This window comes from Coffea eugenioides, chromosome 4 (genome assembly GCF_003713205.1).
Source record: "Coffea eugenioides isolate CCC68of chromosome 4, Ceug_1.0, whole genome shotgun sequence".
Classification (NCBI taxonomy): domain Eukaryota; kingdom Viridiplantae; phylum Streptophyta; class Magnoliopsida; order Gentianales; family Rubiaceae; genus Coffea; species Coffea eugenioides.
Window position 1 is genome coordinate 12,610,071 of NC_040038.1, and position 121,896 is coordinate 12,731,966.

Sequence of the window (121,896 nt, forward strand, 5' to 3'; positions counted from 1 at the left end):
ACTAATTTTTCTCATGCAAGTTTTTAACAATTTTAGCTATAAAAACCTCAAAATACTTCTCAAAATTTGTAAAATACACACCTTAAAATACCCAAAAATATACAAAAAATTTCCCCTTCTTTCCTTCCTTCTTCTTCTTCTTCTTCCTCCCCCTACCTCAACCTACTACTAATTCCTCTAGTGTCAGTGTCTAATTTCTTTTTTTTCCTTTCTCTACATGTCCTTGTACTCCACTCCGTCAAAGCTTAAAGGGTAGTCACGGCTTCTTAAGAGTAGTTCCAACCTTCTTAAGAGTAAGCCTAACTCCGAAGTCCCCCCCTCCGGCGCCCATCAAATTCCCATAGAATTTGATATTCTTTTCTACCATTCTTTTGGTGTTGAAAACCCTAAAGAAGTTGATCTCTACTATTTTTTTGGGTTGTGTAATTACTATAGATTGTGGGATATGGGAAATCAGTTGAGTCTATTACTAGCATGAACGGTTCAAGGGCTCCCAAATACGTATGACATATGCTTGCAACGTGGCTTAGTAAGTCTCTATAAGTTGGGCTCTGCTCAACTAGTTTCACTTGTTATGTCTTTTGATTTTCTAAATTTACAGTTTTCTCTAGTCGTTGTTGGATTTCTGTTTGTTCATTGACAAAGTAAAAGACATGCCTTCATAATTCGTTGGCATAACAGTAGGTACGTTGGTTTTATTACAAAAATGTGAAATGGAATCTATGAAACCATGAAACTAGTATCTCGTTAAGGAAAAAGCCCAGCAATGCAAATTTTGAATAGCGATAGATGGGAGGGAGGAGAAGAAGAAAGGAAAGAGAAGGAAAGAAGGATAAAAGAAGGGGTGAGGTGGTGGTGTCTATTAGTTGTGTTGCGGTTGGTGGAAGGGAGGAAGAAGAAGAAAGAAAAAGAAAAAGAAAAAGAAAAGGAAAACAAAAAGATAAAAGAAAAAATTCTCCAAATCCTCAAATCTAGAAAAATTTTTGTACAATTTTTACAGTGAAATTTTAGACAAATACTCAAAAAACTCGTGTGCCAAACAGGGTCTAAATCCAAAAGTCCAAACCTTGAAAACCTTATTAATTTGGGAGCCAAGTTTGGCCTTGTCAAAACCTGATTGATGGCCCTAGTCAACCTGTAGCCGAAGAAGTTTGGTCACTTTTTTGCACCCAATACCTCTTTGAAAGTGCTCACCACGATGTCCAACTAGTTGAGATAATTATTAACAAATAAAGGTCCTCATGTAAACAATTATTAGAATAATGGTTTGAAAGTCAAATAAAATTTATCAAAAAAGCATACCATTTTTTGCTTTTCTTGCACATTTTTCTAGTTATTTTTTTCTCATGGTGGTTCTCTTCTTAGCATAATTTGGATAGGAGATTATTTGAAATAATTACTGTAGCACTTTTTGCGATTTAATATATGTAAGATAAAATAATAATTGGGAAGATAAAAAGGTGTATTGAAAAATGTGTTCGTGATGCAAGTAAATAATTTTTGGTCAAATAATTGTTATCCAAATACATAATAGTTGAGATAATTATTAGCAAATAAAGGTCCTTATGTAAACAATTATTTAGAATAATTGTTTGAAAGTCAAATAAAATTTATCAAATAATCTAATCCAAATCAAGCCATTTTTTTCTTTTATTGCACAATTTTCTTGTTATTTTTTCTCATGGTGGTTCTCTTCTTATTTTTAAGGTCCTCGTCCTAGACTTTCCACTATTGCTTCTTCCTCATTTTTTAAGTTGTTAAATTAATTTTCTAAAACTACTATCTAGACCATAAGTTAGGGCCTAGCAAAATTATTTACATCACCTTCCCCCCTCCCCCCCTTATTTATATAATTCTTTCGTTGATTGAAATTTAAAATCGTTAAATCGACAATAAATCTACAGAAACAAATAACAGAAGAAGCTCACAATTCACTTCCATAACCATGTCGTCTCAACCATTTCCCTAGGCAAAAAAAAATGGTAAAAACAAAAAATTCTTCCTTCCTTAAGGTCTGACCAAACTACGAATCAAACCTTAAGGTTTAACTAAATTACATCTACCTCCCTTATCAATAACATCGTCAAGAGCTAATAAACAGAACAAATAAAATGACATATTTACCCTCTACGCATAACAATAAATAAAATTTAAAAAAGTTGCAAAAATAAAATTTGTGAGAGTTTAATAGAGAAAACATAAAGACAATTGAACAAAATAAATCTTTATCCCAACTCCTAAAATTAAAAAATTGATAGATAAAAGAAGAGATAACTATGGAAATTACAAAAAATAATAGAAAGGAAGTTCATGTATAAAAAAAAATTAATCAGAAACTTAACTTGCAAAACAAAATAAGTTTGACTTGAAATTCATTACATAAAAAGCAAGTAAACTCATTATTTGATGCGGGAAAGAATTAAAACCCACAAAAAATTCATTTACTATCTTTTAACATATTCCCAATTTCAAACTATTGCAAATTCATTTATCTCTTAACACCGTAGCCTACGTTCTCTATCCTCTATTTTAAAAACCCACAAAAACTAGACATTTAATTTCCACAAGCAATGCATAGAGTCTCTTCTCCACCTCCTCATAAACGGGGTTCATCATTCCTAAGAAGAAAACAATCCAAAACTACTGACTAGTCTCTTACTTGGAGAAAGAATAGGATAAGGAAACGATAACGCCTCTTGTTTTTGTTCCCTACTACTACTAAACTACTACTACTAATTGAATTCAAATTGTTCCTTCATATCATATCTTAACCGAACAAGACAAATCATTCTATCCATCTGGTAAAACATCCAAGACTCTTGGAACTTCAATTTAGGGCTGGAGATTACGTTTTAACGCCTGAGCTTCCTGGATGGGCAGAGTTTTAACTTTGACGTACCCACGTTGATTAGCATAAATATTCAATGAAAACCACGCCTTTAATCCTTTTTTTGCTCCAAATCCCTACAACTATACAAATTATCAAAAATAAATAGAATCCACTAATTAACGTAATATTTGGTAAAATAAAAGAAAAAACAATCATGAATTTTATGACAAAAATGCAACCTATCATCTACTTTAAAAACCCACAAAAACTAGATATTTAATTGCCACAAGTAATGCATAGAGTCTCTTCTCCACCTCCTCATAAACGGGGTCCATCATTCAAATCTCATGTCTAGAGGAGAATCGTTTGGACTAAAGATTTGGTTTTGGTAGTTAAATTGCAAGATCTAGAGGTAATTTTTTTTTTTGGCCTTTCTTTTTCTTGCTTTTGATTGAATCTAAAGCTAACAAATTGTGAAGAAATAAGTGCTTTAACAGAAGAAATAAGGAAGAAGCAAGGAGTGATTTTGATAAGCAATTAGTGAATGTGTGTCCATTTGAATCCATTCCATGAACAATGAAGACCTATCATGCAACCAATAATTTTGCAACTCTGTTGGTTTCAGTCGCGGGGGAAGAGAAGGGTTGAAGATTTAAAAGGAAATAAAACTTGTTGGCAGTGCAAGACATTCACGACTTTTAACTTTTTCATTTTGGCCCATTTGGATTGTTTTTTTAAGAATTTTGATAGAAAAATGTGCTATAGCGATTTGTTGTATATGAATTAAAGGCGGGATCGAAAAAATATGTTAATGAAAAATACAGAAATTTCTCCGCGAAAAATCGCAATTTAAGCAGGGCAGTCAACGTTGTTGACTAACGGTAAGGGGCTTTTTGTTAAGCTTTTGTAAATCGGAGGGTTCTTCCATACTTTGGCCAAATATTAGGGTTTACTTTGTAGTTTGGCCAAACCTCGGGGGCGATAAATGTAATTTAACCCTTTCTTCTTCTAAATTCTCAGTACCAGCCCCCAGCACATTTTTCAGGTGCATTCTTTCTTTATTTTAATCATGAAAATATTCCTTCAATTAATTCAACAATTTGAAGACTAATTCACTTCCGGATGATCTTAATCACGTGTTTAATCCGTCTTAAGCTGGATAATTGAACTGATTTTTATTCAGTCTTTGCAATTATAAGCATTATTTGGATTAAAAGGAGGAAGAAAAATGGAGCAAAAGCGGCAGGTATTTTCAGTAGATCTTCTAGAAAGATATGCTGCCAAGGGACGTGGAGTGATTACGTGTATGGCTGCTGGGAATGACGTCATTGTCTTAGGAACAAGTAAAGGCTGGATCATCAGACACGATTTCGGAGTTGGGGATTCCTATGGTATACTGTGCATATTTTATTATCAGCAGAAAAATTTATGGTTTTTTTTTTGTATTTTATTAAAATTTATGATTTTTTTGAGTTATTGATCGAAAATGTCGAAAATTGGTAATTTATTTTACTTGCTGTTGTGTGGAGATCTCTCTGGTATACTATATAATTGTTATCAGTAGAAAATTTTATTTATTTATTTGTTAGTGATTGAAAATGCTGTTATTAGGTAACTTATTTTACTTGGGGTTAGATTTCAATTGGATTATATTTCAACTCAGCCAAATTTTGAAACTCTCCCGTCTGGTGGGTGTGGGGCTAGAGGTGGAACTTAGCTGGTTGGATGCCCTAGAAGTGGGTTTGGTTAGAAATGTTGCCATTATTATTGAAAAGAATTATTTTGTGCTTGTTCGAATTTCATGCCTTTGTTATTTTTGGGTATTAGGGCAAACAAAGGTCAAATGCTACGGATTTTTGAAAAAGAGGAAAATGTTAAGAGTATACCATGTTGAAGTTGGGAATTTTTATTTTTGTTGATTTATTAGGTTTTTGTAGGAGGGGAGGGGAGGGGAGGGGTGGGAAGGAAAAGATGTGGAGGGGAGTAGAAAATGGAATAATTGAGAATTGGACTGTTGTTGTAGAATGTGGAAGAAATGCTTTTATCAGAAGGGTTTGAAGGAATTGAAGGTTTGAATGGTATACTATATGGAGATAAATGTAAATCAGATGTAAAAAGTTGCCTTCTTGCTCTTACTGATGATATTTTTTGTGATATGTAGAATTTAGGGACTCTATTTTACTTGTGTGCAATTGGTGGCTAAGATTGTATAGCGATTGAGTTACTAGAACTGTCTTTTTATTTGATTATGCTTATAAATTTTATCCTTCTTCTTTGGTAAGTAGTGCATGCTGGGTAGAATCTTTTCTAACTTTATCCAAATGTACTTGGAATTCTTGAATCTAGTCTGCTATTTATAAAATGTATTTAGAGTTATTTTATTTTACTTTATTTATTTTTGGATGGTGGAAAAATGGATCGAATTTTGGGCTTATTTCAATCCTGTGGTGAAGTTCTGAGTTTAGTAATACAACTGCTTTCTGTAGATATTGATCTTTCAGCTGGTCGACCTGGAGATCAATCCATCCATCGAGTGTTTGTTGACCCTGGTGGGAGCCATTGCATTGCCACCATAGTTGGTCCTGGAGGTGCTGATACATTTTATACACATGCAAAGTGGACCAGACCTCGTCTACTAAGCAAATTGAAAGGTCTTATTGTAAATGCTGTTGCTTGGAATAGACAATTGATAACAGAAGGCAAGAACAGCTCTTTCTTGCTTCTTTTATATGGCATGTTATTTATATGTTTCAATTCATGTATTGATTAGATCCTTTATCTAATGTAGTATCTTTTATGTGAGCAGCTTCCACTAGGGAAGTCATTCTAGGTACAGATAATGGGCAGCTTCATGAAATTGCAGTAGATGAGAAAGATAAAAGGGAGAAGTATATTAAGTTTTTGTTTGAACTAAAAGAGCTTCCTGAGGCTTTCACCGGCTTGCAGGTTTGAACCTTCACTGCTCCTGTCATTTTCTCCTTATTTTATCTTTGGGTAGTTTTCTTGGTGAATAATAACCCTTCATTTTTTAAGCATTTTCTGTAAGATATTCTTTCCTAATGTATATTTTGTAGTTTAAATTGATGGGAAAGAAAATTTTCAAGTTACTTGGTGAATGCAACATTGATGCCTGGTAGATGTTCAATTATGCATGCTTTCAGTATCTCGTATTCTTCTTGAGCTGTAGTTATTCTAATTAGAGAACAGTAGGTTTTATATATGCATTGCAAGTGACTTGATGAACCTTTGTACTACTGGAAACTAATTTTTTTATGCTTTTCGAAAATAAAATTTGTACAATTTTGTTGAACGGACTGGAGTAAAGGCTGGTTGCTTACATGTGCCATTTTGCCTATTTTCTAGATGGAAACAGCCAATGTAATTAATGGAACTAGATACTATGTCATGGCTGTTACACCTACGAGGCTTTATTCTTATACAGGAATTGGTTCATTAGAGGTAAGTTTTTAATTGGTTCCTCTGTTATGGTTCTCTTCAATCCTGGATTTTTTATTTTTACTTGAGTTCAATTTGATTAAATTGTGTTTCATTTTTGTATTGCTTCATCTCTGTCTCAAGAAAAGGGTGAGATGGAAATATCTCATTGAACAATCGGGTTTACCACTATAAAGATATTCGCCAATATTTTAGTCATGTTCATGCTTATAGATTCATTGCTCACACTTTAGTTTAATTAAAGTTTTCAAGTAAGAACTCAAAAGCCTTTAACAAGATATGCTTGCTCCTTGGAGATCTCTTTCACCTTGTGGCTCATTTGCCCTGAGTAGTACTTAGCTGCTCACAACACTTGTGGTTTTGCTGCTATGTTCTTAGATACCAATTAGGACTTTGTGATGATCCAATGAACTCGTTCAAGTCCACACCACTATTGTGAGATACTTCAGCCGTTAGTAATATATCATTCTTACTATTTAGCTTTGATATTCACACACCTAAGATACTCATTGTAGGACATTTCTTATTGTGTTACAATACCTATGCAATATTTAGTTAAGTTTTGGGTTCAATATTTGGTATGACACCTTGATTTGTTGTCCTTGATGCTTGCTCAGATACATGTATTTAGGTACATACGCATAAACTTATGCATGTGCTTCACTAATTTTCAGTTCATTTCTTAATGCATCTCTGTTCATGTACTTCTTTTCTTATCTCAATCACTTGATGGTCAAATATTCAAAGCTACTGTAGTTTGTTTGACTGAAACTTATTGCTGTTTCATTAACCACTGTGTTGCAGTCTGTGTTTGCTAGCTATGTGGATCGAACCGTTCATTTCACGGAGTTGCCTGGTGACATTGCAAACAGGTTAGTAAACTTCTGTATGCTTATATTTTATAAATGGATTAAAGTCAAAATTTTTTATTTAGTTAATTTATATATTATGCTTATAATATGCCCACGTGCCTGTAATTATGTTCTTTTTTTTTGTGCATATGTAATTATGCTAGTTTTGACAATTAGTATGATGTGCTTTAAAGTCATTTAATCGAAATCTTATTGTGCCTTTGACTTTTGTATAGTATCTAAATAAAATAATTTCCCAGTGGTTGAAGATATAAGAACACAGGTCAATATTAGATCTCCATTTCAGTACATTCTGGAAATACTTTACAAATTTATCTGTTTGGGAGTCTTTTGGCTTAGATACTAGACAAAAGATTGGGGATGCAACAATCTCTGATACTATGCAAGAGACTAATGGATTGGGCGAGACCACCACTTTGTTGGTATTTATTTATGATAATGAGCTTAAATGTTGCGTGATTTGTACACTATAGAGGTTGTTGGAATGCAGTGGTGTGGATTTAATCTCTTAAGAGGTCACTAAGTCGTTTGCAAGGAAACATCTATTGAAATAGGATACTAACATAAGTTATTTCTGTAAGTGAAGATGGAGTTTGATGTGTCTTCTTGCAGTGAACTTCACTTTTTTATAAACCAAAGGAGAGCTGTTTACTTCGCATGGCTTTCCGGAGCCGGAATCTATCATGGTGGTTTAAATTTTGGTGCGCAACATAGGTAAGAGATGACTGTTAGCCCTTTTTCTTTCTGCAACTCAGAGGACTAGATTTTTAGTCATCATTATTGCTAGTACTCTTACATTTGCTGTTTGTTTTACACATACAGTAAGCAGTCTATTTAGACACAAAGTAACATAAATATGTTGAGCTAATAATAGTTTCTTACCTAGGATTTTTGTGAATCTTGTGGTAGTTCACCTGATGGGGATCAAAATTTTGTGGAGAATAAGGCTCTTTTGAGCTATTCAAGATTAGGTGAAGGAACTGAAGCTGTCAAGCCTAGTTCTATGGCTGTGTCTGAATTTCATTTTCTTCTTCTGATTGGAAACAAAGTCAAGGTAAGCTAAAAGAGGCTCAGAGTCCTATTTTATATTTGTTAGAGCTGTGAAAGTTCAGTGATTGTTGATCTTGCAACGTAAAGTTGGGCTTTATCCTTGTCTGAAAACATTTTTCTAGAATATCCTCTCTCTGCTTCCGAAAATGAAGATAGCACTGATGCTCATTCCTGCATAAGGAGTTAGGACGCTTTTATATTTTTAGGTTGCACCCCTTGTTGCCACTTAATATAAAGCCTTATCTCAAAAAACGAATAAAAAAAAAGAATCAAAACAAAAATTGTATGTGAATTGGGCTTACTCCATATGATATATGTGGCTGATCATGCATTCAAGGAGTTCCAGATAAGGGCAATTTAAAACTTTAGGGAGGATTTTACGTCATAGGAGTTGTAGTTAAAAAAAAGCCGCCAATTTGTTGCTTAAAATCCATATAAAAGTAGAGCTGATTGAGGAGACTTGTTCATTTGGTCCCTATGTGTTTTAGTTGAACAACTTCATAATTCTTTTGGCTGTCATTTTCTCTGTTGTTTTCAGTCAAATAATTAAAACTGTGACCATGGTTCATGTTATGTTTCGACAATTTCTTGTAGGTTGTCAATAGAATTAGTGAGCAGATAGTGGAGGAACTTTATTTTGATCAAGCATCTGATGCAGCTTCAAGGGGTATAATTGGATTATGCAGTGATGCATCTGCTGGACTGTTCTATGCATATGACCAGAACTCCATTTTTCAGGTTCGCTAGAATGGTTTCGCTTGCATCTCTTGTCACAACACCAGCCAAATCTGTTGATCTATTCATCTGATCATGATGATTCAGGTATCTGTGAATGATGAGGGGCGAGACATGTGGAAGGTGTACTTAGACTTAAAGGAATATGCTGCAGCTTTGGCAAATTGTCGTGATGCACTCCAGAAAGACCAAGTTTATTTAGTGCAGGTCAGACTTGACTGAATATTTTTACCTCTACAAAGTGATGCATAAGTATGCTTGTAAACAAGAGGATTATTTGGACACTGTGAATTGCATTCCCAAGATTCTATACATCCTCATGTGGGATGTTTTAGGTTCAGCAATTTAACTGGCAGCTGTGTTTTGCAGGCTGAAGCTGCCTTTTCCGCTAAGGACTTTCTCAGAGCAGCATCTTTCTACGCGAAGGTTGCAATTCTTTAGACTTTTGACTTGAGTTGCAGTGTTAATTGCTTTAAGTATACCATGTTATGTCACGTTGATATATTTTATCATTGTATCCTCCTTGAAATGTTCTGTAGCATTTCTGGTGTTTGATAATCTGCAAATTGGCTACATAAAAGCAGGCATATGGTTTGCATTAGACACTGCTACATACATGATACATGCATTTTGCATCAGGCATGCGCTATTTGTTTCCTAATCTGTTGGAGAAAACTTCTTACAGAAGGAACTCTGTTTTGCAGATTAATTATGTATTGTCGTTTGAAGAGATCAGTTTGAAGTTTATTAGCATGGGAGAGCAGGTAATAGAAGTGACTTCTTTGAAACATCAAGCTCATGTTTTGACAATTATGTGCTGCTCAACATGGAAACCTTATCAGAGATGCAATTGTCTTATCAACTTTTGATGAAGCATGAACAAATTTGCTCTAATCATTCATTCGTCATGTGAGGCAAAGTTTGATCAATTCAAACTTACAACTTAAATCTTAAATAGGTCCACTTCAGTTAATCCTATTAAACACCATATATTTTCATCTTTTAAATGGTCAATGAGCTTTCTGTTTGTATGTTTTATTCCATGAAATGATAACTCAGTTACCAGCATTCTGTTAGTGAGCTCCTATTTGTTGGTGTATGTTTCTTTAATGGTTACTGAAATGTATGTTGCTTTAATGGTTACTGAACTTTTGATGGACCAACTTAACTTACCTTTCTACTGTGTACAGGATGCTTTGAGGACTTTTCTACTGCGCAAGCTTGATAATCTTGCCAAGGATGACACATGCCAAATAACTATGATTTCAACTTGGATTACCGAATTATACTTAGACAAGGTTCATGCTTTGTAGATCTGATGTACTTGTTGGGCCTGAACTAGTGGTATTCTATATGAAAATTTAAGTAAACTCATGCGATTGTTTCATCTATTGCTGTTTCATTCTATTTCTGTGCTCTACAGTGAAAGATATCCATGAGTGACTTATTTTTGCATGGTAGCATTTGATTCTGCCTAATTCATGAAGCTATGGTACCTAGGTCAATGTTGCTTGTGACTTGTTTCCTTAGCTGACATATTAACAAGGTTGTTTAAATGAAAATTTTTAAAAATTACTTACAAATATTAAGTGATAATTTGCTTGAGTTACTTGTGGTTTGACTATGGAGATACAAATTTATCTGTGATTGACTTTGGCTATTGTGCTGCTTTGATATGTTTAGAGATGTTTGCTCTAAACAGTATTAGCAGTACCAATTCTTTGTTAATTCCTGCCTAGGTTTCTTCTTTTGGTGACAACACATAATGAACATCTTGTACTCTTATGCACAGAAGTCATTGTTTTTAGTTTTGTTAAGGGAATAAAATTCTAGTAGCCATATTGCTAAGGCATCCAGAATGAAGAAGAATTAATAACATTAGGGACTTTACTTTGTGGATTGATGGTTTCACAAGAAAAGAAAGAATAGTCATTCATGAGAGGCAGGCAGTCAGAGGAAATTCTTTCAGATGTTGTACTGTTAGTTATTTACATCCATCAAGTAATGAGGACCAGTCTTAATTCAAGGTTTCGAAGGGTCCTTGCTTGGCCAATTGTCCCAGCTTCACTCGGTCCTTTGATCCTAAACTTTCTTCTGTTAACCTTTGAACACCTCTGCTTTTGGAACGCAATGCTAGGAAAGAGCAGTGATGCTACGGCCCTTTCTCTCATCTGAAGTGAACAAGAACATGGTTAACTCTAAGTTTTACATTAAAATAAAGAAAAATGAAAGTGGAAATTGCCATCTCAATCCCATTTATATGCAGCCTAATCCTGACATTATCCTTTCTCTGCTCCATACCCTTTTGGTTGAGCAGAGTCTTTGTCATTCTATTTGGTGTTCTATTGGTCTTGTTCCACCTTTATTGGATCAACCCAATAATTTGCTTTTAGGGTGTTATCATGATGAAAGTGACTGCACCTTATTCTGGCACATTTTTTCTGCAGATAAGCTCTTTGTTATTCTTTCTCTCAGGCTGAAGTTTATGCCCTCTTTTGTTCTCTTGAAGTGAATTTTTGTCTTATTGAAATGTAGCTTCTTGTGTTGCTTGATGCTTCTTCATTCCATTTGTTAATTTAAATCAGCACTTCCAAATGGTTCACAAAAACCAGGAAAAAAAACTAAGTTGGATATAAGATACTGGACTTTAATGATATTATAGTTGTTCGGAAGAAGGATTTACGGTCAGAATTTCTCTTTCTGAAAGAAGGGGAGTGGGATTTAGTGCAAGAAAGGAAAGAAAGGAAGGCTCAAAAACTCAAAAAAGAAAGTGTTTATGGCCCGTTTTGTTGTGGAACTTTTGGTTTATTTGTGTATGTGGTGCATTAATATATGTTATAGACAATAAAATCACCATTGATGTATACAGTTGAATTCTTTTAGAGTACTTAAAATTTATTGAAGCATTTCTTCATAAGAATTTTAAATTAATTGCATGCATATGCATGTCAATTACTACGTTTTGTGTATGTATCTGACACTTGGGCTATTTCTGGCTGAGGTGTCTTGCTTAATCCAACTGGACTAAATTTGACTTATTGATAAACCTGCATTAGAGTTTATTTAAGTGGTTCTTCTGTAACTGTTACAAGTTTTCAACTCTATAGTAAGAATAAAACTAGGTTTCATACTACATTTATGCAGTTTAGTCTTTTGATGGCATGAAGTGCTTTGGTTAAGAATCCACCTTTATGTTTTGTGGTTCACTTGATTTTCTGTTTCAGGACTATTCATCTTAAAGAATTTCAATAAGGTTTTCATGGTAATAGAACTGTTGCCATTGACCCAAGTTCATTGGTCCACTTAACCCACCTGCCCTAATTTTGTACAAGTGGCTAAAAAAATGGATGATTGGCCAATTTTAGGTTCTAATTGGCCGGTTCTTTCCATTCATCACCAGATTAGAATTTACCAAATTTAGCCCACTACTACATAATGAGACCTGTACAATACTTAGAATTAGATTGTCATTACACAATTTGTCTTCAAGGCCCGCCAGAAGGCAAGCTTGATAATGATTATAGTCAATATTTGTAAAATTACATTCTGTACTGAACCTTTGTCTATTTTATTCTTAAAATGGTTCTTAAATTCCACTTAAACAAGCTAGAGAGTGGGATGATGTGTATTATTCATGGTTTTTTATATGCTTATTCACTAACTTGAAGATTCCATTTGGTTGGTTGTATATGTTCTTTGCTGAATTTACCAATGTGTTGATACCAGATAAATAGAGTACTTTTGGAGGATGAAGGTGCTTCTGAAAAAGGTGCTTTAGAGTACCAATCAATTATTAAGGAGTTTCGTGCTTTTCTAAGTGACTCCAAGGATGTATTAGACGAGGCAACCACGATGAAGCTATTGAAAAGGTGAACAATGTTTAATAGTAATTTTGCCCTAGCAAAGATGAAACGTTTCAGGTGGTAAAACATATGATGCTATTGTGTAAATATTAGATATTCTAATTGAGATAAGCAAAAGAACAAAAGAGATGCTATCATGTTTTTCATTTTACTTATGGTCTTCAAGTTATTACTCGTTTTATAGGTCAATTTAATGTTCTTGATTACGAACTTTTTTTTTAATATATATTTGAGATTTTTCATCACAAATGTATATCATAATATTGCTAATTTTGTATGACGTTACCTGTTGAAGTGTGATAAAAACCTGTCTACTCATGAGAGAAGTTCTCTTAATTTTCCTGGAAACTTTATGCTCATTATTGGGTTTTTCTTTTTAAATTTGATTTTGTGGGCATGCTAGTTTTCAGTTTTTTGAAAATGACTTTCATGGTGTTTTGCAGCTATGGTAGAGTTGATGAATTGGTATTCTTTGCTAATCTGAAGGAGCAACATGAGATTGTGGTTCATCATTACATCCAGGTGCTTGTTTTGTGACCGCACTTAAAATTCTCCAGACAAAAGAAGAGGTGGCTAATGCTGCAATCCGTCTCCGTAAAAAGGAGATACAAATAACTCAGGAATATGAATTTTGTTTAAGATTAATTATATATGAAGCTGTGATTTGATATAAAGCTTGACCGCATAAGCACTGCTTTTAACTATTCTTTATTTGAAAATGCTGGTTAAAATAATAGACTTGAATCTTTTATTCCATTTTTCATGCTTCTTCTGTTTCTGTACAGCAAGGAGAATCAAAGAAAGCACTACAAGTTCTTCAGAAACCTAATGTTCCTATAGACCTCCAGGTTTGGAGTTCTACTTCAACTGTCTAATAGTGGTCTATTGTCTGCATGTCTTTTGTTGTTATATTAAACATGACATAAGCTGAGTCTTCCCTATCCAGTCAAACATGATGTGCGCCATTTTTTTTTCTTTTTTGCAGTACAAGTTTGCTCCAGACCTCATTATGCTTGATGCATATGAAACTGTCGAATCATGGATGACCACTAAAGACCTGAACCCCAGAAAGCTGATTCCTGCCATGATGCGATATTCAAGTGAACCTCATGCTAAGTAACGTGCATACTCTTTTGGACTTTTTCCTTTTTCCTTTTTTTTTCCCTGGTTCTGGAAATGCATTCTTGTTTCATGTTCATAAGCTCTGAGAATGTGTAGTTTCATCAACGAGAACAACTCAAGAAGGTTGAATGCCTTGCTTTCTTCTTAAATTTTCTTTATAACATTTTATTGATAATTTGCCCTTTAATCAACTGATAATTTGCACTTCTCGAACTCTGGAATTCATGCGTCTCCAATACTTGATCTCATTTTGCTGTAACCTTGTCTTAAGTCATCATAAGTAACTCATATCGGATCAAACTTAGTCTCTAGTTCATGGAAAGAAAATTGTTATTCCCAACTTGATTGTTGGAACATGATATTTTCTCATGCATCCTGAAATGAAGTAATATATCTTTACATGCTTTCATTTGACAGCACAAAATCACTTTATATTTTTTGTTTGGGTTGAACTTGTTGGTTGGTGTCATCCAGGAATGAAACACATGAAGTGATCAAATATTTGGAGTATTCTGTTCACCGTTTGCAGAATGAGGACCCTGGTGTTCACAATTTGTTACTCTCTCTGTATGCCAAGCAGGTTAAGCCACTTGGAGTCTCTATAGTGCATTTTAAAGATTAAGATGTTATAATCGATTTTGCTTCCGTATTTTTTAATTTTTTAATTTTTTTTGCATATGGATGCTGCTGAGAATATTAGAAACTGGCATTTTTTGGTAAACATTATTCACATGTTTTAGAGTTACAATAGACCTAAGAGCCACATAAACTAGAGATTGGCTAATAAATTCGTGTGTCTATATATTGGGTAGTGATAGCATTTCTGAAACTGGGAAGTCATGCTCGCTTTTTGGTAGAAGTTAGTAATGCTGGATGTTGACAAAGCAAACATTTGTCACTAAGAGTAAAATTATATTCCTGTAAATGGTGTGTTACAATTTGCTGTTTGATATGCCATTTCTGACATCTGAAAAAGTGAATATCTATTTTTTGAGCTGAGGTTGTCTTCTATTTTAATTCGAAAAGTTTTTTTTTCTTAATTTGTTTTTACCTATAACCCTTTTTCTTCATATACTTACCTTGATATACACTTACTTTCATATGCTTGCCTTGATTTTTGGTGCCTTATAAATGATGTATCATGATGAAGTTTATCAGTGAACAATGCATTGGAATCCTTGGTGCAGGACAAATGCCTGTTATGAGCAAGATAGATCTCTTTCAATTTTCGGGAGAGTAGTATTTGCATTTTCAGAAGTTGTTAAGCATATAGCTGAGTTGATTCCCTTCTGGGACAAATGCCTCATTGTTTAGGGATTTGTTATGATGTATAGAAAAACATGATTCCACCCTTCTGGGTACTAAAATTTATTTCTTTTTTTCAAAATCACTTGTAAATGTTTTGCAGCTGTCTCTGTTATTGTAGTTTAGTATAAAATTAATTCCTTTTTTATTTTAATCTGACTTTGACACTAATATTTGTTTCTCTTCAGGAGGATGAGAGTTCTCTTCTGCGTTTTCTACAGTGTAAGTTTGGTAAAGGACGATCAAGTGGCCCTGAATTTTTTTATGATCCCAAGTATGCCTTGCGCCTTTGTCTTAAGGAAAAGAGAATGCGTGCATGTGTTCACATATATAGCATGATGTCCATGCATGAAGAAGCGGTTGCTCTCGCACTGCAGGTAAAGCTCAAATTGATCGTGATGATTGGTTTTGTATTCTTTATCCTTGTAAGAGCACATAACTTGTGTTATCAGAGCTCAAGTTTTTAATGCCCAGTGAAAGATAGTGCATAGCTAGTGTATTATCAGATTTTAAAGCAAAATGTAAGTACTTATAAAAAATATCAAACTTTTAAAATGGATAGTACAATGTAAACATTTCCAAGTAATGGAATTTAGTGACAAAAAGAAAGTCAAATTCTAACAAAAACATTTTCTTGTGTTTAGTTTTGGAAGGAAACAGGGAAGATGAATAACAATGCAAGTAACTTTGCTAGGATTTACACATTGATTATCTAAGTAACTTGTGAATGCTTGCATTCACACATTGATTATCTTACTTTGCTAGCAGGATTCAACTATTATTCATTGTTGTACTTTTATCTGCTCCTCATTTAGGGTGAATTACAAAATGCACCTAAAAAAATTACATCTCACTTTGCCCTGTATTTTCTAGATGAATCAATCTCCCCTATTTTCCCAACACAACAAAATCAACCTAAGAAGCCAATAGTAAATATGTATTTTCATGTGAGATGTCATTAATATATCAATTAGCCTGTGGTAAAAAAATTTCACAGTATATCGTAGGCTTTGGAGTTCTGTAAACATTTTGTTTTTCAAGTTCTGTGGTGCATATATATACTGGTGATTATGACTGGAAAACATTTATAGCTTTGGGTCGATACTCGTTTTCACCAAAGGTGCAGTTGTCTGTTTTTCTGGTTCAACATCTGCATTCTTCCCACGATGTTAGATGCTATTTGGGCTTTTTGGGTTGATTGTAGCATTGATTGGGGGGTAATTGTCCAATTGAATGATGACGGCAAGTTGGTAAACATGTACTTTTAGCATGAGAAAAACTATGACAGATAAATTTTTCATCTATCTCTTTTTTAACTTTTTGTTCAACATTTTAGAACCGAAATGATGCCTTGAGTGTTTGGAGTTTGAATTTTATGCAAATTGCTTGAACATGTTGTCTTGATACAGGAAAGACCAGAGTACATAAAAAGTACATATGTATTTCAAGATGATAAAAGAATTTGTTCATCTCCAGTTTTGAGATCAGCATATATTTGAATACTACTTTCTGTAATCTTGGAGTTTTCCTAATTTTAATAGGTTGATCCAGAGCTAGCTATGGCTGAAGCTGACAAAGTTGAAGATGATGAAGAGTTAAGGAAGAAACTATGGCTTATGGTGGCCAAGCATGTCATAGAGCAGGAAAAGGGAACAAAAAGGGAAAATATTCGGAAGGCAATAGCTTTTCTCAAAGAGACGGACGGACTATTAAAGATAGAGGACATCTTACCCTTTTTCCCAGACTTTGCTTTGATTGATGACTTCAAGGTATGCCCTTAATTGTTGACTACTAAAATGCTGAGGAGTAGTTTTTTTTATTATATATACATTTGTATTCAAATGTTCATGCACTTGCTGTATCTTTGCATGTCCATGCAGGAGACGAGAAAATACAAAAACCATTGTAAACTTTTTAAATAATTAATCTCAACTCTCAGAATTTTCTACTTTTTTTCCCCCCAACATCGGAGTTTTGAGAGGATGTATATGTATTAACACTATCCATGTCATCCAAGTGATAGTTTGTTTCTTTGTCTCACTTCTTACCCTTGTTATTTCCTTTCTGCTTTTTACATGTTCTCTTGCTCCTACTCTTATTGGTTGAGGCAAGCTTAATGTTGTCTACAATTGCTGCACTAAATTACCTCAAACAACATTGCAGGAGGCAATATGCTCATCCTTGGAGGACTACAATGAACAAATTGAAAATTTGAAGCAGGAGATGAATGATGCAACTCATGGTGCTGATAATATACGGAATGATATAAGTGCACTTGCTCAACGGTATGCAGTCATAGATCGTGATGAGGAATGTGGGGTAAGATCTTCTGATTAAGATGCTTTTCCATCTAAAGTTTCTTAGCATACGAATTGCTGCTGTCATGCTTAAAGTTCTTCAGGCATGTTCTTTTTCTCCATCCATTGTATGCTTGCACTTATTCCCAGTTGCTGGCCATCAGGTTTGCAGAAAGAAAATCTTGAATGTAGGTCGGGACTATCAGATGTCTTGGGGTTACACATCAGCTGGATCTATGGCCCCTTTCTATGTCTTTCCTTGTGGACATGCATTTCATGCTCAGTGCTTGATTACTCATGTGACTGGTTGCACTAGTCAAATGCAAGTACGACCTGGAATACTTTGCTTCTTTTTGTTTTACTTTTATTTAAAGTAACCATCACTCTGGATACTTCTTGTGTACTGTGCAAATGTCGGTATATTAAGTGTTTTTGATACTCTGTTTATTTTTCTTGCTACTATGAAACTTTTCCTAAACTGGATAAGAGCATATATATGGTAGTGATACTGCAGCTAGCATATTGACATTCTTTTTTTTTTTTTGGGTAATATAAAAGCTGACATCTGTGTTATATTTGCCAAATGTTTCTTCCCTCAAAATGATACTGCAGGCGGAATATATATTGGATCTGCAAAAGCAACTTACATTACTAAGTAATGAACCCCGGAAGGACTCAAGTGGTGGATTATCTGAAGAGGAACCATTAACAAGCATGACTCCTTTAGAAAAGGTGATCCTTTTGATCTATGGGCTTCTCTTGTATAATAATAGAGTCATAAACGGGTAGCTTTTGTATTGGGTGGTCGTTTGCATTTTCTCCATGTCTGCTAAGTCTTGTTTCCAGTTTGGAGAAGATTTAAGGAACTTTCTGTTGTTTCTAGCATGTTGATTTCTTTAGGACATCTTTTCAGCCTTGTATGTTTTCTATTCATATTGTTTCTTTCAGTTGTTATAATTGAAACCTTCTGCTGAAATATTTTTCAGATCCGATCACAACTGGATGATGCTATAGCCAGTGAATGCCCATTTTGTGGTGACCTAATGATCCGGGAGATATCTTTGCCTTTCATTCTTCCTGAGGAGGCAGATGTAGCAGCATCATGGGAGATCAAACCGCATAATCCTGGAATGCAGAAGAGTCTTTCCCTACCAGCATATTAGGTTGTACATACGAGCGTCTATGGGCAAGCGTGTATTTTGAAACTGTAGTTTGTGATTGTGTACCACCTGATGATTCACCACTCCATCTTTACTACTGATGACACTTTTGCAATCTCTTCTATATCAAGATCCAGTTTTGATCAAGGTATCGTTGACATTCTTTGAAATGCTTTACTGAGTGTTTATCATATCGTGCACTAAGTTAAACTGGTTTGGTTGTACATCTTACAACAAATTTTTTTTGGAACTTTAAGTAAGCTGGAACATTCAATTCATCTCATCCACCGCCTACATTCTATCTTCAGCTGTTTCTGAAAACTGACTGCATCAATTTCTATGCTATTTGTGCAAGATCGATATGGTTGTTTGCTTGCCATTTTCTCTTGTTCAAAAGACCACGTACAGGGAAATAGAGGATGATTAGAAAAAGACAGGCAATGCACTTTTGCGGGCACAAAAAATGGGCAGAATGGAAAATTAAGTATGCACAGGACCTTGCCAGTTGCTGCAGATCAGTTGACACCCTTCAAATTATTACCACAAATAATGCATAAACAAACTGCTCCCAGCAGCACAAGCAATCAAATCTTTGTTGGGATGCCAAGCCAGATGCAGCAACTTAGCGTTCAAGTTACAATAGTACTCGTTATTTTCTGAATTTAGATTTTCTTGCCCTGCAGTTGCCAAGAAAAGCAATTAGGTGAAGGTGAGTGGAGACAAAGATTAACGGAGAGAGAGAGGGAGAGAGGGTCAACCATGTCGGGAAAATGCACGAGTCAGATTACTCAGAGATCTTCTACGAGCTCTCGTATTAGCGTGCATGAGTGGCTTCCTACATGACAAAAGGCAATAACAAAAATCAAACGTTTTCATGGTGGGGGCAAAATAAAACTCACACGAGGCATTAGAAGGAAAGATACCTATTTGGATTTTTGCTAGCTTCAAATGTGATATCTTCTACACCTCCTCCGTGAGAAAAAATATGCACTTGGTTGCTGAAGATAGCATAAAGCTTAATAAGAACATGCGCAACCAATACAAGAAAAAAGCAATAGGCTGATAACTGTTGAAAATAGAATCTTTGATGTCCACAGGCAGCAAGTCTTTGGGACAAGCACAAACCTATATGATCCAGTTGCAAACTGAAGTCCATCTCCTCTGAGACAGCAAGCAAATTTATCAAATATGGCGTCGTTGTTATACAGATCAGACAGCTGTGCAATGTGCAGCCGGATGTCAGCCAGTGGAAGTGAAATGAATTGCAAAAGAAACACTAATATCAGGTATAAAAATTGAGGCGACTCCATATAAAATCGTACTAGTTGTCTTGAGATTGTACTCATCCAAAAGCAAATGCCAAATTTGCAGAACAAAGATTCCCTTAATTTGAAAATGCTCCTAGAACCACCTGATTCTTCTTGTTATTTAGTTTTGGCACATTCATTCTGCCTATGAATTGTGGGTTCAACAAATTTTCACCTTAGACAAGTAAAATTTCCTGTTGAGCAAGGTCCTACAGGGGCTTTATTTTTTTGTTTTTTGTTTTTGGATCCCAACAGGGACTTGCCTACATTCATGGATCAACAAATTGTGTCTTTCCATGCTGTTGCAGTTTAAACATGATGCATTGGATCAGAACAGGCAAATTACATATTTGCTGGTTTTAACTGGTAAGATACCATGGAGAAGAGGAGTAGGTAATCCTAGCCGAATTACTAAGTTTGAGATTTGGTTCAGTAAGAACGACAAAGCCTTTTTCAGGTGGTAGTAAATAAGAAACTTGAAATCATATCACATGAAAAGATTAGCAGTTGAGAAGCTAAAAGACTTTCAGAAATTAATATGGCAACTTTGGAGGAGAGCTTAAGCCAGATAAGTGTGTTCAGTCCCATATGCAATGGGTTGAACCAACCAAAGAAGCTGACATTGTACGCAAAATTTCATCTCGCTGTTCTATCAGTATAATCATGCTGGGTTATCAAACAAAAGGTGTTCTAGAAATCAAGAGTTTATGAAATTTTATACAAAACCATCCAGGTAGCCCACCGTAAATCTATCCCCTGGCGAAAGGGAATGTTGCATACCTTGGGCCGAAGATGCTCATGAATCTTGTATGTTGCAACTGGAGAATTCTCCATATGTATATCCCACAGCTGAAAAGTATCAAGCTAAGATATTACGAAGCTAACCAAACTTCTTCTCTCTGTTCTTATTATCACTGTAATCACATGAAAAGAAAAACTACATTCACACAGACATGATGACATCAAGTAATATAAAAACATAATATAAAACATGATTAACATCTGGGAAGAGACTTCACTTCCAGTGGTTGTCATGGAAAAACTACTGGAAGGGAAGTATGAAATGTTAAAGATCCAAACTATGCTACTCTGTTCATGTTACAGGGACTAGGATGAGGTAACTTCATTCTCAAACTACAAAGATGAAAAGGTCTACTTGGTTGGAGGCTTAGCCATGTAAAAAGTTAAGAAAACTAGCAGCAAAAAAATCACCCGTTTTCTTGATAGTGGAAACAAATTTAAGATCTCAATTTTAACCATATAAATTTAAACAAAAAAAATCGCAATTTATCATTTGTTCCTGAAGCATCCATTCTCATTTCCAAGCTGTCATATAGGAGTAAGTTTTCTTCTCTTCTTTTTCTCGTAAGTTTCCACTTATCTCACTTTCTCTCCTGTCTCCTAAATTAGGCCTTTTGTCAGTTTAATTGACAGACCTTTAGGCTCATGTAATCACGACTTAAGATGTGTCTTCCATTAGATGCAAACTTCAAATCTGATATTGATGCAACGATCTCTGTAAAAAATGATTTGGACCCATTGGATGCTCCATCATGCAATCTGTAAAACAGATACTCGAGCTTTATATTTTGGAAGGAGATTGCAGATTTATGAAGCATTCTGAACTCAAAGAAATGAGATAGAGAAACAAAATGCTCACATCCTTGAACTTTGATCACATATCGCTGACTTTCTCATGTCTACTAGCCGGATATATCCCCTTGAACTACTGTAAGCGAGCAGATTACAGTGAAATGGATGGAATTCTGCTGATGTAATTACCTCTAGACAAAGGTCAGAAAATCCATCATGCTTTTGTTTTCCATTGGACAATGATGTAAGTAGGAAAGTAGCTAGATGGTATTGAAGTCCTTAGTTATTTCATCAAGGAACCAAGTTAGAAGACCACCTATAAATTCACATCCAGGATGATTTTTCTAATGACAGATAGGCAGGCAGAAAAATGAGCTAATGTACTTACATTGTGTTGCTTTTTTTCTTATAAGATCATTCTCTTGATAATGCTACATTCTGAATGTGAAAGACAACAACTTGGCATATGTCAATTTGTCAAAGAACATGTGTTTGTCATTACTTCAGACACATGGGATGCTCACGAGCTTTACCATAATTAAATTTTTTTTTCTATAGGTAAAATTGTAATTATATTACCAAAAAGAAGGCAAATAAGAAGCTCATATCAAGAAGTCTAAGAAGTCAAAACAGACAGAAAGTCCACCCATTGTCATGAGTAGAAGGTACGGATTAGTTACCCCCAAAAAATTGAAAACTGTCTCTGTAGTCTTCCATACAGAAATATTCTCTATGCCATCAAATGCTCATTTAGCTTTCATTTTACAGACTGACATCAAAGTCAGGGTTGCTACTCTAGTAATCTTGTCATCATGTGAATATTAATACCCGCTTGCAATTGTGATTTTACATCAGCTGAAAATGATTATGATTTTATCCATTACCCTAGCATATTTTGACAGATCCTTCCATCTTCTAGATTTTTAGCAGTCAGAATGGAGTTCCAGGCAGTAAACCAAGTAAAGAAGCAACTAATTTTTGTGCACTAAAGTTCCATACTACTGTAGAAGGAAATGAAAATCCACACCATTTCTCAGCGTGTGACACCAAGCCTTTTTACTTGAATAGTTTCTCCATTTCCATATTGGTTCCTTATAGTACAGCAATTTTAGAGCAGTTTAGAACATGAAGACAGTAAATTGATGTTACAAATATTACTTTTCTGAACTTTAGAAACATGAAAGGTGGTGCGAAAGCAGATAAGTTTATTACCAAAACATACCTGTAAGATCCTCCATATTAGGTGGCTTCATGTCAATAATATTGAAACACTGATCACTGATCTCAAGGTTCCACAGGTTTACCCTGAAGTCATCTGCAGATAGAAATGTCTCACCATCACTGTAGACATTAGAAAACCACTTTTAGTTTGGGTGTTCAACTATCCTTTCTAACAAGTTGTTTTCAAATTATAGTACACACTGCTTAAAAGCATAATAGTGATGTATTGCTTTCTGTCTTGCCTATTAAGACTGACAAGGATAGTCTAGTTTTTCAAGATTCTCTTTTGAAGAAGTACTAAATTATGCGGAACAACTAGATCAGGCAATAAAGTTTTTAGGAAAACCATGACATTTGCAAACCACAATGGAATCCACAAAACTTGCTTTCTTTTTAATTGAAAAAGACTTAAAAAAGAAAGTCAAAGCTCATAATTGAAATTTAGCCCAGAAGGTACCTATTGTTTGAGATAGAGTTGATATTGAAATCATGAGCATGAGCATATGCCTTTCTACATCTTGCTGGTGGACTATCTTCAAATTTTGGCACCTATTCAAATTACAGATTGGCATTAAACAGCTTTTAATGGAGGAAACAGGTGGAAGGTTATCTTAAATGAAGAACTTAAAAAGTCCATGATAAATACCTTGGTATGGCTGACACTAGAATATGCGCCATTGAAAGTTTTGTCTGCCCATTCTACACCATTAGAAAGGGGTGTTGTTTCTGGAATGCTAGAAAAACTCTTCTCAGCCAAAAGGGAATTTTCTGAAGCAACAAAAGGATCAAGATCCATTTCTTTAACTTTCTTGACTTTACTTTCCTTGACCTGGCTATGTACGAGACAAGTTGGAACACATGAAATAGAAGAATACTTACTCAAAAACACGGAAAAGCATAAGCTGGAGAAAAGAACTAGTTATTTGCATTTCAAATTATTTTTCTTCAGTGTGAACCAGAACCAAATTTATTTAGCAACAAAGTCATTTCATGCTCAGCTAGGTTCATCTAGTTGAAACAATATCCGAAACTTCCACCTGTAGTTAAAAATAAATAAATCAGGTAACCAGTAAGTGTTAGGATTATCCTCTTCAGTGAGTGAAAGTCTTGCTACATACAATATTTTCACCAATTCAGGTTATGAGGAGATTCAACTAGTTCCTCTACCTCGTCTGAGATGACATATTCTAAACTTTGGGTCCATATTTTCTACTCCAATTGAGCATTTTTCAGCGCTCAAGCAACTTTTGTTAACATAAAGGCATCGAGTATATATAGTCCCTCTTCACGGCTTTTCCTTTCTTAGTTTAAAGAGCGTATAGTACTTAAGAGGGGTTTCCTCTACTGTAATACTTTATTTCTTGATAAATGTAAAAGTTCTAATTTTTCTCAAAAAAAAAAAGGTATAGAAAAACACCCCTAGTGGGATGAGTCATTTGCCACAAGGTGAGTATAAGCTTCAAAATCTCAATATTGATTGCACTCTGGAATAAAACATCGAATTCTGGACATCATACTACTGTAAAACGAAAGTTGGTCAAAAATCCATAAGCTTATATAAGGCAAAAAAAAAAAAAAAATTTGAAGAGAGATTCATTGAACTGATGAAATTCTGATTATGCCTTTGTAAACATGCTGCATTTTTATAAGCAACTAATACTAATATTCAGCTGATTAGACACTTGAACCAAGAAACTCTGCTATATGCTCAGTGAATTTTCCAGCTTCCTGCTTCAGGCCAGCATTGCCTTTTCTTAGTGCTTTAATCATCAGGCATAAAAGCTTCATCCGCCCAGTATCTCTCACATGAGGAAGGTATAAATGAAAAAAGAAAAATTGGTTCTAGGGTTATCTTATCAAACCTAAAAATGCAAAATGTGGTTTTAATTAAATTAAAGAACCTGACAGCATGAATTGTTCAAGTAATAAGAACAGATTTTCAGATGCATCATACTTGTCTGCTGCTTCTAAAAGCATAATACAACTGTAACTTGTCCAACTGCAGTTCTAACTAGAGAACAGTAAAACAGATCCCAAAAAGACAAATCCTAATCCTGCCAAAGGCTCCATGGTGCATACTATACTAGTACTGAGTATTCACTAGTGAACTCCTTATACTAGGGGCAAGTATGACAAGAACATATTTACCTTCCATAGCTTTACAGTCCTATCATTTGTTGAAAGAATGAATAGTGATCCGTTAGGAGACATACACCATCTCACTTTTTTTATCTTCTCTTCAATTTCCAAGCTCTTCAGGTAATCAAACTGAAGGAAAGTTAAATAATCAAAATATAATTAGCCACGGTGATCAATAGAAATAACCTGAGAAGAGCAGTAGAAAGTGACAAAAGCGAAAAAAGAGGAAAATAATCATAGTTCCATGTAGCCTACCTCTGGTTCATGACTCTGGAACTCAGTCTTGTATTGATAGTTGGGAGGGTGCCTTATCATGAAATCATTTTGCTCTAGCTCATTTCGAGTAATGTACTCAAGTGAATCCTAACAAGATATAGATCTTTCAGATGACAATTTAACAAATATGAGTATACCAGATTTAATCAATTCTTTTTGCTGAGATAAGAATGAAGATTTAAAAGTCAATTCTAACCAGTGTATTTGATACTCACATCTTTAGGGGTCCTCTTTTCAAAAATTACAACACGCCCACCATGATCTCCAATAGCAACATAATCACCACCTTTTTCGAACTCAATTGCAGAAATGATATCAGCTACAGAGAAAAACCACATTCATTATGTTATCAATTGAAATGGATAAGGCTTGTGAGAAGACATTTACATTTTGCTTAACAGAAAGACTTCTAGTGATGTACATAAAGATCAAAACTGACAACAGAATGCTCATACGGCTCCAAGAGGCTAGATGTAGCCAGCCTTTATTCCTAGGCCACTCTTATGCACATAGTACAGAATAGAGAGATTATCATAGAGCAAATACTGTCTTCTTTGCTCTGAACTTCTCCTTTTACTTGCTCATGTAGACAAAAGATTGCTTCCATTCCTATATTCAAGGATATACTACCTATTTCGGAATTCTCAAATTTGAAAAGTAGCTAATAATCTGTAATACATAAAAGAAAAGTACAAAATAAGAGCAATAGCCCACATCTTTCTCATTTCCAGTCCATTCAAGAATACTACAATACTTTTTAACTCTGACCTACCAAAAAGTATAATATTGTGCTGGAGTCAAACAGTACGATACAAAACAATGTAGACAGGTAATGCTTTAACTGTGCTTGTGATCCTTTGCATTTCAAACTCCAATTAGACAACAAGCTTTACCCTACCCTAAAGTTCCACCAAGGATTCAACTTCTACCCATATAATCACAGTTCACAATAAAATCACATATATGCAGAAAAACACTGCACCTAATAGCTGAATTATACACTAAAAATGGCACTGCAAGCTACAATGTAAACTTTTTGCAATATTTATAGGGTTTAATAAGAATTTGGAACAAATTGAATGCTAGTGTAACATCAGAAACCAAATACTCACATAATTAGTACAAATAAGTACAAAGGGCCATCACAGCAATGGTTGTTTATTGGGTATAATCTAAAATTAGTCCAAAAGCAGAAAAAAAAGGTTAAAAAAAAACATAAATCATAATCATGGAACAATTTGAAGATAGTTAGAAAATTACTTTGCTGGACATCTTCACCCGGAGCTGGTTCCCCAAAGACCTGAGAGAACTTCCATTCAGTGGTATGAGGAGTTGAAATCGAGCTCAAAGTCATGTGGGTTTTCTCTGAATTCTAGCAATTTCAACGCTGGAGAGTCCTTTATGAAATATTGTACTGAAGCAGAATCAAGAATGAGTTGTAGAGAGTTTCGAGGTATTGTCTTTTCTTCGGAGTTGAGGCTGAGCTGAGGATTTGGAATTTTGTTATCCACTCATTTCTGGGTTTTATTTTATTTTTTTCCCGGGAAACATTTTCCAGATGCTAGGAAACTGGGCTAATTCCTTTTATTATTGGCCAAAAAATAAAAAATCGAAAGAATGTTGTTCTAATATGAAAAATTTTTACATAAAAATTTTTTGAAATTTTTGATATATTGTATGGATGGGATATTTTTTAAATTATTATATATTACTGTAATATTGTATTTGAAAATTTTGTTTTTGAAAAAATGGCCAATCCAAACAGAGCAATATGGATAGTCAATCCAGTAGAAAAGAAAATTTTTTTTTTTCAAATGATGGCAGTCAGTTCGGTAGCAAAAAAATTTTTTTTTTTAAAAAATGTTGGGCAGCCGGGCTTACAAGCTGTAATTTTTTTAAAAAAAAATGTGATAAAGAAATGCAAGGCAACGTCTTGACAATAAAATCATTCTCTAATACATTTACACCATCAATTCTGTACTGTTAATAGAGGGCTAAAATTAGTGAAATAGGTCAATTGTCTAGCCAAAATTCTACGGCTCTAACTAAATTGTCTTTTCCAAGTAAAGAAAATCTTGCTCCAATAAATAATCATATAGTCCAGCGTAGATCATCAATCGTAAGTCACAGAAATTGTTGTGTCCAAACAGATTATGAAAAAAGAGCACCCACCAAAGGAACTTGGCAAGGTGGCTTGCGCAGTTAGCAAGGTACCTCTTTTACCTAATCTTCTGGCTCCGTTTCCACATCCGCTGCCACCATGTAGCCATCCATATTGATTGAAATACTCCACAGAAGTAACTGAAAATAAAAATTCAAAAATTTACCCAACAGAGAAAAATATGCTGACCATCAATTAGTCAAAATCCTTACTAATTTTAAGACTAATATCACTTAAATAAATTTCAAGAAATAATCTACTATAAGTAGTATAGACTAACTGATGATGGTCATCTCGGCTCGCGTTGGTTGAGGCCGTTCTTCACCAAGAAATTATGGTGCTCACCCCAAAGCCACCTCGGCCTCAGGTCACCTATTAACCACCGAGGTGATCTCGTCGTAGTTCCACCCGTGGGCTATCCTCTGGCCGATCACGACCGAAGTCATGGCTAAGGACCTCGGGGCCTAGTAGCGAGGATATGACCTCTGACACACTGGTGATGTCTGACACACTGCCCCCTGCATAGTACAGTCAAATCCCTGACACATTGCCCCCTGTACAGTATAGTCAAATCCATGTGATACGCTGTCTCCATCAGATGTCTAGGGACCCGGGCCTACAATTCCTCCCTCCAAATTGTTCCCTATAAATACCGGGACTTCCCACTAGTAAGAGAGAGCTCTCAAGTAAGTAAACAAAAAACTCCCTACAAGTCTCATACCTTAATACTTCATCTCAAACTAACTTAAGTTTCGGAGCTACACCGGGGAACCCACCTCTCCTTTTACAATTTAAGCAGGTGATTCAGGAGAGGTGGTTCCTTTGGACAGAGGCACCCACCAGTAACTCGAGACTACTAATCCGGTCAAAAATCACCTCTTCAATTGACGCCGTCTGTAGGAACCCGAGGATATCTTAGAATGAAACCCACGCGTTCTAGGAGCAGAAAGGCTCTCACCATTGAAGCTGATTCCAATGCCGCAGCTCAACAGGAAAATGTCCCAGAAGGACAGGAGTCCCTAGTGACTCGGCCTGCAAACGAAGAAACCATGACCCATATGGCTGAGTTTGTAAGTGAGAACCCTAACATTTTCGAAGAGTTAGGTAGATATTTTAAGAGACAAGGCAAACAAAAGGCCGAGTCCTCTAAAAGGAAATCAGATGGGTCCCCCGAAGGCCCATCCGATGAGGAATCCGAGAGAAGGCACTCCATCAGGAGCACCCCGAAACGAGCCTCTTCTAAGGCTGCTTCCAGAATTGCCTCCATAACTAAGGCATTCTCGCGGGGTTTGCTGGGGAAGCGGGTTGAGGAAGAATCTCAGCATTTGGGAAGGGCAGGAGTGGATTACATGAGGGCTCCACCTTTCACGGATGACATCAATGAGGAAAGGCTTCTCCCGAACTTCAAGCTCCCCTCAATATCTTCTTACGGTGGCCGAGGTGATCCTGAAAACCATATTCATGCCTTCATCTCAACTTTCCGATTATATTGTATACCTGACCCAGTCATTTGTCGGGTTTTTCCGGTATTCCTCCAGGGGACTGCTCGAAAATGATTTTGGGGTTTAGAACCTAGGAACATATCCACCCTGGGGGAACTAGTGGAGAGATTTTTCTACCGATTTGTATCCTCCAAACCGACGACCAGGACCTCGGCTTACCTGCTAACCATACAGCAGAATCCGGGAGAGTCACTTCGGTCCTATATACAAAGGTTTCACGAGAAAAGTGTGCAGATACCTGATCCCAATGAGCAGGTAACAATAGCTGCCTTTACCCACGGGCTCGTTGTCGGGGTGTTTAACATAGGAATACACAAGAAGTATTCTCGCACCCTCCAGGAGCTCTGGTTAAAGGTTGAAAAAGGCATATAGGCCGAAGACCTCAACCGTATGAAAAAAGAGGTCCAACCAGCTCGCTCGGGAACTGATTCCCGAAGGAGGAAGGAAACCAACTGAAATGAGGCAGGTACCGTTGGCGGATTCCAAAGCCCCAGTCGGGATCGCCGAAATGTGTTTGACAGGATAGCCAAGGGGAAGTTGTCTATCGCTGATTCTAAGCTAACTCCTTTAAACACCACCCGGTCACGAGTATTCTCTGTAATGGAACAGAATAACCTCGGGCGTGCCCCCCCGAAGATGTTCAGAAACAGGGAAAAGAGAAACTCCAATCTCTACTGCCTGTACTACCGAGACATCGGCCACGAGACGGAAGATTGCAATGACCTCAAAAGAGAGATAGAGCACCTCATCAAGTAGGGGCACTTGAAGCAGTTCATCCGCCAAGATGGAGGACGTCAACGGAGTTACCCTCATCACGAAAGTCGAAGTGATTAACAGCGAGGTGAACAGAGGGGGTCGAAAAGTAGCTGCTGACCCCTCGAGGATCCTAGGGAGACAAGGAAGCCTCCCCGAGATGGGTCCTCGGGTCATGGACTCGGATACGGGCCGAACATCGCCGAAGTCATCAACACCATTGCCGGAGGTCCAACGAGAGGAGACAACCAAAACTCCTGAAAGAGGACCTACAGGCAAGCCAACCCTGATCAGGCCAACCTAAGCTCTCGCCTATCCGAGGTGATATTTTACGGCCTCAGCGATCCCATCCCCGCTGCCTCTATCAGCCATGAAGCTCTGATAATTGTGGTGCTCATCAACAATTACATAATCAAGAAAGTGTACGTCGACCCAGGGAGTTCGGTGGATATTATGTATCTCTGAACCTTTGAGAAATTGAAGTTGATTAGAGAGCAGCTCACCCCAGTGAGGATCTCCCTGGTTGGGTTCAGGGGACACGTAGTATACCCTGAAGGGATGGTCACTCTGACGATGACTGTTGGGCATCATCCCCGCTATCGTACCATCCCCGTCAACTTCGTTGTGGTTAGAGTTGACTCCCCCTACAGCCTGTTCATGGGCCGACCTACACTCAATGCTCTGCGTGCTGTATATTTCACGTATCATTTGAGTTTCAAATTTCCAACTCTGGTGGGCACGGTCGAGGTGAGCAGTGATGTCTGTGCGGCGCGAGAATGTTACCTCGCCACTTTACAAGCCGCCTCTCCCTCGATCTTTGATAAGAGGTTCAAAAAAAGGTCCAGTGTCCTCTCAATCGACTGTATAGATTCTCAGTAAATCGGGAAGCCCAAGAGGTTGGAGACCAGGGATGAGGTGGAGGATGTCCCCTTGGACCTCTCAAGACTCGACCAGAATGTCCGCGTCGGCATCCATCTGCCTGACACTCTGAAGAGGCAGATGGTGGACATCCTTAGGGAGTATCGGAATGATTTTGCTTGGGCTGCCTAGGAAGTTACAGGAGTGCTACACCACCGCATGGTGCACAAACTAAACGTTGATCCTCGAGCACGCCCAGTTAAACAAAATAGAAGGTTTTTCGGTCCAAATCGCAGTAAAGCAATAGGCGAGGAGGTGGACAACCTCCTGCCTGCGAAGATAATCAGAGAAGTGCAGTACCCGACCTGGTTATCCAACTCAGTCATGGTCAAAAAGGACACGGGGGCCTGAGAATGTGCGTCGACTTCGCCGACTTGAATAAGGCCTGTCCTAAGGACTGCTACCCCTTGTTTAGAGTGGACGCCCTGGTAGACTCGACAATGGGTTACGAAATCCTCTACTTCCTCGATACCTTCAAGGGGTATCACCAGATTGGGATGAGCGAGAAGAACCAGGAGAAGACGGCTTTCTACACAGATCAAGGTGTGAATTGTTACACTACCATACTCTTTAGGTTGAAGAACGCCGGGGCCACATATTAGCGCCTGGTCAACCGGGCTTTTAAATCTCAAATAGGCCGCAATGTTGAGGCCTACGTGGACGACATCCTTCTCAAAAGCCAGAAGACCTCTATTTTCCTATCCGACCTGGAAGAGGTCCTCGGGGTCTTCCGTGCTACCCGGATGATGCTGAACCCCAAGAAATGTGTTTTCTGGGTCATTTCAAAAAAATTCTTGGGATACCTCGTTTCGCGGCGAGATATAGAAGCAAATCCTGACAAGGTGAAGGCGATCCAGGAAATGTCTTCACCTCGGTGCACTCGAGACGTGCAAAGGCTTATAGGGCGATTGGCAGCCCTGAATCGGTTCTTGTCGCAGTCCACTTCTAAGGCACTGCCATTCTTCAAGGTGTTGAAGAAGGCTGACAAGTTCTCCTGGACAGAAGAATGCCAACAGGCCTTTGAGCAAATGAAGGTATATCTACACCACTTCCCAACGCTCATCTCACCTCGTTCGGGAGACAAGCTCTACTTATACCTGTCCGCCGCAGATGAGGCTGTAAGTACCGTGCTAATACGGGAGGAAGGTGTTCAAATGCCGGTTTATTATGTCAGCCGGGTCCTTTGAGGGCCCGAGACCAGATACACTCAAGCCGAAAAGCTTGTACTGGCCTTGGTCCAAGCCGCTCGTAGGTTAAAACCCTTATTTTTAGCTCACCACATTTGTTTGAGGACAGATCAGCTCCTTCAGCAGGTTATATCGCGATCTGAAGCATCTGGTCGTCTCACTAAATGGGCCATTGAACTGGGAGAATACAATCTGTCCTATGAGTCTCGCACGGCCATCAAAGATCAAGCCCTTGCGGATTTCTTAGCCGAGCTCACTTTCAACGAAGTGGACGAGTTCACCTCAGCAGTTGCCGAGCCTCAGCGATGGATCTTGTACGTGGACGGCTCGTCTAATAGCGAGGGTAGTGGGGCAGGTCTACTCCTCGAAAACCCTCAAGGGGAGCTGTATTCGTACGTCCTGCGGTTTGATTTCGCAGCCTCTAATAACGAAGCCGAATATGAAGCGGTCATTGCTGGCCTACAGTTGGCTCATAGGTTCGGTGCCCAACACATCTTGGTCAACAGTGACTCCCAACTCGTCGTGTGTCAAATACTTCGCGAGTACGAGGCCAGAAAAGAGGTCATGCAACGTTACCTCTCCAAGGTCCACCAGTTCATTGCACATTTCGAGTCTTTTGAAATCTAAAGGATACCTCGCTCACAAAACAAACGGGTTGACGCCCTGTCTCGACTCGCTTCCACATCTTTTTTCGACCTAAACAAAATGGTCCTTGTTGAAGTCTTAGCCGAGCTGGGGTACTTGGAAGAAACTGTATGCCCCATTTATCCAGGGGACACCTGGATGGGCCGCTGGTTCGGTTCCTCAGTCAGGGTGAGCTTCCGGAGAATCGGACCGAGGCAAGAAAACTTCAGCGTAAGACAGCGCGATACGCTCTCCACTAGAACTTCTTGTACAAAAGGTCGTATCTTGGCCCATGGTTGCGGTGCATTACGCCAGAGGAAGGGGAAAGGATTCTAAAAGACATATACGAGGGCCTCTGTGGTGCCCATGTCGGCTATCGGATGCTGGTCAAGAAAGCCCTATTGCTTGGGTACTTCTGACCCGCCATTCGGCGGGATGCCCAGCTCTTGGTCCTTAGCTGCCCTTCCTGCCAACATCACGCCCCTGAGCACCATCAGCCGACCAACCTTATGATTTTCATCACCTCGCCATGGCCATTCGAACAATGGGGAACTGATATAATTGGCTCGTTCCCCAGAGCTCCAAGCAATTATGCGTATCTAATAGTGGCGGTGGATTATTTCATCAAATGGGTCGAAACCGAGCCCCTGAGAAGTATGACTGGATTAGCGGTCCAAAAATTCTTCTGGAAGAATGTGGTCTGCCGTTTCGGATTACCACGGGTAGTTATCTCGGATAGTGGCAAGCAGTTTGCGGATACCCCTTCAAAGGGTGGTGCGAGAGTTTAGGAATCAGGCAACACCTCACCTCGGTTGGACACTGCCAAGCCAACAGGCAAGCTGAGAATTTCAATCGTACATTCCTTCACGGCCTTAAAACCAGGCTACATCAAGCAAGGTCATCTTAAGTGGATGAACTCCCCAGCGTGTTATGGTCCTACCGGACTACTTCGAGATCCGCAATGCAAGAGACCCAGTTCTCTTTAATCTACGGGTTCGAAATCGTGGTTCCTGCCGAATTTATCACCCCGAACCCGCGTATGGCAGCTTTTTCAGTCGAGATGAATGAAAAAGAAAGGCGGGTGGACCTTGACCTCGCCGAGGAGAAGCGTGACACCGCGGCAACTAAAGTCGCAATATACAAGAATATCTTAACTAACTACTACAATGCTCGGGTCAGACATCTGCGGTTCAGTTTGGGAGACCTTGTGCTCCGAAAGAATTCAGTTAGCCGAGCTGAAACTCAGGGCAAATTAACTCCCAAGTGGGAAGGACCCTATCGTGTCATTGAGTCTAACCAAAATAATATTGTAAATTAGCTTATCGAAATTGTTCTCGGGTACCCCAAACTTGGCATGCTGAGAATCTCAAGTTGTATCACCCTTGAAGGGTATGTACCTACTTAGTCTGAGTTATTCAGCTTGGTATTCGACTTTTAGTTATTTTTCCCTTAGCATCATCTTATTCTAAGTGAAAAATAAGGGGATAGAGCGGGAATACGAGAAGCTGAGTTCAAACATAAAATATAACAGAAATTAATAACATTAAAAAAGCGATTACAAAAAGCCGAGGTCCGGAGCATTCACGATCTCGGCCCTTGATTACAAAAATGATAAAAAGGCAGGAATGCTTCTAAGCACTCCCTGCCTCAGTATCTAAGTCGTTTCCGGTCTCCCCAACACCTATAGCCTTCTCGCCGACCTCTTCGCCACCGAACCTGTCCCCCTCAAGGTCAAATTCAGCGAGCTACTTATTGAATTCCACCCGGACCTCAGCCAAGTCCCTTCCGGCCTGAATGTCCTCAGCCATGCGGTCGCACAACTCATTGGCATCCTCGTTGAAGTTTGGCTTGTCTTGGAGAGACTCCAACTGCTCGGAGGTAAGGAAAGGTGCCGCGTCGTTGACGGCCGAGGTGTATCCGAACATAAAACTCGGCAGCGTAACCTCGCCGAGGTCACTAGTGAAGGCCTCGGACTTGCGAAAGGCCTCCAAGGCCGAGGTTCCGGCCCTCTCTATCGCCTCCCGAGCTGATTGTTCCTCTTGGGCCCTCCTCTCTTTTTCTTCATTGAGGGCCATCATCAAGGAATTCCTGCTGGCCTCGGCTTGCTTCCGTGCTGCTTCAGTCTTGTCGCACTCTTGTTCGGTGGCCCTCAACTTTTTCTCCAGCTCGGCGACCTTCTTCTGAACCTCGGAAGATGACTGATAGCTTTCCACCAGTTTGGTATAACGCTGGGTTATCTCGGACAAGAAGGCCGTGGTGGAGGCCCAAGAGACAGAGGCGCTCTGCATCAACTCAGCAGAAGTGAGCTTTCTGGCGTAGGTGCTGTTCCTTGGAAGAACTGAGTGCACCAGAAGCTCCTGAGCGACCAGGGGATTTTTGCAGCGGTCATTTACATTGAGCTCCCACTCCGGACACCACTGCACGCTGGAGTGCCTCTTATCCTCCCCGACATCCTGAGGGGGCACGTTATGTAAGTTGAACAGTGAAGATCCTATGACAAGGATTTCAAGAAAGATAGTCACGCCTCGGCCCCGGGGTGGAGAAGCTATTGTAACCCCGCGGGTGGGCACTCCCACCGGAATAGCTGAGGTATCCATCGAAATAGCTGAACTACCCCCCGGAATGGCCGAGGTACGGGAACCTTCTCCCGTAATTATCACGGGAGAATCGCGGCTTGCAGTGGCCACGGTTGTCCTCTTCTTTGGCGGGGCAGATGACTCGGCAGTATCCTTGTGTTTTGTTGGCCTCTTTGCTATCTCGGTGGATCCCGAGATGATCAAGTCAGAAACTCTCACCACTACAAAGCACAAAAGCATAGTTATTTAGAATCAAGGAAAAGTAAAAGCAAAGTTAGGAACGGAAGAATACAATGTTTTTGAAGCCTAGTAGAAAAGAAGGGTGGACGATCCAGGCTGATGAGAGTTCGGTTGATCCCACCATCAACCAGGACTGCCTCAGGAAAGGCCCAGCAGTTGATCTTGAGGTCCGACCCCATAAGTTTTCGGAAGATCTCTTCCTTCAGGTCGTCCGGAGAAGTCTCCTTGACCGTGGTAGGAGGCCTCTACCAGAACCCCCTTGGGAAGTCATCTGTCGGGACAAAAACGAAGTTGCGTTTCCACTCCTTTATAGAGGTGGGGGCATCCACTACTAACTTCGGGACCTTGTTCCCGAAGTAGAACCACCCCTTCTCTCTCCCACTGTTTTTGATCGAATAACAGTGGCGGAAAAGGTTGACGGTGGGAGTGATTTCCTGATGTCGGCACAACATTTGGAAGCCGACGAGGACCCTGATTGCGTTGGGGTTGAGTTGAGTGATCCTCACTCCCCAGTACCTCAGACAAACTCGGAGGAATTTGGTAGTCAGCATTCTGAGCTCGGCCTTTAACTGATCCGCGCAAATAGCTACTCTACCCCTAGGTGGTAGTTCGGCTGACTGATCCGGTCGAGGTGGGTAGATGCTGTAATTCCTCCTCCAAGGGTACTTGCGAACCAGCTCGGCTATCAAGGTCTGGCCCATGATGCTGCTGAACATGGGAACCTAGCCGTAGTCAATAGCTGATAGATCCTGAGGGATGGCTGGTTCCTGCGCCCTGTCGTCCCTTGGTATCTCATTGCCGAGATCGTCGTTGTAAAGGACCTCGGTCTCTCCTTCGCTCTCTTCTTGATGTGTCCCAGCCTAGTGAGACGCTCCAGCAGCCTCTTCTCTGGGCTCAGAAGCAGTTCTATTTTCGATAGGGTCGGGCCTCTCTGTCTCGGGGAAACTTGGCCTCACCGTTTCCTTGTGTGTGCGAGCTGTTCTAGCCATACGTAAAGGAAAAGAAGTGAAACTTACTCTTAAAGCCAATCGGGATTTCAGGGATTGCCGAGGTGAAGGTATGACAAAGATTTGCTCTGAGGTGATTGAAAACCTTTGCGGTAAAAAGTAACAGGGTGAAAGGAACCCCTTATTTATAGGCCAGCAGGGGACTCAAGGGGCGGCACCTTTGGGATACTCGAGGAAATGCCTTCTTTCCTCATTAATTAAAGATTCTGATCGCTGATTTCGCGTCTCTCCATAAACCGTCATTAAAGCTGCCAGCTATCTTTTCATCTCCCTTCCTGTCCCATCCACACACGACTGACATGTCACCATCGCAGTTCGCACCCTGGAACCACTCGTAAGTCTTGGAAAGCAGTGAACGATTCCCTCTTTTCGAGACTTGAGGGGCCTAGTGAGAATGGTCATCTCGGCTCACGTAGGTCGAGGCCATTTTTCACCAAGAAATTATGGTGCTCACCCTGAAGCCACCTTGGCCTCAGATCACCTATTGACTACAGAGGTGATCTCGTCGTAGTTCCCGCCGCGGGATATCTTCTGGCCGATCATGACCGAAGTCATGACCAAGGACCTCGGGGCCCAGTAGCGAGGATATGACCTCTGACACACTAGTGATGTCTGACACACTGCCCCTGCACAGTACAGTCAAATCCCTGTGATACGCTGTTTCCATCAGATGTCTGGGGACCCGGGCCTACAATTCCTCCCTCCAAATTGTCCCCTATAAATATCGGGACTTCCCACTAGTAAGAGAGAGCTCTCAAGTAAGTAAACAAAAAACTCCCTACAAGTCTCATATCTTAATACTTCATCTCAAACTAACTTAAGTTTCGGAGCTACACCGGAGAACCCAACTCCTTCTTTTATAATCTAAGCAGGTGATTCAGGAGAGGTGGTTCCTTTGGACAGAGGCACCCACCAGTAATCCGAAGCTACTAGTCCGATCAAAAATCACCTCTTCACTAACCATTGCTAAGATAGAGGATATATATGGCTGTTTTGCAGTAACCAAACGATCATCCTTAAAAATGAGTTAAAACCACAGTTAAAAATGCCATTAAAATCTACATGGAAAATTAAAAAAAAAACATACATGCACAAATTACATTCAAACTAATTTTCATTTCTTATTCCCTAAAGTCAGACCATTTTTCTTAAATAGTAGAAAGGTCAGCTAGCATGAGTATAAAATCTAGTATACCCAAGAAACATGTAAGAAAAGGCCCTTTATCCATGTTGTGGCCACTAGAAATTGCCTAACCGAATCAGCTACAAATTTGATCACCCAGTCAAAGAACTAATTCATCATGAGTTTCCTCTTCCTCTTCCTTTTTGGCTGCTTCAAAACAAATGGATACAAAAAAATTTCTAGCTTGGCTGCCAGGCTTAGTCTATCCAACTTCTTTGCTGCTGGGCTCCCCGGCAGCGTATCATTTTTAGAAAAATTTTTTTTTCCCTGTCGGGCTGACTAAGCTCAGCATGCATAGTTTCGTACCATACCTATGTCAGAATAATATTCTTCTGATATTTTATTTTTTGTACAATAATTGCAGGAATTAGCCAGGAAACTACTAATCAAAGTTTGTCTTTTGTCTTATTTGGGGTTTAAAGTTAATTGAAGGCTTACAAGTCAACGTTAAAGGTTTACTTGAAGACTCGTAAGTCAACAGGTCAATTGGTTTTGTGACAATATCGGACAAGCCATTGTAGATTCAAACAAATGATGTAATAAATAGTTGATTAGACATAGGATTAAATTGTAGTTAAACACTTAAAAAGAGATTACAATAGTTATTCTGTTTAAACGATAAAATATTCTAAAATGTAATGTATTTTAGATACTTGTTATTTGTTATTCTTATTATTTCATGTGATGATTTGTATTTATGTCATTGCACATCTATATGTATATCTTATCTTACTAGAAGATAGACAAATGTCCAAAGTCACTATAGCAACTTCCTTTGCTGACACGTGACACTATGGGTGAATCTTGAACTTTCTCTTTTGCTTTCTCTATGGACTGGGTATTGCCTTGTGAACTTGGCATTCCTTTATAAGATTGACTGGGGGAGTAAGGTCTTTTGCCTATAATTATAAGGTTGAAATATTTTTAATAGACTTTTCAAACTCTAGATTTTGGAGAGATATAATTCAATTAGAGTATCATTTACATGATCATTTCAACTTATATTTGACAAATTAACTTAAGTTTTAATCGGATTACAATGCTATTATCATTGTTATTATTTGAATTTATATTTATATTTATTTCAATATGAATTATCATTTAAAATTATATTTGACAAATTAAGTTGCATTTGTTAAAAATCGTAGAATTGCATGGATTTTTTCAAATTGTTATATTCTTTGACATTTTGTTATTTTGTTAATGTAATGAAACATATTATTTAAAACTAATTTCATTTTGTTATCAATTCTATTTTAATTCATTTATACCTTAATATGTGTTTTTTTATTACAATTAATTTTTTTCCTTTCATAATCAAATGAATGCATTAACGTCTAAATGACAAAAATATGTGTATATCTATTATATTTCATTTAAAATGCTCTTTATTTTGTTGTTTTCATGGTAACCGTTAGATTTGCATTTTTTTCTTATTTTCTATGCTACCAGATTATTAAATTATCAATAAAGCTTATTTATTACAAGTTCTAATTTGGAGAGAAAAATGCTTTTTGAAACTTTTTGCATTATTAGATTATTCAACAAGCCAACTTACAGATTGCTTGATTCTCCTATTTTTCCTCTGTTTTGCTTGTAATAAGTCATAAGTCAAATAATGCAATCATTCTTCAACTACTCAACTTTTTCTCATTTACCTAACTAGATTAAATACTTACATTTTTCTTCGCAGTTAGGTCGTCCTTCACAAGAAAATCAACCTTTTGATGAACTATCAATTGTATTTCATCTGTTTATAACCATTAGATTGAAAGACAAAGTACTAGCTTAGTTTAGCTTTCATAGATTACCTTTTAGATGAAATTATTATCAACAAACTAACCTTGAATAGTATAGTACACACCCTCACATACACTACCAACCTTTATCGTGTTTCATTTCCTTCTCATTCTCACATAGTAGAGAGAAAACTTCCTTCACTTTCTTGTTTTCTCATGTTTAGTAATACAAATTTTCTTACTTTTTACTTCAACAAATCTATGCATTTATATCTTGCTATAGTAACATATACTTTCTTTTACATGTTTTGTGTTTTCTTTTTGCAGCATTACTTTTAGTACTCAAGATTTTTTGCTTTGCTTGTCACTATACTCTAAGTTAGTCACTTCACTTATTTTATTTAGCACCAATTAAACCTATATAAACCAACTGGAATTACCACCAAACATAATATACACTTTTTCTATCAATTTTATTTTATTTTGTTTATGCGCTAATACTTGCTTTTTATTACAACGAATTTTTTCCTTTTATTAACCAGCAATGCATTAAGATACTCTTTATAATATATTTACACATGACACTTAACTCAGAAACAATCCTTCAAATTTTGTTACCCTTGAACACTTTAGGGTGGGCATTACACAGCTAGGGCTTACTAGTATATATATATATATATATATATATATATATATGAAAGTAGTTATTTTAATTAAAGTTATTTCTCACTCCTACGTGGCATGCCTAATTGAGGAGAATTAACGAACACTTGGATTTTACCCATATTAAATCTGAATTGGATTATATTATACTAGTTTTTGGGCCCTGCGCCAAGCGCAGGGTAGCCTGTGTTGGGGGTGATGGATTTTGTTGTGTGATTGGGAGGATTTTGTTGATGGAAAGACTAAGACACCCCACGAAGTCATCAGAATTACCATCGAAACCGGTCCATGGTGCACTGTAGCTATTCCCCCTTCCCCCTTTTATATATTTAAGATGTTTATAAATTATCTCTAATTTTAAAATAACTTTAAAAATAACTAATTTTATCTTAAAGATATTGTTTTGAAAAACAAGTAATCTTATCTTAATGATTCTACTCTCTATCAAATTATTACATATAGAACTATAGTAAAACTTTTTTCAAATCACAATTATTGAAATATTACATATCCCAAATTACTTCCTTTCACCACTATATTGTTGATTAGTATTTAAATTGTTCATCATTTCTTCCCTTAATTTTGAATTAACTTAGTATAAAAAATAGAATTAATTGTTACACTGACAGATTTACCAATATTATTGGAAACTGAATATTTATTGATTAAGAAAAATGAATTGCTCGATTTTTTCTACTTTATTAAATATGAATTATAGTTCTAGATTTATGGTTATTATAAAAATTTAAATTATCTAAAAGAATATTTGTAAAAAAAGGAATATCTACCAAGTTTTTTATATGGGGTACTTGATTTGATATATACTATCATATTATAGTAAAAGTATGTAAATTTTTTTTTAAAAATTAGTAAATAATTGAACATTTAGAATACATTAATTTTTTAAAGTTAATATAGATCAAAATGTAGGATTGTTGTTAATTTTTGTATTTAAATTATTTATATTTGTATAATTCGTAATAAATAAAAAAAAAGACCGTGTTAAGGTACGGGCAAAATTTTAATTATTTAATAAAGGATCAAAAAATTTATACTACTTTTTTTTAACCCTCCCATCCCTCTCCACATTTTTTCCACCCCAATTCCTAATTGTGGGGCACAAGATTCGAAACCTAAGGGAAAACTAACAGTGTCCTGACTCCAAAAGACTTGTACTTGAATCCTCGTATATATGTAGCAATCAATTTTTAATTGTAATTCATTGGGTGCTTAAGACTTCCCTAGTTATTGCCTCATGTGGGACCTAATTTCATTTGTCATTTGTTTATCTCCAAGGACATACTAAATTATTAAGGGAGTATATAGGTCGAAATAATGAGTATAAGGGCTAAATTGGTTTCCACAAAAACATGAGGGACCAAATAAGTTTGCTACCAAATCTGATTCAGCATTAAAATAGTGCTATCTATTCCTAAATCCTACACAAAGTATATGGTTGTAAAATACAATATATGAAAACACAGTTAATAAAGTTGGGACAAAAATTGTCCGTGATGCCCTAATTTAGTAGAGCACTTACCAAAAACAAGACTTTTCTTCAAAATATTAAAAACCAAAATCTTATCATGCTCTTTTTTTTTGGAGGCTAATTTCATCATGTCATTTCTGCCTTTTTCTTAAGTGAGGATTCGTATTTTAGTAACTTTTCCTATGTACCTTTCCTAAACCGTTTTATCTAATTCAATCCTCTCTCTCACATACACACAAGGAATTTCAAACTTACATTTGTACAATATTATGTCCTTAAATTTCTAGATATCCTTAAAAATCTTAGGTTCCATTTCAATTGTAAGTTTTTGGAGTTTTTATAGAAAAATATATTGTAACAATGTGACGTATATTATATAAAAAGGTGATTGAAAATTGTGTTTAAAGATTTTTTTTTTTATTTATGAAAATTCGCAATCCAAACAACGAAGGTAAATGACTAATATCTACATATTAGTCAGAATACCATTTGCATTCTCTAGTGGGCGTCATTAGTGTCATAACTTCAATAACTAAATATTTGGAGTTTTATAGGTAGCATATAAGTGGGGTTACATGTAACATGGATTCAGTAAAATACCTGGCAACATCTTATTAATTACTAAATTAGAAGATTCACAAAACCATTAAAGCCAGTGTATTAAAAGAATTTCCTCAACTCCAATTGAATTCTCTAAATTCGTTGTAAGTTATCTCTAGATTAATTTTATCATTTATCTTAACGCAATCCAAATAGGAAGAAAATTTTCATTCATCCTGGAAACAATTGGTGTCTATTTTTACTACAGAATAATTTTACTCATAGGCCATATTTACTTTAAGGAAAAGTCATATTGGTGACATTTTTTTTCTCCCTTTACTTTGCATTGTTTCAAATGGCCAGAATGCTAATCCACTCCGAAGCAAGAGAATCCACTTCCAAGCCAAATTGGTATAGCTCTAGAAGTGGAAGGTCTTGAATTTAGAATCTCTTACTTACAATCTCTCTCTCCTCATCACATAATTCAATCCTCCCCTGTTCACCTCTAAATCAAATGAGCATAATATGCATGGAATCCTCCGACTCTTTTTCTTAACTGAAAAGCAGTTGGCTTCTTTTCTAAAAGAGTCTACCAATACATGTTGGTTCAATTAGTAAAGATGGATCTCCTCTTTACTAAAAATTGCGTATCGAATCTTGTTATTAATGTGAGGATTTTATTGATAGATAATCTATATAAATATAAGTGACCTAAAGTATGGTCATGGGGGCATGCCTTAGCTTGAAATCACACAAACTTAAAAAGAAAAAAAAAAGAAAATTACAAGTCCAACTGGGACCAGGTGCATAGTAAGGCTCTAAGAGGCCTCTCTGGTCACTAAACCAGAGTCTATGTTTAAAATTGCTTACATGAATGATCTTGTATATGTAGGGAATCCCAATTTGAAATTCTGGAATATATTTTTCCTTTGCTTAGAAGTGCATTTGTGACCCAAATCTCCATAGGAATCCCTAGAAAAACAGAAAATTTCTAGGAGAAACAGAAAACTCTTACTGAGAAAACTTAGAAGAGACCATTAGCAAAACAAAACAAAACAAAATTCATGGGGGAGATGATGATATGGTCTCCTTTCCTAAAGGAAGGCCTTTGAAAAGAGCAAAAGAAGTAGAGACAATTTGGAGAAGAGGAGAGGTAGATCTTATTGCTCAATTAATTGTACAAATCTAGTTGAGGTTTTCCTTATTTGCAAATTGGGTTTGACTATTTATTTTATTATGCAACTTCGTAACACAATTCAAAACATCGGATGATAGTTCAAAATTTTATGTTATAGTGACAAAATACTTCTTATTGTAAAAAAATCATATTGCAGTATACAATACATATTTTTTATTGTTTTCAATTCATTGTATGGTGACAATAATTTTATCATCAACTCGTAGAATACAGATGTTGCTCCCTTGAAGAAAACGACAATAAGCAAGTTTTTTTTTTCTTTTTCGAAAAGGACAATAAGCAAGTTGCTGCACTAAAAGTAATGGGTGATGATGCTTGTCTATATAAAGTATGATTATTGGGACCAAAAGGCACACCTCTAGATGATACAGGAGAACACACTATTTTCTTGAATCATTCATTCAAGGATCTGATGAAATTATAATTGGAAATGCCACATCACTTTGAGAGGTTATGTGTAGTTTGAATTGTTCTTTTTTTTTTGGGCTTTGTTTTATTCTGTTTCATTCTTAGTTGAGAAAATCTCTGAAAACAAAGGATCTTTATGAGTTGAGGAAATTCTTAAATGCCAAATTGGCATACTGAATAATGACAATTTTTACTGTTTACAGTACCTATCCAATTTTCCTCTAATATTTTATTCTTGAAACTAAGGGACTAAGGAAAAGTTGAATGGGTATTATATTATAAGACTAATAATAAATAGGAAAAATCGTTTAAAACGTCACTAATATTTTGCAAAATGATTTTTTTCTTCCCTTACTTTTAAAAGTGGATTTTTATGTCCCTTACAAATTTACATTGATTAAATTTGGTTCCTATCTAAGTTTTCGACTAATTTTTGATTGGCATCTACTACGTGCCTTACACGTGATCATTTTTGAAGGGCAAAATTGTCAAATCAAAATTTACATAATTCGATTCATAATCCCTCACATTTCATAAAATGAATTTTTTTTGTCCTTTACATTTCACAAAATAAATTGTTTCATCTCCCACATTTCACAAAATGAATTTTTTCATCCCTAAAAAATGATCGGATTATATAAGGGACTATAGATCGGATTATGTAAATTTTAATTTGATAATTTTGCCCGTAAAAAATGATCAAATGCAAGGCACGTGATGAATTCCGGCCAAAAACTAGTCAGAAACTTAGGTAGGGACCAAATTTGACCAATGTGAATTTGTAAGGGACGCAAAAATACACTTTTAAAAGTAAAGGACGAAAAAATCATTTTACAAAATATGAGGGACATTTTGAATGATTTTCCCTAATAAATACTATTCAACATGTGTCCATCACTAAAACTGAGTATTCAAGTAGTCAAGTTAACAAATTAATTCATGAGATTAAAGCACCGTAGATCAAGGTATAGACGAAAAAGAAACACTTAACATGACAAATGCTGTAAATATTCATGAAACTGTCTGAAAATCATAGATAAAAATTTTTTGAATAAGGAAACATGATAATGATAGACTTGAAAAAAATGAGTGACTAATATTGTCTCTAACTTTTAAAATCGCACCATCTGCTGCATTCTTACTCCTTAGCTTTTTATATCTGACTCTATCTTGAGAGATTTTATTTCTGTTTGCTAACTAAAAAGTTTCAAGAATTTGTTCATTTGCTTTTAACAGGAGTCTACTATTAATTCAATAGCTAAGTGTCAAGGAGTAATGGCTGTTAGTAACTTTCAAGATAGTAATAGTTCTGGTGGCTTTGCTATATATCCTGGGCTGTGACATTGTTGGAAGTGGCCAACTTCTTTTATCTAGAGCTTAATTACATACGTTAATTTCCTCAAATTCCATTCTCTGTCTATATATATATATATATATATATATATTCTGATAGACTCTTACATAATATTCGCTCGGGATCAAAATCATCTATAATCGCAGTTATGATTGCAGAGCGCTATATATTGATGGCAAAATTGGATGAATGCAATTGATTGTGGGCATAACAATGTTCAATGAATGCCAAAATTTGTTGTGATTTTGCGCACTATTATTTCACTGTTTGCATTTCTTGTTTTGACATATACATTTGTCGTGATAGTTCGTGTAATTCAATTATAATTGGTAATTGTAGAGATTTCGGGTCCAAATTTCATGTCAGGTTGGAGTTCGACTGAGATTCACTTGTCATGTGAGACTGTGCGCAGGTCTATAAGCAACCTCACTATGCATCCATGCATAGCCTTGTATTCATAACATATCTTCGGATGGTGAAGTATTTTGAAAACATGTTGATAGAAAACAACTCCATGTATATTTTTCCATAACGTTTTTACTCCAGGTACATATCTGTTTCAAAAGTGATGTGAGAAAATGTTCATAAGACAACAGAAAGACCACCACCTAATAGGAAGTCTCATAACACACTGGATAAACTTAAATTTCATTATGCACTCTTTTTTTTTTTTTTGAGGATTATTATGCACTCATTAGTGTTGAAGCGACCGATACCTGAGTGAATGGACGCTAATTTCTTTCTCACAAATCGAGTAAATCAAGGTACAAAGTGTCTGAGCCTCCTAGTACGTCCTATAGTAAATTGAAATTCAACCTATTTTACGTTGCTTTAAGATATTAGAGGCATTATTCATGCATGCTTCCCTGCTTTGCTTTGTTCTAACTAAGGTTTGTATTTTGTCTATAGGACTGCAGTATTCGGGGATTTCCAGAACACTGGGAAGGGAGCAAATGGAAGGCAGCGGGTGCCATGGATGAAATATTTCACTTCTTGAGAGGCCTAATCTTTTCTTGGTAGACGTGTTGTTCAACATGTATTTTGGATAAACTTGTCCTAAAAGAATAGTGTATCTTTGGTTCTCGAACCAATTGCTGACCTGCTTTTGGTTTTAGCTTTTTTTTTTTTTTGACAAGAGAATTTATAGCCGTTAACTGAGAGTGTACATTAGGTAAATTTCATTTCATGCAATAGCCCGTCAACTATACGAAACCAAACTACATGAAAGGTAATATACACTAGACAAGTCCTATGCGATGGACGGATGTTCCAAGAGAAGCTAGAATTTGAATTGACAGGAAGATATGACACCAATTCTACCATCTTGATCAATTCTAAGGGACTTGGTTTTAGCCGGTGGTTGATAAAGCGAAAGCAATCTCGTCTGCTTCCTCGCAACTAAGAAAATCATGGGCTTTTCATACATTTCATACAATATATGCAGCAATATATACATGATAATGTAGTTTATATATTTTTGTATCATGTGCAATGCGCATCCAACTCATATAAATTTCACGTGAATTATCAAATTGCAATCTCTTTTTAGTAGTCATTTAAACGTGTGTATAATAATATTCGAAACATTTTTTTTGTTTTATTTCATTTTTTTCTGTATTTTTTGTTAGATTTGAAGATTAATAGCCTATCTACTTTAATTTACATCCACGTACGGTATGATAAAAATGAGGCAGAGATTTTACAAAAGCGCAAAGGGCTAAATTGGCTCGCGCGAAACAAAAACTGAAGGACCGCATAAATTTACACCAAACTGTATTTGAATTTGAATTGGTAACACTATCCTCAGAGAAGTATGGTGGCAAAATACATTTTAGTGTATATAAGAAAGACAAACTAAAATAATGTTGGCATAAATATGTCTACAATGCCATAATTAAGTACACAACTTACCACAAGACGACTTCCTTCAAAATTCTTACTAATTAATTAAAAGCCAAAGTCTATTCATGCTATTTTTCTCCCATTGCTTTAGCAGGCATTCAGATTTCAGCCACTGTTTTCTGTGGTACGTTCCCTAAACCCCTATATCCACCTCAATCCTGTGCAGTGAAAAATAGGGACATCAAATATACATACATTGAATATCACGTTCTTTCTTAGATGTCAAGACATCCTTAAAAAATTTAAAACCACTTATATTCTTCTTTTCAGATTTTTTTTTTTAAGCAGGAAAAAGATAAGATTTAAAAAGTGATGACTTCTAATCCCTTAGGCCCCAACCTATAGTTTTACTAAGAATAAAGCAAACAAGAAAATAACGCACTAACCCTTCAGTTGCTCGACTTAAGAATGTATTAAAAAATTCTACGTCAATATATTCTGCAAGAATTTTTTGATATATTTGTAGGCATGTTGAAATATCATCTCATGTAAGATAAATTCGAGAAAATCCATTACAACACATTGCATAATTAATGAGTTGGAAAGAAAAAAACACATGATAACGTGTTATCAATAACTGAACTAGAAGATCTCAAACACTTAAAAGCCATTGTATTAAAAGCAGTTCCTTAAACTCTAATTTAATCCTTTAATTTATTGCACGTCATCTCTACATTAATATTCCAATTTTTCTTAACACACATGAATTTACGTACATAAATATCTACTTGAAGGCTATTTCTTTTTCTTGTAACCTCCTACAAATTCAGACCCTTTTCTGCTTCCTTACCAGACAAATCCCAGATCATGGATTTAAGAAACTCTAGTACCTTTGCTGTGGTTTTCTTGATGTTTTTCTTTTGGCGTAATATCGTAGTTAATGCTTCTAGGGGTGGTGTTGGACCTGAGCTTATAACATGGTCCGACGTAAGTGTTGCACATACCCAGTCTCATGAACCGTTTGTGGAAGTTGATCTGAATGGAAAGGGCAACTTTACTTCAGTGCAAGCTGCAATCGACAAGGTTCGAACAGACAATATTAACAGATTCAAAATTTACATACATCCAGGAATCTATAGGTATGCACATGTAGTGACAACTCCTTCAATAATTATTTTTTATGGATTTGTCTATCGGATACTCCATGAATACTCATTAAGTTGATTCTGTAGTGCTTTCACCCTTGCTGGTGACAATCATGGCATGCAATTTATGGTTTAAATCGAGTCTAGTTTGGCTTGATCTAAGCCATTCGTTACATTTTTTTTTAAATACTTTTTGTTTCAATATGAAGGGGCTTAGATGTTAACTTGTGAAAAGAAATAAAATTATATTGAGAAAGTATCTAAGTGCAAGATAGTAGTAAATGTGAGCAATGTGTCTCTAAATGATAAATTAGGTGTCATATAGCTGTATTAAATGTGAGGATACTATTCGGGAAATTCATCCCTAATTTCCCTGATCATATCTAACTAGAAGAATAAGTGAATATTGATTCTAAAAATATTTGAAATTAACAATAATTTCAAAGTGCTACATGAATAATTTCATTTAAATTGTATATCACAAAACGTGTTTTTGGAATATCCACCCATTAATTGCTATTTTTGTGTAGGGAAAAGGTGACTATTCCAAAATATAAGGACTATATTACTTTAATTGGAGTCGATGATGGACAATCTAAAACAGTTATTACTTGGAACGACTCAGTAACAGTCACCGTTGAAGCCAGTTACGTTGTTGCCACCAACATCACATTTGAGGTATATAGCCTTGGGCCTTAGCACTAAAAGTACAAAACTAATTAAAGTTTCTTACATGCCATTTGGGTATTGTAAAATTATTGATTGGAAGAAAAGGTTGAGCAGATTTCTTTTTTGCTCTCAACATTATATGCAGCACGATTAAAGTTAGCTTTGTGTCACTTTTTCTATGAAAGTGTAAATTTTTTTTTTTAAATGTTATGTATAGTCCAAAGGTAATGATAATCAAAGAATTTTGTAAGTGTCAAATCTTATTGTAAGTTTATAACATTTGTTTTTCTTAATGTTTGAGGGCATAGAATAGAAAATTTCTTCTTTATTATCTTTTTATTTTTCAGCAGGGTAGTACTGGAATTTAAGAGGCAAGAGAAATAGAAGGGAGGTTTTGAACTTAGAACCTCTTAAAAAAAATTCAGTTACAAATACATGTCTTGTTTTCTATGAATTCATCGCATAGTGACACTAATTCTTTTTTCATGAAATTGTAGAATACAGGTGTTTCTCCCCCTGGAAACACTCGGAATAAAGAAGTTGCTGCACTGAAAATAACAGGAGACAAAAATTTTTACTATAAAGTACGACTACTAGGAAACCAGGGCACAGTTTTGGTTGACAATGGAAAACACTATTTTCTTGAATCTTTTTTTTTTTTCGGAAACGTTAGATGGAATTTTATATAAACTGAACTTTACAATATTTGAGCAACAGCTCAAGCAACTTTATAAAGTGTACCATGACACTTAAGGAGCAACAAAAGTTATCTCCTTATCCATGCATATGCTTAGAGCATAAAGGCTAATTTGATTACACTGAGTCATACTACTACTATTCCTTACAGCAAGGAGCAAAATTTGAAACAGTTTAGCTGGAACAATTATGTCTTCCACCAGCGTGACCATGTTTGGATTATCTCCTGTCCCAGAATTTAGCAAGGCTGTGAGATGTTTGTTTGCAATTATGACTTTGATCCTTTGCCATCTCAGCTGTCTTGCTTTCATTAGTGCCATCCTCACTGCTATAGCTTCATCTTGAATCATTCATCCAAGGATCTGATAAGATCATAGTGGGAAGTGCTACATCACTGTATGAAGTTAAGTATTTGATTTTCATTATTTCCTTATCTTCCTTATTATAGTTTCTATTCGACTTTCCTCTGGTGCATATTTTTAAAACTATGGCACCAGAAATATAGTTGGATGGGTAGTGTAAGTATATAATGAGTTAATATTATTCAGCATGTGTCGATTCAAAACTTTAGATGTACTCGAGATAGGATATTGTTTGTCGAGATTAAACCAAATTAGATTATGCTACAAAAAGCATGAAAAAATTACAGGAAAGAAATGCTACATTAGTTTTATATCTGCTTTTTGTCTTGAGAATTTTATGTCTATTTGCTAACCCTAAAGTTTCTTGCAATTTGTTCATTTGCTCAAATAGGAGTCAACCATCAATTCAATAGCCAAGGGTAAAGGAGTGATAGCTGTTAACAACAGGGATAATCTTAATACAACTGGAGGATTTGCTTTCCTGGGAAGTAACGTTACTGGAACTGGCAAACTTCTCTTGTTACTGGAATTGGACAATGTCATAGATCCTCGAGATTGGAGTGATGGGAATGATCCGGCTAAACAAAAGTAAGCACGTTAAATAATTTTCTTAATTCCATGCCCTGTCTAATAAATTCAAGAATCAATAAAATGGCATCGAATTAGAGAAAACTCTGACATAGATTTTCAGGGAAATGTTTGGTCCTACAGTGGGTTCACCTGAGGTCCATCTGTTAGGTAAACTGTAGTACACTCAGACCGGGTCTGTAATAGAATTTTACCTAAATTATTTTAGTGAACATGTTTACGAAAAACTCTGAAATAGGTTTTAGTCATATTTTTCCTTTTTATTAGGCATACGCATTTAATAAAAATATGCTACAGTAAACTTTTTTTATATAACTACCAGGAAAAGAAGAGGAAAAAAAAAGAGTAAATCTTATATGCACTGATATTGTATAAACTATCACGGTTAGATATATGACACATATTTAAAATTTGAATTTCAAGTTTAAATTTCATTAGTTATCATTCATCCAATACTAATAGTGCATAAAAGACTAATCCAAAAAGAAATATCTAAAAGGGTAAAAAGCATTAATCCAAAAAGAAATATCTAAAAGGGAACTTGTGCTGTTGTGCACTTGGACAAGCTGCTTCTTCTCTAGCAAGATATTACTTTGATTGTGATCTAGTGACAAATTAGGCATTCTTAGTACAATAATGGCCTCATTCTGTTTAAGAAGTTGCATTAATGTGCACACTTTCGAAACACATAGATCCTAAGTTAGTTTTCACAAATTGGATAAATCAAGGTGTGCCAAGTGTCTAAACCTTTGCATTGTAACACAGTGAAATTCATATTATTTTAACAAAGTTTGATCTAATGTACTAGAGGCATTCATGCATTCTAACCATTATTCTAACAAAGGTTTTTGTTTTTTTTTTATAGGACTCTAATTTTGGAGAGTTCAAGAACACTGGAAAATAGCAGACAGGAGTCACCGGGTGTCATGGGCAAAATATTTCACTCCCTCAGATGCCTTGCCTTTTCTCAGTAGAAATTTTATTAATGGAAATGAGTGGCTGGACTTGGACTAATCAGACTAATTAATTAAAATGGTATACTCCCAGATGGATACAGACAATATAATTAATAAATGAAAAGAAAAAAAATAGTGTATGCCATTTGGTGTTTCTGTTATCTTTATGATCATCGTTATTGTTATCATTTTATTCTTTGCATCCATCCCAACTGTTAGGTACAGGATTTCAACCCGAAACCTTGCAATGGAAAAACCCTAGTCCAGTGATATTGGTTTTTCCATCAATTAATTGCAAATAAGATAACAATGATCAAAAGAGCATATGCCCAAAAGAGAAAAGAAAAATTATAAAGTATTCCATGTGATAAAGATCAAGTTTCACAATATGCATAGATTGCTGATCTATATGGTTCCTGTTTAGCATTAGTCAACATTCAGGAAAAATGATCCATACTCATTGTTGTTAATAAGAGATGGATATTGTAGGTTTTCGGGTGGTTTCCAATGGCGCTTTCTTTGGTTTATGAACCAATTGTTTATCTGCTTTTGGTCTAAACCTGTTGATGAAGCCAAAGCTATCTTGTCTGCTTCCTGCACGACAATCATGAGTTTTCCACATATTTTACACAAAATATGCAGGAAAATATACATCATAGTAATGGTAAATGATGACACAGATACTTCTGTTTGTGTGTGGGAAACAGGTGTGAGAATCAAAGGTCGAAAATTAAGCAGTTAGAACTTAGGGGTTCTTCACAGTGATTCCTTGTTATTGTTTTTCTAACTTTATCTGAGGAATTACTACAAAATGTGGCATAATTGAATTACGCTGATAACTATCCAATATGCGTCCAACTTTTATTCATATAAACTTCACATGAATTGGCAAATGGCTTTTTCTCTTGTAGTCAATTACAAGTTTGTATAATGATATTGTTGTATGAAAATTAATATTTGCACAGCCTTTTTAGTTTATCGAATATCCTTTAAAGTTTTGTTAATCAAGAAGACTAACAGCCCAACATTTCTTGGTTAGGAGAAAATGAGGAGGTAGACTATGCATGTTAACGGCTCAAATTTTACCTAATCTCAATCTAGATCATCACATTCTCAATTGGTCTCGGTCTAAATTTTTATATTAACCAAACACTATTAGACCTACACCTTACAAGAGAAAAATAGTCCTCGATAGGGTTTGAGTTTCTATAATTCACGCCCATATCCAGACCCATAATTAGTTGATAATATTTCAAGAGATATAGTTAGTTAATATTATTTCAACACTTTTGTCCATAATTCTTCCACGCACTATTCTTGAATGTCAATTTTGCAACTTGAAAATGGTAATTTGGTTATAAATGTCTAATATCTTCGAAATCCATATTTATTATTGCTTTTAAAATTCCAATTGATAATTGCGCATCATAGAAATGCCCGTGAATGTCCAATAGGTACCTAGACTCTTGAGGATTAGGGTTTTTTTTTTTTCAAACCATGATGATCTAGGTTTGGATCTAACATGAATACACTAACCACTAACATGCTTAAGGCAGACTTAATGAGTTACTTAGCCTTAGAGCAAATAAAAATCAGAGAGGTGCTTGAGAAACTAAACAAGTTTTGTGGAAGTAATATTTCCTATATGTATCTATAAGTACATATTTGTCTGTCTGTGCAGATTGTGGGTGTGTGTACATGTGTTTGTATCAATGTATACACATGCAAATATAATCGCATGCATATGTCTCTGAATTGAATTTGCCTAGCTAATGGTTACTTACAAATTTATATAAGGGTTCGTCAATTCATTGTCGTCACTTTTTCTTGCAAAGGGTAAATCTTTTTGAGACAATCTACATAATTCAGGGTGTGGGTCATAATTTTAAAAGTCTAATAGTTGAGGCTTTTTCCACTTCTTGATTGCTAATCTTAAGACTTAGGGCACCAAATAGATAAAAACTTAAGAAAATATGCTTAATTCAAATTGTTATGGTTTTTTTTTTATCCAACTTACTCTTATAGAAGTAACATTAATAAATATTGTATTAAGGGTTTAATCATCATATTAATGTATTAAAATTTAGAAATATTTACCGTGGGGTAAGGCCAATCACAGTGAACTTTCCACCAATTCAGCAGTATTTGCCTAGCATCTTTAGGTAGCTTTCCCTTTTTCTTCTTTGTGCAGAACTCACGCCTTAGGGAACTTATATAACCACTATATTTCACTAAGAGCTTTTCCTTAATTTCATTGACTTCAGCTGGCCCATTAAAGCTTTTCTCTTGTAGAACCTCCACTTCACCACTGCTTCCATCTTCATTTGAAGACCTTGCTGCCTCATCTAATAACATAACAATATATTAATAATGACAAATAAAGCAGAAAAGCCTGGTGGTGTTTTAGAATCATAAAATAATTATGCACAAATTCAAGATAAACAGGACCCTCAATTAAACAATGTGCACAACTTTTTTGGATTGGGGGGAGGGGAGTTTATAATTTTCACAAATATTAAGGGGTATAAATTTCATTGGATTCGGAATGATACTATCCTGCAGGAAATTTGAGAGTAAAAGCTTGCAGGTTGATTACAACTTTTCTTCCTAAAAACTGCAGATTTAAGCTTAATATAATTGTGGATGGTATTAAGCAAAGAAATATGAAGAATTTGACAGAAATGTACATTTATCAAACATGATTTAATCAACATTTATATTCGTTAATGGCTAAAACTTTTGTAAGCGGAATATTACTCACTTATTCTTTCTTGCTTCCTACTAAGAAATTGTAAGATAGATCTGTTTGCACGTACTAGCTTTACATTATATCTTATGTAAAAATTTTAAGTTTGGATGTGACATAATAACAAATAATAATTTAAATAATGCATGATTTCTTTGTTAACATATTACCAACTATATTCTCAAAAAACTGTTTTCTTTTCCTTTTATATAGAGGCTATAGATTTGTCGAATATTTAACTGTTAAATTCCACAACAAGTGATTCAAGATTTTTTGTGGTATTTAGTTTAGATGTGAAAAGAAATTGAAAAAAGGACTATAGCTATTAAAATCATTCTTTAACTTCTTAATTTAAAAGGTGTAAAGGACTTAATTATAGATGATAAAAGTTAATTTGAATTGTACCTTTCTTGCTATGAAAATTAAGTACAGTCATGATCGTATTTCTATTAAAGCTGTTGCTTGTCCAAGAAAAAGGTATAAATCTACAAGACAATTTTGAATTATGTTAATCACTCCCCTCTCAGATCCGATGGAGTCACAAAAAACTAATGTTAGAGAAACATAATTAATTCAAAGCTCTTCCTCTTACATGAGATGGAGTCAGATTAGCTCTATTTAATTTAAATGTATGAATAGTAAAAAAAAAAGGGACAAATCTCAAAAGTTATTTCATTGAAATTAGAAAGTCAATTTGTCAATTGAAAACTGAATACTAAAAAATGTTAAACTACCATTTTGCCAAGACCTTTTGTGACGGACAATACTCTTAAGGGATAATTTCAGAAACCTCCCCTGAGATTTCTAATAATTTCATAGAGCTCCCCTTAATATTTCAAAATTACACATACCTCCCCTATTGCAACAAAAGTACTCTACTACCCTATATAGGATACTTAATGACCTTTTTTTTTTTTGGAAAACTTTAGGAATTCCAAGAAAAACCAAAATTGACTTATTCTATCTTTCTCTCTCTCATACACACTTCCTCTTGTTTACCTTACTTTTCTTCCATTTCCTTTTTTGCTAAATTCTTGCTATTCATTTCTCTCTGCCTAATATTCTTCCTCCAATTCAAGACAAAATTCTATCTATCATCCCTTGCCGTATTTATCCCTCTGCTTCCCTTCCCTTCCTTTCTTCTTCTTCTTCTTCTTCTTTTATCTCTATTCTTATCTCTTTTTTGCAAATATGATTAGATTCATCCTTTTTATCCTTTTACTTCTAAATGTAATGGGTTTGATTTTTCTGCGTCTATTTATTTTATCCAATGTTGGTTGATTATGGGTGATAAAACTTAGTGATGTCAAAAGTCAAGAATTTGAGGGATGGATGGGTTTTAGAAATGGGCGGTTGAAAAAAAAAAAAAAGATGCTGCAAAGAGAGGAAGACAAAAGAGTTGCGCTATTGATTGTTGATGAAGTGTTAGATTTGAGTAAAATTTGAGGTCGAGTTTTATCCAGTTTAGCACCAAGTGATTGATTTAATTAACTTGTGTAGTAAATGTAGGGGTTGAGGCTATTGGACATAAATTAGGTTGTAGTGTTTTGAGTGCTAGAATTATTGGAATTTATTTTGATTTAAATTGGGGTGTTTGCTTGGCCTTTGTGGTGGCATTGCTTGGAAAAGGGCAATCATCATAGTTGAATTTTTTTTTTGAATTTTTGTTTTTGGCAGAAAGAGTTTGTTGGCTTTGGTGTTAGAAGAAAGACAATCAACAGAGCTCTTTTTATTTTTCCTTTTTTTCTTTTTGACAAAAAGGGTAGTTTAGGATATTTGAAGGAATTGGTAGCCTATTGAGCCTGCTTTGAAGCATAAATAATAAAAGCAAGAGATGTGAGTGTAATTTTTGAAACCTAAGGGGAGCTTCTTGAAATTGTTAGAGGCCTCAAGGGAGGTTTCTAAAATTATCCCTACTCTTAATTCAAGTATTGAAGTATAGATAAAGATATATGTTGAACCCCACTCAATTTAAAAATACAAAATATTTAATTAACTTTAACCAAATATGGAAACTGTAAACTATTAGAAATTCATCATAAATAATTGCAGAAATGGTATTTAATAGTATTATAGCACTTCAAAATGATCTTATAGGTAGTCTAATTAACTTCTTTGCCTAAAAGGTTCTTAGGAAAGTTTCTAAGACTATTAGGCTACACTAAAGTTTTGGAGTTGAAAGACCTAGACTAATTAATAGTCAATTTCATTATTTATGCTAGATGAACTTAGAAGTGACTTTTCTCACGGAACATTTCGAAGTACTTCTGGAGTTGGTGGAGCAGCGCTTCCCTTGGTCCAACAAGATTAATGAATAATAGTACAAAAAATGTCTAGCTTTTAGTTAGCTAAAGTTAATCAACAACGAACACAATGAAAGCAGCCAGATGTTATTATCTTTCTTTTTCTGTTTTATATTTAATTCGTGCTATCTGCATCTAAGTTTAACTGTTTGTCAAATTAATTATCTTGTCCGTATCATACAGAAACAAAAACAACCTAAAGCAAAAACGATCGACAAAATATTGTGGTTACCGATCTTGCACCTAATTTCACTATCAAGAATACAACTAATTCATTGTCATCTTAGAAATTCGAGGTTCTGGATTTAAATTTTTCTGCCTCCTCCCTGTTTCTTAAGTCCCACACTTTTTCGTGTTAGAAAAAATTTAAAAAGAAAGACCCATTGCACTTCATTTCCATCGGTTTTTGAGCCCAAACAAGAAAACAATTAGAAACACAATAAATAGAGCACTAACATGTATAGGTTTCTTTTTTCACGTACCCAAACTATATCACAAAAACCACTAACTATGAATTTCTCAGCGAATTCAGAAAAGAATCAATAAGGCCAAAAAAATAAATGGAAGTTCAACATGGAGATAAAATATTGGGATACTGAAGATGTTCGAGTTAAAAGATGGAAAAAGCAAAAATCCTCTAGACAACTCAAATAGAGATATAATCCATTTCCTCTTATGCCTTTTCTATGAAGCATTCCAATAGGATAAAAATAAAAATTCAACTTATCACAAACCAACATAACATGTAGAAGACCTGAATATATTTTGATATACAAATATAGATTTTATGATTGGAGAATCGTAAGAAAGGAATCTTTAGTATGATCAATTTACAAAAAGTTAGATTTGTCTTACCAAATGTGAGCCAACTAAAATAGAAAGAGCGAGCGGGAATCAAATGTCAATTTAAGGTTAAGTATGGACTACACATGATAAAATGAACAGCCTGAAGAACTACTAGTTTTTTTCTTTGGTCAAAGAATACCTTTTCCTCGTTTAAAGATAATAAAATTGCCCCAAAAAATTAATTATTATATCCATAAAAAAAAATAAAAAATAACTATTCCTGAACAAGCAGCTACCCAAAAACGAAAGTAGCTTTGGGACCGTATATCAATTGGTTAAAACATAACTTGGGGACATACTTATCACAAATGAACTTTGAGGTGTTAGAAATTGTTAGAATATAGTATGCACAAATGCCCTAAAAGTAGTATATAGTGGAATCAGTCAATCAAACATGAACTAAAACATTGCAGCCAAACTTTGAATACATCTAGGGAGAATGCACCTGAAATCAGCTTTTCTCTCAGATGATGCTAAATGTAGTTTGAGGCCATACTATATCAGCAAGCCAAGTACATTTGGCAACATTATTTTACTAGAAACAAAGTGATACAACGTAAAAGAAAAAAAAGCCCAAGCAATCAGAAGGAGGAATGGATGCCATTGGAAGACAAAAATCATACAGCCAACACATATGAACGTGATGTTTTGGAAACACAACTCTTTGTTACTTTGATTTTGCCATCATCTCACGTGCCCTTAAGCAAGATTCCAATGGCTGTGAACTTTACTCCTAAGTACTTGATCGCAATGAAAATGAATTAAAAACTTAGAAAAGAGATTTGCTTTCAGTTTAGGTTTTAGTTCCCACATTAGAAAGCGTGCCCAACTGTTTCCAAGAGTCACTTTTTTCTGATTTCACTTTGGCCGGAGGAGATCACCTACATATTAAAACCTTAAATACAGCCTAACATATTATTGCTGCATTAGAAGATAAGATAATCTTCATATCTTTTACATATTCTCATTGAAAAGCTGCTAAGCATCCTAAAATACTTACATGGCTAACCAGATCTCAGTTAACTGTCAAATAGGAGGAAGAGTATCTGAATACAGAATCCGTTCATGTTTTGAACATTTTCATCATTATCCAATACGTTATTGAAAATCAATTTTTGGAACAGAATACAAGTTACAGTCTGGCCATGCCATTAACATCGTTATTTGTGCCAATGGGACTTGTTTAGCAACTAAAAAATTTATATTGATTTACTTAATTTTTCAAAAATTTGATGGTACCATGTCAAAATTTTCATTCAAAACTAGGCTTTAAAATTCGAAATTTTGTAAGTTAAAGAGTATGTGTAATACGATTATGCGAACACTAACAAGTTTGACTTGAATTCTGACAAGGGCAATAACAGTAGTGGGATTGGAGGAATACTTAAAAGAAGTATATATTGAGAGAGGAGATGAAGGGCTTAAATGTGAACCCCTTTTTTCTCTTCCTTCTCTCTCTTTGAGAGTATGAAAAAAGCCCATATATCACAAAAAATTGAAATTGCATTAGTTTTAATTTGTAATGAATAATAGTTGATTCTTTGAGGCTTTTTGACCTTTCCTCTTACAGAAAAGCTGAAGAAAATAGGCTACTTCTCCGCGTACATTTGATGCCAGGATAGAAAGGTTTCCTTCCACATCAAGGATTAGGCTTAAGTGCTATAACTAAGCAGTCTATTTATGATTAAGACTCTGAAACATGAAAAATTGTCCACCAAGAAGTTGGAGTTTATTTCTTTCAATTTGATCTCCGCAAGAAGAAGTGACCCCGAAGAACTAGTACAGAAATACAACACTGCAAAAGAGAAAGATGGTTTCCTTCCAGTGCCACTGTACCATCCCTCAACCCCACAAGTGCACAAACTCTTCTAGCCAATGAACTCTTTGCCAGGTTTATGACGCTCAAGGTTTGCCAGTTAGTAAATGCTCTATAGTACTACAAATTGTTTTCCAACTTCCACTCTTTCCAGCAAACAAGAATATAAGGTACAACCAAAACCTTATGAAACAGCCACTAGCATTATTTAAGCCATAAACACAGCAAGCCTCCATGCTGTTTTCTATATATAACCAAACAGAACCACTACTTGCTTTAAAAAAAAATGGTGCTACTAGTTTCTAGGGTTTTTGGAACTAGAAATTACTGTTTGATGGTACATGAATGTTATTTGCAATCCTCTTAATCCTTTCTTATGTAAATTCTCCATCTAGTTCTTTGGATTTTTTCTTAGATTTCCGGACCTGACAACAAAATTTTCTACTCTTCCTATCCAATGTGTGCTCTAATAAGTATGCATGAAAGACTTATTTTAAAGAATCCATAAGCACAAAAACCAATGAACACAATTTTTACAACTCTGTTCATTTTCCGAGAAAAGCACAGCATGTAATAATACTTTTTTAGTAGTATAAGACTGAGAGTGAAGGAGAGAAAGTAACCAAGCATTCTGGGAGTATTGTTGCAGAGATTGCTCAGCTGACTTTCCATATTGGTTAAGAACTTGCTTGCTTCATCATAAGGCTTTTCAAGATCCAGCTTATACTTGCTCAACACATCACAGTAAGTTTCCTTCATCATGAAAAAAAGAAAAATAATACAAGATCAATAGTAAGGTAGCAAACTCGAGAACTAGACTGATTACTAAGGCAAATAAGTAGTAAAACGAGAAAAAAGAAGACCATGAACTCATCAAGCTCAGGATCGTCATTGACGCAATATGTTCCTGTGTTGTTTATGGAAAGTTGATTTTCTTGGAGTATTTCATCCAAAAACATGGCTATCTCAGGTGGTGCTCCGACCTGGAAAGTAAAACGACATAATTCTATGAATCCACATGCGCAGAAGAATTTCAAGATTGATTTGTAATTTAAAAAAAAAAAAGAAAAAAGAATACAAAGTCTCTCAGCATAAAGTTAGAGCAATATACAAAATAAGAAGCATGAGACAAGGAAGAAGTAGGTTGTTTTAGTTGCACAACTCCATTCGGTCTTCCCAAGCTAAGATCCATAAACAAAAGAAAAAGAAACCCTAAATGACCTGCAGCGAATTGATCATCTTATTGGGTCTGAAACTCCATCTTTGCTACAAAGTACCAGAAAATTAGTTAACATGATGTCTCAAACTCTGTTCTTCTTTATTTGTTCATCCAGAATAATCGCACAGAAGTTCATTAAACACCTAAAAACAGTGTGAAAGCTGCAGCAATCATAAACACATAGAGATTCCAGTCTTCAAGTGATAAAGGCTTCTGTCGAGGAACATCTAGTTCATATGTGCAAAGTTTACACTTTATACCTTCTGGCAATCGATATAAGCCTCGAGAAGTTTAGTATACAATGGATGGGAAGAGATGCTTGCTTTCATTGCACTAAAGCTCTCTTCCTGCGAAGAGGATGATCCAGTTCCAGTAGTACTACTCCTCTTAATGGAATTACAAGTAATAGCTCCTGCAGCATCTGGTGATGCTGATGAATCGAATAGAGCTGAAGACCATGAAGCCCCAAAAGCCTCAAAATCGTCTTCTTTCAGAGATGCAGCAATTGGAGGCTGACAAGTAGAAGGGTTGCCTTCTGTACTAGTAGTATTACTGGAGGGCAATCCATACATATCCTCCATTGCTTTTAAATTGTGATGAAGAAGATCAGTAAACTGCTGGAGATATGCTGATCTTGGGTTGGAGAGATCAGTGTCAAAATGTAAAAGCAATTGAAGAGAGGGAGTTAGGAAGTGCACTGTTGGAGTGTTTAATTCTAGCGTACAAACTAGTAGGAAGGTGAAAACAGCAGCAGCACCTGAAAAAAAAGGTACTTTCAAGGAATCTTACTTTTGGTTTAGTGGAACTTTGGACGTGTGCAATGCTAAGGTTACCCTCCATTGATGCGCGTTTTCTTCATGAGATGTGGAGTTTCCTAGGAATGGCAAATGGTAGGGTAAAACCGGCATGGATAGCCCAATTCCAAGTTATCTATTAGGATTTGGTACTGAGAAGTGCGTGCTTATGCATGCACAATTTTATGATCGGAGATCAAAAAAAGAATAAAGGATTTTTTCTTCTAAAGCATTCTTAGATCATTTTGTTCTTATTCCATTTTGATCATTTGGACACGACCTTTGAAGTGATACACTTTCTAAACTATATGTGATAGGATTATTAAATCATGGTTTTAACTTCTATTTTTACACTAATGAAATGTTTTAATTTTGATTTACAAAATTTTTTAGTAAAATTTTTTATACACTGTCAGTACATAATTTTTTTTACACTAACATGTTTAGACCAATACCACATAATATGAATTCAAATTTATAATTCAAATCATGCATATGTGGCATACATTCATAACTACTAGTGTAAAAAAATTACTACACTATTAGTGTATAAAAATTTAATCACAAATTTTAATTTACTATAGTTAGTTTCTATGGTTTTTGAACTTTTTAGATGTTTGTATCGTGGTTTCATGAACGATTTAATAAGTTTAATTAGCGGTTAGATGTACCCAATAGTTAATTTGAATAGGCAAGCAAGAGGGTTTAGTAGTAGAAATTAAACCATGTGTTACCAGCTGATAGGACTGGTAAGACACTTATTTAAGCGGGTAATGATTTGATAAAAGGAATTTTAGAGGATATCTTACCTAATGCATTTGGTCTGTTTCCTAATTTGTGATCTTCAAATAGAGCAGTTCTATGGTCTCTATCTTAAAAAGAAAAAAAAATCCAATCTAGCATGAAACAAAGAGTACTGTCATTAGAATGACAATGATTTTTAAAAAATACTGGAAATAAGTATGACTTTTCCAAACTATTCCTATAAATAATCTTTATAAATACTGGAAATAAGTTTGAGACCCTAGGATTTAGAGTTTTGGTAACAAGTTCCTCTCTCCTCTCCCCGTTTCTTAAATCTCATTTTTTCCTTGCTAGAAATTGTCAAAAAAGAAAGTATGAATTTTCTGAACTATCCTTATAAATACTCTTAGGTTTTCACACAATGGACTAGAATTTAGAACCCATTTGCATTGTGGTACTTTAAGTGAAAAAGCACTTTTGGGTGCTAAAAGTACTTTTGACGTCTTTGGTGAATGTCATCAGATAAAATTAGGAATAGTGTTTTGGTATTAAAACACTTTTAACAAAAACTCAAATTTGCTACTTTTTGAATGGCTTTTGCGTTTTAAGAATAAATAATTAAATTTAACCATTTTATCCTATATTATGAACTAAATAAAGAGATAAATACATTTAAAAATTTTTAAATTATACATTATTCAATATAATAAGTATTTATTGAATTATGTACCCAAATAATATACTTAAAAGTACCTAAACATTTAATAAGCACTTTCATTAAAAATTCTATTGAAAAAGCACTTTTTAATAAGTCACTGCAACTCCAAACTGGCCCTTAACATCGAGTAAAATTTTAATATACACTCCCATGTGAAATGTGTCCATTAATATCAAATAATCTTTATTTAAATTTCAACTGTCTCTTTACAAATGTGGTATGTTTCTGTACCTGTTAGTGTGAAATAAAAAATCCCCTATAAACATTAATCCAAACTGTTAATGAATGGGTAAGGGGCCTAAGGGCAAAATCGTATTCCAAAATTCTAAGCATGAATCCACGGGCACCAAAGCAAATAACCAAACTGTACATGCGAAAACACAGGGAAGCATCCAAGCGTATATTGGGCGCATTAGATCCTTCCGATACAAAAGGGTTAATCTTAAGAAGTCCTCCCAAGGTTTGGTGTATTTTGCAGTTTATCCCCTGATATATTTTTTTTTTCACTTTGTCCTATTAACTAGTAGTCAAAATAAACACTTTGTAACGGTGCTGATAGTTGATATTTAAAGAACAATTGCTATCCCTAAAAATATAATGAACATACATAAGTACCCATAGGTTTGGGTCATATATAACACATATTTCTGTTCCATTGCGTAAAATTTCGAACCTATCACTTTGAAATAATTACATGCATAATGATTCTACACAAAAAAATTTTCATATTTCAAATTATTTTTCTAAAAAGTACAAAACAATAATTAGTCTATCATAAAAATCAAACCTTATAACTTGAATATCTAAGAAATCTCCTTCCGGGATTTTTTGATGTCGAAGATCTTCTCAAGGTGCCATTTTTCCACATCCACAAGTTTTTAGGTTTGGTTCTTCAAATTGACGTGATGAACAACATTTAGAAGAACGCAAATAAATGAATTTGAAGAAACTTGGAACTTTTTTTTTTTCTATTTTAGTTGCAAATGTTAGGGTTGAAGGAGAGAACTTTTTTTGATATGATGAATGCTCAAAATATATTAAAAAAACTTCTGGGCATCGCTTCTTTATAGAACATGAAGAGTGCCATTTTCTTCAGAAATTTTAACGATTAAAATGTGGGATATTTTCGTCAACTGCAATGTTTTAATGGTCCATTTGCTGTGGTGGACTGACAGAGGAGATAAAATGAGGGAAAAAATGTTAAGGGTTAAACTGCAAAACTTACCAAACTTTAAGGGGGATTCTTGTGATTAACCCGACACAAAATTGTGCATTTGCGCGCACAATTGTTGTCAGCAGTTTAGTTAGCTCTTCGTTTGAAAAGCCTATGTAATGCTGGTTATTGTGTCATTTAAAAGTTTCGTATATATTAATAATTTTTCAAAGCTTTTGATCAATATGCACTAATGCAGAAGTATATTATATCTGTACCATTGACTTCAGTTCATGCCATTGCTATCAATAATTGGCTTCAACATATAATATATTTCCTCTGCCGACAATGTATTCTTATAGGGATACATACTTTACTTTTTTCAATTAGAAATGATAAATAACACTAACAGCCGTTTTGAGAAATTTTCGCAATATATAGTTGGATCAACAAAAAAAATTGATTATTTGTTACAGACAACATATTTCACTGGATGCTAATTCAGTAAATTACATCATGAAAGATCTAACACCTCTGACCAATATTGTCTCACAGTTGACCGCCTCCGTTGGACCATGGATTTTGTTCCTGGAGGTGGGTGAAATCACAACAGATTAGGAGCCCAAACCCGCAGGTCATGAAGCCCCGCACCCCTCCAAAAGGTTTCAACGTGGGATCGTTACGGAAGACGTATTTGTAATATTTTAAGTTCTTATAGAATAAAACGTGCAAGAAATGTATTATCCATTGGACTAAAAAACAAATTTACATAGACGGTTATAATTCTTCAAGTCTACAAAAGCCCTTTTTTCTTTTTTGGTAAGCAATTATAAGATATAATTTTCATTGATTTCCATGGGGACAGGGGGCATAATACTTTATTCATCATTCCGCTTTCTTGGTTACTGTTAAAGATCTTTGTTACTTTTTGTCCCCTTTCGGCTTTCTCCTTGCCACATAACAATTCAATTATAAAGTACATGCCCATACATTAGATTCAATAGTAATTCAAACAGTGAGAGATTGAATTTTTTTTTTTTTTTAATTGTCTATAGGAAGGGTATAAGTTTGGGAAATTTGGAAATGTACAGTGGAGTAGTACTGTTTATAACTAGTAAATAAACTCACACTATAAGTAAGGTCGCATGTTTATCTTGTATGTGCATCTAAGATTACTAATATATATGCACATACTCATTCACACGTAGTCAAGTCTATATTTATTGTACAGGCGTGCGCATACATACATACATATATATATATATATGAATTCTAATATACATATTCAGATGTAAACTTATTTTTTAACCAAAGTACAAATTTATGTTCAGCACACTCATATGTGCATATTTGTATATGTGCAAATATCAATTAATATTGTCACATTAAGATATATATATATTTTATTTATTTATATTCAGCAAAGTGCATAATTTTATCCATTAAATTGTCGAACAGTGAATAATGCTACGAGAGAAATTCACAAACTCATTAACTATTTCATTAGTGACCTATAATTACCCATTCTCCACAGTTCACAAGTTTCCAAAAACTTTACACTACTTTTTATCAATGTTGAATCTTCCAATCCTATATCCCAAAATTCTCCCTTTCTAAATGGTTGATATAATTGAACCATAGAATCAAACTAATAATAGCCAGACAGACATGTTTTGGGGGCTTGTGCTCCTGAAAACCTACTTCACAAGTTGGCCAATATCTAGGCTCCACTGCACTCTGATTCTTCAACAAGCTGCTGTTTTTGTTCATAATGATAACCCTAAACTATAATATACTTTATGAATTCCCTGTTTTATGGCCCCCTTTTTATTACTTTAATTGCTCAGTGGAAATTGCTTTTGTAAATTGATGATAAAAAGGCAGGATGACCAAGGTGCTAATGCTTGCACGTTTGCTTATCTTCTCTCCTATTGTTTTATGTTACTAAAATTGCATCATTTGACGAAGCCCATACATTATATACAGTGAAACTTTCATATTCCTGGCTTCTAGTTGGCACAAGGGATTTCTAATGCTGTTTATGTACTTTTTTTTTTTTTGAGACGACAACTATTGTATAACCTAATCTATTCTACACTAAGGGGGAGGGGGCGGACCTAAGGAGGCCCAGGAATAACCCGGAGAGGACTAAACCACCACCGGATCAAACGGGCGCACAACACACCCGCCTGAATTTTTTGAAACAAACCACTTAAATGTGGCATTTTTGGTGGAACCACCCCACCAAGCTAGGTGGTGGCCATGGTTGATGTACTTGGAGATGTTCTTATACCTCTTATTCTTTCATTGCTCATCCTTTTTCCGGTTTAAATTAATGCCTTTTCCCTTTGTTATAATTAATTTTCTAATCTTGCTTTTCGTCCTGAATTAATGGATTCTAGTTGACTTCACACGATTGTACAACGAGGAATGTTTTAAAAGACAATTTGTAATCAATTAAGAGTTGTTCGTCATAACAGATTCCCATCTAGTGACATTTTTTGTCAATGATTCCTTTGATAAACCAATTAAACTATCTCCCTTGATGTCTAATTGAACACCGTTTACTGGATTGATTTCAAGAATTGTGCAAGTGAACCTTCCTGCGACCTACAATTTATTAAAAAAACAAAAAAATCAGATCGGTTTATAGCATTAACATCAAACAAGGGAAAATTCCCAAAACTTCAAGGGTTCTCGGAGGACGAATACAGCCTTCAACTTTATTTTCTTGATACTTTTCACAATGTGCACAGGACCTGATTACATTCCCAAAATCGTACATCTTCCATGTTGAAAATGGCAAGATTATATTGTAACTTTAGAGATACCTTTCAATCACTAATTGCATTCTCTCATAACCAAACAATCTCATGATTTTACGAGCCAGCTTGATTAGCTTGCACCGTTAGTAGTATGGTTTTATTGTATGGAACAAGTTTTGGCTGTGATTTCCTAGTGATGAGTTTTAATCTCATGCATAAAAATATAAAATGGCTAAATGAATTTAATAATCCCTCAATTTTTACCTATGATTCTTATTTGGTCCCTCAACTTCTCAAAGTATCTATTACGTCCTCCTTCGATCTATAAATTCGACTTGAGCAAATTGCGCAAAATGTCAATAAATTATTGTAATGTGCTATTTTTGGTTACTAAACTTTTTTGTTAATCAAAAATATCACTAAACTAATAAATCTATACCATTTCGGTCACTGGGTCTATTTATGTCGCTAGAAGAGACGAAAAGTAATTTTTTGAGAGGTAATTTCGTCTGCACTGTCGTTAACAATTTTGTACCCTCATTATTTTTTCACCCACAACCACCCACCACCTACCAACGTTGCCACCCACCGCGATCACCCCATCCTCCACTTTCCTCCCTCTTGCTTTTTCTTTCTTCTTCCCCCCACCTCCCTCTTCCTTCCCTCCCCTCCTCTCTCTTCCTCCCTCTTCCCCTGCCTCCTCTCTTCTCTTTTCTCCCCTCCTGCTCGAACCCCATTCCCTCCCATTTTTTATCCTGACCAGAGCTCGAGCTGCGACCTCCATTCCAAACTCACCGAAGAACAACAACATATGGCACAATCCTGATGCCATTCGGACGCAGAGGCACTAGTCTCGAGTACGACACATGTGCTAAAGGGCAAATCAAGGAAGGCCTCAGCACTTGATGCCCATGGCTGGAGATGTTCAACTTCCACTCAATTTGACTTCCCACTAGCTTCCACAAAGCGTTGCCCCAATCAAAATGAATGTGGCGTTATTTAGGACAATCTAAGCCATTATAGAGCTCTTGATTCTCTTCCTCAGCCTGCTCTAGCACCCGATCTCGCTAATTGTGTGTATAGTAATAATGGCAGCCTGGGTTTTCTTGTACTTCCTTCACGACGAACCGTTGATGATTTTTGGCCGTTTGATCAATGATCGGGTGGTGCTAATGAGGAAGAAAGGAGAGAAAGAGGGAAAGGGAGGAGAGAGGAGGAGGGGGCAGTGGTGTGGTTGGGGTGGTGGTGGTGTTGTTTATTTTATTTTCAAAAATTATCCTAAAATAAATCCTCAAAAACTATAATTCACATGTTTTATTGCAATTTCAGAATATGGATTATGCGGTTTTGTATCCCATTTGAAAGTATTGTATGCAAGTTAGTTTTATTTTAGACAAAATTACTTCTCAAAAAGTTACTTTCCGTTTCTCCCCATAAATAGATGGAGTGATCTAAACGGTTCAGATTTACTAGTTCAATAATATTTTTAGCAAATAAAAAAGTTTAGCGACTAAAAGCGGTACATTGCAATAGTTTAGTGACATTTCGAGTAATTTGCTCATTCGACTCTAAATAGTCCCTTTAAACCTAGTTTAAGTATGTTGATGATCTCATGTTTTTGATAGTTGATTAGTTGAGTATCTAAATAGTTCACCAATTTAACTAACAACAAATGGCAACATTATCCTTCTGACAATTTAATAAACAAAAAAAATCAAAAAATTACTCATTACCAAATGTCAAGCTTAATAAATACCTTATGCTTATAATAGAAAAAAAGTAAAAAAAAAAAATCAAATATGTACTTAAATATTTTGTACCACTAGAAAATAAATAAGCAAAATTCTTTTTCTTTTTATCTTTTGTTAGCTTTTTATCTTTTAGATAAATTATCTTGACCATATTAATACATTAATATGATTTTTTTAGTAAAAGTGATATTTTCCATGGAATAAAGAAAAATAAGGTTGTATAGCCGTTTACATGAACTAAGACTATTACTATAAACTCTTCAAAATAAGAAGTTAAAAAAAAAAAAGAAGTCAATAACCGGATCAACGCATCACTCAATAACCAGATCCCAGTTCTCCTTTATCCTTGGTATCTTGTCCAATGAAGTAACAGTAAGCCCAGTAACATTTACAATAGAAGTGACCACGTGCACTTTAGATAGCTTTCTAACATTTTCTTACGAAAGTAAGAAGTCGTTAACTAAGCGGAGTCCTTGAACAATCTTCAAAAGCCGGCAACTCTTGAAGACGTCCAAGGCACTTAACTACCCAACCCATTAGTGCACTTTAGATAGCTTGACTTGATGAAATGTGTTTAAAAGATAAAAAGCCAAAAAAAAAAACTATCTTATGTTTAATTTTTGTACTTTTTCTTACTCAAATTAGGCTAAAGATTATTTTAATGCACTTTGTTTTTTATTTAATGCACTTTGTTTTTTATTGATTATACTTTAAATCAAATAGTAATGACGAGGAGGACAACAATAACAATAAATATAGTTAACAAAACTTTCTAAGTATAATGTAATACTGAGATTGTTATTATTGAAGAAAATTTTTAAAATTTTTATTTTATGTAAATTGTTAGAGGATAATTCATTATAACTTTTTTTAGCCAAAAAAATTAACTACAACTATGAAAAATGGCTATTTTAGGAGAGAAAAATAGAGGTAAAATTAAACTTCAGGGGGCAAAGTGAAATTTATCATACTTAAATATGAATTGGAGGAACCCTTTAGAACTGAATATAAGATTTGAGGGCCATAATGAAATCATAATAAGGTCGTATACAAATCTCCGTAAAACATCTTTGTTTTTGTTTCCTTCACACAATATCTTGTGAAGGAAATTTGCCAAAGCTTTACCTACTAGATCTTGCTCCTCAGTCCCTTGTATTTGATTTGGTAGGTTCTAGCACCTTATAAATTAATCAACAGGTAATGCATAAAATACTTTCCTGATTACACATTAAGGATTCAAACTTTTATAATCGTACTTAAAGTTAGAGAATATATAGCGGTGCACCTTTCTGATTTAGACGTATGTTTTTCTCCCTTTAATTTCTCTTCATCTAGTTAGAATCTCTTCTATTATATGTTAGCTTCGAAATAGTGTAAATACTGTGGATTGAATGTTAGCTCCATTTGGAATAGCTTCTATATATTGAAGAACAGACCGGATCGGTCAATTCGATGGGTCAAATAGCGAATCGATTATGCCTTTGGGCCGATTCAATAAATAACCCAAAGAATCATTGACCCGATCAAACCAGGTCAAGAACCGATTGAACCGATAAAAATCGAAAAATTCAATTGATTTTTATTAAATTTTATTTTCTAAAATAAATATTTTAGTTTTATTCAAAATTATTAATACTAAAATAAATAAAAAAAAATTATTCAATCTTTGAACCGGAGTTAAACTGATTAAATTGGGTGAATCGCGAATTGAAAAGTTTTCCGATTCATTCTCCAATTCGAGTCTAAACACATTGCAAAAAGGTCAACCCATTTGTCGTTTTGGCCTTGAGAAAGAAGAGAAGGTTATAGTAGGAGATTCTGCGAATTGACCCTTTCTCACCTCTTTTGCATTGGAGAGGAGGTATGGGCTCTTGAAAAATGGGCCTGAATGTTTGATGTTTCGCATTTTCTTCAAAAACCAAATTAGGCTTCAGTAAACAAATCACGTGAACCATTTTTCTTCAAACCGGGAAATAGGAACGGCAGCAGAGCACCGATGCCTCCCGGGGTCCCATCTTATTAGTCCTGACAAATTACGTAACAAGTCTAATAATGTCTAGGATCAATGAAATGCCGTTAATTGGACACATAAGTACCTTCTCATTTAAATTGTATTTAATTTGAAATAATGGACTCCACAATCCTTTTGAAACATTTTTAACGGTCAAATATCAACTAATAGACTTGCTAAGTAGAAGGACTAAAAAATGGATTAACTTAGTCGATACTCGAATTGAGTTCGACTTGATAAGAGATTGTTTCGCTAACTAATTAAGCCAAATTTGAATAACATTTTGTATTGTATAACTTTCAAATTCGATAAAAATTTCGTTCAAACTTGATTCTACAATTAAAACAATCTTTCAGCCTTACCAAAATTTCAAACTTGAACAAATTTTCATAGTCGTTAAAATAATCAAACAAGTTTAAACATTCGAATATTCGATTTGATTAGATTTATTCATAGTTCTACCAAGTAATGGTTTGGACCGACTTAAAATTTCTCCCCTACCACTCCTATGATCCTATCCCTATTCCCAGTCCACTTCGGGGAGCAAAGGTATTGATTTTCATTGCATTTGATTTGAAAAATTTTATCAACGGGTTGCGGACATATAGAGTTTCAAGATATTTATTTATTCTTATTGGGAAGAAGTACTCCAATATACTAAATTTATAGAAGTTAGGCCTCACATCAAAAGGTCCACAAAGTAAAGCCAAACAACTAGAGTACATTCATACATAGCAGCATCTACAAATTTTCTGTGCACCTCACCCCATTTTAGTCGTCCGAAAATATTTCCCTCCTCTCTTACGCTATCCATTTGTCAAATAATTTTTCTTTTTTAATGGTCAAGCAAAGCCTTCATTGGCAACAAATTAATCCGTTTAATTAAAATTAATGAAAAGTAATCTAGTTTTAGGAATTGAATTACTTTAAGTTATCTTCTTTCGATGATACGATACATATTTGATAGCCCATCTACGTACGATGCATGGAGTCTGTATTAGAAAGTCTGAATGGGAGCATTTAACCCAACTTTTTTTTTTTGGGTTAAAGGAATACTCCTAATCTTATAAAGTAGAAAGGAAAAGGTTTGAGAGTTAATTCAGAGATCATACAATCACCGATCATTATCTCTATTAAAACATCTCGATTCTAAGGACTCGAGATAGCTTTTTTTACGTATATCCCTGGGGTAGCTTTCTACATATAGCTCTAACTAGTTCCATTAATTTTGTATTTTGCAACCTACTTAATTTCATTCTTAATTAGAGCATTTCACCGATGTTGTCTCTTTTTTTGACCAAAAAAAATTGAAAAAAAAGGTTTGTTATCCTGCCTCCAAATGAGTCTAGATGAATATAGAGTAAATAATTTCTATAAAAACATTTTTGCACAATAACTTTTGTTAAGGGTTTGAGCACGGATACATTGCCAATTCCTGAAAATAAGTGGGAGTTTATTCGTCAAAGGTTCATAAGGCTAATCAATAATTATATTAAAAAATATATATCTTATGAGATTCTAATAGTATTGCACTCCCTATTTTTGTTACAACAGAAAATCAATCAAATGTTTTAATAAAGGTAGGGTCAAACTATCATTGAAGGTGATTCTCTATATTATATACATGAAATTCACTTATTTACTGGTACAATTATGAGATTATGCACTCATATTCAGCGAGTTGTGTCATGGATCGCGTGTCAGGTGAATTATTAGACTCACAATTAGGTCTCACCCAAGCCATCGAGCCCTATCACACTTGTTAATTAGCAGTGTCAAGGTCCGCCATGTCTACAAAAGCACTTTTATTCAGCTCGTTTATCACGTTTATTTTTTTTTTTTTGGTCACTTGTCATCATCTACGTCTACACATACTCTCAATCCTAATCTAACTTATATTAGGGGGTGACCCAACAGGGTCATGGAAAACCGATGGGAGGTCAAGGGTCGACACTACAGGTGATGGCCAGCTCCACTAAAGGGAGTTGGTTTCGTTTATCACGCTTACACGTTAAATCAATTTTCAAAACAGAAAAATTGGAGCATGCAACTAATATTTGGGGAAATGGAGCCTTTTTTATTCCAGTTCTGTTCAGTTATATAAATTGATTGACAAAAAGATGATGAGGGGTATTTTTACTTTAGATAAGTACAGTATAGCTAAAAAGTAGTTTTGTAGGGCAAAATAGTAAAATTGTACTGTTATTCAATATTAGAGGTATTATCCTAGAGAAATAATTTTTATTTCAAGATTTGTTAATTTAACTTTTTATACCCGTTAGACTAAAGTACCTTTCCCTATTTACCAATTGTTTCACTAACCAATCTTATAGAAAAATAAAAGAAAGTTAGAATAATTAAAAACTATTTTTACTTATAAAAGTAAATACATTACAAATAAGTTGTTTTGTACTCTAAAATAGCAAAATTGCACAGTCAAAAGTAATTTGTTGCTCCTCAATTTGGTAATTCAAATTCTTTTCATCGTAAGACAACTAGACAACCTTTCCCTTTTTCAAAACAATTTCACTTATAAATTATGAAGAGAAGAAAATTAGAGCGATTCAAACATTTTAAATTTGATGATAGTAAATGCAGGTCAAGAAATCTTTTTGTAGGGCTAAATATTAAAATTGTACCACCATTAAACAGCAAACCGAGGTCCTCAAAAAAATTTTCTTTATTTCATTGATTTAGTCATTTGGTTATTTGTCTCCCATTATTTTGCACAAACAATATTTAAGTAATAGTAAAATTGGGGATCCTGCAAGGCCACAAAAAAAATTAATTAAAAGAAATATTGTGAACGTTATCATGCTTCTTCTAAAACGAATTTTGGTAAAGGCTTTAAGCTCCAACTGGTGCTTTCCCTTAAACCCTATATGTTTTCCAAGTGGAGGTTAGGATTGAATGGAGTTAGGGAACACTCTTGTAGATAGTCATACTAGTCAATGAGATAAGAGGAGATAAACATTGGGGGAGAGAAAGAAACCATGCAAAAGAATAACATATGTGGGAAACTAATGTTAAATCTTTTTCTAGCAGAGAGGGATGAAATTTATGAAACGACGGAATTTTTTTTGCTAGCACGGGAGGAGTGAAATTTAAGAAGTAAGAAAAGAGCAAGATGATTAAAATCTAAAACTTATAATTTATGAGATTTCAATTTTAATAATTTTAATCATTAGATCAAAATCTTCTTGATCGGGATATGTCGGAAACCAGTCAACCAAGTTGCCAGTTTCAACTTTCATCTAACGGCGCCGTCCCTATTAACAGGCAGCGGCGCTAAGACTGTCCCCAAACTTTGTCCCGCCTAAAAAAAAAAAAAAGAAACTACTTTTTTGAGTGTAAAAGGTCCTTAGAGCATCCTTACCTCCAGTATTCCATATTCCTTGTGCGTTTAATGTTATTGCCAAACAAATTCATCATGAATTCCCTATTCTCTTCGTTAGGTTAGTCAAAAGTCCTATAGTCTCAATCAACTTTCCCGCATAACGAACTTTATGCTTTTTGAATGTCTTTCTCACCTAATCTGATACTTAAATTTAACTAGTGATGAATCAATATTACAAATGGCAAAAAATTGTGAAGAGTCGTCCGATTTGAGAGAAGCCAATGAATGTAATGGTGGGAAAGGAAAAACAATATCCATCCATTTGAGATTTTCTTTTTTTTTTTTATGGAATAAAACATCATAATTTCATTAAAATATGTACTATTTACGGTAATTGTAATTTCAAGAACATCTATGCATGCTTCCAAACATATAAAACTACAACATAAAACTTGAAAAAATATTTCAAAAATATAAAATAAAATAATCATAATGATGTTACTAAGATAATTCCATATGGTTACATACAATAAGAACAAGAAGAAAGTTGCACATTAAACTTGCCACGACTGAACCAGATATCTGGCTAAGCCATTGTATGCTTCTAACTCAAACTTTACAACATCAGCAGGTACTCCCCTTTGATCGAGTTCTTCCTGCAAATACCCTTGCTCATTAGAAAGTTTATCATCTACAGTCTAGAGATGGCAAACATGATAGTTGTATTTCCTAATAAACGGATTGTAGAGACTGTTTTGTGTTTCTCTATCTTTCTTTTCTGTTACCTTCCGACAGCATTTTGTTCTGGATTTCTGCAGAAGCTTTATCTTCCAGTTCCTGGCCCCGAGTCCTATGCATTCGATTCTGCAGGTTGAGGACCATACGCAAGCCTTGCAGATGGAAGGGTTTTCAGATATCTAGGGCCTGCCGTTGGCTTTGTCGAGTATGGATACACCAAAGCAGATAGGCAAGAATTCTTTCTCCTTTGCACAATTTTTTTCATATCTTCCAGGGTTTGTAGCGGTGCATTCATTTCTTTAAGAGTAGAAAGTTTGAAAGTTTTTGCAAAAGCTGACAAATTGACGAGAGATTCACCTCAAAATGAATCGTTTGTTTTCCGCACCTAATATATATAATCAGTGATCTTTCTACTTTCGAAAATTATCTAGGCCTAGGCGCTTTTGTGATGGCACTAACAGAACGGATATATCACAAATCTGTGGGAGGCCAACGGGCTTGGGGTTTTACTACAAGACTGGTGAGCTCTTCCTGGGAGATGCTGATCTAGGCCTTGTTGTCATACCGTCTGGAGGAGGTCCTGGAATTCAACTTGCCTCCAGTGCAGAGGGAGTGAGATTTGGCTTCCCTGATGGCCTTGAAGTTGATCAAGCAACTGGAATGGTCTACTTTACTGATGCAAGTTCCCGCTACAATCTCAGGTTTGCCAAGACAATCTAACCTTTTTTTTTTAATTGGCAAGTTCTGTATGCAGGGGAGGGATATCAACCCTGATTTTATACTTTTCCTGAATTTTGATTCAAAACATGTTTTCTTTGCAGTCAAATTAATAATATAGTTTCCAATCGAGATGCAACGGGAAGGTTACTAAAGTACGATCCAAGAACGAAAAACGTTACGGTGTTGCTCAGGGGACTTTCAGGGGCAGCTGGGGTGGCAATCAGTGAGGATGGCTCATATCTTCTTGTTACGCAATTTGTGATAGGGCAAGTTTCGAAGTATTGGTTGAAGGGTCCGCTGGCAAATACAGCAGAAGTTTTGGTAAACATGACAGGAATGCCGGATAAGATCAAGAGGAACACTAAGGGAGAGTATTGGATTGCAGTAACTGTTACAAGCAAAAATTCAACACAACTTCAAGGACAAAGGATCGATGGAGATGGAAATATCTTGGAAACACTAACATTTAGCCCTGATTTTGATTCGTCATTGATCACAGAAGTTCAAGAGTATAAGGGTGCACTATATTTAGCTTCTCTATATGTTGGATATGTTGGGGTATACAGGTGATTTCCGTATAATGTCAAGGTTCCATAAGAGGGGAATTAGATATGGATGTTAAGTTGGATCGATCCTCTGTATATGTGACATCTTGTAATGTCATTTGAGCTGAAATCTGTAATAAGACTATTTTAGTGAATAAATTTCATACCAATTAATAATTACTTGGTCTTTTTCTTTATTTCAAGAGAATATCGATAAGAATCATAATGGCACTGCACAGATACTGTGATTTTGAACATTATAAGTAATATAAATTTAAATTATACTATTGTATAACGTCTAAGATTTTAAAAAACACTTTTGAGTATCTAATTTATAGACGGTGAAATACTTCATATTCAAGAATAACATTAGGAGATTTCGATTAGTGTTTCTTTTATAATATTCTTTTTTAAATGGGAGATCTTGAACCGGAATCTCATACTCGTAATTCTTCGAAACTTACCGTCCAAATCCAACTCTTCTCAAATAGTTTAGGTTGTATTATGTTACAATCGACGGTGCTCTTTTTTTTTGTTCCTACTGCAATTAATAGTTGAAAGATATCTATAACTCCCAAACTTATACCATCTATACCTCTACTCTTTTCTTTTGATAAACAAAGCTTCCAATCCCCGCGTCAAAGTTTGCTGCAACGTAACAACACTGCCAGAATCGTGACGGGACTTCTACCAAAGATTTTAGCTTTGATCATTTGATGATTTTGACTTAACTGTTGGGGCTACAATAAAGAAAATTTAAACTAGATTAGGCTGATCATCTTCTCATTTAATTTATTATCTGGGAGGACCACCAATCAGTTGGTAGACTATTTATTCAAAAATTGTATACATTTTGCCTCATATATTTTGTACATCAATTAGTTGGTAGACTTTGTCTTCTCCTTTTTAAATTCATTTTATATTGTACCTCTTTCAAGTTTAGCCTACCGGGTTGTTCCATGAAAATGACTTAGGAATCCTACAATAATTGGAAGACCAAATTTTATTTTCTTCAGTATGTGTATAGCTAGTATATAATTGCAAACAAGCACCAATGAATTTGATCAAGGATCCTACTCAGGATTAAGGGAAAATGGAAATCAATTTGAAGCTGCCTAAGCATGATTAAGGAAAAAAGGAACTTGATTAAGGCTTTAAATCCCATCCCAGGGATCCTAAGTATAGTTTCCCAATAATATATTCTTGAAATTCACCAACCACGTTATCATTGTTGTTGCATGACTGCCACAGCCACCCAAAAAAATCAGGCACACGTGTTCTTTTAATAGGGCTTCGAGACTCATTCATGTTTACGAGGAGGTAGCCTTTGGACCATCTAACCAAAATTTTCCAATTTTCGACTAGCAATGATTTATACTCCTAAATTTTGAACAAACGAAGGTTGCATTTGATAAAACTGAAGTCTGAAATTTGAAGTTTGAATTCATTAAATTATTGAATTATTAAATATTAAATCTAATACATTTGAATACATATCACATTCAGTGATAAGTGAATAACTTATCACTTAATTTTGGGAGCAAGTTTTACTTAGAAAATTAAGTGCCACTTAATTAATTCAGATGTTCAACTTTTTATTATCAAACTGGATGGATATGTTAAGATCTGAATTTATTAAATTTAAATGCTGAATTGAATTATCAAAGAGGGCCTAACTGTTGGATAGAGCTTTTCTTCTATAATTACAAGAAAAATATTTACATTGATTATTCTAAGGAGAAATTTTAGATTTTATTTTTTTTGCTGACCAAAATTTTCTCTGTCTTTGTTTTTGGTCACATAGAAGTAATTTGTTCTAATCCAAGAGCAAACCATCTTTATAACGGGTCAAAATCGTGATCAGCAGCATGAATGCTGATGAAATTTCTTGACTTCCCTCACCTAGCTACATGTGCTTCAGCTAATTATTCTACAAGTAGGTCGAAAGTTGATTCTAGAATGCGACCTCTTTTGATAATCATCCAAATCTCGCATGATAGCGATATTCGCGGAATTATCTGGTTTGTCCCATGTAAACTATATAACTCGAGATTGACTTTAAAAATAATAATAATGACAAAAAGCAAAAAGCTACAACATGCGATAATTAACACACACATAAGTATGCCTGTATGCTGTATATTTTGTTTTTCTTTTTTCCCTATAAAAAAAACTATCTAAGGTCAAGTTTATTCTAAAATTATTTTATGTTTTGTGAAGGAAGTGCATAAGTTTATCAACTAAAAAAAAAAAGAAAAAAAAAAACCTGCCGGCCCCTTTCTGTTTTTTAAATTTCACTCTTCCCCTACTAAAAAATTTAAAAAAAAAATTAAAGAAAAATGTAAACGTGAATGTTGGTTTTAAGGGACAAAACATTCTTTGATGAGAATAACTGACATTTTCTCTCTTTTTTTTTTTTTTTTTCAAAACTTCATGTTATGGAGTTGGTGGAGGTTTATATACTAAATTGTCTAGTACTCGATATTTCTTAGTCTTTTCTCACTTGGGAAAAATGCAGTTTTGGTTGTCATGTTTGGTCTGTATACCAAACTGATCCTTAACACTTTGACCAAATCAAAACTGGTCCACAAAAAAAAAATCTTAGGCAAGTTTATAATAATTGATGGAAATTTAACAATCCTAATGGTCAAAATTAAATTGCCAAAAGTTAAATATTTTTTGTTTTACAATTTTAGTCCCTCAGGTTTGAAATTTGAATAGCTGTACTTAAATTTCAAATAGTGATCTCCAGAAATTTAGGATGAGATGAGATGTGAATCAGATCGAAATTGAACTCAGAATTCCTAATTATAACCAAGAAACAACAAGTGAAAAAGCTAATTAAACGAACATTTTTGGCTTTAGTATAGGAACTAAATGCTGAGATGGAGAGGAGAAGATTCTTAAGGCATCACTTGCAGACTACACTGTTATCGGTTCTATGCCCTGGTTGTTGATAGGTGATTTCAATATCGATCAGCTACTGCTCTGAGAAATTAGGAGGTACAGGATATGGTCTATCTACCTGTAATATCTGAATTCAGGGAATGTCTTGAGTTTGTTGATGTTGATGACTTACCCAACCAAAAGATATCGCTTGACATGGTGCAACAAACAAGATGAAGAAGATAGACTATTATATTGCAAACTGAACAGAATAATGTGTAATGATGAATGGCTTGCAGCTTTTTCTCTCATTGAAGCTGCGTTTCTAGATCCTTTAATATCTGACCATATTCCTGTATTTGCCCATATTAAAGATGATCTCAATGCAGGTCCCAAACCTTTTTAATTTTAGAAGTACTTGGATGGGGAACTTGATTTAATGTTCTAACTTAGCCAGGCATGCATATTCATATTTGAAGGGGATCCTGTGAATGTGATTTATAGAAAGCTAAGTCTTTGAAATTTGAACTGAGAACCTTAGATAGAAGAAACTACAGCAACATCTCCATGAGAACTCAGAAAGCTAGAGAGGAGCTCTGTAGTACTCAACGAACAGCTGCTGATTATCGCTCATGATGGAATGCTTTAGGAAGCTAAAAGACGTCATCAATGTTGCTGTATGCTGAATTGGCTCAGGTAGAGGAGAGTTTTTACAAAGCAAAATCCAGAATTAGAAAGTTGCAAGAGAGGAATGCAAATACAGCATTTTTTTTCATAGGAAACTGAAATTTCACTATGCTCACAGGAAGATCCTTACCTTGACTGACTCCAGGGGTATTAAGCTGACAAATTATGAGGATGTAAAGGCGGAAGCAGTTAGGTACTATCAGACATTATTTAGAAATCAAAGGCCATATTCTGATAATTTGGAAGCAAGGTTGAGTTCCATTATCCAGAATAAACTTACGGCTGAGGAAGGTTGTAGTTTGATCAAAGATATTACTAATGCGGAAGTTCATCAACACTCTGCTCCTGGACCTAAGGGTTATATTGTGGAATTTTTAAAAAGGAACTATTCTCTTGTGGGACAAGATGTGATAAATGTCGTTAGATACTACTATTAATTTCTCCACCGGCACTGTGAGTAATGATTTAAATAGCCCAATTTCCTCCTCAGTGCTAAAAGTTGCTTCACCTGTGGGTATGAAGGAATATAGGCCTATAGCCTGTTGTAACGTGTTGTACAAAGTTTACTCCAAAGTATTGACAGAAAGATTAAATGGAGTGGTGGATGGACTTATTTCAGAAGGCAGAATGCTTTTTTGAAGAGTAGGAGTATAGCTGACAACGTTCTATCAATGCATGAACTGGTAGAAAACTGTCACAGGAGAGGAGGCCAAGCTAGATGTGAACTTAAAGTGGACATTATGAAGACCTATGATACATTGAGGTGACATTTCTAATTTACTCTTCTGAGGGTTATGAATTTCATGCCTTTATTCGTAACCTGGTTGTAATTGTATCATCACAGCAAGCTTCTCTATTGATCTCAATGGGTCACTAATAGGAAACTATCGGGGCTGAGTTTCTTGCCTGTGAACACGAGATAAAGAAGGCAAAGAAGCAGGGCTTATCCCCTGGAAAAGCGGGGAAAAGCCCTAATGCCTAGGTTAGAGGCCGAAGTAAGTCGGCGGTGTGTACTTATAGCTCCAAAAGATTAGTACGAATTTCAGGAAATCAAGGTGCATTAATTGCCCTAGGAGGAGCTTGAGGTAAGCTTGATCTCTTAGGCAAGTAGCTTTGGACTATTGTCACATCAGGCGGCGGAGCGTTACATCAGTCACAGTCTGGCTAGAGGTGCAACTCGACTATACCAAGCTTTCATGGATATTGAACCACAGCCTTGGAAGGTACAAGTAGCCAAGGCCTTCTTACCACTATCACATCAGGCGGCGGAGCGTTACGTCAACCACAGTCTCCTCTAAAGGTGAAAGCTCGGTACAGTCAAACTTTCATGGATATCAAACCATAGCCTCAAGAGGGACAAGGGGCAGGAACCGTTCCTGACGATTTTGGTCATTTTCAACTGCGCGTAATTTTAGTTATACACAGCATAACTTTGTTTGCATAACATGTAACTTTAGTACAAAATTTTGCGGGTCTCACACACGTTGTAAAAATTAATATACAACTAGTGATCTGAACCGCACATTTTTTTTTGATCAAAATCTGGCTATGAACAGTTCAGGAGCGGTCATTAGGTCATTCTGATGACCGCTCCTGCCCCTCAAGAGGTATGGGTAGTCAAGACCTTCTGATCACTGTCACATCAAAGGCGGAATGTTACATTAGTCACAGACTAACTAGAGGTGTAGCGGAGCTTTCATGAATATCGGATCATAGCCTCAGGAGCTATGAGAAGTTGAAGCCTTCTAACCTTTATCACATCAGGCGGTGGAGCGTTATGTTAGCCATAGTCTAACAAGAGCTCAGCTTTGCTGAATTTTCATGAATATTAGACCATAACCTCGGGATATATGAGTAACCGAGGCCTTCATACCATTGTCACATCAAGTAGTTGAGCATTACGTCAGTCACAATCTGGATAGAGGTGCAGCTCAGCTGTGCCAAGTTTTCATGGATATTGGACCAAATTCTCGAAAAGTATGGATGGCCGAGGCCTTCTGACCGCTATCAAGTCAAGCGGCAGAGCATTACGTCAACCACAATTTACAACCGCCATCATATCAGGTGCGGCAGAACATTATATCAACCACAGTTTAGCTAGAGATGCAACTCGGCTATGCTGATCTTTCATAGATATCGAGCCATAGCCTCTCGACGGATGGGTAGTTGAGGCGATGGCTTGGGACCCACCTCAATTTGCAAAAGGAGGCTTTATTCTCCTAAAAGATTAGCTACTTGGGGATGAATGTTGTGGAAAGAATAAGTATTCTAAAAGTTTTTTCTTGATCACTGGATCAATCTCAATGGTTACGTATTTTCTTCTCTTAATTAAAGTATGAAATTTGCACAAAACAACACCCTCAGTAGGGTTCTTCAATTATCAAAACTTTCACCAACAGCTATGATATCATGGTTATGCTTTCGTGATATATTTTATTTGAATCAAAAGTTATGCAATCACTAGCCGTAGCCTAGTAGTTATCCGAGTACTAGCTGACGAATCACCTTCAAGTTCAAGGCTTTTATAGACGACAAGGGGAATTTAACAAAAATACGAGGGAGGCAACCGTAATTAACCCAAAAGCTCTTATAATATGAAGCTACCCACGGGCGGACGACCCCCGCCAGTTTTTGAAAACCCGAAAGGACGAAACACGCAACCGCAACCAACAGTAATTTCACCTCTCTTCAACCCTTTTACTTAATCATATCTTATAAAGGTTATACACTCTTGAAAATGTTTGTTTTTTGTGGGCTAATGATTGCATGAAAATCAGTAGTTATTGCTTATGTTGTATTCAGGTGAATTGTTAATCACAGTACAGGTTGAAGAGTTTTCGTTTTGGTTTCCGTGTATGCCCGCAAGTTGTTTGACAAAATGCTTAAGAGAAAGCTGATCAGTTGTTCTTGTTTTTCCATGCTATATTGAAAATGATTAGGTAATATATGGATGTCAATCACTGTTATTTGGATGGTAATGCGGATGCTGTGGAGTTTTGTCCCCATGACTCGTTTCAGCATGTCCTCGCTGCCTCCACCTACACGCTAGAAGAAGGTGATCAGCCTAAACGATCTGGTAGCATATCACTTTTTGATGTTGATGCTGAGGTGGGTCGTCTTCAGTTGACTTACAGAGTGGAAACAGCTGGGATTTTTGATATAAAATGGAGCCCAGTAGGGGGAGATGTTGTACCTTTTCTTGCTCAAGCTGATGCTGATGGTTACTTAAGGATACATCGACTTGAATGTTGTGTGGAGGGCTCAGAAACATCGGGTATGCTTGAGACCATTATTGGTTGATGTTCCATTTTTCAATTTGTCTCTTTATTGTTGGTAACTTTATGAAATGTGAGTCTGCCTCATTTTCCTTAGTCTCGTACTTTTAGTAAATTCTTATGCTTCCCTTCTTGATTTGTGTAACCTGTGGATATCATTTTCCTACAAAAGAGGGAAACAAGGGAAGAACAAGAATATGAAGATCCGACCTTTTCTGAGATTGCTATCTTTGCTGGTTCTTGGATTGAAGGAAAATGCAAGAAATCTATATCGAAAATGAACAAAATGGACTTTGAAGATTCCAGCCTTTTATGTATAATTCTGCTGAGATGTATTGATTAAAACAAATGGTCATGTACTGTCATTAGAACAGTAAATCACCTGCAACAGCAAAAGACTTCATTTAATAGATGTGCTTTCTTTCATATTACCATGAAATTTATTTAATGGATGTGCTTCTCAGAACTTTTTACTTGTCATGCACAAATTTTAATTGGATATCGTTTCATTTGCAACCTTGAATTACAAAATTATGTTTAGATGTTTTACAGAAGCCCGGGTTATTTGCTATCAATGATCTAATAGGCTACTTCAGTATACTCGTCGAAAAGGAAGAAGTTCCAGTACTTCTGTTTGAGTGTTAATATCTAATTGCTACAAGGCATCTGGCTCCGCATGACCATGATGAGAAGACAATTCTTTGTGCATTTAATGTGATCTCAGAATATTTTCCTGGCATGGGATTCAAAGTAATCCTGTTTTGAGTTTGAAATGCAAGATAGGACGTGTGTACCTCTGAAAGCTAAATTTGTTAGTTGTTATGTACTTCCAAGGTCAACAGTCACAGAAAAAGCTGGAGCTCATTTGTCAACAGCACCAACCTTCCTGATGGTTGGCTGCATTTGAGTGCTTGTCACAAGGTTATATTAGTAAGCACTGGGAGCTTTGCATTTGAATTCTGTTTCTAGGCTGGTAAAAGTTGAAAAATGAGCAATATGAACATATGCGTTGCTTGAATGCCAGCCAAAAATCCAAATGTTTCGTATGTTTTTTTACTTCACTTAAGTTAAACATATGTGATTTCCAGTTGAAATTCCCTGGTTTCGTCATCTTTAACTATATAATGCATCTTCTTTTGGGATTTATAGTTGTTCATTGATGCAGGAAATTTTCTCAAAGAGTATTGTTATGAGCATGTGAGTTCGTCCATGTGCTTGTGTCTAGACTGGAATCCTTCTGCCACCTCCATCACTGTGGGACTTTCAGATGGGTCAGTCTCAATAATTTCCCTCACAGAGTCGCAGCTGAGTACTGTACAAGAATGGAAAGCACATGACTTTGAGCTCTGGACTGCTTCCTTTGATATCCACCAACCGCATCTTGTTTATACTGGATCAGATGATTGCAAATTCAGTTGCTGGGATCTGCGAGATAGCCCTTCTAAATTGGTATTCCAGAATACAAAAGTTCATAAAATGGGAGTTTGCTGTATCACAAAGAGCCCACATGATGCTAATATTTTACTCACTGGTAGCTACGATGAGAACTTAAGGATATGGGATATTAGATCAATCTCTAGACCGATAAATGAATCTTCGATTTGTTTAGGTGGAGGAGTTTGGAGAATCAAGCATCATCCTTCTACGCCTGTGCTCATTTTGACAGCGTGCATGCATAATGGATTCGGTGTTGTGAAAATAGATGGGGATAAAGCAGAATTAATTGAAACATATCAGAAACATGGTTCACTTGCATATGGTGCAGATTGGCAGAGGGGGGAGGTACATGCAGAAGCAAAGAGAAAGAAGTCACTTGTTGCCACTTGCTCATTTTATGACAAGCTCCTTCGCTTATGGATTCCTCAAGCTGATGTTTATCAATGATCTTATGAAACCTGATGCATAGTATCTGTGAAGATTCCCAAGAGTTTAGTGTCTTCCCCCTTTTATCTATTGGGGTCGATTAGTGGAGATCATTTCAACTGTCCTGTCTACAAGGATGGGTATTTCTGATTCAAGCACTGTATTTGTAAATCATATTGAAACCGGAATTTAGATTATGAATTCAGATGATGAAAATTAAGGTATTTACAGTCACAGAGGATCTTCTGGAAACTAGGACCAAAGGCATCTGAAATTGACATTGGATTTCTGCTCTTTGGTGCTTTGTCTTGTATTAAGAGAGCCATTCTAGCGCAGTTACATTTAATTACGCCCTGATTCATTTCCTGAAAAGGAAGTCGAACTGAAAAATAAAACATAGAAGAGCTGCCATTGGAGTGAGGCATGTTCAGGATTTACCATCTTGTTATGGTGTGGGAAGCGGCAAAAGGATCCAGTAACTCAGGAAGTAGAATGGATAGAGAGAGAGACTATTGATTGTTTGTCTTACTTATGAATTGTCATTTGTCAAGTGGACCGAGCACCAATTGCTTGAGGACATACTGATTTACTTTATGTGATCACTTTGGTAATTGGATGTCTCCTGAAAAACTAGTGTTCTTTTGAGGTTTGCAATAATGAAAAGCTTCTAAATTTACTTTGACAAGTTTGACTTCTATAATGCTTTGTGAAACTACTCTGCTTGAGGCATATGGGATCTGTTAACATTTGCATTTGGCCCATGTCTAGTATGTTTGCTTACAACACATTAGAGCTCAGTGCTAGTTTAGGCAGGTGTCACTTATTCTTTCTTTCTCTTTCCCATTTTATCAACTGAAGTTCTAGGTTGTATTCTGAACAATAATACAGAAGAAGAATAAACTTGGTTATCTTGGCAGTTGAGTCAGTCACAGTCAGGCAGACACATAATATATAAACCACAAAACTTCAGTAAGGACCATGTGTTAGGTATTGAGGATGGCAGTACATCTGAATCAACCCTACAGATTTACGGATCAATTTTTCAAACTTGCTTATTGTAACTTCTTAATTTCCAAGACAATCCTCAGTATTATTAGCTCTGGGGTCCTAAGTTAGGTGTTGAACAAAACCCAAATTCTTTGCTGGTCTTTTTTCCCCCCTCTCTTGTAGGTCATTTCTTTAGCTGTATGTAAAGGGCCTTGTATTCTGAGTTTGTGCCACTACCTACTCACCCTTCATTTCATTTGGACTTGCATTTGCTTTTGTCTTTTTATTAAGGGTCACTTTTCTCAATAGTATTTTTTTTTGGTTAACACAGGGAGTATCCCAATTTTATCGGACTAATCTGCCTATACTTGTGCACCTCCCAAAGGAGACACAAGTGTTAAGAGGAGTCGAACCCTTGACCTCGGGACTAAATAGACTTCTCCGAAACCATTTGAACCAACCCAAGGCTTCTCAATAAGATGATGCTCTATAAAAAAGGATGTAAATGGAAATTGACAAGAAGAGAGAGATTGTCGCTGGCTATACATTAGCCCCTCTTAAAGTACAAAATGGAAGAACAAATGAAAAAAGAGATCTTTATCATTCATAGTGATGGTTGTGGTGACTGTTTTTGCGTATGATTTCTATCCTCAAGCCTGACCTCAAAAACGTTATCTCTAGGCACAGTTCCTCCTCTGACCTATCTTTCCTTCTCAACCTAGCATACCTTTACAATTGGTATTATTTATAGAAAGGGGAGAAAAAGAACATTAAAGGGCACTGAAAAGAGGATAGAGAGGCATCCTCCCATCTCACATTGCCCTTCTGAGCTAATTTTATAACAGAGAAACATGCAATTCACTGAAACAAAGTATCACTTTCTTTGAAACCAACCTGAATTTTATGGGAAAGGAGAAGATGGAAGGCAGTGAAATGCCATTTATATTAAGAGAGGAATTTAAACTTTCACTTGGAAAAGTTGATTTTGATCATATAATGATGGCCTAAGAATAAAATAAAATCTTACTAGCTCGCATTACAGTAACAAATTGGTCGAATTCAATGTAATTATCCTCAGATTTCCTTAAAACAAGAGAATTTTAACAGCTTCATTAGTAAACACCAGGAATTTCCTGGGATTAAATGTGATACACCTCGTGTTTCCTTAAAAATGAAAAAGCATATATACCTCATGGAGAGAAATGTTCAAGGGGAACATACCAAATATGGTAGGTCTGCCATAAATTCTAACAGTTAAAAGTGGAGCAAAGTAGCAAACAGCTGCAAACCTTTGTTGCTTCATGTCAGGGTATTATTACCACATAACTCATTGTTCTTTAATCGTACAAGGTTTCAGGGACAATAAATACAGAGAATGAGCTGGATTAGTAGGGCCTTTGGGGTTAGGATTTATTGATGCTGTACTCTATGGTCTGGCATGTAGCAGTAATAGACTGAATTTAATAAAAATTCCTAAGCCAATATGATGGTTTGTGCACTGGAGGCCATAAGCTGTAAATGCACGTGAAATTAGTACTTTTATGGCCTACAATAAGAGCATAAATAGCTTGGTGTCACTGGGTTCTAAGAACTTCTATCTAAAATGTAGCATACATCTCTATATACAAAATTAATGTGTACGCATCTATTTGTTTATAGTATCGATTCTACAGTATAAGAAGCTATCGTATCGACAAAAAAAAAGGATCGATTCTATACGTTTTCACTGCACAGTAATGTTGAAATCATAAGCAGATTCTTGCTCTCTTGAAACTTCTCTTTTACTAATATATTTAGGGCTTGTCTAACGGATGTTTGACGGAATACTTCATTTATCTTAACATACATATGTAGTATTTGTTTAAGAGATGTCCAATGAGTACCTTGTAAAAATGGGTCTCATGTGTTAATTTTTTTAATATAAATTTACGTAATATGTTAAATATAAATTTACTGTATTACTAACAAGTGCCCATTAAACGCAAGTTATAAAAAATAAAAATGTGTCCATGTATATTATCAGTTACCAGTCCGCCACTAGGCTGGTAAAGACCCTGGCTTGATCCCTCATCAAGATATTAGTGATGCACCAGCACTACACATTTTTAAATGTAACATCAAAAAACAAAAAACAAAAGGGAAAAAATGTATACATTACAATAAACTCAATATTCTCTAAAAGATAGTGAATTATATTCAACAATTAAAGACAATTATTTTACTAATTTCTTCCAGAATAAAATGGCAAGATCCTATTAACTAACTATCTTCACACTTCTGCATATCCTGTCGCCTTATGACATTTGTCATAATCATTGTCCATACAGCAGAAGATTGTGCAACGCCTGTTGGCCACAACTCCACACTTTGTATTGTACTGTCCCTCTCTACTAGTCCTAAACTTCATCTGTCAAATTTGCACCAATTCTCTTTATTTTTTTCGTTAATTTTCTTGTTTGCTTTCTATTTTTTTTCTTTCTTTCTCTTATTTTATTAGCTGTTGATGGCTGCAGAGGCATTTTCTTGATTTTCTCATAATACTGAAAGCCTCTTGTCCTATTTATGGCTGTATCATTGACTTATAGGTTTGCATGATTCCCTTTCTCTTTGGACTCTCTTCATTTATTTTCCACATCTTATTTCTTTCAGAATCTCTCTCTCTCTCTCTCTCTGATCTCTTATCTAGACACACTATACTAGACAGTGTTGCACTGTCAGTCTCATGTGCACAATCCTCAGCAGAACCTTCATCAACCACTAATCCCATTTCTCCAATCCTCTCTCTCTTACTTCAATTATTCATTGCAGCTGCTAATCTCACTCTCCTCCACACGCAGAATGCACATTGCTCATAATCGAAGTACATCTTCCAGTTAACTGAGTTTTCAGTTCCTTTAGAGATGAGGAGAGAAAAAACCTGTTGCATGCAGAAAAATGCATTGTTGAGATATTCCTAATGGTCCCTTTACTTGGTTTTTAACCAGCTTCAGTGAAGTACTAAGAATGATAAGCTTAAAGAACATGTCATCATCATCCTGGCTGGTTTTGCAGTTATGGGTTATTTTGCTCTTCGGTTTGGGAGCTGTGCGTGGTGATTCAGAGGTTGCTGTCAAGTTGCAAAAGACTCCTCATGCAGTATCTAAAAGGGATTATGCAACATTTCGTTTTGAAGTCGTGGTGAATGGAGAAAGTTGCAGAGAATGTATTACAAACTGCAAGGTTATTTGATGCATGCAATGGTTATTTGGAGCATTGCCTATGCATTACTTCATTGGCTTGCAACTATGCATAATTTTGTTTAGGTTGATGTGTGAAGATGTTTCCTTTTAGTTTCCTTTAGTTATTGGGAATCTTAATTGATAAAATTGGTTGAAGTAACAAACTTTTATCAGCATTTCAGAAAAGTAAACACAATTGAGTACTACTTGTAGCAATCTTTTGGTGGATTTCTCTGCCTTCTCTTCAGAGGCATTCTCTTTTGGTGTTGTTCCCTTTTGAGCTAGAGGTTTGGGAGGAAAAGAAGGACTGGGGAGAAAGTACTAATTTTTTTTTCTTAGGAAAGAGAAGAGCAGAAAAGAAGAGAATGGGGGTGATCCAGTTGCAGCTACAGTTATAGGAAGTCCACTCCAAATTTGAAAGTAAAAAGAGCAATGACAGTGTGAAAGGCTAGATAAAGTAATCATACTGAAATTGGTTAATTTTGTCATTAAGAAGATGCAATTAGTTCAAAGCTAACTTAGCTGGTTTTGGACTTTTTCTGCTGAGTCTTGTTGGGCTGTATTCTTCTTAATTTTACGTCCTTATTCTTCTGCTCACAATTTTCTTCTTGCGTTGCAACTTGCAACTTCAGCTGGATGATGGATTAGCTACAGTCTGTGAGAATAGAAGTGTATCTTATGCACAGCTGCAGGATGGAAATCACACTTTTGAGGTCTGCACCAATGCGTCTCAAGGAGTTGGCTGCACTAGCTATAATTGGAGTGTTGGTTAAGCAATCTTCCTTCAAAATTCACTTTTTTACTTAATAGTACTTTACATAGTCCCACGCTGCTTCTATTCTGTTAGTCATTGAAAGAGTCTCCAGTCTCGGTGCAATTTACTGTAGACATTGGCCTCAACTGATTTTGATCGTCTGTGGTGTTTTGGTTTTTACAACTTAAACATGCTAAAAAAAACAGGGATCGTTTCTTCAATCTTTTAATGAAGTTATATTTCATAATCTGTTAAAAAATCAAGTAACTACTGTGTGTAAACTAAGTATTGCACACACGCATTTGATACAACACATAATCACTTAAGATAGACATAGAAGCAAAATTATTCTTTATCAACTTAACAGGGTGCACATATATTATCAGGACTTGTATCATTGGAAGATAACTTAGACTTTCTCCTTGAGTCCATAGGGATGTGATGAAACAACTTGAAAATGACCATATAATGTATCATCTGGAAGATTGTCTTATTGCTGTATCCACATAAACACTTCATGTGTCAAGTCAATGTAAGATGTCCTCATTATGGAAAGAGTTAGAGAATCTTTATGTATCATATCTTCATATGTGTCCGTCTACAACAATGATATAAGGCTTTACATCAACTCAAGCTTTCTGGATTAACTATAGTGGTGGTAAAGTAGGACGGTAGGTTTTATCTAAACAAATTTTCTGGGGGCTGTACTGTGGAGCTAAAACCGTTCATTGACTGATATAGGCTGACATATAGCATGAATATTTGATTTTTCAAATCATGAATGGAAAAGTTCATGCTGATTCCCTCCTCATCATGTTATGCTGACACATTATTTGTTGGATTTCTGGCTGCAACTTTAGTACATTGGAATCTAATCTTGCATCTACTTTTCACAGACACTATTCCTCCAACAGCCTTTGTAACAGCATCAACAAACTTCACAAATGCATCAAAAGTTCTTGTATATGTATCTTTCAGCGAACCCTGTTTTGACGGAGGTGGTTTCCAGTGTTCTTCTCCTGATGCCTGCAATGTGAGTACATTACCATCTTGAACTTGAGAAGCAGATCAATGATACTATACAAGATAAGAAGATAAATGACACTACTGTCTTCCATTTCTTATACAGTGGTTTCCACATTATATGGATGTGTTTCTTTTTTAGTGGAAAGACAGTCCTCTTTCCTTCCATTTATATTCTGAGACACATACTCATTGCTACTTTTTGAAAATTAGATGTTGAAGCTTCAGTGTTCTGAATCATTGACCATTCTGATTTCAAATATGTTCATAGTTCATCATGAGTTCTGTTTTCCAGTCTCATTATTTCATAGACATTACCTAGTATATTTATTCAGTAACCTAGATTTTTAGCATCCAGATTTCCATTTCAACAAGATTCTGATCAAATTACATTTATTATCTACAGCTTCTTGTTTATGGTGCTGGCCAGGTTGTGCCAAACACGCTTAATGTCATTGAACCAAACCTCAAATTTTCACTTACTGTGAGTTTGTCCACAAGTGTTCAATATGGAAGGGTGGTAGTGGTGATGGACAAAAATTTTTGTACAGACTCTGCAGGAAACAGTTTTACAAGGACAGGAAATTCAAGTTTATATATTCATTTTGGTAAGTCCTCACCTTAGTAGAGAGAGTAAAATTTGAAATTCATGCATGACTGAATGGCTGATTTCCTTGGTTGTGCTCTTCTTCTTGCCACACTCCCTATTCTTTTCACTGTACAAAGACTGTAAAAGCTGCACACACTGAAAAGTTGCATGATTGTTGACTTTGAATTAGCTATTGCAACTTCTTAATTATCTAAGGGTTTTAAAGAAGAGGTCAATGGTAAAGATAAATGCTTGAAAGTTATTATCCAAGAAATTTTACTATTCTTATTTTCAGAACCATCAGCCAGTACTAGTTCTCATTTGTTTCTTGTGAAACACCAGATAGAAGAAGTGTATTCGCCAACTTAAGGACTCATATACCTGCAAAGGTACTTCAGATTAACAGGGAGGCTAGAACAGTGCTGGCAACAAATAAGACCAAGAACCTAAAGTTGTATTTGTACTTTACCGAACCTGTTCTCAACTCGTCAGCTGAAATTATGAAGACTGTAAATACAAGTCTGGGTTCACTTCTTCCTATTAGAGGCAATGATCTTGGGAAACGTAGATTTGGCTTTCAGGTTATTGTTCTCTTTGCATCATTTCCACACACATATCAATTCATGGCATTAATGACTGTTTCCTAAGTCTAATCATCTGTAAATGTTTTCTGGTTACTTGTTATGTCTGTACTCAGGTCAAAGATATACCTGACATGGCTATAATCACAGTTAGCTTTGATTCAAACCAAATTCTTAGTAGACAGGGGACATCTGTTTCTCCCATGGCTCCAGTAACTTTCCTTTATGGTATGTATTACAGCTGTGTAAAGAACATTCCATAACATATCATTTTTAACCAGAACATCCAAGATCTTTCTTTTTGTGTTCAAACATCATTTGTTTGGAAAATCCTTTACATTCCAGGCAAGTAATAGTGTGATGTCTTATTGTCTTTCACACATCCTTTTCCTTCTTGTGATGTTGTTTTGTGCTTGGACCTGCAGACTCTCTGAGGCCTACTGTCAGGTTAAGTACAACTTCTCATACGAGGACAAAAGATGAGAGTATTCCAGTACTCATCAAGTTCATGAAGCCTGTTTTTGGCTTTAATTCTTCTCATATATCCATCTCTGGAGGACATTTGGAGAGGTTAGCAACTTTGAATCTGAGTAAATTATAGTAGCTGGTTATTTGCTCAGTTTGAAGTTCTTGCCATCATAAGCTTATTCTGTGATCAGTGGAATTATTCATCTGAGAGTTTAAAGCACATTAGAAATTTTAACTGCTAGAGATGCAAAAAACTATTGCTACTTGTAAGTGCCTGTCATAGTTCTCTAATGATTCATACGTCGTTCCATACATTTCCAGCTTTCAGAAATTGAGCAGAAGTACATATACCATGGATGTACAAGCAGACGACGGTAGCATATCCATCAGTATTCCAGAAAATATAACTGAGGATGTTGCTGGAAACAGAAACCTAGGTTCGAATATACTGCACGTGAGACATTGTAAGGGTTTTATTCCTTTTCCATTTGGCCACCCGTATTTAGAAGAACTTTAAATCCTTTTGGATACCACTTCTTTATTTCTTCTTATTCTTGATCTCCTTCATTTCATTGTATTTGTTGCAGACTCTGTATCTGTTGTTTCTCTGGTGCTTTCCTCCTTCATAACAGCTGCATTTGCAGTTACATCTTTAGTAGCAGGCTTTCTGACTATTTCAACTGCAAGCCTCCAATCAGTTGGAGCTTTCAAAAGGCCAACTCCTCTTTTGACATCTGAACCCACAAGAAGCCTTTTTGTAAGTTCCCATCTTTGCCACATACTCTAATCTTTTCAGTTATTATGAAACAAGAAATTTGGATACTAAGATTTGTTTGTCTCTTAGTGTCCTAATTGCATCAACGTCCATCTACTTGTCTGTTAAACATGATGCAATGGTCAAAAGCTTAATCTGAAATCCACATTTTCAGAATTGGGAAGCATATTCCATTATCTTTTTCTATTTATTTCTATATTTCTCAGATTTAGTGCTCTCTTTTCATGAGAAAACTTCAGAATGTTCACTTTTATGGGATGTATACCCCTAATAACGTAATTACATTTCTATTTACTGGCATCTCTTTACATTAGCAGCAGTTGTTGCATACACTCAATTTACAGAAAAAGGGTGTGAATTTCTAGTCTTTGGGAAGAAAGAAGTGAGCATGCTAGACAATATTTGGTAGTATGTTCCACATAGCCATCTTATCCTTTTATTGCATTTATGAGAATTAAAAATGAATTTTCCAATAGTTATTCATCATGGCAATATTAACTAGGCTATTTACTATAAAGTTAAATTGCATGAAGTGTGCAAAACAACTAAACATTTTTTTGTGCATAATGCTCAACCTAACTGAATATCTTTTTTCTATCGAGGAAGAGAATGGCAAGCCACATTCAGGTCTATGCACTGTCTAGGTGGTTAGCAGTTTCCTTGCCTGTCGAGTATTCTGAATTTGCAAGAGGTTTACAATGGAGTATTCCCTATTTTAGACTCCCATGGGAAACATTGAAATTTTCACCGAACATGGGGGGTACAAATTCCCCGACGAATCCATATTCTTTTACTTCTAAACTTCACTATCTGGGCATTGCTATGGATTTGACATCTGAAGAGCAAAATTTTCTCAAAGCTCCAAAAGTGTATGGGTTGCCACTCTCTCCTATGGAATACAGAACATTCTTTGAGGTCAGAAGTAGGTTTCTGTCCAAGATTTCTGTGTTTATTCTACTTTAGTTTGTGTTTCAAGTTCTCATTGCCTCATGTCGTGACACAGGGCCAAAGTATGATTCCTGAAGCAGAGCATATTGTGAATCCTCAAACTGCACATGGGTAAGTTTTAAAAGATATTATCATCTTAGCTAATGAAGAAAATATGTTACCCTGACAAAAAATGAATTGAATAGTGGTTGGAGAGATAAGCAGAGATAATATGTATAATAGCCTAGTCAAATTATGTATAAAACATCAATCATCAGTTGTGCTTCTTGGTGAAAGGCATTGAAGCCTTTTGACCGTTAGTACAATAAATACTGAGAAACTAAAATCTGTTTCCCGATGTGCTTTGTTTCTGATGTCTCTGTTGCCTGTGTACTTGCATGCCTGTTTTTGTTATTGGAATTTGGTGCATCAAAATTTCCCATTTACTATCATTCAAGTGTTGGAAGAATCCTTATATTAGTGATGTCTTGCCACATTCTGTTTCTTTCAGGTGGAGAGATTTCAAAAGAAGCATGTTCTGGTTAGCAGTAATCTATGGCAGTCTAATGTTGTTGCATACATTACTCTTTTCAATTCTATGGTTAAGAAAGAAGAATACCGAAAAAAATAGAAGCTACGGGGCATTGATATTCCCACGCTTTGAGATCTTTCTTCTAATTCTTGCACTGCCTTGTATTTGTGAGGCTTCAGCAGCTTTGCTTAAAGGTAATTCAGGTTCCTTTTTCATTTTTCCTTTTATTTAGGTTCCTTATTGCTTAACTCCACTCCTCCAAATAACAGGATATATTAGGGTACGTGTAGAATAAAAATTCATTGCATGAAGAAACCCACCTTTGACAGTTTTCCTTTGCACTTCGTTGTTATCTATATTGGAAGAGAAAGAAGATTTTAAGTTCATTGAACAGCATCAAATCTTGAGTCCAGATAACATATCTCCAACCATTGATTCTTGGTTAATGGACTAACATCAGTAGCAAGGCTGTTAAAATTTTAACCATTGAGCTTAGATGTTTGTTAGATTTGAAATCCATCAATAATCTCCCGTAACCTCCCTCTTCCCCCATAAATAATTTAGGAAAAAGAAGAATAATGTTTTGGTATTGATCAACTTATCAGACTCTCTCTCTCTCTCTCTCTCTCTCAGTTTGTGGCATGGTTAATACAGAAAAAGGGATATGTCATGGTAGCTCATCTCCTTTATCAAGCAGTACTTTTTTTAAATGAAACTAGTGTAGTGTGTGGAGTTCCTTATGTGTAGTAGCAATCTTCCACTGTAAACTCCTTAATACTGGTCCAATGCGTTGTTACCTTCTAATCGTGCTGTCTGATGTCAACATAAGGAACATTATGTTATGCAATTCATACTTCTTTAGGAAGTACATTGACTTGCTGAGCAAGAATATAAATAACTTGTGCATAAATCAATTGCTCAATATCCATCTTTAGTAATTCTTACAATTTGGTTTAAGAAGCTCTGCTTTTTTGCTTTATGATTGAAGGAGGAGCATCTTCTGGGATGGTTGTGGGCATTTTGCTATTAGCTGTAGTATTTTTTCTGCTGCTGGCCTTGCTTTTGTTCCTATCCGTGGGAATTACACTTGGAAAGCTACTTCAATACAAGGAGGTGCATCAAGAGGGAGAGGCTATTCACTGGTACCAAGAGATTATCCGAGTAACGCTAGGCCCTGGTAAAAGAGGCCAGTGGACTTGGAAGAACGATTCAAAATCTACATGTCTAACAATCTTAGGACCTCTGTTTGAGGATCTACGAGGTCCCCCTAAGTACATGCTATCTCAGATTACAGGTGGAAATGTCCAAAAGCAACGCGACAGAATTATTGCCTCAGATGATGAGACAGAAGATGCAGAAGCACCTTTTATACAGAAAGTATTTGGAATTCTGCGTATATACTACACATTGCTTGAAGTGGCCAAACGTGTTGTTCTGGGGATTGTTGCTGGTGCATATTCAGAAAACTGGGCTTCAAGAACTCCCACGATTACCTTACTTTGCATAACCTCTTTTCAACTCTTTTTCATGGTGCTTAAGAAACCTTTCATCAAGAAAAAGGTCCAGTTGGTTGAGATCATCTCAGTTTCCTGTGAATTTGGCATTTTTGCTACCTGTTTGGTGCTCTTATATAAAGGATTTTCAGCCAAGGATGAGACAAAAATTGGGATCTTCATGCTCTCACTCTTCTTGTTGGCATTCTTAGCCCAACTGATCAATCAAAGTTACGCATTATATAGGCAGGCAAAGAAACTTGACCCTGCTGGGAACTTCTTGACTGGCTTGAAAATCGCTTTGATTGGTTTTCTTCTGCTCTTCATTCCTCAAAGATGGATAAAAAACCTGGAAAGTAAGTTCCCTTTGTATAATACTGCTGAAGGTGAAGGGACTACTACTTCTTCAGGTGACAGGAGATCCAGTAGCAGAAGTTCCGATGAAAGACCATGGCTGAGGCAACTAAGAGAACTAGCTAGGTCCAGCTTTAGCAAAGAAAGGGCTGCAACTCCAACTGATCCTTCTACAAGTCAAGGCAGATGGAGTGGATTTTGGAATCTTAAGAGGAGTGGAAGCCCTTCAATGACTTCATCATCAGATTTTAAGGCAAAATCAAGACTGTCAAAAGATTTAGAATCCATCTTTTCATCTAAATGACCACACTAACACAAATCTTGTCATTAGCTTTCTTGACCATTCCTGATCTCTCGAATGCTGAGGATTAGCCTACCTTCTGAATTTTTGAGAATTTCCAGTGTTACTTAATTTGGAATTTCTTGATGGTTTCAGAGCTTATATAGCTAGAAGAATATATAAATCTTCTGGCAGTGAGATTAATAATGTAGAGGCCTAAGTTGTACATCGCCAAACAGTGGCTGAATGCAGAAGCTGTGTGGAGGTTCATTGACATGGGTTAAAGGACATGAAGGATTATGCATTACTTGCTTAGTGTAATGAGATAATAGTGGTCCTGCATACAGATATACAATGTAAACCATCCATTTGTACTCAATTCAAGAAAACAAAGCACTGGCTCTTCCATTTGCAGAAAATTTTACATCAGATAAAACATTTTGTAATACTAATCTGATTTATCCCATCCTCATTTCCTTGAAACCAAAAGAATTTTGTAAACCATTTTGTTCAAAAGAAAGTGGTAGACAATCAGTAGGAGCAAATTGTTCAAAAAAAAAAGTTAGGGGTACAATACATCAAAAGGAAAGAGTTTAAGGCTTATAAGATGCAATTTACAAGATTTCATAAAATGAAATAAAGTTATGAGATTATGGAATTGATTCAATGCATTACAGAACATCCCAAACAAAGATGCTTTACTGGTAGTGCTACCGCCCATTGAATAATCAGAGATTCTCAGGAAAAACCGCACCACCTTCCAGAAGCAAAGACAGCTGAAAACTGGGGACAAATCTGACTGAACCGAATCATTAAACAAAACACAGCCATCTGCGCCTGATTACCTTCTTCAAGTACACTAAGCAAAACCCAAATTCCAACGCCCCAGCCTCATATATCTGTCCCCATCTCAACACCCCACGTACTAACGCTGAATTCCAGTTACATAACACCTGATAAGCAAATCCTGTTATAGCAAGAAATATATAAGGGGATTCTTGTGCCCATATGGGATCTTTATTCAGTTCAAACAAGAGCAAGGAAGAAATAGAAATGGCTCTTTCCAAAGTTAAACAAATTGTTTCCTCACATCCTGTTGTTGTCTTCAGGTTTCTGCCCCCTATTACAACTTATGTGTGTGCCTGTGTTTCCTAACCCCAATAAAGGAAATGATTAATCTTTTCTTGATCTGGGCTATATTTGATTTTTTGGCTAACTAATCTTATCTTGTTTATTTTTGTTAATAGGTATTGGCTTAGATATTGGATATAGATCCTTATTAGTAGTGTTTTTGTGCAGTAAAACATTCTGCGGATATTGCAACAGGGTGAAGCAGTTGCTTGACCAGCTAGGTGCAACTCATACAGTTGTTGAACTTGATGAGGAAAGTAAGTGCTGTATACTAGTAACAATTTATTGTTGATCAATGATTGGAAATTCGCAATTTCATGTCTTGATTTACAGCTTCATTTGATGTCGAAATTGATGTGCTGTTGTTTGTTTGTCAATTTTGAAGCTGATGGAACCGAAATGCAGTCAGCTCTAGCCGTGTGGACCGGCCAAAGGACAGTGCCCAATGTGTTCATTGCTGGCAAACACATTGGTGGTTGTGACAGTAAGTCCATTTGCTCTTTTTTCTTTCTTTCTTTTTCATGAAATTCTTTATATAGATCCAATTTACATTGATTCTTCTCATAAATAAAAGTATATCCATTTGTGGACCATGGTGATGGTCCACAAGAGAGGTTATTTTCTTTTGGTAGTTATGAACCATAATTTTTAAGTGTCTTGAGATAGTTATATCTCAATTAGGTGATTAAAGGTTCTTGAGCAATTTTTAGTGTCTCAAGATATAATTTTCTCTAGAGCATGGTCAATCACATTCTTCCTTGTCAATGGTTGATGTAGACCATGGTAGTCCAATGATTACTAGTTTTGTCAACTTTTAGTATCTCAAGATATTGTAATTCAAAGGCTTGGTTATTCACATTCTCCCTTCCCTAGGGTCCAAGTTCTTACTAGTAAAAGAGAAGGAAGGATAAAATATGAAAGAGTACTTAACAAATGATATATTTATATATTTGGATTTTAGGGGAGTCTTACAACTTTTCTTGGTTGTGTGATTGCAGCTGTGACAGGAAAGCATGAGATGGGTGAACTTGTTCCACTGCTCAATGAGGCTGGTGCTATCCCAAAGAAGTCTGCTCAGCTTCAGATTTAAAAGAAATATGAAGGGGAGATGAAGCTTATGCATGAGAAATTAGTTCTCTGTCTCTGAATTCTGATGTAAAATAAGTCCAAGATGTATGTGGGGAATAAGTTTGATTACTACAGATTTTCTAGTCTGTAACTAGTATCAAACCACTTTTTATATGCTCTTGCATTATATTCTATGTGTTACAACAATTCCCTTGTATTGCATTTCATTTCCTCTACTTGAATTAAAACATTTCTTTGAATTAGTTTTAGTTTATTTCACTACTTACATTTTTACCAAATATTAACCTCAACAATGAGAAAAATAACAATTACAACCTTAGACATATACAATCATGGACATCAAATGTCCTAAATATAGTCAAGGAGTCAAGCTTACAAAATAAAACAAAACAAGCCCGTTAAAGAGCTAAGGAGTGCCTACGCGAGCAATTAACAAAACTTAAACAAAATCCATATCTTCTTCAATTCCCACTCTCACGTTCTTACCCCTGTAAGAAAAACAAATGGCGTGGAATGAGTTAGAAACCCAGTGAGGTTCCAAGTAATTAAGTAGGTAAAATACGAGACAAAATAGCATATTCAGACATCAAGAAACAAGTCAACTTCGATGAAATTATAATCCAGTATATAATTGAGCAAATAGCCAGATAAAACATGCAAAAGGGTGCAGTAAGGAACACATTCATATCAAAAGATATAGGTTGCTCTCAGGAGCAAGTTCCACAGTAGCTTGATCAAGGTCCGTTGACCCTCCGTCAACCACGAAAGTATAACATCCGTAGATCCCTACTTAACACTAGTTTCCATCCACTATCACCTCTTACCGGGTCCGAACGTCCGAGAAGTATCCAAGGTTCGTTAATCTTCTCGACCAAACCCTTGCCGACTCGATTTGACCAACTAACCTCGGGGTTGGACTTATAGTTCCAGATATACAGTAATTCACGATATGGCTTATAATCCCCAAGTATTCAGTAATCAAGATTGGAGTCGTTGGCAATTATCCAACGCTCACACAGTAAAGCTTGGAGACGTTAGTTGTCACTTAACGCTCCGTATTCAGAAATAAACAGTGGTGGTGATATTCGAATATACCAATTAATCGAGAAGATAACACTCCACTCGACAAAACAGGATAAAGGTACTGAGAAGGGATGAGAGGTACCTCCCACTCGGATGGAGTGTGGTACATGCGACCGCTAAACCCTAGTGTCGATGAGATAACTCTCCAATCGACTTAATCGAGATAAAAGTACTGAAACGGGATGAGAGGTACCTCCCACTCGGATAGAGTGTGGTACATACAGCCGCCCAGCACTAGTGTCGATGGGATAACTCTCCAATCGACTTATCGAGATAAAAGTATTGAGACGGGATGAGAGGTACCTCCCACTCGGATGGAGTGTGGTACATACGGCCGCTCAACACTTGCAAGTCAAATACAAACATAAACACAAGTACATGTCAATCAAGTTCAAGTGAGTACAAGATCATTCAAGAAAGGGAGGCTAAGTGTGACAATGACACACTCGCCTAGCCAGAATCAAGTCACAAGTATTGTCCAGTAATTCATATTCTCAAGTATTCCAATACTGTCCAGTAATTCATACTGTCAAGTAATGTCTAGTAATTCATATTCTCAAGTAATATCCAGTAATTCATATTTTCAAGTCAATATACAAATCAAGTTACTTGTTCATGCATGAAGGAGATATCAAGTGTTTAATCAATTCAGGTCAATTGGGTATACATAAGAGCACACTCGGCTAAATAGATTCAAGTCACAATTAAGTTCAACATATCATGTTTTAAGCAATTCAAGTATTTCAAATCCAAACAGTTGAAAATCAAATGGTTATGAAACTTGATCAAATAAGAAGAACTGGAGAAAATTAGAAATCTCTTTAGCAAATCCGGTCACATATCAGTTATAACAAAACGGTCAGTACATATTTTAACAAAATATCAAAGTTTAGTCAAGCGAGATCAAGTGCAATAAAGTACACACTTATATATGAGACAAGAAATCAAGTACCTAGCATTGTCTAACAATAATGAGTATGTAACACGTAAGTCAGTGGGATAACCACCCGAGTGACCAATAAGTCAAGTGCAAGCAAAGCATTTCATCTCATATCAATATCACGAAATGAACTACAAAGGATCGAGTATGATAAAGTACATCCTCGTCCCAAAGGTTATCAATTCAAGAGCAGTTACTTTAACCAAGTAAGCATGTTATTCAAGCAAGGAGACATTTCACGTAAATATTTTCATGTACTTGGAACACTCACCTGTCAAGCAATACAGTAGTCAAACGTCAAGTATCTCGGTTACAACCACCTTCGTTTCCCAATCCTAGGGCAACGAGTGAAATCGTTAACAAATTAGGTTCATTTCCCACTCAATTGTAAGCTCATTAAGAGACCAAGTGAGTGGTTAAAGTCATTCAATTCATCATGCAAACTTCGTCCAAAATGCAGTAAAAGTTCATGAGAAAACAATTTTAACAAGTGCATGATAGTTGGGCAAAAGAAAAGTTTCATTCAAGCTCAAAATGTTCTTCACGGGTAAAACAGTCACTCCCGCGCAGTTTTGGGAAAACGGCTATATCTCATTGTAGGAAGATCGAAATCAGGTGCGTCAGTGGCGTTGGAAACTAGACTCGAAGGGCTTTTCAACGGTACCAAATTCATACTCTAGTTCGTCTTCTATCAGTACCAGTAGCTCAGACAATTTGACTGATTTTTCAACTCTGGATCAGCCCTAACCTCAAGCAAAACTACTTTAGTTCTTGGTGTTATCTTCATTCGTTTTATTTCAAATTTACCCAAATCAGTCCTATAATGTTCATATACAGGGATTTAGGTCACCTAGTACCATTGGAGTTCAAAATGAAATACATCAATATGATTAAGAATGACTATAGCAGTCTAGTCATCAAGAGAAACCAAAACAGTCCACTAGTGGTCCAACCAACCACTTTACTTGCTTAAATTTCATTCTAACAAACACATGAGATTAACCAATGTCTAGACAAGTTTCTTAGGCATGATTAAGGTGCAAATAAATCACAAAAATCAAGGGAAAACCCCTCCTTCCAATACCAGTCAGCCAAGGAAAAAGAAAACAGTCCACAAGTTCACATATTTATCTAACCTTCATCTTCTCATGATTTTCACTTAAACAACATATCAAGTGTTAAATCTAACTCAAAAGGGGCCTAAAACATGTTAATACTTCATAAACAACCATGAACAAAGTTTAAACATTTCATCAAACACATGGTGTGCATACTAACTAACCGAACTACTACTTGTTTAATTCAAGAAGATTAATCACAAATCTCATCCAAATAACTTATAGCTTGCTATTAAAACTTATAGTACATGATATAATACCATAAAACCAAGATTTAAAGATTATTTACCTCTCTTGTAAGAAACTTGAATCACCAAAACAATCCACCAAAATGAAAGCTTCAAGCTTGAAACAAACTCTAGGGTTGGAGGAGATTTACTCTACTAACTCAAACTCTTTTTCTTTTGGTTTTAGCTCTTGATCAAATTAGGGTTAGAAAGCAAGAAAAATGAAGTTTTCTCTCTTCCTTGAGAAGCTTCAAGAATTCAGCCAACCTAAGAAATAATAGAGCCAAGAATGGTTTAAATTTTACTCTAACCTTTGGTCAAACAAGATGCATGGTTAGGGTTTGGCCACTTGGTCCAATTCTTGTCCATTTCTTCCTTAATCTTTGACTAATGGTGTTTCAACCCTTCCAAATATTCCAATACCTATTTAATACCTTTAACCTATCATATAAAGTCCCAACTACAATAAAATAATATTTGGTAAAAATGTAAGTGGTGAAATAAACTAAAACTAACTCAAAGAAATGTTTTAATTCAAGTAAAGGAAATGAAATGCAATACAAGAGAATTGTTGTAACACATGTAAAATATAATGCAAGGGCATATAAAAAGTGGTTTAAATCTTAGGGCAAGGCATGTAGTTTAAGAAAATTGCGTTTTAAAGTGAGGGTTATCTGGTTGTTAAAATCGCGATCCAGATCGTACGATCCGGAAAGTCAAAATCGATCCGGATCACACTCAGAATTGCAAATTCCTTGAATCTACATAGGATCGACGTAGGATCGGTAAGATCGTGTAGAATCGTACGATCCTACAATCCTACTTCGATCCCACAAATTTTTGCTAATTTGTGAAATACAAGGCTCATTTTGTAAGTAAATGAAAATATTTGAGGTAGTCTTGTAATTTATCAAAGAATTGCAGGCCTTAGTTGCAATGTTTTAACAAATTTTGCCTCAAAGTAAAAAAGTTCCGTAAAAAAGCTTCGGGTCTTCTCCTCAAGCAGACCTGTGTCGTTTCTCTTCTCCTCTCCGCTGCCCAAATCAAATCCCTAATTTAAACCATCAAATCACCTCAAGCTTCGGCTACAGCTCTTATCAAGAACCCACAAGACAAATCGCTGCGGCTTCTACCAAGAACCCACAAGCTACAGCCGACAGCTTCAAGGCTTCAAGCTCCAGCAGCCATTGCTTCGGTAAGAATATCAAGCTACGAAATCCTCTGTTGCCGCCGGATTTTGGCCGTTTCAAGCTTCAAAGCTTGAAGCTCCAGCACCCGTTCTTCTCCAATTTTCGTGCTACCAGCCTGCCACCACACTGAAGCTCAAGCACCAGCACTTCAATTAAAGTCACATGTGAGTCTGGTTATTTTCTTGCTTGAAAATTGATACGTGCGGAGATGGTGATTGATAAAGTTGTGATTTGTATTTGGTTTTCTTGGTATTTGAACATATATTGCCTTTGATTGAATTGAGTTGAAGGGAATTATTGACGGGTCCATTAGGATTTGTGAAAATTTGGTTTTCTTGCTTGAAAATTATTGACGGTTCTGAAGCACCAGCACTTGTCTTAGGATTTGTGCTCTCAGAATCATTAACGGGTCCATTAGGTACACTCTTTTTTGCCTTCTCCATAGGAAGCTCTGATAATCGAGACTCTGCTACCATATAAATCTTCCCATTGAACTTGTTGAAGAAATCAGAATTAGGAGTATTATTATTTTATAGTAATGAATTAATGATTAGAGACTAAATCAGAATTCAGAAGACATTACTAGATAAAGAAGCGTACTTACCAAAAAACTTAAAGACAAGGGATGGGGTAATTGCAATTCTCCTTATAAGAGAATAGAACAACCTGCAATCTCTCTTTCATAACTTTTTGTTGAATGTAATGAATGATCCTTAACTTAACTAGCTAAATGCAAATATTTTTCTCTCAGACTTGAAGAAAATTTGGATGTTTCTTTGCTAAGCCGTTTGCTAATGATGTGACCTTCACACACAAATCCAACCTTTTGTTTAGATGTCAAGAGAAAAAGTCTCTTTTACTGGAAAACTAACCTGGAAAAATATTTAAAATATCAGCCCATATAATATTAACAAAAATTTCAGCAAATTAATGATACAAATCAGAGGTAAACTAACCTGGAATGAACAGAAATTTCACTGCAAAACCTTTTCTATTTTCGGACCAAAGCTGAAAATTAGAAAAAAAAATTACTGATCAGTATATATGTCTGTGGTGCAAAAAAATAAAGAAAAAAAGAATGGAAAGAAATGTATTTACCAGGATGCAAAGGAACAAAAGGCACCAAACCACTTGCGAGGATTCTCCACTTTCCAAACAAAGCTGAAAATACCAAAAAAAAAAAAACACTAATTGTGTAGCATTCGTGTCTGCTATGCGAAGAGGAAAAAGGCAAAGATGAGTTATTTTGATAGACTATATGTAAAATTCATCTTAGAATTTGTGGCATATTCAACCTTAAAATAGACTTGACAGGCTAGTTAATGGCATACGACAATGCCAATAATAAAAGTCTGTAACTTCAGCCATATCCAAATGAATGACAGAATATTCCACACCAAATAATGCAATTGAACACCGACACTTTTCTCATGTTGCATTATGCTGGGTATAATTTGCAAAAGGTGAAGTATGGATGTATGATTTTACGTGATCCATTTCTTACACAAAACATGATTCATTCAATAGTCAAAATTTGACTTAGCACAAGAAAAGCTACCCAAGAGTCCACAAAATTAGGTTAAACAACGTCAACAGCTCTCAACACACAAGACTTTTTTAATCAGGAAATTAACATTGGAATCACAACCATAACACATTTTAAGTTAAGATGACAGCCAAAGCAAAGAGTACTACGGCAGAAAATTTAATTGCAATACGGCCTTAAATTCCACATTACAAAAAGAAATATAACAAACGTTTTTCTTTTTTGAGAAATAGAACAAATTTGAATTACAATATTAGATTTAATTTTTAAAAAGTATTCAAAATAGATTGCAAATTCAGCTCCTGGATCGCCAATAAAAGAAAACCAAAACCTCAGTATCACAGGGTAAGAACAAAAAATAAAGTAGGATTTAAGAAGAAGCAGTAGCATAAGAATATGTAAAGCTATTCAACTAAGTATCTACTAATTAATCCCTAATCAAGATTGTAATACACACAGAGAAGGAAAATTACCATAGATTTCAGCTGAAGTGAGAAATCAGTGTGCAGAAAAAACTCTATTGGAAGAAAACGGTAGGGTTCCAGAGGCAGGGCGGAGTTGATGATTGATGGCCGATAGAGATGAAGAAGCCTTGAAGATTATGAATTAGGCAAAGAATTTGGGGGAAAGGTCTGGAAAATTAAGGGCATGTTTGGTATTAGCGTTTTTCTGTTTTTTCAAAGTAATTTCTATGTACCTCGCTCTATTAGTTTCTGCTTACACTAGGACAAAATATGAACCTACGTGTTCTCACTTATCACTCTAAGTCGTCCAACTGTAAATGTAGAAGAATCAATAAACTAAATGTGTCAGGTATATCTTGTTGTAATCATATTTATCACTCTATGTTTCATATAACAATTTATTTGTTTTTATCTGGTAGGTAATCCTCCTATATGCGATAGCTGCTCTAATTTCTTGTATGAAACAGTTGATAATCTTGCAGGTTTAACTCCTTAATTCTATTTTTACAAATCTTGCATGCTTTTCTTGTTGGGCTCCATTGATTGTAGTTTCGATCGGTAAATGCATTAAAAAATGAAGCCCTTTTGGTGTACAGTCTTTTTGTTGTTATTGCTGTGTAAGAAAATTAAAATAACATTATTATTTTTCTACGAAAACTCCCCGAAAATGCAATCCATATAGCTTCTAAATGTTTTCCATTTCGCTAAAGTATTTTGTCGTGGTCCTCATTAAGCATGGTGTGCCCATTAAACATATCACAAGCAACTCCTGGACAATGCGATCAGCTAAGTCAATTACTACTGCTTCAAAATATTGTTGTACAGTTTCCAAGTGGATGGACAGTTCAGATTCTTACGTGTCCCATTTTTTATTTTCTAAGTAAGAAACAAGCTTTTATCTAAGTTGTTCATGCTATGACTAAAATCAAAGGTTGGTCAAACTCTACAAATCCACAAAAAGCATCACAATTACATTTTTTAAATCAACTTTTTATCTTTCTAATGACTTTTTTGTCTCATATACATCATATCATAAAAAGTGCTATGGTACTTAATACAAATAATATTTCAGATAACCTCCTATCCAAATAAAGTGTTACATACATCCCAATAACCTTTTACAATTCCCAATGATAATTGTTGTCAACCAACTAAATGAATTGTTCTTGCTAAAAGTTAAAAATGTAAAACAACCCCCATATTAACGAAGTTTCAAAGAAAATTTTGATAAGCAAAAACCCTACTATTTCAAAATCAAGAAGGGAGGTTTGTGATTTTTATCAAAACTATAAGGGGGTTAGTGTAATTTACCCTTTTTCTTATTTCTGAGATTTTGTAGAGTGATAAGTGAGAACACGTAGGTTCATATTTTGTCCTTGTGTAAGCAGAAACTAACAGAGTGAGGTACATAGAAATTGCTTTGGAAAAAACAGAAAAATGCTAATACCAAACATGCCCTTAATTTTCCAGACCTTTCCCCCAAATTCTTTGCCCTAATTCGTAATCTTCAAGGCTTCTTCATCTCTATCGGCCATCAATCATCAACTCCGCCCTGCCTGAACCGCCACTGGAACCCTACCGTTTTCTTCCAATTGGGTTGTTTCTGCACACTGATTTCTCACTTCAGCTGAAATCTATGGTAATTTTCCTTCTCTGTGTGTATTACAATCTTGATTAGGGATTAATTAGTAGATACTTAGTTGAATAGATTTACATATTCTTATGCTACTGCTTCTTCTTATATCCTGCTTTATTTTTTGTTCTTATCCTGTAATACTGAGGTTTTGGTTTTCTTTTATTGGCAATTCGGGAGCTGAATTTGCGATCTATTTTGATTTCTTTTTTAAAATTAAATCTAATATTTTAATTCAAATTTGTTCTATTTCTCAAAAAAGAAAAACGTTTGTTCTATTTCTTTTTGTAATGTGGAATTTAAGGCCGTATTGCAATTAAATTTTCTGCCATAGTACTCTTTACTTTGGCTGTCATCTTAACTTAAAATGTGTTATGGTTGTGGTTCCAATGTTAATTTCCTGATTAAAAAAGTCTTGTGTGTTGAGAGCTGTTGACGTTGTTTAACCCAATTTTGTGGACTCTTGGGTAGCTTTTCTTGTGCTGAGTCAAATTTTGACTATTGAATGAATCATGTTTTGTGTAAGAAATGGATCACGTAAAATCATACATCCATACTTCACCTTTTGCAAATTATACCCAGCATAATGCAACATGAGAAAAGTGTCGGTGTTCAATTGCATTAGTTGGTGTGGAATATTCTGTCATTCATTTGGATATGGCTGAAGTTACAGACTTTTATTATTGGCATTGTCGTATGCAATTAACTAGCCTGTCAAGTCTATTTTAAGGTTGAATATGCCACAAATTCTAAGATGAATTTTACATATAGTCTATCAAAATAACTCATCTATGCTAGTAAGTTCACTCACCTAGATATCAATGACCTTGACTTTGATCAACTATCATTTTGTATTGATTCTCACAAATATTTCCTCTTGTGTGCTGATATTTTGATGCAGATTTTGAGGAACTAGCTTACGTGATGTTGAAAACTGGAAAATACTAAATTCGAGTGTTCTCGTGATGACCTTAAAAATGCAAACGGAGCCACAGATATCCTTGGATTGCAATTCATGCCTCCATCCCGAGAATCATGTAAAAGAAGGAATTCCTGGTTCAACCATATCCTTGCAAGACAAAAATGCCTCAACTCTGCCAGGTTTGTGATGTGATTGGTTGCTTAATCATTTCATTATTAGCTCCATACATTTCAGACACACGGCATTTATACTATGAACTGCTCCTGATTTAACATATTTCTTGTCCCATACTGACTAAAGTGTCTTGAATGCATTATGTTCTCCGAAGAAATTTCATGCAGAGAAAAAGATCTGTGTTTAGCCATGTTGTAATCTTTCAGTTTCCTGTTTCATTGATTTTGGTTTGCCTGATCCCTCAACGTTCTTCTTAATTTCCTAATTTCATATTCTTTGCAAGTTCTATTATCCTTTTTTCTTGCAATTGATCTGTTGAGTAATTTTATGTGTGTTTATTTCTCTTTCTTCAGGAGAGTGTGACCATGTTCACCGACTTATGTCTAAATTTGTCTTGTATAACTGATACTTTGAGGTGTTGAACTTTAACGAGCATTCTATCTTCTAATTCAGTAAAAAGGCCAACACGACAATGGGCTGCTTGGACCCATCAAGAGGAAGAAAGTTTTTTCTCTGCTCTTCGACAAGTGGGCAAGGCAATCTACTTTTATTTTTAATGTTGATTAACCCAATATGTTCTTTTAGATTCTTACAGTAATTATTGACATAATGATGAGTATGATGTTTTCTTTGACAGAACTTCGAAAAAATAACTTGTCGTGTTCAGAGTAAAAACAAGGATCAGGTGCACTTACTGTTGATATTTGAGTTTCTATCTCTTAGTATCTTGATTTTTTTTATGTCTAAATCATGATTTAGCTTTTCTTGTATTCTCGTTCTCCTTGAAATTGGGGTTTTAGGTCAGGCATTATTACTATCGCCTTGTAAGGCGTATGAACAAATTGCTGGGTCCAGAACTTTGCCTTGATGCCAAAAACTCTAAGGATACCAATGCTGCAATGCTTCGATGGTAATTTTATATTCAATTAAACTTTCTTCTGTCTGTTTCAAGCTTTCTGTTATCATTCTAGCTTAATTGCTTTAGTGTATAGGCTAGAGTCTTCTATGCAACAAGCCATGATAGTATTCATCTATTAAGTTGTCAGGAGTCATTTTATTTGGAAATTTGTAAAACTCAGGATGAGCACCATCTGTGCATAGAGGAGAGGCATGCTTTTTTTGTTTTTTATGGTCACAACAATGATTTTGTTGAGAAGTTTTGGTCGTGTCATACTTGTGACCTGTTCTGAGGTGTATGTGTCGTCAAGAACAAAATTTTGAAGGTAATTTACATACCTGTCTTTTTGTTCCTTTTAATTGAATAAGGCTGTGGAAAACTTGTCCAAGCAATGAAAGGTAAAAAGTAAGGAATTGAAGAATGAGATGCTTCTGCCCCCAAAAACTGTCCAGAACTATTTTTAGGATGAATGGCACAGGAAGAATTTTGTTCGTAAATGTTAAAAATGATGTACTAGTAACTTTTAATTGTCCTGAAATATGAGATTTCAGCTAGGGTCCTCTGTCATGCTCTCAGTGTGCAGAAAATCACAACCTGTCAGAAGTTGGAAAACTTGTTTATCATTAAGTGCACATTAGCAAGCACCTCATCTACCTCATGCTAAGTAGTAAAATCGTAACTCTTCGGAGGGGTTATTTCTATTCAGCTTGACAAGCGAAATGTGAATGGTTGTACTTGAGTGGTTTTTGGTTTGTCTGGATAGTGTCTACATTTGCTAATTTATTCAAAATGTACATCTCATAAATTTGGTTTTTTGGTTTGTAGGTGGTCTTTACTTGAGAAGTACAGCTGCAAAGCATCAAAGCTTCACCTGAAACCCCGAAGATTCAAGTTGTTTGTAGAGACTTTGGTAAGCCTGGACCAAATTGTAGCCATAATCTTTTTTAAAAAGCTTTCTGGTGCCCATTGTGGGCACATTAGGTTTTGATCTTTTTTGTTGATTTAGTTACTATAGCTACTTTCTCTTGAAGGAAACCCAACTCTTGAAAGATAGGAAGAAGAATGTCAGAAAGAGAGCTTCTCAGGGAGAAAACAGTTCTATAACTGCTCCAACTGGCCTCCCAAACCAGGGTAAAGTTTCATGCCATGAAAGCCGCGTGGTCAAAGACGTTCTTATAGATGGTCAAAACATTCCAAAACCTGGAATTGGGAAAGGATCCTCTATACACCGCCATCTAAATGTAGGCATCAACAGAGGCAACTATAAATCAGGCCCCTCTGCTCTTAAGACAGCTAGGTATCAGCGCAAAGCAGGTAACTTACTTCACAAGTTTTATGGTTGGCATGCTGTAGTATGTGACAGTTTTTCTTTTCTTTTTATTTTGATGTCTTAACTGTTTTATTCTAGTTGTAAAGGAAAAGGATATTGATAGATTATATTTGGTGCATCTCATCATTGAAGTCTTGTTTGGGCGTCTTTTTTTAGATTCTAAATGTTGCTTACGATGTTGGAATACAAGAATTGAATATGAGCAGCTGCTTATTTTAAGTTTATAATATGTAATGGCGAACCTACTTGTGGTGATATCTTTTTTTTATGCTAAAAAATCAATTAAGTGATGCTAATTTAACTGCAAATATAAATTTGACTTCTTTTTACCACCAGTGTTATCCTAGTTTTATGATCCCAAAAGCTGTATTCGTCATGGATTTAAATGCTTTCAAAGAGGTTTAAGTGCAAGTTTAACTATTTTTGGGAGAATAAGTTCTGATTCTTTTTTCCTAAACGCAAGTAAAAGAGATTTTCATATTTTCTTTCCCCAAATTCTCCTTTTGTGTTGGATAGGACAGCAATTCAGGGAAAAGTCTGCTGTCATTTAGAGGATGTAGAATTATTAGTTTAGTCAATCATGGCATAACAGAGAGAGAAAGTTTAAGGCAGGTTGTATACCAGGCAGAAGAATGCTCCTGAACTAGTTGATACAATGTACTTCTGTAGAAATTGCATGTAAACCTTTTGAAGAATTTGACAGGTAGTACGAAATTCTATGAGAACTCCTTTAGGAAATGCTTGTGATGTTAATTTAGAAAGCTGTGAAGAATTTACACGTTTTCATGTGGTTTTAGTTGTATTTTAAAGGTGTGAGTTGATGATTATATGAAAGTGAGGCCCTTGAGTGGAGTGGTTGCCGCATAGATCTGTTACCTGGCATTGTAGCACTTCACAGCTTTAAGTATAGACGTTATGAAAGATTATTGTTTGGGAAAAGTCTTCAGCGTAAAAGCTGGAATCTTGGTCAGGTGATTGAATTGCATATACAGGTGTAACAACAAAAATTTAATGTAGATCTGACTTGTAAGTGTGGCCATTAATGTACTTTGAGTTGATACAGGTGTCCTGAGGTGGTGCAGCCTCAGTGCATTGGGTGTAACAAAAGGAAAAAAAAAAGTCTTCACATGGGGTAATAGTCTGCTGCTTGTTTTGATTTTTCTATGAGTAGTGAAGTATGCTTTTAAATGCATGATGAAACTTGTTTCTCCAGGCTTTTGAGCATAGTTGAAGGGATCAAGCAATCATCCTTGGTATTTACCATGATAGGCTTTGATTTTAATTGATCCTATTGACTCCGTATATTATGTTGACAGGCTTCTGTTCTTTTTGCACCTAAGTGATTGAAGCTCTTTAAGAATTATTGATGCATGGTCATCACCATTCTGGCTTATCTTGTGGTAATCTGTCGCAGGTGCTACATCAAAAGCTGCCTATAAAAGATGGGAGAAGGCTGCGATTGCCGGGGTTTCTTTGGTTGCTGATGCTGCTGAACATTTAGAGAGAACTGCCACAGATAGAGAGGTTGAACATGTCGAGGATGCTCATGGTGAGTTGCCAGTGTGATTTTCTGAAGCTGATTGGATTAGGACTTATTTGTAAACTTGTAGATTTTATCTGAACTTGCTCATTACTTCTCAGTGCAAAATGCTTTTGACTACTGTGGAAAAGACATGCCCTCAATCCTGAACAATATGCAGAGTTCAATGAAACTTAAGCTCCAGCTATTCCCCGTTGATGAAGCTACCCGACGAGCCTTGGAAATGGTGGGTTATTTAGTTATGTGTTTTCTTGTGCCAATCTAAGGGAAGTTGTATAACTCAGAACTTGAAATCTGGCTTTTATCCTTTCACAGGATAAACATAATCCATACCTGGAGCTGACTTTGAGTACACGAAAGAAGATATCTTCTGTACTGGAACATCTTAATCGCAAATGGGGTCAGTCAAGCATAGCATCTGGAGAACTAATGCTCTTGCCATACTTTGTACAACAAGCGAACCAAGTTAGCTGTCCCAAATGGGCTAAAGATTCAGTTCTTAGTGCTTCAGATGTATATGCGCAAATTGGAAACCCTCCAGTTTTCCGCCTCAGGTACTCTATCCTCCTCCCACCCCCCACCCCCCCAACTGGCCAAAAAAAGGGTAAAGTACAAAAGAATCCTGTATGGTTAGGCGAATATACACATTAACTCCCTATAGTTTTGGAAACCTAGAATCCAACTCCTTGTGCTTGTACTATTATGAAATGTTAAATTTTCTGTTATGTTTAACAGCTGTAAAGGTTAAATTAGTAATTCAATTTTTAGGTGAATTAATAGTATGAAAAGAGCCTCTTGCCTCCACCTCTACCCTCCCCTTCCCCGGTGGCTTTCCCAGCACTGTAGAAGCCAGACATAAGAGCACCAGAGAGAGAGAGAGTGTGTGTGTGTGAATCATGGGATGTTCTTATGTTTCAGCAAGATTGTTGTAAACATGACATCTGGATTCTCTAAAGATGTTGGATTGCTAAAATATTCAAAACTTAAAGGTGCATACCTGTGGGGACAGCAAATGAAGCAATCAATAAAGAGGTTGTTCTCAAACTGAATATGTTTCTATTTTGGTTGCTTTGCTACTCTGCTCAACCCAAGAAAGTTTTCTTTTTGGCATAAATGAGGATATGCTCTATTAGCAATTATCATTTCCTTTTCCGGCAAAATTACTGAATTGACTTGTGACAATAGGATAGCAATTAGAGTTTTCCCTCCTGCAGCTCTCCCACCTGTCATCACCTGCTTGTGAGAGATTGATTTAAATAATTTATTTGATTTTCCCTTTTGTGCTGGAATTGATGAGGATCCAATGGTCAACTTGAGTTGGCCTCCACCCAAATTTGCCCATTGCTGGTGATTGGGGAATTTGGTTGGAACATGGATAAGCGGAAGTTGAATGGCGCAGTTGGGCTATTCATCTGGTCACAGGGATGGGATGTGAATTTTAAGGGGGGCAGGAGAGTAGAGGGAGGATGACGGTGGGGAAAGGGGAGGAAGGAGCGACGAGTGAGAAAGGAATGTACTGAAGGAGATAGGAGAGAACAGAATTTTAATTTTGACCCCAAGTTTTCTTTTGTAATTTCAATTTTACCTCAATTTAAAGGGCAATCTGATAATTTCATCATTATTCCATATAAAAATGCTGACTATTGGCATTAGACCATTAAATGTGACCAAAAAAAAAAAAACTTACCATTTCACTTTAGTTGGAACCATAAGGAGCTAAAGTGTGGGTTTCCAAACTGTGGGAGGTTTTGTCTATACTTACTAAACTACAAGGGGTGCTTGTGCATTTCCCCCCACCCCCCAAAAAAAAAAACCAATTTTCTTCTTGTGAGAACAAATTCTGGAGAGCGATTTCAATGATGATCATTTTTTCTTTCCCTTTAGATATGGTTGGTTTCCTCATGCTGATCCTGGATCTGCAACATCTCTTGCATCATTATCATGCCCTACTCAGCACCATACGGAGACATCTATTGTGAATGAGCAGATTGTGGATACAACACCAAAATCGAGTCCACCTACTTATCAGGAAGCAGAGAACCTTTTAGGTATCCATGAAGGCTTGCTGTCTGCTGCAAAAATGACCACCTTGACTCCTTCAAGATTGCCCAATCATACCATTGGTTGTGCTGGCATAGGTCCAGATGTGAATACAGTCAAATCCTCTAATCATACTGCAGCACATGTATTGAACAGAAGAGAGAGTACAACTGACACAGTCGTGGTACAAGAGGAAAATCTGGTAAAGTATTCGTCATTTTAGCTCCTAGTTTTTTTAGAACATCTTAAACTAATATGTTCAGCGCACTGGAGGTTTCTGTTGTTTAACTCTCTCTCTTGAAGCTTCAGTCAACTTGGCCTCGCAATTGTTCTATATTAATCTAGTTCTCAAGTGAAATTTGCACTACCTGAAATTACAATTATGTATGCCTGTAATAGATCGATATTTTTCCTAGTTGTGATTGCTGTTCCAACTGTTTCTGGACAACCCGTGATTTTTTTTTTGGGGGGCGCCGGGGGGGTTTATAAAGTGCTAGGTATAGATTAAGTAACACTTGGTAATATACTTTTGTGGTTTGCTGAAAGTGGCATAAAGCTGTTGTCTATCATTGTGGACTTGTGGTAGCATTACTGCCTATTTCTGCCTCAAACTATCAGAAAATATTGAAGTTGTGAAATAGATAGTCTGCTATAAAACTATGATATGCCTGTAATATTTTGTTGGAAATAAATGGGTGATTTTCTTAGCTTCATACCATGTATAACTTTTCGCGCATCTCAAAGTCCGAGGAATGGCTGGTCCCTTTGTTGCAATTCTATCTAATTTCCTATTTGTGCTTTTTTAGGATGACTTGAGGCCACACAAGACTGTTGCTTTGTCAGCTGGGGAGTGGGCTGATAGCCTAACCAACATAAGCATTGGGGATCTGCTCACTGAGGCATCTCACAATGGAGAAGTAAATTGCATTGATTCAACAGAATTAAGGAACTCTCACTGCCTTCAGCAGATTCCATTTAGCTGTGACTCCTTTGATGCTGCAATTGCTGCTCATATATATAAACATCAAAGCCGATCTGCTTTGCAGCCACCTCTTCACACTAATACATCCTCTATATGGGATGGTGAAGAAACATGTGATGCTTTTGTGTTTCAGAAGAACAGTGTTTTCTCTGAAGAATTTCAAAATGCATCAAGAATTTCTCCTCCAGAGACATCCAGAGAGATTACCAGTACAAGTTCGGCTGCATCTGGTAAAGCACAGGAGGTAATTGCATACAGATATTCTTGCAATATCTATTTCCTGCTTAGTATCAAATTCTTGCAATTTGAGTTCAGATATAACATATCCATTTTTGGTTGGCCTAGCAGTCTGATCCTGAGGAACCCTTACCTGATGATCCCATGCATGGAGACATTGTGGATAAGTGTCATGCCGATCAACATTCTTTTGATGACTCTCAGAGGGATCTCAATGGGCTTACTGACATTTACTGGGTACATTCTTGACCCTTTGCTTTCCTAGTTCGTGTTTCTACTGGTTTCAATCAAATGCCTCGTATAAATCCAGTGGAAAGATGGTTGTCTTTTTTGCTTTTTTCATATCAAACTAGTACACTTATTTAGTTATTTTATTTCGAAAGAACACGAGAAAATTTGCTAAAATTATGTAATATTACAGATATTTTTCTGATGTAGGATTTTGGCACCTATGACCTCATTCCATCTTTCAATTTTGCAGCCTGATTCTTTAGGCGCACTAGATTTGGACATATCTTCCTGTAGATATCGTAGTGATGATCTGATTTTAAGTGATAGTCTTGGTGGCTTGAACCGCCTCATAGCTAGCAGTCTGGATGCATTCCAGAGTTGCTCCTTTTTTGGGTCGGACAAGAAAGAGTCTGCATCGGCTGTTGAAGCTGGAGAGATTGCTTCCGACCACAAAATCAGCACTCAAGTTTGAAATGTGACCAAACTCTGAAGAAAAGTCTAGCAGGGGAAGTGGGTAAGCCTCCTTTTGGTCCAAAACACCAGGATGAATATTTTCCCTGGTTCAACTGACAGAAGTATATAGTAGTAGAGAATTCTGACATGCATGATGGAGTTTATTCAAATGAAACTGTTCCAGATGCAAACGGCGGAAAGTTTGAGTCGCTTCCTGACTTGTTATATATTTTTTTTTTTTGTTAATATAAGCATGTACATTTTGTTCTTTCATCTCCTTTTGTGCAGAAATACGGTAATTTTAATCTATTTGCTTTTCTTAATTAATCAAAGAGTTATATTAGGAAATTGTACATTACGTTTTTCCCCCTCTCTTTCTGTATAGATCGTTAAACTTGCAAGTTAAAGTTGACTGATCTTTAGCACCAGATTATAACAGAAGAGCTTGTCTTGTCAACGGGAAGTCCCCTCATACAATCAAAAAAATAGTTGTAACTGCAACCCACTTAAACAATTTGCATAATCAATTCTCGGAAAAATGATCGTCAACAAACCATTCCCCCCGTACTGAAGCAAAAACTTCAATACTCTTAAAATGATCTAGCGTACTTGTACAAGGTAATTAAGTGCTAAGATGGATATAAATTTAAGTACTAGAAAAACGCTATTTATTTCAACAATGTGGCACAATTTGGCAATGCTATAAGATAATTGTTGCACAATTTGGTAATACTATAAGATAATCGAAATATAGTTTAATAATCTTATAAGATACTAATAATCAAGAATTAAACAATGGAGACTTTAAGTTCTTTTTGAGATGCTGTTTGAAGGATGATATTCCCTTGTCAGTATCAAACATCAGAAGTTCCTAACTTCTTAAATTCAATGACTGCCACAGTCAATGTTTTCAAAACCGGATCGGACCGGCCGGTTTGTCCGATCGAACCGCGAACCGGCCATGTATTCGGTCCGGTTCATAGCTTATGTTGACTTTGTCCTAGAACCGGTCAAAACCGTAAAAAATCGTTCGAACTGTAAAATTCGGATCGAACCGTGAACCGCGGTTTTTTAAATTTTCACAATATTGACTGAATTTTGACCGAAATTAACAACTAAACCTACTAGTCTTCTCTCAAGTCTTCAGTCTTCACAATTTTCTCATCCGCCACATTTGCTCCATAGCGCCGGGCTCCTTCCAAATCCCCCAACTTCACAGCCAATTCGAAGGTGTTGCTGGAGATTTTTGTTGCTCCTTGTCTTCTCTCAAGTCTTCAATCTTCACAATTTTCTCATCCGCCGCATTTGCTCCATAGCGCCGGGCTCCTTCCAAATCCCCCAACTTCACAGCCGATTCGAAGGTGTTGCTAGAGATTTTTGTCGGTTGCGTGGGCAGCTTCATTTGCGGCAGGGGCCGCGATGTCGGCAGTTTCATTGTGGAGAGGCGGGGCGGAAGGGAGGGAAGTCTTCACTCCATTCTTCACAAAAGATCTGGTTTGTCCTCAAATTAGATAAGTCTGTTTGTCCTGCAATTTTTTTTTTTTTTACTCGTTAGTTGGCTCTGTTGCCTGGCTTGAAGATTGTAGCAAATATAATGCTTAGCTGGAACATAAAATTGAAGAAGAAAGAAAACATTTCTGGTTCCTCCTTGCTTCCAGTTTGCAACCGAGAGAGTGAGGGAGAGAATTAAAAATTTGCTAGCTTTATTTCTCCGGCTTGTAACCTCGAAACCGTGAGCCAAAAGTGAGGAAAAAATGAGTGACTGGTGCGGCTTAGGAGAACTGAAGCAGGAACTAAAAGTGCAGGCTGCAACTTTCAAATTCTAGGAGGAAAAAGGAAGGTAAAATTCTGTAATAACCTCTTACACGTCAAATATACATGATACTTAAGCTGCCTGTGAATTTAGCTAGGAAAATGGACCCTTGGCTGAGGGAAAAAAAATCTGTGCAGCAACCGAAAGTTTACTAGGAAGAAAATTGCACAAAAAGAATGTGTGTTCAGATACAGTTCTGTGTTTCATGTATTTCCTTTAATTTTGATGGGGAATAGCATTTGTGAGACAACTTCAGAATGGCGAACTAGCTGTAGAATCAGGCAAGAGATAATTTAAACATCTTAGTTTAATTGGATTTCTCTAAATGGCTGGGCTGTCTCTAGTACAGCAACTGCGGAAATGTTGGTTAGCATGTTCAGCATGCCGACAAACAAGTTAAATGACTTGTTTATGCATTTGTACTTGGTGGCTGAAGTCCACTTATCAGAATATAATCATTTTCTGGTTGTTGGAATTTTCCTGAATCATTGAAAGGAAGAAAATGCTATTTGATACCTACTTAGTGGCACCATTCTTGGATAGCTACATCACTCAACAGAAGGTTTATCCAGTGTGGATAGGACATTTTGCTTCTTAAAGTTATACATAGCCTATAGAAATTATTTTAAGTAAACGAAGGCAAGATGCAACTTTGGATAAGTTAAAGTTATGAAATGGAGTTTTCTATTATGTGAGGTCAGTCCAAAATATTGACACATCAAAACTAAGGAAGACCTCCGATCAATTTTGTTAATTATGGAGTTTTCTTATGTTAATTGTGGTTTAGCATTTATATCTTATTCTGTGCACAGGTATGTGTGTGTCTATATATATATATATATATTATTTATTTATTGAACTGGGGTTGAATCGGTTCGACCGGTTGAACCTCGACCCTTTCACTTCACCGGTTCAATTAACGGTCCGGGTTTTAAAACATTGGCCACAGTGCACTTGTCTAGATTGGAAGTAGTTTAGTTTTCTTCTGTTCTTAATGATTCCGTTGAATCTATCTCCTTCCTCTATAGTATAAGAATAACAGTATATGAACGATAATCTGTTGGATTTATCCCTTTTGTTCATAGTACAAGAGTAGTTATAAAATGTTGCCGTCAAATCACCAAAAAAAGTTAAACATTGGGACTAAAATTACATTGTTCGCATAAATATTGACACTTAAGAGTAAATTACATATTAAATGTAGTTTAAGGGTGCATGTTGCAATTACAGTAAAGCGAAACGTAAAACCTACAAAGAATCTTCTCGCTTCTTAGTCCTGACTCCTGAATCATAATCTACTGTCTGTCTACTGTCTCTCACACACGCAAGACCTACGAAGAAGAAGAAGAAAAAGGGGCAAGACCTACGAAGAAGAAGAAGAAAGTAAAAGGGAGTTGGGGAGATGAGAGGCGTTCAATTGTCGTTGAACAAGACCCAGAAGCTTAGACTGGAAACGGCACTTGAGAAGTTGGAATCCCTTTCCTCCAGCACCAGCAACAATTCTAATGCCTCCGTCACAGTCGCCGACACCATTCCCATCAATTACGAAGACGGCGTTCTCAAGTAAATATTGGTCACACAAAATTGTCTTTTTCGGCATTTTGTCTTATATTTTGACCCGTCATTTCGTAATAGTCGAGAGAAAATCTCAAATGGGAATCTATCATGGGTGGCGAACTCTAATCCTCTTGATTTATTGGGCGAAGGGGGCATGGGACGTCGGAGATGGATGGCCGGGTGGTGGCAACCATCTGCGGATTGGTTGAGCGCGTGAATAAGCTTGTCTATGTTCGTGCTCTCAGGGCAAGGTACCCCCAACTGTAGAAAAATTGTACCTTTTGTAGCGCTGATAATTTTTGAAAATACATTGTTCTCAATTCTATCTACCCTATTTTGCAGATACAAACCTGAGATAGGTGATATTATTGTTGGCCGTGTTATGGAGGTGAATGTTAACCACATCTTTGTTGAATTCTCTCCTGTATTTCTGTCCCATTCCTTTGAAACCTTGCTTTTATTCGAAATTACACTGCTAAATTCATTAATACTGCTTACGTTATATAGAACCAATTTGATACTTATTATTGTTGCCTTTTTTTAATGAAAAATTTTGGGAGCCAATTAGTTGCTTTCTGATTATTGAGGGATAATGTTCATGTAAAGTTTGTTAAACATGAGGCTAGTCTGATCCATATCTTATACTCCTATATTTTTGTTTTTGGTGAATTCATTTTTCTTTATTCCGCTTTTGGTGGGTGGTTCTTTATCTGCAAGTGTATCTTTGAAGGTGGCTCCTAAGCATTGGAGATTGGAGATCAATTTCAGCCAAGACGCAGTATTGATGCTTTCTTCAATGAACTTGCCTGATGGCATCCAGGTATTTGCAAGTTCCTTTTTAAATGCATTTACTACATAGTGTCTCTCATTTATAATGTCTATACACACTGTCAATTCCAGACTATGCTGAAACAGTTAATTACTTGAGCTTCACATCTTACAAGAATAACTTCACCGCCAATTTTTTTTTTTTTTTGGTTTTTTGGTTGGTTGGTTTTTGGGGAGGGGGTGGGGGGCACTGGTTGAGCACATTATTGTTCCTGGGAACTCCCATTTGTTGTCCGTGAAGATATAAAAAGAATATGGTTTTTGAACCGGACTGAGTGTGAGTTCTATTTGATTTCATCCAAAAGTTTTCCTTACTCCATCTCATTATTTTCTTCTCCAGAGGCGCCGAACTGCAGTCGATGAACTCAACATGCGCAGTATATTTGAAGAGAATGACATTGTTTGTGTAAGCCCACCAATTGTACACCTTTTTTGCTGTTGCCCTGGTATCAGAATTTGCTGTTATAAGGCTATAGGATTTCCTTTCTGATATGTCTTATGGTGATCTAGGATTGCAAACACCACCCCTCCCCCCTCCCAAAGAAAAGCAATCAACTTGAATGTCCTGTTCTTTTCTTCAATTTCATAACAATTATCTTCTGCATGTGAATCTTTTGACATTTGGAAATTAATCTCTTGTATGTTGATCATATCCAGTAATCAATAAATTTTGAGGAACTTGGATCTCGAGAATTTAATACTTCAAATGCCTAACATAGATCATTTAGCAAAGATTGTGCTGTTTCAGGCTGAAGTCCGTGGTTTCCAGCATGATGGAAGTCTGAACTTACAAGCAAGAAGTCAGAAGTATAGAAAGGTGTATTCGTGATCTTTGGTTTCAGGATTAATGTGTTTTTGTGCTGGTTATTGAAAAAACCAAAGAGGAGATGTTTCGGGTCTCAAGGAGTTGGGCTTGGGGTTTATTAATGCTGTTGCTATCTCCATGTCCAATTCCTATTACCTGCACCTCAAATCCCTATCCTTTTTTAGCCTCTTGATCTAGATCAGTGCGTCTACTATACTTTCCTGAGCAATCTAATACTTTTATTACTTTCAGCTTACTCATTTTGTTTGTTTCTTATTTTGTTTCCTTTTGTTCTTTGCAACAGCTTGATAGAGGTCAATTACTCAGAATCTCCCCTTATCTGGTGAAGAGGCGTAAACAACATTTCCACCACCTAGACCAGTATGGAGTTGACTTGATACTTGGCTGTAATGGATTCATTTGGGTTGGTGAACATGTTGAAGCCAAAGATGACATGGTACTGGATCAAATGATCAAATCCGAGCAAGAAAATGCCAGTTTAAGTGGTTCAGTCAGTTCCCGTGAACAAGAACAAAGTCACACATCAATAGAGATTAGGCAACATATATGTAGAATAGCAAATGCAGTCAGAGTACTATCCACTCTAGGTTTCATGGTTACTGTGGAATTGATAACTGAGTTAGTTGATTTGAGCATCTCGCATAATCTTGATATACATGAGATGCTTGGGGCAGAATTTTACGTCGTCGTTGCTGAGAAAGAAGCTGAACGTCGAAGCCTGGCAACTAAAAAGAGATGAAATCCTGACCCTGTAGTTTAAGATTAGTGTTTGATTTATAAATGCCTATAACTGGTGGCAAAAGCCATCTCTCCGAAGAGAGAGTTAGAGAAAAGAGATTCAGTTTGTTGCAATCATCTTTGCTTTTAACTAAATTTAAATGTGTTCTCTGTTGAGATATTTTTGAACCATTTGACAGATTTGTTAGCGTCAAATTACTAAGGCAATGAAGACAAGTTGCTTTGATAACATAAGAAAGCGTCCTATTTGTGCGTGCATGTATGTGTGGGTTGTGTTTGTCACATGCTGGCTTTTCAATCCATTCCAACTTTCTCACTTGGGGGCGCGGGTGCTGGTGCTGGTGTTGGTGTTGGGTGGCTTTATAAAAAAGTGTCGAATTATGATGGCTTCTTCTCCACCCTCTGCTCTCCTATTATACAGATCAATCAATCTGCATACTATATAGTAATACTCTAGTAGCATCACCCATACTGGTGAAGCAAGCAATAAATTATATGGACAGGAGTAGCTTTCTTGTCTGGTCCAAAGCATGTGGATGATCATATGTAGGCCTGTCAATCGGGCCTAATGAGCCGGGCTTTGATAAATTTAAACTCAACTCATTTAATTTGAATCATTTTCGGGATTCGGGCTATGAGTTTCGGGTTCGTAAATGTGAAACTCATACTCAACTCACATAATATTCGGGTTGTGAGCCTTAATCGGGCTTAGCCTAAGCTCACTTATTACTCCTTAATTTTCTTAATATAATTACTATAACTATTAAGTTGTAAAACTAATTTAACATTTACAAGACTATAATCAAAATGCATGAAAAATAGTAATAAAACATGCAATCATAAGCCAATACATCTTTAAAAGTTGAAACTTTTTTTATAATCTTGTGATTTAAATCCAAATATGCTTGATGATTTTTGTGTTTGTAGATCAAAAAAAAATCAACCAATATTATGCTAATACAAAAATTTACTCAGCCAATAA

The 121,896-nt window shown here is 35.9% G+C and overlaps 10 protein-coding genes across 17 annotated transcripts; 8 read left to right on the top strand and 2 right to left on the bottom strand.

Moving 5' to 3' along the window:
- Positions 1-3,888: 3,888 nt before the first annotated feature.
- On the top strand, positions 3,889-18,837 carry LOC113767457 (vacuolar sorting protein 18). The gene is made up of 23 exons (XM_027311562.1): positions 3,889-4,221; positions 5,317-5,529; positions 5,637-5,776; positions 6,194-6,289; positions 7,091-7,158; positions 7,771-7,872; positions 8,068-8,212; positions 8,803-8,946; positions 9,031-9,150; positions 9,313-9,369; positions 9,648-9,707; positions 10,134-10,241; positions 12,670-12,812; positions 13,250-13,328; positions 13,592-13,654; positions 13,792-13,922; positions 14,403-14,508; positions 15,422-15,610; positions 16,775-17,002; positions 17,397-17,552; positions 17,695-17,856; positions 18,143-18,262; positions 18,517-18,837. Exons 1-23 carry the CDS (start codon positions 4,059-4,061, stop codon positions 18,691-18,693), a joined length of 2,970 nt encoding a protein of 989 aa, XP_027167363.1. The 5' UTR covers positions 3,889-4,058; the 3' UTR covers positions 18,694-18,837.
- Positions 18,838-18,844: 7 nt separating this feature from the next.
- On the bottom strand, positions 18,845-26,704 carry LOC113767458 (serine/threonine protein phosphatase 2A 55 kDa regulatory subunit B beta isoform-like). Of its 2 annotated transcripts, none has more exons than XM_027311564.1 (14): positions 26,487-26,704; positions 25,442-25,545; positions 25,206-25,313; positions 24,960-25,079; positions 23,458-23,640; positions 23,269-23,360; positions 22,813-22,931; positions 21,658-21,781; positions 21,434-21,557; positions 20,778-20,846; positions 19,816-19,907; positions 19,614-19,688; positions 19,449-19,525; positions 18,845-19,367 (listed from the first exon to the last, which is right to left on the bottom strand). In XM_027311564.1, the coding sequence occupies exons 1-14, from the start codon at positions 26,578-26,580 to the stop codon at positions 19,228-19,230; spliced, it is 1,521 nt and encodes a 506-aa protein (XP_027167365.1). In that variant the 5' UTR covers positions 26,581-26,704; the 3' UTR covers positions 18,845-19,227. The 2 variants fall into 2 exon arrangements, with proteins under 2 accessions (XP_027167365.1, XP_027167364.1); XM_027311563.1 differs by having other exon boundaries at positions 21,658-21,868.
- A 20,773-nt stretch (positions 26,705-47,477) lies between these two features.
- LOC113769065 (pectinesterase QRT1-like) lies at positions 47,478-50,074 on the top strand. Its single transcript, XM_027313548.1, has 4 exons — positions 47,478-47,749; positions 48,286-48,433; positions 48,922-49,008; positions 49,874-50,074. Exons 1-4 carry the CDS (start codon positions 47,478-47,480, stop codon positions 50,072-50,074), a joined length of 708 nt encoding a protein of 235 aa, XP_027169349.1.
- Positions 50,075-51,452: 1,378 nt separating this feature from the next.
- Positions 51,453-66,962, bottom strand: LOC113769066 (homeobox protein knotted-1-like 1). The gene is made up of 6 exons (XM_027313549.1): positions 66,704-66,962; positions 60,217-60,713; positions 59,601-59,720; positions 59,361-59,490; positions 53,124-53,371; positions 51,453-51,620 (listed from the first exon to the last, which is right to left on the bottom strand). The coding sequence occupies exons 1-6, from the start codon at positions 66,960-66,962 to the stop codon at positions 51,453-51,455; spliced, it is 1,422 nt and encodes a 473-aa protein (XP_027169350.1).
- Positions 66,963-74,174: 7,212 nt separating this feature from the next.
- LOC113769067 (protein STRICTOSIDINE SYNTHASE-LIKE 12-like) lies at positions 74,175-75,308 on the top strand. Its single transcript, XM_027313550.1, has 3 exons — positions 74,175-74,242; positions 74,399-74,668; positions 74,789-75,308. Exons 1-3 carry the CDS (start codon positions 74,175-74,177, stop codon positions 75,255-75,257), a joined length of 807 nt encoding a protein of 268 aa, XP_027169351.1. The 3' UTR covers positions 75,258-75,308.
- A 5,974-nt stretch (positions 75,309-81,282) lies between these two features.
- Positions 81,283-84,599, top strand: LOC113768474 (diphthine methyltransferase homolog). Of its 4 annotated transcripts, XM_027312854.1 has the most exons (4): positions 81,283-81,477; positions 81,745-82,079; positions 83,246-83,611; positions 83,690-84,599. In XM_027312854.1, exons 2-4 carry the CDS (start codon positions 81,752-81,754, stop codon positions 83,962-83,964), a joined length of 969 nt encoding a protein of 322 aa, XP_027168655.1. In that variant the 5' UTR covers positions 81,283-81,477; positions 81,745-81,751; the 3' UTR covers positions 83,965-84,599. The 4 variants fall into 4 exon arrangements, with proteins under 4 accessions (XP_027168655.1, XP_027168654.1, XP_027168652.1 ...); XM_027312853.1 differs by having other exon boundaries at positions 81,286-81,607; positions 83,246-84,599; XM_027312851.1 differs by having other exon boundaries at positions 81,286-81,477; positions 83,246-84,599.
- Positions 84,600-87,573: 2,974 nt separating this feature from the next.
- On the top strand, positions 87,574-96,343 carry LOC113768344. Of its 2 annotated transcripts, XM_027312663.1 has the most exons (13): positions 87,574-88,149; positions 88,781-88,916; positions 89,799-89,935; positions 90,332-90,533; positions 90,857-91,095; positions 91,212-91,323; positions 91,521-91,665; positions 91,885-92,027; positions 92,151-92,320; positions 92,945-93,253; positions 93,342-93,397; positions 93,777-93,991; positions 94,786-96,343. In XM_027312663.1, the coding sequence occupies exons 1-13, from the start codon at positions 87,934-87,936 to the stop codon at positions 95,946-95,948; spliced, it is 3,243 nt and encodes a 1,080-aa protein (XP_027168464.1). In that variant the 5' UTR covers positions 87,574-87,933; the 3' UTR covers positions 95,949-96,343. The 2 variants fall into 2 exon arrangements, with proteins under 2 accessions (XP_027168464.1, XP_027168465.1); XM_027312664.1 differs by lacking the exons at positions 87,574-88,149; positions 88,781-88,916 and having other exon boundaries at positions 89,879-89,939.
- A 333-nt stretch (positions 96,344-96,676) lies between these two features.
- LOC113768329 (glutaredoxin) lies at positions 96,677-98,322 on the top strand. The gene is made up of 4 exons (XM_027312638.1): positions 96,677-97,033; positions 97,224-97,312; positions 97,441-97,539; positions 98,054-98,322. The coding sequence occupies exons 1-4, from the start codon at positions 96,933-96,935 to the stop codon at positions 98,143-98,145; spliced, it is 381 nt and encodes a 126-aa protein (XP_027168439.1). The 5' UTR covers positions 96,677-96,932; the 3' UTR covers positions 98,146-98,322.
- A 4,208-nt stretch (positions 98,323-102,530) lies between these two features.
- Positions 102,531-115,505, top strand: LOC113768325 (TSL-kinase interacting protein 1-like). 2 transcript variants are annotated; one of them, XM_027312633.1, is made up of 15 exons: positions 102,531-102,866; positions 106,183-106,351; positions 107,247-107,446; positions 107,895-107,977; positions 108,079-108,126; positions 108,242-108,351; positions 109,165-109,249; positions 109,371-109,653; positions 111,084-111,218; positions 111,311-111,435; positions 111,525-111,763; positions 113,094-113,451; positions 114,056-114,475; positions 114,580-114,705; positions 114,950-115,505. In XM_027312633.1, the coding sequence occupies exons 3-15, from the start codon at positions 107,311-107,313 to the stop codon at positions 115,169-115,171; spliced, it is 2,370 nt and encodes a 789-aa protein (XP_027168434.1). In that variant the 5' UTR covers positions 102,531-102,866; positions 106,183-106,351; positions 107,247-107,310; the 3' UTR covers positions 115,172-115,505. The 2 variants fall into 2 exon arrangements, with proteins under 2 accessions (XP_027168434.1, XP_027168433.1); XM_027312632.1 differs by lacking the exon at positions 106,183-106,351.
- An 818-nt stretch (positions 115,506-116,323) lies between these two features.
- On the top strand, positions 116,324-121,085 carry LOC113768328 (exosome complex component RRP4 homolog). 2 transcript variants are annotated; one of them, XM_027312636.1, is made up of 8 exons: positions 116,324-116,646; positions 118,295-118,528; positions 118,672-118,773; positions 118,865-118,910; positions 119,253-119,342; positions 119,691-119,756; positions 120,099-120,167; positions 120,460-121,085. In XM_027312636.1, the coding sequence occupies exons 2-8, from the start codon at positions 118,368-118,370 to the stop codon at positions 120,913-120,915; spliced, it is 990 nt and encodes a 329-aa protein (XP_027168437.1). In that variant the 5' UTR covers positions 116,324-116,646; positions 118,295-118,367; the 3' UTR covers positions 120,916-121,085. The 2 variants fall into 2 exon arrangements, with proteins under 2 accessions (XP_027168437.1, XP_027168438.1); XM_027312637.1 differs by lacking the exon at positions 120,099-120,167.
- The last annotated feature ends 811 nt before the right edge of the window (positions 121,086-121,896 follow it).

Bases quoted from the DNA above. Each gene is read 5' to 3' on its own strand.
- LOC113767457 (XM_027311562.1), top strand. From the start codon at position 4,059: ATGGAGCAAAAGCGGCAGGTATTTTCAGTAGATCTTCTAGAAAGATAT. The intron at 4,222-5,316 runs GTATACTGTGCA...TGCTTTCTGTAG, and splicing joins CGGAGTTGGGGATTCCTATG to ATATTGATCTTTCAGCTGGT. The intron at 9,151-9,312 runs GTCAGACTTGAC...TGTGTTTTGCAG, and splicing joins ACCAAGTTTATTTAGTGCAG to GCTGAAGCTGCCTTTTCCGC.
- LOC113767458 (XM_027311563.1), bottom strand. From the start codon at position 26,580: ATGACTTTGAGCTCGATTTCAACTCCTCATACCACTGAATGGAAGTTC. The intron at 21,869-22,812 runs GTATGTTTTGGT...GAAATAACTAAG, and splicing joins TAATATGGAGGATCTTACAG to GACTTCAATACCATCTAGCT. The intron at 19,368-19,448 runs GTTGACCCTCTC...TGGCAACTGCAG, and splicing joins TCGTGCATTTTCCCGACATG to GGCAAGAAAATCTAAATTCA.
- LOC113769065 (XM_027313548.1), top strand. From the start codon at position 47,478: ATGGATTTAAGAAACTCTAGTACCTTTGCTGTGGTTTTCTTGATGTTT. The intron at 48,434-48,921 runs GTATATAGCCTT...ATGAAATTGTAG, and splicing joins CCACCAACATCACATTTGAG to AATACAGGTGTTTCTCCCCC. The intron at 49,009-49,873 runs GTACGACTACTA...TTGCTCAAATAG, and splicing joins ACAAAAATTTTTACTATAAA to GAGTCAACCATCAATTCAAT.
- LOC113769066 (XM_027313549.1), bottom strand. From the start codon at position 66,962: ATGGCATCAGGATTGTGCCATATGTTGTTGTTCTTCGGTGAGTTTGGA. The intron at 59,491-59,600 runs GTCTTCTTTTTT...TTCATGATGAAG, and splicing joins CTGAGCTTGATGAGTTCATG to GAAACTTACTGTGATGTGTT. The intron at 53,372-59,360 runs GTTACTTTCTCT...TTATGTTATTAG, and splicing joins CAATACTCCCAGAATGCTTG to ATGAGGCAGCAAGGTCTTCA.
- LOC113769067 (XM_027313550.1), top strand. From the start codon at position 74,175: ATGGATACACCAAAGCAGATAGGCAAGAATTCTTTCTCCTTTGCACAA. The intron at 74,243-74,398 runs GTTTGTAGCGGT...AAAATTATCTAG, and splicing joins TTTTTTTCATATCTTCCAGG to GCCTAGGCGCTTTTGTGATG. The intron at 74,669-74,788 runs GTTTGCCAAGAC...TTTTCTTTGCAG, and splicing joins AGTTCCCGCTACAATCTCAG to TCAAATTAATAATATAGTTT.
- LOC113768474 (XM_027312852.1), top strand. From the start codon at position 81,752: ATGGATGTCAATCACTGTTATTTGGATGGTAATGCGGATGCTGTGGAG. The intron at 82,080-83,245 runs GTATGCTTGAGA...TCATTGATGCAG, and splicing joins GGAGGGCTCAGAAACATCGG to GAAATTTTCTCAAAGAGTAT.
- LOC113768344 (XM_027312663.1), top strand. From the start codon at position 87,934: ATGATAAGCTTAAAGAACATGTCATCATCATCCTGGCTGGTTTTGCAG. The intron at 91,666-91,884 runs GTTAGCAACTTT...ATACATTTCCAG, and splicing joins TCTGGAGGACATTTGGAGAG to CTTTCAGAAATTGAGCAGAA. The intron at 93,254-93,341 runs GTCAGAAGTAGG...GTCGTGACACAG, and splicing joins AATACAGAACATTCTTTGAG to GGCCAAAGTATGATTCCTGA.
- LOC113768329 (XM_027312638.1), top strand. From the start codon at position 96,933: ATGGGATCTTTATTCAGTTCAAACAAGAGCAAGGAAGAAATAGAAATG. The intron at 97,313-97,440 runs GTAAGTGCTGTA...TCAATTTTGAAG, and splicing joins TGTTGAACTTGATGAGGAAA to CTGATGGAACCGAAATGCAG. The intron at 97,540-98,053 runs GTAAGTCCATTT...GTGTGATTGCAG, and splicing joins ACACATTGGTGGTTGTGACA to CTGTGACAGGAAAGCATGAG.
- LOC113768325 (XM_027312633.1), top strand. From the start codon at position 107,311: ATGACCTTAAAAATGCAAACGGAGCCACAGATATCCTTGGATTGCAAT. The intron at 109,654-111,083 runs GTAACTTACTTC...AATCTGTCGCAG, and splicing joins TAGGTATCAGCGCAAAGCAG to GTGCTACATCAAAAGCTGCC. The intron at 114,476-114,579 runs GTAATTGCATAC...TTGGCCTAGCAG, and splicing joins CATCTGGTAAAGCACAGGAG to TCTGATCCTGAGGAACCCTT.
- LOC113768328 (XM_027312636.1), top strand. From the start codon at position 118,368: ATGAGAGGCGTTCAATTGTCGTTGAACAAGACCCAGAAGCTTAGACTG. The intron at 118,774-118,864 runs GTACCCCCAACT...CCTATTTTGCAG, and splicing joins GTTCGTGCTCTCAGGGCAAG to ATACAAACCTGAGATAGGTG. The intron at 118,911-119,252 runs GTGAATGTTAAC...GTATCTTTGAAG, and splicing joins TTGTTGGCCGTGTTATGGAG to GTGGCTCCTAAGCATTGGAG.